General features: G+C 36.7%; 1 protein-coding gene across 1 annotated transcript; it reads right to left on the minus strand.

Moving 5' to 3' along the window:
* Nucleotides 1-365: 365 nt before the first annotated feature.
* PJA2 (praja ring finger ubiquitin ligase 2) lies at nt 366-70,531 on the minus strand. The gene is made up of 10 exons (XM_045837970.1): nt 70,397-70,531; nt 54,978-55,095; nt 53,075-53,275; nt 50,617-51,667; nt 39,774-39,959; nt 25,532-25,717; nt 20,154-20,265; nt 6,676-6,790; nt 6,089-6,210; nt 366-3,555 (listed from the first exon to the last, which is right to left on the minus strand). The coding sequence occupies exons 2-10, from the start codon at nt 55,006-55,008 to the stop codon at nt 3,430-3,432; spliced, it is 2,130 nt and encodes a 709-aa protein (XP_045693926.1). The 5' UTR covers nt 55,009-55,095; nt 70,397-70,531; the 3' UTR covers nt 366-3,429.
* Between the last annotated feature and the right edge of the window lie 73,648 nt (nt 70,532-144,179).

The raw sequence follows: 144,179 nt of genomic DNA on the forward strand, positions 1-144,179 counted from the left end.
TGATTTGGGGAAGCGACTGAGGTGAGGTGGACACCCACCCCGAACTGGGAGGGCTCTGGCAGTCCGAAGTTAGTGCGCATGCCGGACCCCGCCGAGCACATGGGACTGCTGTGATGGCGGGGCGGGGGACAGCAGGGCCTGCTCCACAGGAGGCCTCACAGAAGGAAGTCCATCAACCACCTCCACACAGCTGGGTTCCCTGTCCGGACTTCTCAGATCTCGGTTCAAGGACTATAACACCATGAGCTCTGGAGTCTGGTTCAGACTTCCTCAACAGCTTTATTCTTTGCCATTAATGCTAAATCCTCCAGGGGCTACAGAATAGAAGTGATGCGACTGTACAATTAAATATTAGAAATGACCACTGAGTATATCCTGTTTATTATTTATGATTTACACAGAAAATGATAGACTGTAGAACGATAAACCAATCATTACATTTAGACCTGGGCTTTTGAAAAACTTGCATTCCATTTTAACAGTTCATATATATTTAACAGCTTATATATAAATCCAGATCACAAATTAATCTTTAGAGTTAGTTAGCTTAGAGATAAACAATGAAGAAACACAAAAGAAAACCACATGGGTCTAGGTTTAAATATCAGCATTCATATTACAAAAAAGAAGAAAATGTTTAAAAAAATAAAATTATTAGGTCAAGTCACTTAACATATAAGAGAGAAATGAGGGAAATAACATTTTAATTATTACTATTTATACTTATTTCTAATTTACCTTCATATAGTCTTAACTTTTTCAAAAGGATCAAAGATCTGATCAAACAATATTTTGGTGTCTGAACTTGTCAACCTCAGCTTTTATGAGCTTGTTACAATGCAAACCCTAAAACCTCCATTTTCTTTTAAAAATATTATATATGCCAACTCTTATTCAACTTTTCTCCTCCATAGCAGCTGTTTATAGACAACAGGGAGCCAAGAACGAAGGACAGAAACAGATGGAAAGCAAAAAGTGCAGCAGCTGCCTTAAGTTCAGCTCTCAACACTACTGGTTGAGTTTGGAACTAAAGCCTCTTAACAAGTGGCAGGTAACAGCTAAATCTGAACAGGCAAAGAAGAAATGTTTTCTTTGGGACAGCTGCTATTCAGGAGAAGAAAACCAAGGTCCCTTAATACTGCCTAAATATAATGTGTGGCTCATTACAGGGAAATCTGGAGTGATGTCAGTTCGACCAGGAAGTGTCACAACCGCTCAATATTACTTAAAGGGAACAACAAAAAACACACTAGTCACAAATTTCTGTAAACCAAAAAAATAAACAAAATCATACTAGCCACAAATTTTCACAATACACAGATGAGAATTAATTTTAGTCTGGTTTGACTCTTTGACACTAACTGATCATCAATGAAACATGGTACGGGAAGATCACAGAGTAGAAAACAAGCAAAGGTTAGTTTATACAATGGAGACTATATACATCAGAAGGAAAACATGCTAGCTAATGCAACATTAAGGCTTGAATGTAAGCATTTCCGAAGTCACAGAAGCCCCAAAGAACCCCTAAATTACAAAGTCACCACATTACATGCATGCAATGTTCAGTTTTGTTTTACTCATAAAAGGATACACAGTATTTTGCTGTAAATACCAGACACATTTACAATATATGCAAAAATTAGAATGCAAGTGTTATGTTCCTTATATTTAAGCTTCAAATGTGCCAACAGTGAAAATTCATTTATTTTTAAGAATAAAGAAAACAGATGGAATATAAACACTCAGAGAAATCACACAAATAGAATGTCATTTTGTATTTAGGAAGCCACATGTCCCTTGTACATGTCCAAACTAAATTGTCAGTGTACTGCTTGAATGGATGTACACTCACTATGTGCTTTACCGTTTCACTTGCTCAAATGTCGTATTCTAACAGCCATCATTCTCTGGTGTTTGATGATATCAAATCATATCTGTAAGTTAACTATCATGTCCATTTTTATACATAATTGCCTACTGGGTGTGATCAGCTAAACAGAAAGCTGTGCAATCTTAGTGCAGCATTATGCAATTACAGAGGTGACCTTATAGGTCAATTTCACACAAAAAAGAATAAGGAAAGTGGACTTCCTTAGTCTCGCAGAAGCTTTTGAACAGACCTCTTTTAGAGAGTAAATCTAAGGTCAAGATCTTTTCTCTTTTAAACCAATATAAGAAGGGAACTGTGTTACAGGTTCAGCTCTGTTCACAGTCACTAGGCAATCATATAAGCTATTCCCTTTTCACCCATGGTTTAATTTGGCTTAATTTGAAACTACCTATTTTTATTTTAGTTCCAGGTGAATAATTTTACCAAAATAAATTAGTGTAAAGAAACAAATACTGATATTGCAATATAAATAATCTTTGTTCAGGAATATGTTAAAGAAATAAATTATAACACAATAAGTTTAGATATGTTGTAAAAAGGTATGGCCAAATCTGTGCTATACCCAATCAATTTTAAGCTTTATACAAGTCAGAACAGTTAACAGAAGATTCAGATTTTCCTTTAGGATACAACAGAATGAGTGGTAAAAAATACTTTATGCATGTTTTCAGACTTTCCGAGTAATTTCAGAACAAAAGTTACCTTAACGATACCCAATAGTTATTAAACAAATATGCCATGAGTGTTCTGGACCCTCCAGTATAATTTTAACCAAGTAGAAAGAACGTCTTCTGTGCCCAGTTCACCTTGCTGTGCCCAGCACTGAGCACCAGACTGGTCCTATGCTTTCCTCAGCTGACTTGAGCACATCCAACATTTAAAGAAAATAATTTATTTTACTACCTAACCATTTACAGGGGATTACATTTAAGATTTTGAAATTTTGTGATTCTCTAGCCAAAATTTCAGCCTTTGTTTGGCATTCTTAAAAAGTCCCAATTTTAAACAAAGATGAAGAACAGACACCTTCCTAAAAAACCACTCAGTATTACAAACCGAGAGGTTTTGATGTAGCAAAAGCAAAGGGACCAATGAAAAAGCATGCTTTAGAATTCTTTTTTATTTCCAATGAAACCAAAGTTTACTACTGTTGTGATGGTAGTCCTCACATTTGACGCAGACAGGAGAGCTCAGTCATAACCCAGACTGGTCAGTCCTCCAGACAAGACCAGTGAGGTGTGCCACACAGACAGCTACTGCTCTGGAGACAGTTGTGTGGTACGCTCGACTTTTACAATTAATATCGACATCTTCGACTAAAAAAAAAAGGTGTTCTGCTTCAACATTCAGCTTGAAAATGTTAGTACTTTCTGCAAACCTAATTTTAGTTTAGAAAGGTCAATATTTTCTTTCTAAACTATGGCATAGACTATATATAGCATTTAAATGTATTTATATATAATTATTTGCACATCAGGTTTAGAAGGAATTTGCAGATTTACTTTGATAGACTGATCTCATTCAAGTGTTAAGGTTTAAGGAGCTTCCGCAGTACTGTCATTTGAAGGCGGGGCATCGCGATCAGGCTCAGAGGAAGCAGCTGCAGATGCTTCGATCACTGCAGGTGGGAAATGACGGCGGCATACAGGGCATGTTCCTGACTGGAGGGAGAAAAAGCAAGTTCATGGCCAATGGAAAGATCTTAACTGCCACACAAGTATTTTAAGAAAGACAAAACAGTATCCTTATCCTAAAAAAAAACGACTTAAGAACCAAATCAGCTTTAAACCTACACAATACAGAGAGGCAGCATTTTGATGCTATTTCCTTTTCATTCCAATCAGACACTAATTTCTTTGAGGGTAAAAGGAGTCTCATGATCATGTCTGAGGCTTTCAGATCATTCATCTTTCATTTAGTGAGTATTAATTGAGACTCTATCACACACCATGCTTGCACTGGTGCTGCTGTAGAGAGTACACAAGGCGTCATCCGCATGTCCTCAACTGAACTGATTATTCTTATTTAATCTATGATGCATATATTAGAGAAAACACAGATCTCATAATTAATTCATGTATCTATTATACCAAATCATCCTCTAGAACCTTCCTCATATATACGCTGAAGCCTCACTTTGGTATACACAGACATGTCAAAGCAGATGGATCTCAGACCTTCTTTGTAGGCTATGTAATTCTTTTTCAAAGAGATACAGAAATTCAGTTGCTTTCTAAATGATAAAGCAAATCAACCACAGACCTGGCAGGGAGGGTGGGACAGGGGAAGCAGTTATACTGGGAGTACAACATTTTAAGAACAAAAGATTCTAGAGATATGCCACCTGGTGATAGATTATTCTTTCACAAGTCTGATAGGAAACAGGCTGAAGGAATCGTGCTGTTACAAAGATTTGTATCTTGGGAACTTTCTCCCTAGAGGAAAGGCCCCACACTGAGCTGTTTCCTGACAGGAAAGAGACTACAGATATCACCACCATGTGTCACAGCAAAGTCAGTGAGTGACAACTGATGACTGCACAACATGCACAATGTTTGTAACTCAAGAACTTAATTCCACAAACATTTACTAGGTACTTGCCATACAGACTGGGCCCTAATAGCAACATTTTAGTATCAATAGAGGTGTGTTCTCCACTAAGCACATACTAGCTGGGTAATTTTGTACAAGTAGCAATCACTGGAAAATGAGAATAAAGATACCAATACAGGGTGGGGCAAAAGTAGGTTTAATGCCCTGGCTGGTGTGGCTCAGTGGATTGAGCATGGGCTGTGAACCAAAGGGTCACCGGTTTGATTCCCAGTCAGGGCACATTCGTTGTGGGTCAGGTCCCCAGTGGGGGCCATGTGAGAGGCAACCACACAATGATGTTTCTCTCCCTCTCTTTTTTTCCCTCTCTCCCTCTCTCTAAATAAATAAAATCTTTTTAAAAAAAGTGGTGAAAGTAGACACCCTTTTTTAAAAAAGTAGGTTTATAGTTGCTGACATGGACCATAACATAATAATAATTCATAAATAATACAAGAATAAACTCTGTTTCACATACTCACAACTGTAAACCTATATTTGTCCCACCCTGTATGTCCCAGAGTTGCTATGAGAAATAAATGGGAAAATACACGTGAATCATCTAGCAGTGCCTGACACACTTGCAGGCACACAATACACTAGAGATCCTTATTAAGGTGTTGATGCTCTTGCAGAAGTTTAAAGAGAAAGAATATTAAGAATAAAAGGCAGGGAATTTAAGCAGGACCACCTAACCTTACAGGCACAGGGGAAGACCACACCAGGCCAAGCAAACATGAGCAAAGGTGCAGAAGTCAATCTGAAGAGACGGGCTTGGGGCTCAGTCACAGGAGGCCTTAAAAGCCAAGGCAGAAATTTTAGAATTTGCAAAAGACTGGTGAAGATTTCTGCATTGGATTTTAGAAATTTTAAGTAGATTCAGGATTTTGGCAAAGATGATGTAGTAGCAGAAGAGGAGCAACAGCAAAGAAAGAGAAAGGAAAGAAGAGAGGAAGAAGAGGGGAGAAAGAAAAGGAAGGGGCAGGGAAGGAGTGGTTGTAGGGCACAGAGGGAGTTATATGCCTGCATAAATTAGCCAGGAGAGTGAATTGGGAATTTCCACTGAACTGCATGTAAATATCCTTTATGCAAAAAATACAGTTAACAAAGATTTAGGTAAAAGTCTTTTTTTAAAAATATGTAATTCAAATATACTTTAAAATTTGGGATAAATATGTAAGGGCAGTATATGAAAATCTGCATAGAAGATAGTTGGTGGTTATTAAAAATTTTCCCTATACATTTTCAGAGACGCTGACCCATCAGCAGAATATCAGTATAGTGTTACAGTACTCTGAATAGTGCCAAAAACTTCTTTTCTTGAGATACTTTTGAAAACACCAAATTTCTGGGATATGGTTAAGTCTATTAAATAGTATTGTCTATATTGTTTCTTAGACAATGTTAGTAAAATAGTTTAATATTATCACTAATTAGTAGTTATTAAAAGGTAACCAACTTTTAATTAAATTGAATAAAACTGAACTCCAAAGTACTATAAGCATGTAGTTAAATTAAACAGGCTTCAAAGACCTTACTACCATCATTAACTCATAGGAGAAATTATTAAAATATTAACTTAAAAGAAGTGAATCTGCAACTCACCTTCTGTAGCCAAATTGAGACACAGGGTTTGTGGAAGAAATGGTGGCAGGGCAGCTCTGTCGCTATGTCGTCCTTAATGTACTCACTGCAACAGATTGGGCAGCACTGCTCCTGACCAATGGCTGCAAACAAGTAATTTGATTATGTTAACCCAACAAACTCAATGTTAATGTAATTGGAAATGAACATATGAAGTCACAGATGATACCTGTGAAAGACAGATGAACCAGACTTTGATCAATAAATTGGCAAACACCTTTCTACTATATGACAATTTGAAATTTAGTAAACATTGCTTTTGTAGCTTTTGTAGCAATGTTTACTATGTAAACAAAAGCAAAAGCCATGTTTACTAGTAAACAAAAGCAATGTTTACTATGGATAGCCAAAGTTGACTAAGGAACATCTGTCCCAGCCCATCATGCAATAAATTAAAAATATTCTTCCAGTAGGCAAAAGCTTGTCAGACTCTAGCTTCACAGAAAATCTAATGAAAGTTTGGAACAGTATTTTCTCTTCTCGGTGCATTGATCACAGACTTAAACATGCAATGTGCCCTCCACGGCCACAGACGGCTTTGTCCTTACCAGTGTGGTCTTCAAGAACAAGTGTCTCTGGAAGACCATCAATGCTCTCCTTACTTGCTGGTGGATTGGCCACCTCGACATCGACTGCAAGAGACTCTAAATGGGCCAAGGCAGTCTGAGAAATAAAAGTCACCATTCTTTGTTAGAAAGCACTTTAAAATAGTAATGTAAAACACTTCTTTAAGGTTATCTTCCAAAATCTATCAACCATTAGCCTCTTCCTATTAGCTTCTTTTGCATCAGTTCCCTGCCCCTTTTGCCTTCTTTCAAAAGAAATTATCATCACCATCATCAAACCAAAACATGAAAAACATACCAAAAAAACAGCTCTACTTTTCAGTAAGTATAACAAAAACCTACTGTCTCAATAACCATCTACTTGCCCATCCTATTTACATTTCCAGAGGAGTGGTTACCTCATCCACCTTATCAGTTCCTAATGTAATCAATACTATAAAGAATGTAAACATTTTGTATAGGTTGAATTCATGAAACATAAAATGTGGCCAGGGTTACATTTTGATAAAATGTGGCCACAGCTACAGATGTTCAAGGTATGGAACCATAGAATGCATTGCTGAGCAGCAATATCTACTACTATCACCTACGTTACTAGCTCACTAGTATTACTATGTTATCTGGGTTGTGACCTTTATTTAGGGGTTCAAAATCTGTATGAAGTTACTACTTTAAAAGGAAGGAAAGAACATTATATCACATGATCATCTAGTACGAATCACCCTCATCTTTCTGTGGAAATGATTAACACTCTGGATACAATTAGGTTAGAACTTCAAGCAGGACTCATATATACAAGTCCCAAAGGGTGGAAACCACCCAAGTATCCATTGACAGATGATCAGAAAAACAAATGTGGGTGGTAAAGGTAAGTATATGGTTAAATTCAGAATACTCTGATACTGTAATATGATGGTGTGACTTTACTCAAATATGGAAGCTAAAGGGCAAGAGTATTTTAATAAATAACTATAGCTACAATAATTTGTTAAAGAATATACAACATAAAAGATAAATTGTGATATCGAAAATATTAAAGGGGAAGTAAAAGCTTTTTGTATGTAGAGCTTTTGTATGTAACAGAAATTGTTATCAGTATAGCACAAACTGTTAGGGTGTTTTCATGTGAGTCTCATGGTAACTACAAAGCAAAAATCTACATCAGATTCACAAAAGAATAAGAGGAGGAAATAAAAAATACCACTATGGAAAATAATCAAGTCATAAAAGAAAGTAACGAGAGAGGGAGAAAGAAACAAGGAAACTATAGCCAGACAACAATGAATGTCATAGCCTTATTAATTCCTTATATATTGAAAATTACTCCAAATGTAAATGGACTAAATTATCCAATCAGAAGGCATAGAGTGACTGGATGAATAAAGAGAGAAGACCCAACTATCATACTGCCTGCAAGAGAATCACTTCAACTTTAGGGCCACATATAGGGTCAGAATGGAGGGATGAAAACAGATGTTTTATGCAAGTGGAAACCAAAGAGGGCAGGAATAACTATACCAACATCAGACAACATAAACATTAAGCAAGAAATTGTAACAGGAGACAAAGAAGGTTATAGTGATAAAGGGTTAACTCATCAAGAGGCTATAACAATCATTAATAAAAATGCACTCAACATCAGAGCACCTAAATATATTAGGCAAAAAAACCCCCAAACAAAACAAAACCCAGATCTGGCTCTAGCTGGTGTGGCTCAGTGGACTGAGCGCAAGCTTGTAAACCAAAGGGTTGACAGTTCCATCCCTAGTCAGGGCCATGCCTGGGTTGCGGGCCAGTCTGCAGTGGGGGATACGTGAGAAGCAACCACACATGTTTTGCTCCCCCTCTTTCTCTCTCCCTTCTTTCTCCTCTCTCTAAAAAACAAACAAACAAACAAACAAACACACAGGTATGAGGTAAGATTAGGCCACAAAATAATAATAGTATAGGACTTTTACCTCACTTTCTATAGTGGTTAGATCATCCAGGCAGAAAATCGTAAAGGAAACACTGGATTTGAACTATACTTTAGATAAAATAAACCTAACAGACATATAAGAACACTGCATAAAACAGCACCAGAATACATATTCTTCTCAAGTGCACATGGTACATTCACCAGGAGAGATCATAGAATAGGTCATAAAACAAGTCTTGGCAAATTTAAGAAGACTAAAATCATACCAACTACCTTTTCTGATAAAAATGGTAAGAAACCAAAAAATCAGTTACAGGAAGAATCTGGAAAATTCACAAATATGTGAAAATTAAATAACATATCCCTGAACAACCACTGAGTCACAACATGCCAAAACTTATGAGATGAAAAGTGATTCTGAGATTGTAACAATAAACACCTACATTAATAAGAGAGAAATCTCAAATAAACAACTTTACACCTCAAAGACTAAAAAAAGAACTAAACCAAAAAGTTGCAGAAAAAAGGGAAATAATAAAAGTCTGAGCAGAAATAAGTGAAGTACACACCAGAGTAACAACAGAAAGCGACAACAAAACTAAGAGCTGGTTTTTTTGAAGGATAAACAAAATTGACAAAGCTTTCACTAGACAAAGAAAAAAAGAGAAGATTCAAGGAATAAAATGAAATGGAAAAGGAGACATTACACCTGATGCCCAGAAGTACAAATGATCATAGTAGAGTTAAGAACAATTATGTGCAAATTGAATAACCTAGAAGTGGGTAAATTCCTAGAAACATACAACTTACCAAGAATGAATAATGAAGAAACAGAAAATCTGAACAAGAAAATTGAATCAATAATCAAAGCTCTTCCAACAAAGAAAAATCAAGGATCAGAAGATACCCCTGGGAAATTCTATCGATCATGGAGGAATTAATGCCAATCCTTCTGCAGGTCTTTTAAAAAAAAGGAAAAGGAGGAAACAAACACCCTCAAACCCATTTCATGAGGCCAGCATTACCCTGACACCAATGTCAGATTAGGACACTACAAGAAAATAAAACTATAGCCCAAAAACCATGACAAACATAAATGCAAAATTCTCAACAAAATACTAGCAAACAAATCAACAGAACAGTTAAAGCATCATACACCACAATCAACTGGGATTTATGTCTGGGATGCAAGGACAGTACACCACATTTACAGAATTAAAGCTAAAAAATTTTATGACCATCTCAACAAATGGAGGAAAACCAACTGACAAAACATAGCATTCTTTCATGATAAAAACTCTCAAAAGACTGGGTATAAAAGCAGATTACCTCAACATAATAAAGGCATAAACATACAACAAACCCACAGCTAACATTATAATCCACAGTGAAAGATGGAAAGCTTTTCCTTTAACATCAAGAACAAGACAAGCATGCCAGCTCTCACCACTCCAATTCAGCGCAGTACTAGAAGTCCCAGCCAGGGCAATCAGGCAAGAAAAAGAAATTAAAAAGGCATCCAAATTGGAAAGAAGTGAGTAAAATAGTTTGGAGATACAATCTTATTTATAGAAAATCCTACAGACTCCACACAAAAAAACAAACCTGTTAGAACTAATCAATAAATTCAGTGAAGTTGCAGAATTCAAAAGCAACATAAAGAAATCAGTTGTATTTCTATATATTACAATGAAATTTTTGAAAAATAAAGGAAACAATCCCATTTACATCAGTATTGAAGACAATAAAGTACTTAGGAATACACTTAACCAAAGAGGTGAAAAACCTGTCGATTGGAAAGTATGTGACTATGATGAAAGAAACTGAAGACACAAATAATGGAAAGGTATCAAATTTTCATGGATTGGAAGAATTAATACTGTTAAAATGTCCATACTACCCAAAGTAACTGAGAGATTTAATGTGATTCCAATAGCATTTTTCCAAAGAAATGGAAAAAACAACACTAAAATTTGTATGTCATCTCAAAAACCCCTGATATAGCAAAAGCAAAGAATATGAAAGCTGGAGGCATCACAACCCCTGATTTCAAAATATGCTACACAATTATAGTAATCAAAACAGGATTGTAATGGCATAAAAATGGACACAGAGCTCAATGGAACAGAATCAAGAACCCAGGAGTAAACCCTGGCATATAGAGACAATTAATATTTGACAAGGGGGTCAGAAATATTCAATGAGGGAAGAATAATTCCTTCAATAAACAGTGCTTGGAAAACCAGATAATCACATGCAGAAGGATCACCATGTGAATGAAACTGGACCCTTACATTATACCACTCAGAAATATTAACTCAAAATGGATCAAATATTTAAACATAGACCTGAAACCATAAAACTGCTAGAAAAAAAACATTGGGGGGAAGTTCCTTGACTTTGGTCTTGGCAATGATTTTCTGGCTATGACAACAAAAGCAAAAATAAGTAAGTGACTACATCAAATCAAAAAGCTATACACAGCAAAGGAAACAATCAACAAAATGAAAAGCCCAGTTACAAAATGGGCAAGAAGATTTGAAAATTATATTATCTGATAAGGGGTTAACATTCAAAACATGTAAGAAAGTCATAAAACTCAACAACAAGAAAACATCTGATTAAAAAACGGGCAGAGGAACTGAACATTTTGCCAAGACAAACTGGTAACTAACAAGTACATGAAAAGTGGTTCAACATCACTAATCATCAGAGAAATGCAAAGAAAAACCACGATGAGATATCACCTCAAACTTGTCAGAGTAGCTATCACCAAAAAGACAATCATGTGTTGATAAAGCTGTGGAGATACAGAAACCCTTGTGCACTGTTGCTAAGAATGTAAAATGGTACGACCACCTTAGGAAACTATGTAAGTTCCTTGAAATGTAGAAAATAGAACTATCACTCAATTCCACTTCTGAGTATGTATCTAAAGGAAATAAAATAAGGATCTGGAAGAGATATCTGCACTTGCACATTCACTGGTGCATTATTCACAATAGCCAAGATATGGAAACAACCCAAGCGTCCATCAATGATAATGGATTAAATGATGTGGTATATATACACAATGAAATACTATTCAGTCATGAGAACGAAGGAAATCCTGCCATTGTGACAAAATGGATAGACCTTGAGGGCATTTTGCTAAGCAAAGTCAGTCAGACAGAGAAATAAAAACAGCACATGATATACATTATATGTGGAGTCTAAAAGAGCTGACCTCATAGAAAGAGAGAGTAGAATGGTGGTTATGGGAGCTGGAGAGTAGGACAATGGGGAGATATTGATTAAAGGGCACAAACTTCCAGTTACAAAATGGATAGGTTAAGGTATCTGTTGCATAGAGTGGGATCATGGTTAACAGTAGTGTATTACATACTTGAAAATTGCTAAAAGGTAAACCTTACATGTTCTCATCAAAAGAAATGGTAACTATGTGAGGTGGTGAAGCTGTGAACCAATCCTACTGTGATGATGACTTCGTAAGTTCATCATATCAACACGTGCATACCTTAAACTTACATATGTCAATTATATCTCAATAAAGTTGAAAAATGTGGTGTAAATATGAACAATGGAATATAATTCAGCCTTGAAAATGAAGGAAATTCTGACATATGCCACAACATGAATGAGCCTTGAAGGCATCATGAAAGAAGTCAGTCACAGGATAGATACTGTAGGATTGCACGTAACTGAGGTACCTCAAGTAGCAAAATTCAGAGAAAGTGGAATGATGGTTGCCATGGGCCAGGGAAACGAGGAAATGGGGAGTTATCATTTATAATATACTTAGTGCCACTTAACTGCATACTTAAAAACGGCTATAATGGTAGACTTTATGTTATGTGTATATTACCACAACAAAAATCAACAAACTAACTGGGTCTTCAGATAGAAAGATGATTCTGCCTGACAGTTAACATTGTGTTCTCATAGGGGGCAAACATAATCTTTCGTATACTCAGGATCTAGCCTAGATATTTTAGCAATGACTCATGTGTTTCCAAAACAAATTTGAGATGACTTACAATAGAGGATAGGGCCAAGGCCAAAAGAAACTCAGACTGAAAAAAGAAAGCAAAAAAAGGTTCATCAATGAGAGTTAATAAATATAGTTAATAATACTAAACACCAAATTTGACCCTGGATTTGCAGAAAGATATTGCAATAAGAAAATTAGTGTGCTGGTAACTGAATTATTTTGCCTCTTAGCTACAAACGTACCTTCCACTTCTGCTCTCTGAAAACAGATTGGGCCTTTTAAATATTTTTCCTTTGTCACTTAGCATGATCTTAGGCTTTGTTTAGTAGAGGAGACTGAACAGACAATCATAGGGAAAAAAAGGCTTTGCGTCTTGGTTCTGGTGGGCTTGTTGGGAAGGCCCCTGCAGTACTGAGGTCTTCCTACTGTGGGCCTTACAGCACAGATGGCTTTTCCAGCACCAGGCTCATCTAGTGCAAATAGCCCCTTCAGTTTCACATGCAGTTTCTCTGGGGCCTGACAGCTGCAGCTTCCCCTGGCAACCACCTTGGGTGGTTTTGCTGCACAGTGCATCCAGTTAGACACCTCCCTACGAACAGTTTCTCCAGCACTCCACTTCTTTAAGCACAGAATAGCTGCCCACACACTTCTTTAAGAGCCATGGCTGTGTCCTCCCCAATACAGTCTGGAGCTCAGCTCAAGGGGGTGGGACGATGGGCTGCTCTATCTCAGTCCTAAGGAAATTCTTAATCTGCTATTTCTATATCCTTTAGAGTTTACCTATATATAATCCCTCCTAATCTCCTATTACAGTTGATCATTTTTATATTAAACTTACTCTGTTCAAACTATTGTTTTCTCTCTTAGGATTGAGCACAGATTTATACAGGATTGGTTATGAGCATGGTCCCATGAAGGAAGAATGGGTTATGAGGATTGATTTGGTTAGGCCTTTGGGCTTGAGCTCAGTGCTGAGCTCCTTGCCAATAGGAAAGGGATGCTATCAATCCATGGCCTGAGGTGGAATCACAATTAATCAAACTATCACTGTGCTTGACGGCAATGAATACCAACTATAGCATGTGTCTTCGGCGCCTAGGTGGCTGGCTGCTATACTTGACCTTACTGGAGTAATGACGGCTATAAAAACTGCTCTGTGAGATGGATCTTTGGAGTACCCTTCAACACTTGCAAAGAAAAAAATGACAAACTCAGGCCCATTAACCCTAAGAGTGAAGCACAGCATGTGAACCAGAGTGTGTTCATGACAGCCTTAATAAAATCCCTCATTTCTGAAAAGCAGACATAAAATTTAATGGTAAACTGCTGAATTAAAATTAGAACTTAATTCTCAGTCTTGTCAAGTTTTTCAAGCTTTATCACTGATAAGTTAAAGAACAGAATTCTGGAATTTAGTAAGAATGGGGACAATTAGTTGTACTCATCTGAAACTGACTACAGTTGACACTTGAACAATACAGGAACTGACCCCTGGGGGGCAGTAAAAAAATCCAGGTATAACTTTTGACCCTCCTCCCGAAAGTTAACTACTAATAGTCAACTGTGGACTGGAAGCCTTACTGGCAACACAGAGTTGATTAACACATATTCTGTCCATTACTGTGTCAACCAAAAAATGTTTTGTTTTTTCCATAGAAAAAGACACATTTTTCATTTTCACCAAAAACTTAATTGATTTGGATATTTTTGAGTATGTGGGCTATCTCCCGCATGGTATAACATTGATTATTCTCAATTAATGTCTTAATTTGATTGCTAACAACTTCAAAATGGTTTACCTAACCATGGAGCATCATCCCATAAGAAATCTCCAACACAAAACTTTGCAAACCACTTTCGACATGTTCAGTACATCACAGCACCTTCTCCATATCCTGCACAAATCTTTTTTTGCATTTCAGTTATGTTTTTACCTTTCTTGAAATAATAAAGCATAATACGCTGAAAGTGTTGCATATTTTCTTCCATTGCCCATATTAAAATGGCTAAACCAAAACTCACCAATTTTGATTTTTTTTTAAATGCATGCTAATATGACAGCTGTCACAACAGAATCGAACAAAATTGTTTCAAATGAAGTTAAAGACAGCTTAGTGCTATTAGAGTCATCTTATGGGAAAACCAAATGAACATTTTGGCCAACCCAATATATGTATTATACTCGTATGCTGTACTCTTACAATAAAGCTAGAAAAAAAGAAAATGTTATTTAAAAATTCATGAGAATTCATTTACAGTACTGTACTGTATTTATCAATACTGTAGTTTATTTCATCTATTTATGAACAAAAAAGATCTCCATATAAGTTCACACCCATGTTGTTCAAGGGTCAATTATACTTTGAATCCTCAAGTTCTGGAGCCTCCTTTCACAAGTAGAAGGAGGCTACCCTGCACTGGCTGGTCTTCTCTACCTGAAAATTCTGTGGTGATTTCATTTGGAGGGTACTAGTGCTTCTATGCCCTACAGTAAAGTTACCAGAAAACTACAGCAGCCCAAAAGGGCAGGATAACTAAGGATATGGAATCTTCAGGAATGCATATTTGGGTCACTTCAGCAACTAAAGAACCCTAACCAGCTAAGATTCTTGCTGAAGCCAGGGGAAATATTGAACGGGTTATGACAGAAGGAAACTGTAGCTACCAATTAGAGTCTGGGACCAAATACAGAAACAAGTAGTAGCTTTGCATATTTTCTGTTTGCTTGTTACATGTATTTATTTGTATCTGCTATATTCTTTAACTCTCTCCTGATTGTTTTTATTTCATATAGCAGTTATCTCTATAATTTAATCTTCATAAAAAGAATATTTAGTATGACTAACTGAATTCATGGAATAATTATTACTGCCAGTGATTGATACAATGATTCTTGGGACCGTTCATCTGTTCATTTTGGGGAAAGGGTGAAACCTTCATTTGTAAGAATAGCTATATTTTGTGAGGTAGAAACACAGTTGCATTGTTGCTGGATGGGAGTTCAAATGTGTATAGAAAGGTGTATATGGAATCCAAGTAGTGAAAGGGATGACTGTTCCAGCTGTCCATTATGATCCTCTGATCCAAATTCACTACTTTTGTCAGCTCTGTGAAAATGGATTTGGGCCATTTAAATATTTTCCTTTCTGACATCTATCATGCTGTTAAGCTTGTGTACAGAGGACACTAAGGAGACACTCTAAGAGGAAAAGGGCTTTGTTTCTGATCCCAGTGTGCCTGCCTGGGAGGCTTCTGTGGCTTTTTCCAGCACCAGACTCCTGCAACGTGCACAGCTGCTCCGCTGTCTAGCTCGTGGGATGCACACAGAGGCAAGCAGATTCCTCCAGCATCGCCCTTGGCCAGTTCTGCAGCAGAGTGCTTCCAGTTAGACATCTCCCTATGAATAGCTTTCCCTGGCACCCTACAGGGCTGATTTCCAGCAAGTTCTGCCAGCACAGCACCACAGTGACTTCTCTGCCACTCACTAAGCCACAGCTGTGCCATCTCCACCAAGGTCTGGATCCCAGCCCTGGAGTGGAGCGGTGACCCTCCCTTAAGTGATTGTCACTCTACAGGTGCTGGCTGTTCCTTATATATGAGTTTTCTGTATTCTTTAGAATTATCTTTATTCCTTGCTAAGCAATCCCTTATTACTCTAATTCCCTATAATAGTTAGTGATTCTTTGTAGTAAACTTTCCTATCAAGAGACAGAAAATGGAAAGAGCCTGTTATTTGCTCCCTCCCTCTCAGGAAACTATAATCATAATATCCTTCAATTCTTTATGTACTTCTCCACTCCAGACTCTGTAAGAACTGCTCTACGCTGCAAACAAAAAGAATGGGTACTAATTATACCAAGTTCTATTTGGGAAGGTGATTCTAGGCTAACTATGCTTTGATACATATTAGTCAATGGGTTCATTATTCCTTTTTAGTGATTATCTACACATTTGCAGTGCTAATAATAAATACCTGGAATTTCATATATGTAAAAATTATTAATGCCTTGGTACTGATGTACATTTAAGGTGATCTGGTATCCCTTATAATCAACAAGAGTAAAAGAAACCATATTATCGCCACTGCTATGAAAATCTGTTAAGATCTAAGAATCTATCTACACCTAGGAAGCAGAAAATACTTTCAAAAGTTAGTCCAAGTATTAGAGGATAACTAAATAGTTTAAATAACCTAAATGGACTATATCTAGGTTTAAAGTAACACTCCTTTGTCAGCATAAAATTTAGTTTCTAAAGAATATAACAGATTTAGTTTTTAAAGAGTAAAGACTTATAACAAGTGATTTAATATTGATTTTGAATGACCACTAAATGCAGATATGATAGATGACTACCATTTGGATGGCTACTGATTTGAATGTATTTTGAATACAGTCATTTACTAAGAACTTACCCAGTGTATCAGGTAGTTTGCTAAGGTTTAAACACAGTCTCACAATAATCCATGAAGTAATTTTTTATTCCCATTTTGTAGGCAAGGACCAGATGTTTAAAGAGGTTAAGTGAACTGTTCAAGGTCACAGAGCCTAAATGAACCTAACTCGTAAGGCCCATGCCTTACCTCGTGGATTACCTTCTTAAGGCATACACCTCAGTGTACATGAGGTGATCTGTTAAGTATATAGAGACTTTCCAAGAAGTCTAAGGGCAAGCAGAATCTTAAGAGACACAATTTCAATTAACTTTCTTATGTAATCTTTCTTACATAATCCTCAAACTGATCTGCCTAAGAAGCATCTTCAGTTAAAGTATCATGCTGGTTCTCTTGTTCTCACATTCCTTTTCATACTAATCTTTCCCCTACTTTATAGATAATAGTGTACTTCTTACCCATTCAAACAAGCAATCTGAAATACCTGGGTCAAACTTATCTCTATTAAGTAACAAATCTTTGCAGATGGCTTTCAATCCTCTCCCCCTCCCCCCCAAAAAACAAAACAAAACTGCAGGAGGATCTAAACAACTTGTCAAATTGATGTAATTCTGGCAAATATCTCAGAAGACTTGAATCACAAGGCTATGATCAACTCTGTCCATCCCTTATCAATTCAGTTCTGTGAGCAAGGCTTCTCAAGCTTACATTCATAAAGATGAAAAAAACAGAAATAAAACTGATGCTGAACTATTTCTCATTCTTGGAATAAATAAAATTCACTCATAAAGTGATTGGGAAGAAAAAAAGCCTCCATCTCATTAAGAGATGTATTTTACCAGTAAAGTTTTACTTTATGTTTAAATAATTCTTTATCAAAATTAATATATGCAATATGCCAGTGATAGATCATAGAATTTTATGCTTAAAACCTATAATCTTATTAACCAATGTTATCCCCCAAAATTAATTTAAAAATTATTTTTAGATGGAAAAAATTGTTTTTGTTAATGCTAACAACTTTAATATATTTATTTTTTACATTTAAACTTGTGAACATATATTTTTATTACAGAGATATGATAGGGTGACCAATATTATTAGAATTTATACTAAAAAATTTTAGGTGTCAATATAAATGTGTAAAGGCCTACTTTTTCCCCAAAATTTGTTTGGGAGCCAGTAAAAGCTTCAATATTGTCTCAAACAGTTAAAAATCCTAACTATTTTGCACTATTCTCATTCAAATTGGAGACACAGCTGAGAGGCAAATGTTTATTGCCACTATTTTCACAATAGCCACTAATAAAGATCAATCTAGTATTGGAAAAATAACAGAAATGGAAACTACTAATATCAAAAAGAGGTAGGGATGATTGAGGGGAAAAAAAAAACCCCAAATGTAGTTTGTCTTATTTGTTTTTGTTTATTAATGTTAGTGTTAAATCTAAAGGGAAAGTAATAATAAATTATGATTATTTCAGCTTCATTTTTTCAAAATAAATAAATGCATTCCAGACACAGAAAAATAAAGATTTGTAGAGTGATAGGAAGACAGAACTATATCAATTCTCTAGGGGTAAAACATGTGTTACATTCAGATTTCAGTAGGCTGTTAAGCTGTGGGCAAGGGAAACACAACACTATTAATGAGAAGCAAGACGGATGATAACAATAACTAAAAGTGCCACTGGGTTCCCTAAGAGCAGAAGCCAATAATGTGGGGACTGTAAATTCCCTGTAAGTACCATGTTCTTTCTTGCCTCTTGTCTTTGCTGTTCTGCTAACACCTTTACTTAGCATGACCTCCCATGACCAATCTCCTTGGTTCTTCTTTCAAAATGACAATCAAAATGTCAAATTTCCCATTAATAACAAATAACAAAATTTTACTTTAATTCTCAAAACTTCTTTTTAAATATATCTCCATATTGTAGGAGGTCATAAATTACTAGCGTAAGAATGGAAGAGACTGTTTAAGCACTGTGAAACCAGACCCTAAATTAGACGTATTCCATTGCGGTCACTTAGAATTTATTTAGCTCAAGGAAGTTAGTGATCCTTAATCTTTATATATCATATCTGATGCAAGTTATGCTGTGCCATTATTTCATATGTGTCAGAATTTGGCAAGGTAAATAATCTGGGAAAAGTCCTAAATGTATCCTGTCTGATGATGTTCTTTTGACTTTTCTCCTAGTGTAGTCACTTGGAGAACGAACACCATAAAGCATAATCAAGAGGGATGATCTCCATGGAAGTTACACACAAATTTAAGAAAGTGATGCCAAAGCAGCGTGAACTTAAGTGTGTGTGCGCATGTGTGCCTGTCTCTGTCTACCTACCTATTATCTAACTTATGAATCTAAACTAGACTTCATAATCTCAGAAAATTTCAGGATAAAATGTTATTATAATGTCGCTGAAAGTTCCCTTACTCATTTTTGTTCTCTCACTTTTGACTCAGTCACATTATTACTGTTTCTCTTACTTTAGAAACCACTTTTGAAATAGTAATTTAAAGAAAGACTTCTATAATGAAACCCACTAGTGAAGTGGAAGTTTCCCAAAGTGAAAGTGCTCAGGCTTTTGACCTTAGGCAAATACAATTAAGCATGAGTTTTTGTGTTTTAGTCAAATAGAGAAAAAAGGGCAAGACAAACTTAGGAACCAAATGTGCTACATTTATTGAAGTGTGTGTGTAGGTAGGGAGGAGAGGGAGTAAATTTTCTAAATGCGTGAAGCAGCAAGATAGCACTTATAATTCATAAGAGCAACAAAAAAAGGAAAGTGATTAGTGTTGTAATATATTCTTAGTGATCTTCAATTTCATTTCACAAATATACCTGTGTATGTATGTATAAAGTATTTGGATTCAGAGACCCATATAATTCAATAGAGGAAAAGTGTATACATGCTAAATGCAAGCAAAACATGTTCCCTTCTGTAGTGAAAACTGGGAATCAGCTTTAGGAAAACTGGCAGGATGTCAAGTGTAATTTATATACACACACTGATGGCAATCAGCATTCACTAGTTGTTATTAAATCCATGAGAAAATCATTCCCCTTCTCTTAAGAGCAGTTAAAAAAAACCTTTAATTTTTATCATTTTGCACCCCATCAATTTATACATGGTCATGAGAGTCTCTAAAATACCTCCATAGCCTGGGCTAAGCGTTCTTCTAGTGCCATGTAGGTGAGGAACTGAGGATCCACATAAGAAATAGCTTCAGCAACTCCTAGTCCATCCGCAAAGCCATCAAACAGACTGAAAAAAAAATATGACCATGATTTGGGAAATCTTTATAGTGTAGACAATTATATTAACATACTGATAAGCTAATAAACATACTACAAGCTAAAAACCTTAAAATATTTTAACATAAATTTTGTGAAGGGCAGAAAAAACCCAATGAAGTTAAATGCTATGCATAAAGAGTTAAGATACCACTACCTCTCCAAATGGCAGCACCACGCTCACTGCACAGAATTCATAGGAAAATTTCCTTTGTATGTTTCTAGTTCTAACTTTGGGGACTGCTTATAGCTAAAATAAAGGTAGTACTTTTCCCCTCCTCATTATTTTCCATATATTTCTCCTTCCGTTTATTTTCGTTTCCAATCTGAATTTAGGTGAGAACATGATAAAGAGAATTACTGCATTTTAATTCCATCATTACTGAAAGCCTTTTTCTTGTCTTACCTTGTACTGCTAACATTGGGCTTAAAATATTTGAGTTTATCAAATCTTTCTCATTAATCTCTCTTCTCCTATGCACTAGGCCTCCTCCACTATTATTCAGCTTGAAAAATATTTAGCTTTAAAGTGCTCTCTTTTTTTACTTAAGGATTGTAAACCTCTTGAAGAGAAGTATGTCTTCATCTGGTACTAATGGCTTTCTTCACATCTACACATATACAGACTCTTCTTTTTCCTCTAGTCTTAGAAATAGTATTTCAAAATTTGGAAATCATAAGTATGTCCTCAGTCCTATTCTTTTTTAATTTGCTCCACTGGAAGTTACATTCAAGTCCATTTCTTCAATTATCCTCTCTGCAGGTAATTTCTAAATTTCTACCTAATTCCAAACGCCCTCTTGAGCTCTTGACCTACATTTTTTAGTTTTCTGTGGGGCACATTACCTTAATGAATTCCTATCACCTCAAATTCAAGGTCTCAAAAGAGCTTATTTAGTCTACCTAAAGTCAAACTACTGTTAACTTCTGTGTTCCTATCAGATATCATAATCAGAAACGTGCCATTACACAAGCTAGCTCAAAATATTTTTGATGTCAACCTTTGTGCTGTCATTAAAATTACAAATCTGTTGCCCGGAGATACAGAAAAATATGTTATAGCTGAGTAGTTATCTAGAGATCAGCAGATATCATCTGGTACAAAGGATCAGACTTTCTCATACAATCACAGATTTTAGAATGAGAATTAAAACTTAGAATCAGTGAGTTCAACCTCTCTTGCAAGACCAGACCTCCTGCATCTAGCAGTGAGATGTAGTGCAAAGAGGTAGAAGAGCCCTGGAGTCAGTCAGGCAGGAATTTAACTTCAGTTAACTGAGTCATAGTTAATGTGAAAACTTTAACTTTTACTGATTACTCACCTACAAAACAAACTAAATGCACTCAGGTGCTTAGTGGAGTTGGCACCAGAATAGATAGTCAAGAAATAGCACAACTATTCCCTACATATGGAAAATAGATTGCTTTTTGAGGTGGTATGTGCCAGTGTGGGAAAGCCCTATTACAAGTTTGAAACTTATTGTGAAGTGCTTAGTTCTGCTTGCTGAAGCAACACAAACTATGACCACTTCCCTTCTGCAGAAAACTCCTTCAAATAGTCAACTATCTCCCAATAATTATTTTATTCGCCAGACTAAACAAATCCCGACACTCAAAGCATGATATTTGGTTGTAATTTGGTCACTTCAGAATGATCAGCTAAAATGAAAAATTCTAGTATCATTCATTTGGAAATCACCATGGTAGCAATTGCTTCAGACAAGAATTACTAATGATACTAAAATGAATAAATAGAAACTTGATAGTTTGAGAAGAAACAGGTTATATAGCCTCAAAGTTTCTTCCCATTCAACACCTATTAATTATAAATGAAAAAAATGGCATCTGTACAGTGAAACAATCTGAAAGAAAGCACCTGAACACCTTAACCAGTAATGGCACAATTTGGCATCATGTACCTTCTGAAATGAACTGAGAAGACAAAAGATCACTTCTATGGTGTTCCTGCTAAAAATTTGTAACTTGAATCTAATCATGACATAACAAATTCAATTTAAGAAACATTCTACAAATTCAGTGGCCTATACTTTTCAAAAATATCAAGTTTATGAAAGACAAAGAAAAGACTGAGGAAATGTTAAAGACTAAAAGAAACTAAAGAAAGATGGTAAACAAATGCAATCAATGAGTGGTCCTGGATTCAACAGAAAAAAATTTCTCTAAATAGCTTTAGTTGGATAACTACAGATGTTTGAATAAGGTCTACAGATTAGATTGGCAATTTTCAACTGGTGTTCCACAAGAATTTTTAAAACATGCAATACCTGACAATTTAGTCAGGGCACTAACCTCTTTTCCCTTATATTCTCAAAAAAAAAAAAAAAGAAAAGAAAAAAAATAACATCAATACAACAATACAACAATAGTTGTTCAGTGTGAATGAATCAAAATTATACCTATTTTTTGTCAGATCAGCAAAAAAAAAACTTTTTAGTGTGCTGCAGAACTGTAGCCATTTGTGTGTGCCATGAGATGAAAAATGGTGAAAACTGCTAGACTAGATAACTGTACTTTATCAGTGTTAACTTCCTGATTTTGACAATTTTACAGTGTTAGATCAGAAAATCTCAATTTTGGAAAATCCATTCTAGAGTATGTATGCATAAAAGAGGCATCATGTTTGCAGCTTACTTGCTAATGGGTCAAAAATGCCATAAATACAGAGAATATATAGAGAAATAAAGAAAAAAAGAGAATGAAAACATGAATGTGGCAAATGTTAACATTTAGGAAATCTTAGTTAAGGATATACTAAAAATCTTTGTATTATTTTTGTAACTTTTCTGTAAGTGAAATAATTTCAAAGAGTTTTAAAAATTTTTACTATTGAACCATGATTATATTCATATAAAATTAATTTCTCAGAACTTTCTTAAGTTAATAATTAAAATCCCAATTTCTTGTAGAAAGACAGATAATTAAACAGTTATCAAAGAATAAATAAATGGTACAGTTGGGATTTGTATAAATCCAAAATCCACATTTTCTCTATATCAACTCTTACCACACCAATCTATAAGATACGCTCTGGGTGTTATTCTACAAGACTTCTGTGACTTCACCCAAACTAATGAACAAACTTTTAATAGAAGACTTTTTCCATTTTCCTTTAAACTAAAATTAAAAAAAAAAAAAAAACACAAATACACAAAAAAAACAAAAAGCTTAAAATTTTTTTCTAAGTAGTGGTAAAACTAAAAAAAAAGTGTCAAGTTTGGCTTTAGAGACAAGAACTGCTGCTCTTTGCCATAGCCTTTCCTTTTAGTTATAAAAATGACATGCTATTTTCACCTTATGAACTTTCAGCTATCACCACAGGATATATCACAATATAAACATATAATGAAGTATTGCTATATCTAGATAAAATTCAAAAGTTCTGTCTTAAAAATCAATGCTAAAATGCTATATATATTAAAAAAAAACAAAAAACAACCACTACACAACTACTGCTAATTGGAATAATTAGCAACATCTCTAAATTCTTAACACAACAGCCATATCCAGAAAGGTAGTCAATAAATTAGAACACAAACTAAAAATTTTTAAATTTAAATTAAAATTATATTTAATAAAGGCCTCAATTATTTATTAAAATTTTTATGTGGAGTAGCCCTTTTTGAAAATTATTTAGAAATATATATCAAGATCTTAAAAAAAATAATTCCCAGTAATGTTCCCCTATGAATCTGTCCTAAAGAAATTACCTGAAGTCAGAACAAGTTTCCTGGGGTAAGTGTTGGGGGGCAGGGAAATTTCACTGCAGTATTTCAGTGGGGAAATGGTCAATTAAATTTTAGTGTATCTGTAGAATGGAGCATCTACATAATGGAGCTATAAAGAATTATTTTTACAAAATTTCAAAAAAATGTGCAATAAAAAATGAAAGCATAATTGCTTACCAATACACACAAATGATGCTATATAGATAATTCTGTTAAGTTACCTGCTGAGTTATTTGAGGAATGAATGACTTCACATATGGAAAGTTAAGACAGCAGAATAAACAAGTTCAGTAAAAGGGTAATGGGCAGATTAAGGAAGTGAATGGAGCAGCAGGATCAGCAAGCCTAGGACTAGATGAAGTCACTGATTTCCCATGTTTGGGAAGCTAGGAAGTGGATTTTGGAAGGTGGGAATGTTTAAGATAGAATTACAGATTGTTGGTGGCTGTAATAAAACTGTACTTCTACTTCCACAAAATAGTCAATAGAAATCTGCCCTGCAGATATAATTCTCTCCCCCTGGGAAGTCAAGATAGAAAATGGTAAGGAGGATTTCATGGAGATGCTGAGTTTCGTGTCTGGAACAATCTGGAGAAGCACAAAGTAGTAGCTACACACAGAGAGAAACTGAAGTCACAAAGGAGGCCTTAAAAACATAAATCTGCAGTGTTATCAGGGGATATAAATGAATTTTTCTTATCTTTATTTTTCTAAGTATTCTGTAAAGACATTTTAACTGGAAAAACAAGACAAATTCTTAAAAATATATCTGTGCAGAGATGAAAACATGGGTAGTACTGAGCCATATTTTTTCCAAAAAAATATTACAAAAAGGTATCAGTTGGAACAAACATTCCCTATTCATCTCAATAATTAGCTGCTTCCAAAGGGCTACTATACACTTGAAAGATACATCTAACTTTATAAACAAAAACAGTTAAATTCTAACCTTTATATATAGCATGAGAAGTACCAACTGTATAATCCACTTCATTTATATGCTACTTTTACTTGAAGCTATTCTTTGTCAGCACAAATTTAATACTTTCAACATCTCTGGGAAGGTACAATTATATTTTCCACACAAAATATGTACAGAAGGGAAACTATATTCTTACAATTCTGATTCAATCACAGGTTTTGAAATTCTTCAAATAGTTCAGGACCTTTTTTTTAAAGGATAATACTACATTTAGTATATAAGGGTCAATTTAAAAGTTGGAAATCTCAAACCCTAAGTGTGTAATTCACTGGGATATAAGGTCTTCATGAGAGCTAAATGTCAAAGAAGAGGTAGTGACCTCTTCTAGTGACTGGAATAAAACCCTTATAGGAAGTAATATCTGAAATGAGCTTTGAAGGAGAGGAAGATTGACAGATGAGAAAATCAGAGTACTTCTTTGCTATCAGATTCCATTTTCATAATTTAGAATCATGAGCAGATTCTACTCAATGAACAATTAAGCAGGGTAATAACGCTATGGTACATACCTCCAGTCCACATCCAAATCTTCACTCACACTGGAGTCATCCTCAAGGTTATTGTTACCATCCAACATGAACGCTTCTGGCTGTGCAAATTCATTGGCCGGCTCATTTCCTTCATCACTGCTGCTTTCATTGACTTCATTGTACTGCAACCAAGGAATTTCTCCTTCTTCCAAAGATGTCTGTTCCCTAATGCAAACATTTTTAAGAGAAGAAAAAATATTGTTTTAAAACATATCATAAATTCTTTCTTTAAAGAGTTCTATTTAGTGCAAGCAGATTCTTATTGAGTTCCAAACTCTCAGTACTTATGATTTAAAAAAATATGCTTTCTTTAAATGTAAAATTACTTAAAAGGGAAGTAAATTTGTTATAGGGTCACATGTATATAGAAATACTTTCTAATTATATAAGAACCTATTTCTTTGATATAGAAATGACCTAAATCTCCTATATTTCCTCCTTTTGCAGAAGAAAAATGAGAAAATTCACCTTAGAAAATTTGAATTGTTAAACACTGCTCTTGAATAGCTTCCTTTCCCAGTTACAATGCCTCAGCCTGGCCTACAAATCCCTACATAAGTCATGCTTCCTCCTTGGCTCTCTTCTCCAACTGCTGACCGTCACTGCTACTCCCTTCACTGACTGTATTCCCACTGTTCTCTACATGGACATCATTTTCATGGTGGGGCCATTTCTTCTACTTGAAACGTTCTTTCACCAGATACTTGCAAAGCTACTCCCTCCTTGATATTCTAGTCAGTGTAAATGTTACCTCCTCAGAAAGGCTTGTCTTTGACCACTCATTTTATTAAGTTAATTCTCCTGTAACTGACCATTTTCATTATAGAGCTTACTTTTATTTATCATTTTCTTATCTGTTTATTGACAATCTTTCTCTCACTAGAAAATAAGCTCACAGGGACAGAGGAAGACAAATTATTAGTGCAGATCAAGAAAATATGGAAGAGAAGCAGTTCAGAACAGCAGGGAAAAGTATTACTCAATAAACGATATTGGGACAACTGGGCACCCACCTGGAAGAATGGAGGTTAAATTTCAAAGTCATTATTTACTCTTAAATAAATTCCAGATGTACTTTTTAAAAATGGTCACATACCTCCCCCACCACTAAAACAACAAAAGTACTAAAAGAATCATGAGGAAACTTTTACAAAAAGTCTGTCATTCTAAACATGATATAAAACCTTGGAGCCAAAGGTAGATTGTTAAATTTTATAACACGCACATTAAACACTTGTGGGAAAGTTAAACCACCAAAAATTTGGACACAAAAATCAAACAGTAAAATTAATTATAATACATGAGAAACAAAAGGCATTTCAAGATAGGTAAACACAACTTGCCTCCTTGCACAACCACATCAAAATTACAATTAAAATATAGAAAACCATCACTCAGAACCATTAGAAATCAAGTTGAATGAAAGTCTGACAACTATGGAATTAAAGAAACCACATCCACACAGACTGGTAGGAGGGGGTGGAGATGAGGAACAGGCTGGTCCCACATCCATGTGTGGTGGATAAAAATTCGGGAGGGATATCTCAAAAGTGAGGAGTCCCAGCCCCACACTAAGACCCCCAGCAAGGGTTCCAGTGACAGGAAGATAAATCCCCACAACTTCTGGCTGCAAAAATCAGAGGGGATTGAGTCCATGGAAGAAACCTCTAGAGTCCCAAGAAGTTCCCCTTAAAGAACCCACACACAGACTTACTCAGACTTACTCCCTCTGAGCTTCAGCACTGGGGTAGGAGTTGAAAAGGCACCAGAGGCATACTGGGAGGAACTGAAGTGTCTGACATCAAGGTGAGAGCCAGGGCACAGCTTTCTCTCAGACAGAAGGGAGGGTGGAGGCCACTGCCCCTTGGCTGAGGCCTCCCCCCAAGAGCAACAGAGCTGGCAGGCACGTGCTGTACCCGAGACAGTATCGACCTCCATAACATTGTCTGCCTCACCCTGGACACTTCCCGAGACTCCATCCCACCCAACTTATATGCCCACCATTAAGTGTTAATCTTGACTTTTCCATAGGAATGGCTGATCTTGGCTCATGTTTCACAACTTCCTAAATCCTATCAAACAAGGAACAGACAGCCTCACTGAGCCCTCAGTCCTATAACTCTTGCTACATGATCCAGGCCCAACACTAGCAGCAACCAGCCTAGATCCACAGCTTGGCTTTGCCTGGGAATCTCCAAGCCCAGCACAAGTAGCAGCTATCTTAGATGGCTTTATAGCTCAGGCAAGGTGGCCCTGGGTCAGACACAAGTGGGGGCTTACCTTGGCCTGTACCACCTGGGAAACCCCAGAGCCTGTGCACCCAGTGGACAGCTACAGACCATATCAGAGCACCACTACCCTGCCCCAGCACAGTTGGTTCTCTACAGAGGGGCAGAGTTTGGTGCTCAATGGTCACAGCCAGTCCCTGCAGCTGACTAGCCTGGGTAAATCCTTCCCACTGACATGCCAACAGCAACCAAGGCTCAACTGCAAGAGGAGGGTGTACTCAGCCCACACAAAGGGCACACCTTGAGTACCCAGCCTGGGTGAAAGGGGAGGTTGTGCCGCTGGACCTATAGGACACCTACTACATCAGGCCACACTACCATGACAGGAAGTCACAGCAACTCTACCTAAGATAGAAACAAACACAGGGAGGCTGCCAAAATGAGGAGACAAAGAAATGTGACCCAAATGAAAGAACAGATCAAAACTCCAGAAAAATAGCTAAACAAAATGGAGATAAGCAATCTATCAAATTCAGAATGCACAACACTGGTTATAAAGATGCTCAAGGAAATGAGTGAGGACCTCAATAGCATAAAAATGATTCAGTCAGAAATGAAGGATATACAAATTGAAATAAAGAACAATTTACAGGGAAACAACAGTAGAGTGGATGAAGCTGAGAATCAAATCAATGATTTGGAACATAAGGCAGCAAAAAACAACCAATCAGAACAACAAGAAGAAAAAACAAACCAAGAAACCAAGGATAGTTAGTGTAAGCAGCCTCTGGGACAACTTTAAGCATTCCAACATTCATATCATAGGGATGTGAGAAGGAGAAGAGCAAGAGCAAGAATTGGAAATCTATTTGGAAAAATAATATAAGAAAACTTCCCTAGTTTGGTAAAGGAAATAGACATGCAAGTCCAGGAAGCACAGAGAATTCCAAACAAGATGGATGCAAAGAGGCCCACTCCAAGACACATCAATATTAAAATGCCAAAGGTTAAAGATAAAGAGAGAATCTTAAAAGCAGCAAAAGCAGATAATTATCTACAAAGGAGTTCCCATAAGATGGTCAGCTAATTTCTGAAAAGAAACTCTGCAGGCTAAAAGGGACGGACAAGAAATATTCAAAGTCATGAAAAGCAAGGACCTACAACCAAGACTGCTCTACCAGCAAAGCTATCATTTAGAATTAAAGGGCAGATAACATGCTTCCCAGACAAGAAAAAAAAACTAAAAAAGCTCATTATCAGTGAGACATTATTATATGAAATGTTAAAGGACTTATTTAAGAAAAAGAAGATCAAAACTACGAAAAATAAAATAGCAATAAATACATGTCTATCAACAATTTAGTCTAAAAAACAAACTAAGCAAACAGGAAGAAGAGAGACAAAATCGTGGACACAGAGTATGTTTTGATGGTTGTCAGATGGGAGAGGGGTGTGGGGATGGGTGAAGAGGTGAAGGGTTTAAGAAAAGTACATGTAAGTAGTTAGAGAATAGCCATGGGGATGTAAAGTACAGTATAGGAAATGGAGTAGCCAAAGAACGTATATGCATGACTCACGGACATGAACAATGGTGTGGGGACTGCCTGAGGAGTGGAGAATGCTGGGTGGAAGGGGGCAAAGGAGGGAAAATTGGGATAACTGTAATAGCATAATCAATAAAATAATTATTTTATTTAATAATTACTGTATTGTTGTTCAATTACAGTTGTCTGCATTTTCTCCCCACCCTTGCCCCGCCCCCAGCCAAGCCCGCCTCCCTCCCTTGCTTCTACCCTCCCCCTTGGTTTTGTCCATGTTTTCAGGAACTACTATAAAGGACACATGAATAAAATATTACTTTAAAATAGGCATTTCAAAACTGCAATGAAATGAACAAATAGGACTTTATAAATTTATAAATGAAAAAATTATACTGGTAGGATTTTCTTATTTATTTTACTTAACAGAAAAAACCTCTTAATATATCAAAAGGTTATTAGAGCATATAATATTCAACTTGCTCTAAAATATTAGAGCATATAATATTCAACTTGTGTTTTAAGATGAGAAATGTTATATAACAATTTATATATTTCAACTTGAAGAGCAACTATAATTAGACTTCTATTCATTTTAATGTGCAACTTAAGTTTTTGGTAAATACTTATGAAAGGGAGGCAGACAATGTCCACATAAAAAAAATTAGCACATTTTAAACACGTAGGAAAGAGTATCTCTTCACATACCTAAACTCATACATGTTTCTTTAATTTCAGATCCTAAACTGTACTTCAGGATAACAGGTTTGTAAGATTTAGTATCTAGTACAGCCAGTGTAGTAACATCAGAGAAATTATCATAACAAAATATATTTATTTTGTTAAAGGTTTAATGTCAAATAAATATAGTGTATGCTTTCCTTTTGTGCATAATTAGTCCAATGAAAATTTAACCCATAATGGATTTAAAATACAAAAATCAAACTAAAAATTCCTAGGCAACAGATCTTTATTCACAACTTTACAAGAGCAGTCACCGAACTGTATTGTAACTTTTCTGTTGATTCACTTGTGTCCTCTTAGACTGGGAGCTTCTCAAACGTGTACAATATTATCTCTCATTGTTGTATCTTCACCCCCTGTAACAAGTGCTTGGTACATAATAGATACTCTAGTTTTCTAAATCCTTGAAAAACAATCTATCAAGCCTAGAATAGACCTTGGAAATTTCTGTTATTTCTAATATAGTCTCACCAAAAGTACATTTCTTTTTCCTATTACAAAGACATCAAAATGATTCAAGTAACTCCATACTTCCAGACATATAACATAAAACTCAAATACACTGGTGAAAATAATTCAGTATAAAAATATTAATGTATGGGTTTTTTTTAATTTAAAGAAGAAAACTAAAATAAGAAATCATCATGAGTTAAAACAATTTATAATACATCATTAATACTCTTACTACATTATCAATTCTTGGCTACATATTTTGCTTCAACATTTGATTCTGTCTTTAATAATTCATTTTAGTACAGTTACAGGAAATAAGTGGTATATGGCATATGTTTCAACATGTTAAACAAAGTAAATAAATTCCTACCATTTGAAATAAATTTTCACAGGCTTGAAGGGTGGCAATGTGCCAGGCCAGAGTTATCTTGATAGTATAAAAGAAGGAATTTTGCTCTTTAAGAGAAAAGATTCTGAACAATGGGGTCAAAGGATCTTTCATTTTGTTTAGCTAACAGCAGAAATGAATATCCCCTTAGGACTGGAGGCACATTATATCTCAGTCTTCTTTCTCTCTCCTCATACATTCACAGGTACACACAGCCTATTTACACAGTCACAAAAATTTAGACCTTCAGAGCCCTTTCTTCATTTTGGCAATTCAAAAATCAATAAAGTGGCATTATAATGTCATATAGTAATATATGAGACCTAAGAAGATAAATCATCTAATCATGTCTCCGAACTGTCAATTCTGAAAAAGCAGTCCAGTATATGGAAGACTGGAAGCCTGTACCTACCACTGCCACCCCCAGAGTCACAGGCATTCCATCTGGGAAGCCAAACTGCCAACTTGCCCTTCCTTTCTGAGGATTTTTCAGAACAACTTCGAGAAAAGGAATGCTGCTACCGTGACAGAAAACTGAAAATACCCATCATGTTTCGCCACAACCTACACCCAGTGAAAATCTTAGAAGACCACCTGCATCATCTCTTCTCCTGACTGCAGGCTGTACTGTTCCCTGAGACAGACTGTTGCTCCTTCGGAGAGAACGATTAAGACCCCTCCTCCTCAATAACGGAAACTAAATTCAGTAACATTCTATGCACACAAATATGAAAGTTATCAAAATATATCAATAAAACTGAATATTTTAAAGAAATTTTCATTGCAAAGTATTAAACTTTGCTATCGTATAGTCATGCACCATAAATTTTTCTGAGAAAGAAAACAAAAGGCAGACAGGCTGAAAACACTATTCTGATTCACAAATCTGAGTAATTTCCTTTAGTTGATATATCAGCAATTAAGAGTATCCATTATTTGCAGCACAGAATTTCAAATGTTTGGGTTAATACCAACATTTTAAAAGGCCAAGGCTTTCATAAAATAAAACTATCTTACAAAAATTTATTTATAAAATTCTGAAGAGTATAATAAATATTCCTAATTAACTGGTATTTAATTATTCAATTTCACTTTATAACTCAAGAGTGTAAGTAGTTCCCAAGCTTTAGGTATAAGCTCATTTTTAATGATTCTAATTGTATAGCAAATTTTTAAGATTTCAAATCCTTATCTTGGAAGGAAAGTAACTTAAATTTGAATTAAGAGTCAAAAATCCTAAAAGGGAATTACAGCTTATAAAATCAAGGGTACTCTGTTCCATGTCATCCAATCTCAAATAATTCATTAAAAATTTTAGAGTATTTACGTAAAGTTTGTAAAGGCACCAGAAAAGCTGAAAAAGCCTGAATGAAAACACAGAAGTGTGATGTTAACTTTAAATTAAAAAACACAAATCTCAAATGGACATACTACTTACTGTCCAGCAATTACTCAGTGTTTCCCTAACAACTTTGTTGCCCAGCTCTCTGAAAGCCCATTTCTTACCTTCTTCCCTTCAAGTTTACAACTGGCCTGTCCTCACCAGCTCTCAACATCTAGTAGTAACAATAAGAACACTACAACACTAGAGACTTCCCTCTCCTTGAAATCTGGACCCTCATGGACTTCACCTTATCTTCCTATAATTATTAGATACTCTTTTCTGGAACATTCTAAGAGCAAACCATCATATGCTTCTTGTTTATGGAAGCTGGGGAAAATGCTTCTTTTTTTCCCCTCGCCCCCCCCCCCGCCCCCCGCCGGGGAAATGCTTTTTGAGGCTCAACCGTTGTCCTTTTCCTTTTGCAAGAATTGGGTACAGCTACTGTCTCCACTTTCTTGTCTTCAATCCTATTGTTATTTTTTTAATCCTCACCCAGGGCATGTTTTTTTATTGATTTTAGCTAGAGAAGAAGGGGCAGAGAAAGAGAGATACATCAATATAAGAATAAAACATGAATTGGTTGCCTCCTATATGTTCCCTAACTGGGGATCAAACCCACAACCTCGGCATGTGCCCTGACCAGTGATCGAGCCCGCAACCTTTGGTGTTCAGGAGGGCGCTCCAACCAACTGAGCCACCTAGCCAGGGCCTGTTATTTTTTAATTCATTTTTTCCCCAATGCAGAATATACACAACCTATGTAAGTCAGAAAATATACTATATTGAACACCCATAAGCCCAACACCCAAACCAGGAAAACAGAATATTACCACTGACTAGCATACACCTTGTATGCTACATGCTGGCCTCACTGCCCCCAGAGAAAGTACTATCTTGATGCTGCTGTTGTCATTCCACTGCCTTTTGAAAGAAGTTTTCACTATTGTTGTAAACTTAAGCAAGATATTTACTTCTGCTTGTTTTTAAGTTTTATGAAACAAACTCCAGGAACGGCTGTTTTCAATCAGTATTGTATCTCTGCATTCATCCACGTTTTTGCATGTAACAGTGGTTTGTTCATTCCCATTGCTATATAATAATCCATGTATGAATGCGCCACTAATTCCCCTATTAATTAATATTTGGGTAATACCCAGAAGTAATGCAATGAAACATTCTTATATACAACTTCTGGACCATATGGGGAAATTTCTTCAAGGTGTATACCTAAAAGAGTAATAGCTGGGTAGTCTGCCATGCAAATGTTAAAATTACATAATTTCAGTGAATTTGACCTACTTTGTATCTCAACAGTGTGTAAGAACTGAGTTAGCCTTGGCTGGTGTGGCTCAGTTGACTCAGTGCCAGCCTGCAAACTGAAAGTTCGATTCCTGGTCAGGGCACACGCCTAGGTTGCGAGCTAGGTCCCCAACTGGGAGCATGTGGGAGGCAACCGATCAATGTTTCTCTTACACATCGACGTTTCTCTCCCTCTCTTTCTCCCTCCCTTCCCCTCTCTCTCTAAAAAATATATATATATATAAAATCTTCAAAAAAAAGAACTAATTCATACCTTCTAAAACCTCTGACATTGTCAAATTTCCTAATTTTTGCTAACCTGATGGGTTAATAAAAAATGATACCTTTGTGATCTTCACATACACTCCCAAATAGTAATAAAGCATCTTTTGATACATTAGTATTAAAAGTATCTTTTATTCATCATTAATACTTCCTCTTTAGTGAATTATCTGCTCAAGGTTTTGATCATTTTGAAATTAGTCTTTTTTTTTTTACTAATTTCTAGTTCTTTATACATTCTGCACATTAAGACTTTATATTCTGTAAATGCATTCTCCTAGTTTTTCTTTTCATTTCTTCTTTTTGTATCATTTTACCGTTTATTTTCCCATTATTCCATAATGATTAAGACCCCCACCAACAATGGCTATGGAAATGGTGCTAATGAGCACACTTGTCTTGCTCCAATTTAAGGGGGGATTTTTAAGAAACTATTCATTGGAAATGATTTGTATTTATTCATTTTTATTTGCAGGATACCTTCTATTCTAATCCTATTAGAATAGGATTAGAGTTTCTATCATGATGAGGTACTGAACATATTAAGTGATTTTTTTCCTCCATCTATAGAATCTATCATAAATTTTCTCCTGTGTTCTGCTGAGGTGAATGACATTTATAGGTATTCTACATGAAACTACCTTTCCATTTCTGAAATAAACTCAGCTTTGTAACTGAGTTTTATATTTTAAAATATTTCATTTGTAAATCTGAATTTCCAATAATTCTGTTTAAGATTTTGATATGTTTTACATTTTTAAAACTCCTCACCAGAGAATATGTTTATTGTTTTTAGAGAGAGGAAGGGAGAGAGAGAAACACTGATGTGAAAGAGAAACATCAATTGGCTTCCTTCCATACACCCCAAAAGGGGGCTGAAACTGCAACCTAGGTACATGCCCTGACCAGGAACAAACATACTACGTTTTGGTGTACTGGATGATGTTTCCACTAACTGAGTCATCCAGCTAGGGCTGACATGTATTTTCAATGGGGGTGGGGGGGGGGCAGGGGGAAGATATGTGTATTTTTCTTTATATACTCTTGGTATTAGGCCTTATTGGCCTCTTCTGGCCTTATTAGAATGATCTGGAGAAATAGCTCTTCTTCTATGCTCTTTAAGAGTAGAGTGACATGATCCTTCAAAGTTCAGTTTAAGAGAATTCAGCTCTAAAACCATCTGTATCAGTTGTTTTTTCTCCATAGGAAGATTTTAAACCACTGATTACCTATCTATAATAATTACTTATCTATAATAATCAGGCTTCCTATTTCTTCTTGAGTGTGTTATGATGAACTCTGTTTTTCTAGAAATTTGTCAATTTTTTTTAAGTTTTCAAATTTACTGATACAAAGTCTATAGTACTTTTTAATATGAAATCTTTTTGTATTTTCAGCTGTATCCACTTATGTATTTCAGTCTTACTTGTTTGTGCCTTGTCTTTAACTTCTTATTCACTACCCAAATAGATTATCTTTCCTTCTTAACCCTTTCAAAGTTTTAACTTCTGATTTCTTTAACCTTTGCTCTTGTTCCTAATTCTAATTCTTATCTCCTTATTTTCTTCGTTTATTCTAATATTTCTTTTCTATTTTAAGTTAAATGTACAGCTCCATTTTCAGCTCAAGTATTTTTTAAAGATACATTTCCCTTTAATACCAATTTCATTGCAACCTACAAATTTTGATTGGAGGTGTTTTTATTATCATTGACTAACATTTTAAACTTCTATTATGATTTGTTCTTTGTCCTATTGGTTATTTAGAAGAAAGAATAAATTAAAATGTATACAGTTTAAAAACATTATATTTCTGTTATTTATTTCTAAGTTAATATAGCATGTGGCCAGAAAATACAGTCTGCAGGATACTGATTCTTTGAAATGTGTTAACCTGTACTTTGTAACCTAGTATATGTTCAGGTTGTGTGTGTTTGTGTATTCCAAAGAAGGCCGTATTCATTAAATCATGTTTGAATGAGTTGTTAAAATCTGTTAAAGACAGATTAATTTTTTATATCGATGAATCATCAGTAATTGAGAAAGGTATTTAAAAAATTTGCAATATGACAGTAAATTTGTCAACATTCTCTAGTTTGGTCAAATTTTGAGTGCTTTTTTGCCTTTAAGTGTAGTTTGTTAATGTTAATATAAATGTTCCATTTTCTTTTAGTTAGTATTTGCCTGAAACATCATTTTCTACCGTTTTATTTTCACTCTTTCTGTATATTTATGTTTTCAGTGTCTTTTGTAAATAGTTTTTGTCCTTTAACTTAAAGAAATCCAACTGATACAAAGCTGTCTTTTATAAGCAGAGATTAGGCAATTTACGAGGTCTGTCCAGAAGGTATCCTGCCATGTAATAAGAAAAACAGAGACATTTATTGAAGAAGATACAAGAAACACTGTACATAGGACAATGATGCCTCAGTGCCCTTTAAAGTAGACACCTTGGGACTTTACACAGTTCTCCCAATCGCCATGAATTGCCCCATCGTATTTTCCTAAATCTCACTGATGGTCTGAAATCTCTTCCCTTTCAAAGGTGACTTTAGTTTTGGAAAAAGCCAGAAGTCACATGGCGCCATACCTGGGCTATAGAGGGGCTGACTCTACAGGGTGATTTGATGTTTCACCAAAAAACTCTGCACCAGATGTGATGCACAAGCCGAAACATTGTCATGATGAAGCTGCTAATCACCAGTTACCCATAGCCGTGGCCTCCTGAATCACCTGAATAGTTTCCGTGGAGAAATGCTCAAGCTTAAGGCAAAATCTGATGCACATTTGTTGCTCTACTTGCTGATTTTGAATGAGACGACCATACAGTACACATGCTCATCAATGGTGTCTAGCGCCCCCACTGACTAGTACAGTGAAGTTGTCATTATTCACACATGCACATTCCAATCCACTCTCCTTGGTTGCCAGGTTATACTGATGTTCCTCAAACCATTCTCATTATATTAACAATGACTAGACTTTTTCTGGACAGTCCTCATATATTTATTGCAGGACTTATACCTGTAATCTATATTTTTCATGTCTATTTTTTGTATGTTTTTATACCTTTTTCTTCCTTTACTTTTCTTTAAAGTGACTTTAAATGTTCATTTTCTCTATCTCAATTCCTTTTTCCTACTCTATAGGATTCTAGTACATATTTACTCTTGCAGTGGTTATCCTTGAAATTTTGCCATGCAAATTACACTTTTGTCAAAAGTTAACTTTCAGCCCTTTCCCAAACAATACTTTTCAACTCTGGTCTCCCCCTTGTCAACTTAAATGTTACTGCTGTCCAGTGTTTTAGTTCTGTCCTCCCACCTCCCACTTTTATCTTTTAAACAAATTACTGAGTTTTATTATTGTAGGGTATCAATGAAAGTAGCTGATGACTCACAAACGTGTTTAATGCTCATATATCTCTATATTTAACTACAATCAGGGGATTTTCCTTAAACTCGGAAGTTAAATATGCAAGTGCCTACATGCCATCTACACTGCATGTCTGTCCAAACGACCCATAAAACTTCCCAAAAGAAGGTCTTATTTCCCATTGCTCTCCCTAGACTTCTTCATCTCAGTCAGTGACATTAACACCCAATGCTTAACCAAAATATCCAGTCATGACTGATTCCTCATTCTCCTTCATCTTACACCCAACTCAACCTATTACTTATAACTCAAAAATATTCTCAAACCTCTTCAGTTTTTTTAATCCTCAGGGTCATCTCCTAGTCCAAAAGCCAAACTTATCCCCCTTTAGCTTTGAAACTTTAGTTCCTTTCCAATTCAGTCTCCACATAATGCTAGAGTGATTTTATAAAAATGTTTGTCACATCAATTACTTCTCCAGTTAAAATGTCACTGATCTCTGAATAAATTTCAGGCACTAGATATACGTACTGCAGTCTGATTTCTGCTCACTTCATCTCATATCCTTCTTTTCATGTGTTCACTTCAGCCCCACTCCATACATGCAAAGCCCTTTCCTTTTCAATACCTTTTCTTTGGCCTTTGCTTTTGCCTGGAGAGCTCTTCCTCAACTGTTAATTCTCTCATATTGCAGATCCCAGCTCAGAAGTCTATTTCTAAGAGAAGTCCTCCCAGAATGTTCTAGTTAATGTAGGCCCCTATCAGTTACTTTTTATGAAATTAGTGTTTTATTTTCTTCACAGTAATCATTGCAGTTTGTCACTTACCATGTTTGTGTCTTGTTTATTATTCTTCTCTCCCACCATAATGTAAGCTTTACAACGGAATCTTATTTGTCTTGTTAACTGATATAATCCCAGGATACAGCACAATGCTTGGCATATATTAAATGCTCAACAAATATTTGCTGAATGAATAATTACTACCACAAATACATATGAACCACTCAATAATCCCAGTAAACTAAGTTGTGATTAAAGATGATAGAACATACAATCAGGAAGAGCACAAAACTCCACCTCAATCTACCACTGTCCAAACGAACTATACTTGTAAATCTCTTTCTTCACAGATTTTCAAATATATTTCACTCCCAGATGTTCTTACAGAATTAATTTCTAAGCTGGAAATTTATGCCCTTTGAGAAATACAAATTTTAATGTTAGCTCAAGCAGAAAGTTTTTTCCTAAGAAACATATTCACCAAAATAGATTCCATGAGACATATAAGGGCTAACTAATTATTATAGAAAACAATTAAATTATCAAAGAGATACTCTGCCACTAGCCTAGATTTCACAAGCAAATACTAACAACATTTAAAAGAATAAATAAGGTATTTAAAGGAATCAATAAGCTATTTAAACACCAAAGGATTAAAAACAAAGGAAATAAAATCTTTTAGCAAAACCAGTATAAAACTGTTATCAAGACAAAAAACTAGAGATAGTTCTCACTATGAGTCTCAATATAGAAATCCTATGTAATATATTAGCAAACAGAACCCAGCAGCTCACTGTAACAATAAACCATGACTACAGGATCATGCTGGATTTATGTAAAGAAGCAAGAGCAATTAAATATTAAAAAATCTAGTAACAAAATTATTCCTCATGGTCATGAGGTCAAAAGTGAAAAATCTTTATGATTATTTCTATTGATGCTAAAAAGACTTTATAAAATCAGCAAGCATTCTTGCTAGAAATCCATGAAATAACAATGGGGGTATTTCCTTAGTGCAATTGAAGAAAAGTTGTGTGTGTGTGTGTGTGTGTGTGAAATCAACCTAAAAGCCAGAATCATTCTTACTGGGGTAAAGCAAGGGTTGGCAAACTATGGCCCATAGATTATTTCTAGCCTGTCACATACTCATGTGAATAAAATTCTGCTGGAAGACAGCTACACCCATTCATTTACACATTGCCTATGGCTACTTTTACACTACACTGATTTAAAGTTGAAAATATTTACTCTCTGGCCCTTCAAAGTGCAAGTTTAACAACCCTGGCACTAAAGCATTCCCATTAAAGTTAGAAAAAGACAGAAATGTTTATCATCAAGCACTGATTTCTGGAGGTATCATCTAATGCAGTCAGACACTGAACTAATGCTTAACTTTTACAACTCCTTCCATTTCTGTGAATGTATCATTGATTCCCTCTGAGGCTGCTGCTTCTCTCTTGCCATTATATCCACTGTATGCAATGGCAGCTCTAATTCACTCATACCTAACACAACTGAAGTGATCTTTTAAATAACCAAGTTTTCTTTAATAAAGAAAAGTAGAAACACATACTGTATCTCAATAGAAGGTAATGAAATTACCTGTATTTTTTATTTGATTGTTCTTTGTAACACACTGGTCCTATGCAGGGCTTGAAAATGTAATTAACAGCATACTCAACATTTGAATGTGATGTACAACACTCTTGTATAATATATAAAAATAGTAAATCTCACTGTTAAACATACCCTTCCTGAAGAGATAATTCTTGGTTTTCTTCTTCAGGACCACTGCTATCACTCTGTAGTTCAGGTTCATTCTCATCTTTTCCTGGTAGAGTCTCCCAGCTTTCATCACTTGAGGACTGATCTTTTTCTGTACCAGAAAATCTATGAGGCAAAGAAGCCGACCATTCTCCATCACTGCATTCTGAACTGCAAATTTAGAACAGAAATATATGTGCATTTATCATTTGGAGTATCAACCAGGTATCATGGTATAAAGTAAACTACTGATGCCACCCATGCTTCATCAGGTGCCAATTCAATTTTTAAAATATTTTATTGATTATGCTATTATATCATAATCAAATTTTGAAATATTTAAAAATAAATATATTCAGCAGAACATGACTTTTTCAAATGAATATAGCATATGGCAAGTTATGGAATTATCAACTTATTTTTTCTTGACTAAACTAAATAGTTCCATGGTGCTTAAATATGGGTTTTCATATTTTAGACATGTTTCTTAGTAAACATTTAAATGTAACTTGGTAATTACAAATTAAATGTTATCTGGAATAAATGATAATAGATTTATTAGTCACCTGGCTTGACAAAACCAACTGTCTAATTACATATTAACAAACTGATGAAATATCCTCTGTGAATAAATTTCTCCTATTATCATGTTTTAAAACCTTAACTATTTTTTTCATTCCTTTTTCGCAGACTTTAAAATGAAGAGAGATTCAAATTCATATGAAGCAATACTGATAAATCTTTAGTGAAGTTCTGTGGTAGGACTATGAACACAAAACACTGACTATATCTCAATTCAAGAGATAAAACATACAATAAATAAAAGGGTTAATAACCTCAGAAAATTACTTTTGGTTATATTTAACTTTGGTTAATTTGGTTACATTTAATTATACTTAAAACACTAGTCACACTACCAAAGGCAAAAAAAATTACTTACCAATGTTAAAAATAAAATCTTAAATGCCCCTTCCAACCATATCAACCATTCTGGTCAAGAATCCCTTAAAGATTTCCTTTTGTGCACTGACTTTTGAGAAACCAAAAAATAACAAATTTTAGTTTATGTTTTTCAAAGGAAGTAATAATTGGTAAGAAATTATCTTTTCTTCATGATGACAATATATATTTAATATCTAGCTAGTGAGTTCCTCCTTCTATAAGTAGATGAACTCAAGAGGTCAAAATGCTGTTAACAAAAAGAGCAGCACTCCTCTGAGCTCTGAGATGTTAGAAAAAGGTAAAATCAATATCCAATTTTCAATAAACAATGGGCAGCAGGGCACAAACATCTGGGTAAAGGAATGCAATATAGCTCTAGAATAGCATGTAAAGGACAATAAAACACAAATAAAATGCCTGTAGAATTTTTTATGACCCAAAGAATAACCTAAGATCAAGTAAATCAATTCTAGGCTTGCCTTAGTGTAAAAATCTACCAAAAAAAAAAAAAAAAAGATTTAAAGGAGCTTATTGAGCTAAATTTCCTTGACTATAAAGCATTTGAAATTCAAAGCTAAATTACCAACTCCCATTTTGATATGTCTTTAACAATTAAGGTTTCTATATTAATTTGTGGCAATTTTTTAAAAGGATATTCTTTTAATTTTTATTTTTAGAGAGAAGGGAAGTACAAAGAGAGGGAGAGAAACATCAATGTGTGGCTGCCTCTCAAGCGCCTCCTACTGGAGACCTGGCTGGTAACCCAGGCATGTGCCCTGACTGGGAATCAAACCAGCAACACTTTGGTTTGCAGACCAGCACTCAATCCACTCAGAATTTGTGGCAATTTTTGACATACTGAAGAAAACCTCATTTTGTGAACATTTCACTCAGAGTATAATTGTTCAGAAAGTTAACACATGAAACTTCTGAATTTTTCTGGATTAATGAAATAATTAATAGACTATCTCCAAATTTTAATAGAAAAAGAGTATCTATCATCCATAGTCAATGTATTTAGGAAGCCTATGTTAAGAGTTGACAAACCACAGCCTTTTGGCCAAAGCTGGCCCTGATGGACTTTAAAAAATAACCTGTAAGCTAAAAACGGTTTTTTACATATTTATCTTTGATTCTGTCTTAGTCAACAAACCCTAAAACATTTACTGTGTAGCCCTTTAAGGAAAAGTTTGCAGACCCTTAGCCTCTGTCATTATTACTCATTTATATATAACCCTCACCTCTAAGTAGATGATTTTAAAATACAGGATCTGGCAGAGGTAAGGCTTGCTTGAGTGTGGTTGGTAGAGTAATAAAATGGGTGTAATAATTTACAGTTTTAATTTGAACATTTCACCTAAAATGTCATATGGTGTGTGCTTGACTGTGATATTGTTATGTTACAGAATTACATGCTTATGATTTTGTAATAACAAAGGGGTGTGATCTGGGCCGAACCCTGTTTATCCCCAGCCCTGACCACCATACTAAGCTTTCACAATCATTAACTGCCTGACAAATATTTGAATGTTTCACATTTTCAAAAGTTGCATTTTTCTAAACAAAATTTATCTGCCAGATAAGTCCCTTTCTTCATTTTCTAACTGCTAATGGTATAACCCTGCTTTTAAGCTGGAAAAAATATCTTTGTCTCTTCACAAATTCCCCACAATTAAGTCCTTTCTAACCTTCCATGCTTTCTGTACAATGGCTCTTTTATCCTAGCTCCTTTTTCTTTTTTCTAAAAATCCCTCATTCAACCGCTTTTCTCCAAACCTAGACTTTAACTAATTATTAATTGGTATTCTTAAATTTAAGCCACTCTCAACTCACTAAAAATGCATTCTGAGTATCACTATCACTTCTATTTATACCAAATAGTAGATTTATAATATTACTCCAAAACCCTCAACAGCTATTTTTCCCTAAATCAGTATTTCACAAACTTACGCCATTTGCCTACTGTCATTTTTGCTGCAGTCATACATTAATATTGTGTCTTAAGGTACCATAGTTGGGAACACAAGTTCTGGAGTCAACTTGCCTAACTTGAATCCACCACTTATTAGCTGTGAAAAAGTTACTTAACCTCTCTGTGCTTTTATCACTTCACTTATCAGATAAATATAATAGTATCTAATAGCTCATTGAGTTTGTGTGAGGAGTAAATGAGTTACCGTATACAAAATATTCTAACAATTTCTGGTAAATAAGCCATCAATAACTATTAACAAATCTTTTTTTAACATTTTTTTACTCAAATACATTTAGTTACCTCCTAAGCAATAGCCATAAAATTCCAAATTTGATAAGCTAGCTATATTTATTCTGATTCCCATTATGATAAATATTAATAACTCTTATCCGCATACCAGTTAATATATTTCACTCATTTTGGAAAATTCTGGACTATAAAAAAATAAAGTTTAAACTTTGAATGACATTTATGACTTACTGCAATCTGATCCCAGTTACCATATTCCATTCTTACATGCAACTCTTGTTACATACCTAAATTCTCTATTCTAAATACATTCCAAAAAGGTGTTTGTACATCGAACTAAAAGGCTTTCACACAGCAAAAGAAAGCAACAACCAAACAAAAAGGCAACCAGCTGAACTGAAAATATTTGCAAACAGCAGCTGACAAGGAGTTACTGTCGAAAACATATAAAGAACTCATACAACTCAACACCAAACAATCCAATTAAAAAGTGGGCAGAGGACCTGAACAGACACCTCTATCAAGAAGACATATGGGTGGCCAACAGATACATGAAAAGATGTTCAAGTTCACTAGCTATTAAGGAAATGCAAATCAAAATGGGAACCCCAGTGCACTGTTGATGGGAATGCAGACTGGTACATCCACTGTGGAAAACAGTATGGAATTTCCTTAAAAATTTAAAAGTGGAACTGCCTTTTGACACAGCAATCCCACTTCTACAAATATATCCTAGGAATCCCAAAACATTAATTAGAAAGAATATATGCACCCCTATGCTCATAGCAACTTTATTTGCAACAGTCAAGGTCTGGAAACAGCCCACGTGTCCATCAGTAGATGAGTGGATATAAAACTGTCGTACATTTATACAATAGAATTCTACCCAGCTATAAAAAATAACTCTTACCCTTTGCAACAGCACGATGGACCTGGAGAACATCATGCTAAGTAAAATAAGCCAGTCAGAGACAGACAAATACCATATGATCTCACTCGTATGTGGAATCTAATGAACAAAATAAACCGACAAACAAAAAAACCCTGGAAGCATGGACACATGGAACAGACTGAGAGATCTCAGAGCAGAGGAAGGTGGGGAGAGCTAGAAGAGATTAGCCAAAGAACATACATGCATATATGCAAAACTCATGGACAAAGAAACAATGGGATGAAGGCTGGGGTGGGGGGAAGGCAGAGGCTTGGTGGAACAGGAAAAGGGGGAAATGGAGGACATCTATTAACAGTGTCAACAGTTTTAAAAAACTAGAATGAAATACCTATTAGCATGGCTATTATCTACAAAACAGGTAAGAATAACAAATGTTGGAGAGGCTGTGAAGAAGAGGGAACCATCGTTCACTGTTAGTGGGAATGTAAACTGGTACAATCAATATGTAAAACAGTATGGTGGTTCCTCAAAAAATTAAGAACAGAGTTACCATATGACCTAGCAATCCCTCTTCTGGGTACTACCCCAAAAACTCAAAAACATTTATTCACAAAGGTACATGCAGTCCTGTGTTCACTGCAGCATTATTCACGGTGACCAAGACATGGAGAGTGTCTTTGTTGAGAGGACTGGGTAAAGAAGATGTGGTACACATATACAGTGAAATACCACTCAGCCATAAGATAAAATATGTTTGCAACATGGATGGACCTTGAGAATATTATGGTAAGTGAAATAAGTCGGAAAAGGCTAAGAACCATATGAGTTCACTCATGTGGGATATAAAACTGAAACTTACAGACATAGGCAACACTATAGTGGTTACGAGAGGGAAGGGAGTGGGGGGAGTAAAGTGCAAAGAGGGCCGAATACATGGTGACGGAAGATGATTTGACTTTGGGTGGTGGGTACACAATACAATATACAGACAATATATCATAGAAATGTGCACTTGAAAACCATATAATTCTATTAACCAATGTCACCCCAATAAATTTTTTTAAAAAATGAAATGGTTACCTAAGTACCTACAAAATATCCTTGCTTTTATCTTTTGGTTCACAAAGCATAAAATATTGACTCTCTGATCATCTTTTTAAAACATCTGCCAAACCCTGCAGGTCTAGAGGAGACACAGGTGAATGGAAAAGAAACTGTTGAGCAGGAAAGGGGAACAAACAGCTTAGTAGTAGCACTCTTGTCAAAGAAAACGAATGCCGAGAAAAGTCGGCTGATTCTGAAAATTAGGAGGTCACTGTTAACAGTACACAACAGATAAACAGTATTGAGAGGCAGATTTGGAGGCATTCAAAAAGAAAGGATAGTGAAAGAACACAAACTGTGGGTGTGGACCACTTATCCTGAAAATCCAGCAATGAAAGAGAAAACAAACAGGCGAGTGGTTAACAGAGGGAACAATGGCAAGTGACGGTTTTCCCCAGACTTAGAAAAACTAGAGAATGAGAGAGGGAAGCAACCTCTCAACCTAGGAATGAGAGAGGGAAGCAACTTACAGAAAAAATAAGGTGTCAGGTATGGCTTTGGGCACAGAATTAGAAAAGTTACCTCTCTTCATTGAATAAATTAAAAATAGGAATGGATACTGAGATATTCTAATATGGAGAAGAGGAAAACAAGAAAGTTCATGTTTAACTATTCCAGTATATCCAGGAAAGCAGGAGACAAAGTTATCTACCAAGAGTGACAGGAGTGCATGGAACTAAAAGCAAAATGAGAAAGAATTTAAAAGTAAGTTCTCCAAGAAAATAAGCAACAGAGCAAATAGTATACAAAATAATTGTGGCACAGAGGACCATTTGTTCTTGATTACAAAAGCACACGGGTTAAACATTTCAAATTCTCCAAGGAAAAACTAAGTTAAGAACCTCTTTTATCTTCATATGGTCTATAACTAGTACTGTCTTCCATTAGCATTTAGAGCTACGTTCCACAGCAAACAGCTATAACTTATTAGAATGTTATATTCTTTACACATTCAATTATGAACCAAAAAAACCTTGTTTCATGTATGGAATGAAATTATATATGATTTCTAGACAAGTAAGTTATATATAAATCCTAGGTGGAAATAAGATCTAGAAATAAAAACAGACAAAAACAACTTCTTCACTAAATCCCTCAAGGAACTGGTTGGTCTTCCCTGGCATTTATCCCATGCATAAATACTCAACTACATAGAAGCCTAAGGAAAAAATAAATTTTAGATAATTTTGTAATCTGACTAGCAGAGGATCAAAAAAACTTTTAAAATTTTTATCAAAAATACTCTGGATTGAAATTGTGTTAAAACATAAAATTCTCTGCATTTTCAAAGATAGTATACTGAACATAATCTAAGCAGTCTGGGACAGGGAACCACTGTTAACATTTAACCATGTTGTAATACAGCAGTATAAATGGAAGTTGCTCAATATACAAGCCTGCTTATTTTATGTAGTACATAAGGCCCACATGGTGTCCTTTTTGAATTTTGCCTGCTTTCTACAACTTCCTGGTTCGTTCCCTTAATACCTATTATAATCTAGCATGCCTGAAGAACAAAGCTGTTTATCTCTAATTTACTCCTAAACTTCTAGGAACTAGGAAACAAGATAAAATGTTAGAGCATGTGCTTTAAGATCTTTGTCTTGGTTGCTCATAGACATTTTATTTGTTGGATACAGGAAGATCAGAGGAGCCCTTTCTTCCTGGCCTTTAGCTAACTCAATATGGAAGAGGAAAACAGCTTAATTTAGTCTCATGATAATTATCTGTATATCTTGTCTTCCTTATAAGGTTGGTGAACTTGATGGAAACAGCAATCATTAAAGAATTCAAGAATACTGGAACAAATTCTGACATTGGGAGGTAACTCTTTTTTGCATGTACCAATTGACATCAACTAACTGGCTAATATTCTTTTTATTCTCCCAACATCAACAAAAAAAGCTGTCTTGACATTTTTATCTTGGGTAAGGTTTTTCACCTTTTAAGCAAGGTTAAGGACTAGGGACAGAAACACGGTGAAAGAAACCTCAAGAAAGAATAAATGGTTAGGAGATGGCATGCCTCTCTTCAGAACAGTTAGGCCCAAGTTTAAAACTTGTTGGAATGGCTGAAAGGTCCTCTTAAACTCAAGATCTTGTATTCAAACAGTTATTAAAGTTCTCAGGGTATATTTCAAAAGAACACGGCATTAACCTTAGCTCTTTGGTCTAATTCCAAGTCTGGTAATTATATGCTGCCTATTAAAATTCCCCTTGAGTTCTAATTTAATAAGGTGGTGCTCAGTTCCCGTCAAACAGCTCAGAGCAATGCTACTAGCTGCAACACTCATGCTGTAGATTGTCATGTTTCAGATGTGATTAAGTGATCATTTAGAATTTTCGGGAAAAGGGTCATGCATTCATTAAAATACCTTTCCACTCATAAAGAATATATATGCTACATATTTCTAAAGTGGCCAAAATTCCTGTATCTACATATGTCACAGTAAACTGTAGTTATGTTCTTGATAAGGGAGTTCAATTCATAACTAAATATTATAACAGAACAAAAAAATTTTCACGTACATTATCTTTAAGTTTTATAAAGCAGAGAAAACTAAAAAAAAAATACTGCAACCTCAAAACAGAAGCTATTTGCACTTTCCTTCTCAAGGTACTTATGGTACAGCACTGTGTTTTCCCATTACCCCAAACTGACAATATCAGAGCTGAGTGAGACTACAGTAAAACATCAGGTAGATGAACAAGTAGCAAATGAAACTAAACAGCAGTATAAAATTATTAAATTTCATCCTTTATCTGGCACCATATTAAAAGGCATCTGTCAACTGTGATCCTTTGCAGGGAGTAAAGGCAGAGGAACTGGAAACAGTAAGATAGAATTAAACCTTAAAATTGTAGCGACTATTGAAATGAGGTCCTTAAAGATGCAAATATTAGTGGAATCCTAGGTAGAAACATCTTTGAGAACAATGTGTTTTTTAAAAAAATGCTCCAGAACTGGTTTCATCATTTAAACACACCCTACTACAGGTTCTGTAACTCAATATATTACTAAAAAGTTGAAAGAAAAACGTTTCTATTGTTGAAATTTCTAAAGGTTGAAAGAAAACTCTAAGTGATTTTCTCACCTGCATACTCCGTCTGTAAAAAAGAATCTATTATTGTTCAGAATATGAAAGGGGACCTAAAAAAACTGAATCTATTTATAAAACATTGTGTATTTGTTCTTACGTTTAAACATCAGTCACCTTCAAAGTACTCTCCATTTGATGCAATATACTTATCAATGTTTTTTCCCACTGCTCAAAACAGTTTTAGAACTTGTCGATTTTGATGCCTTTTAGTGTTTCTGCCATTTTTTGTTTACCTCTTACACACTGGGAAAATGTTTCCCTTTGAGGACTTTGTTTCATCCAGGGAAACAAAAGAAGTCACTAGGGATGAGGTCAGCGGAATAGGGAAGGTGGGGCATGGAGGTCATGCCAGTTTTGGTCAAAAACTGCTGAACACTCAGTACCATGTGGGCAGATGCACTGAAAAATCACTCATCATGAAATGGGCACACATACTGGAAGAGTCTTAAAAAAAGAATCCACTAAGGCCGAACACAGCAACACCAGCTAGTACATTGATACAGATGGGTTCCTAGAACACTCACCTACCGGGGCCACCCTCCAGAAGATAATTCTGGTTTTTTTGTCCTCCCCACTTTACTGACATTTCACTTAAGGAAAAAAAAATTATAAATAAATATGCTAATACATCACCCTATAATCTTTAAGAAGTCTAGAGTTGTTCTAGGCAAAGAAAACACTTCTATTAACAAAAAGAATCAATTTAAAAACCAAGAGTCAAGAAAACTACTCTTTCTCATTAGGGTGGCAAATAGCATAAAAATTTCAACTTCATTAGATGATATTAGGCCTGACTCTTTAAAGCGAACAAAAGAGGTTTTTATTTTTGATTAGTGTGTCCATAATGGAGAAGATACAGCCAAATTATTTTCTTCAAAAAGTAAAAAATGTCAGAGGAAAGAAATGCCAACAACTTCATACTTTCAAAGAGATCAGTTACCTAAAACTGTAAGTTGTTTTACTTTTTTAATAGTTACCTCAAGGTATAATAGAGTTCACAAACCAATCCAAAAATCTCAGGACTGAATATGTTTTGGAATTTAGATTTTTTTTCTCCCTGAGATTTAGAAACACTATCTAACAATTCCCACTGGGGTCAAAGCCAACACCCAGAAATCAAGCACTCATATTATTGCAACAAAATACACAAATACTTGGAAAAAAGTCTCATTTTAATTCAGACCCAGATTTGCCGTCAAATAAGTCAGGTCAGGTTTTGCTGCCAATGTCCGTTTTTAGAACTTTGGATTTTGGATAAAAGACTGTGGACCTAAACTGAAAAAAACAGAAATAAGTCAGGCAAAAGTTCTCAACTACCTTTACCCTTAGCTTAAAAAGCAGTAGTTACATAAATAATTGTCTGCTAATCCTTAAAGTTTACAAACTTCCATGATAGTGTAGAAATTATATTTCCATTGTTTCTACAAGTTACTTAATTCATGTGTCCAAAGTATATTAACATATAATTACAATATACAGATGATGTATTATAGAATGTATACCTAAAACCTATACAACTGTATTAACTGATGTCACCTCAATAAATTTACTTTTTAAGTAGAAAAAAGAAAACATGTATTTTATTGATTTTATGATATGAAATAAAATACACAAAATGCATTCATATTCTAAAGGATAAATTTATTTCCTTGATGTAATTTCTAGTTAAAATATTATTTCCACAAGCTAATAAAATCTTGAAATTGCAATGTAATTGAATATAGTTCATGTTACAACTAGCTTAAAAGGACACCTGGACTCTGGAATAATGAAAGTCAGCAGTTGGACAAAGAAATTCTCCATTTCCCTCTGCTTTCTGTCATTTTACAGTTTGGGGGGAAAATACTATGTAACAGGAATCAGAATGCTTATTACAAGAAAAATTACGTGTTCTTGTGAAAACAGCAAACTGTAGTGGTGAAGAACAGAGAGTTTGGAGTTCGGCAATAAGCAGATATTCAAATTCCAGCTCCACTGCTCACTAGTTCTGTGACCTTAGGATGTTAGCTAACTCTCTTGTGCTTAGTGTCCTCATTCACAAATTCAATAATAGTATGCACCACATAGAACTGTTCATGAAAATTAAGTGCTAAGTAAAAATAAGTAAAAAAAACAAACTTAGTGACAGAAGGAGCAACAGGAAGAATAAAGAAAACAGGTGATATTAATAAATATTGGCAAACTTAATGTAATATTATCAATCAAAATTTTCTGTGGTTTTAATTACCTTTTAAACCCAGACTGGTTTAGCACAGAATTTTAAAAAATACAATAACTTGCATTTTATTAATTGAAAATACAGAGCATTAAAATAATTTGTATCTATTCTCTTATAGCAATAATCATTACCTGGTTTTAATTTCTGTAAACTCTTAAAACACCTCAAAGAAAAGTTTGTAAAAAACTAAGTGCTAGTTTGCACATACAGTTAGCACTTGGTAAATAAGAGTACTTGATAAGTCAAAATATGACTATGTTGGAGAGCCCAACCACCACACAACATGGTACTAGAAATAAACCATTTTGCTCAACACACAATCTGGCAAAGCACTGAGTAAAACCTTACCTATCTTCGTCTTTGTCATACAGTTGGTAATAATCTCCACAACCATTCCAAAAGGTGTTATCCACAACTTCTTGCCTTCCTGATGTGGCTCCACTTTCTGATGTTATCTGGTTATTTTCTGTTTCCCTCTGTGTAACTCTTGAGTAAGGTGGATCCAAGAACATACAGTCATGTTCTCCATCGTAATCATCACATTTTATTAAGAGGTCATCTGAGCCATTTTCCTCAACTTCCAAAGCCTCCCTCCACCTCTGAACACTTCTTTGTTTAGCCTCATGCCTATTAAAACCTGTTTCTTGGTCCACCTGGCTTGAACTAATCAGTTTTCTAACTTTGGGTCTCACTACCTGTTCAGGAGAACTTCCCTGGTTGTTGTCCCTACCCCTGGTATTTTGTTCACGGCAAATATGCCCCAGAGCACAGGCTGAATCTTCAGTTGAGTTTTCTCTCTGTGTCTCCTGGCTAGGATTATTTTGTTCCTTTCTAGTAACATCCTCTTCAGAAGAGGACCTCCGAAATTCGTGTTTGTTTTGATTGACAAACTCAGTATCACCAGTAGAACTTTTCACTAAAGGCGCTGAATCAAATTCTTCAAACTCATTTCGTATTTCACAGTTAAAAGAAGGAACTGGTGGTGAAAGACCAGTATATGCCTCTACCTCTCCATTTTCCAACTCAAATATTGTATTGCTCAATGTTTCCTGATATCTACGACCTTCCACAACTTCTGCAGAAAGCTGAAGACGGTCATTATCCTCTCCATGTTTGCCATCTGGATTGTAAGAGTCAGTATGAACCAATGCAATTCCATTTTGGACACTTGAGGCGTTACAAACTCCTGGAGTATATTCTCCCTCTGAGCGATTATGAAGATTTGTACTGCTTCCTAAGGTCTCCCTGCCTTCCCCATTATGATGTACTGCAGCAAAGGATGGACTGCTCTCAATGGTTTGATTCAGTGCTGTATCACAAACGGGAATTCCTGTTTCATTGTTTTCAAATAAAGGATCATTGGGTAAAGAAGACTGAACTTGATCCAATGGACTGGAACCTTCATAGAAAACAAAACATATTTAGAATGATTAATTCAGAAAACTGACTTAATAATGGCTATTTAAGTAGAAAGCATACCAATTATTACCCACTTAAAAACATAAAAGAATTTCTCTGACAGGTGATTCTATATGCCCTAACTTAACTGGAAGGGCAGAATGGTTACCCTATGATTCATCTATACCACTGTGTAGACACTCAGTATCATCTCACTTAGATGTCTTTTGCAGGTTTCTCACTTAAGTCCTATTACCTAAAAGATTCTGTAAAAGGCATTAAAAGGAGAGGCTAATGAAAAACCAAACAATAAAAGGCATAAGTGAACTCACTGCCTTCTCAATTGTTGGGGTGTACAATTTAAACTTCTTTTATTACATGTAGATTAAAACAAAAACTTCAAGAGTACTTATAACAGATATAAGATCAGATTATAGATCTAAGAGAAATGAGACTCTATTCTGTTTGATGTCAATTCACAAGATTATATCTCTGTCTCTAGTGGATTGTTGTAATACAGCTATAATAATGATTTAACTTTAGATATGTTACAGCTATAAATGAAAAACAACAAAAGCCAATGTTGATTCTCTTTGCCGTGGTTTGTCAGCATCTTGACACAAGAGTAAAATCATATATATTCTATAAATTACTTTACCAATACTATCTTTTTATCACTATTAATGTAATTATAAAAATGAAGACATTTGAGATTTGTTGGGGAAAAAATTTACAAACTATAAATAACTGAAAATCAGTCTTGTCAGATCACATAAAGGTTTCTTTAATGGAATGACCTTAATAATTCACATTCTTATATATGAATGGCAGTGAAAATAATTTAGAATTACCAAGTTTGCTCCAGACAAGAAGAAATTGACATTCCAGCCCAAAATAATATAATACATGAATATCTGCAAAAAGTTTTTCAAACTACTAAATAATTAAGAAATTTTAAATGAATAAATAACTAAGAATCACTTGACATTTATATTTTATAAAACAATTTAAAAAAATAAAATGAGCCAAGCTAAACTATTTAGACACAATTAAAAAGAAATTATTTAAATATAATATACAGGGAAAAATATACTCCGTTCACATCTAAACAATGTTTTTTGATTAAAAGGTGAAAATTTCCTCTGGCTAAAGAATGTGACAATATAATCACTGACATGCCAATGTAGTTATATTTCAATGATTGGCCATATTCTATTTTCTCCTATGTTTAAGTATTAATATTAATTTAATACAATTTAAATAAAAATTTCAAAATAGAATTTCTTGGTAAAAAATGTACAGCATTTTACTCATAGACACATAAACTCACTGATAATTTCAAATACTACAAGAAATACTACCTTCCTACATGCTTAGAAAAGTTCTTAAGCAATTCCATGTTGCATACCTGAGGAATTTTCCTTTGGAACATCATCTAGTTCCAACACTTCATAGTCATCACCAGCTCGACCTAAGCTTCTTTCGTGCCTTGTCATACAAGGTTTAAAACTGACATATGCATGTCTTCTTCCATATCTCCTGCCTGTGATTGTTTGATATCCTCCAGCTGGTTTGGGCCAGGCAGCCTTGTTGGATTCTTGATCCATTGCTGAAAAATAGTTAAAAATAAAAGAGGCAGAGCAATGACCTTCATTCTGGTGACTAGCAGGGGTATTGTTTCAACACATGTTAGTTTTTGCCAAAACATATGTTACTGAACGTCAACTGTACCTTACCAGTACTACAGAACATACTTAAAAAATAAATATGAAGTACTATGTTATGAGTTATATGGCCTCTTTACCAGCAAAAATATTTTATTTATTTACTTTCAGAGAGACAAGAAGGGAGGGAGAGAGAGAGGGAGAGAAACATCGATGTGTGGTTGCCTCTCATGTGCCCCATACTGGGGACCTGGGCCACAACCCAGGAAATGTGCCCTGACTGGGAATGGAACCAGCAGCATTTTGGTTCAAGGCTGGAACTCAATTCACTGAGCCACACCAGCCAGGGCAGCAAAAATATCTTTTCAAGTTCGGTTCCTTTAAGGTACTTAAGATTTTTATAATGTGACCTACCAAAAAAGATTTTCATATGCAAACTGCTACAGTGCAAAAAGTTCATTAAGACTTGGAGAATGATCCTCCAAATTATCTAAGTACCTTACACATAAGTGCTCAATACATATTTGTTGAGTGAATTATTAGCACCTGATATGATGATGGTTTCAACTACATAAAGAATGAATACATTCCTGTCAATACTAACAAGTAACTTCTTTAAACAATATCTAAACAGTCACAAAGAACCAACTGGATCACAATAAACATATCCCAAAAGTTAGGATCAGATAAATTCTCTAAAAGAAAACAATTCTCTAAAAGAAAACAATGATGAGCCAAGTCAAATACATTGCTACCCTACCTTTCAAAATTCAGCACACATTACAGTAATATAAGCCATAAAGATTTGATTAACTTGAACACTGAATTCTTATGACAAAGAAATATATAGTAGTAAACAGTCATCTTTTACTAAATATGACAGTATTTTATATATATTAAATTTATTTATTCAATTAGATTTTACATATATAATACAGCAACTGAACAAAATATTATCTCACAGTATATGGAATAGTCAATAAATATAACACATATTTTTATTGCAATAAAATAAGCAATTTAATTGTTTTGAAGCATGGAAAAAAATAGCATGTACTTGTAAGATACAATATTAAGTATTAGGTTACTTAATCCCCTTAACAACCTAAAGAGGCAGGGACTGTACTTTATTTTAAAAATCAAAAAATTAAGGTTAAAATTAAGTATTTAAGTCCCAGGTAGCAAACATAAGGCCCTAAGGCTGAATCCGGCCCTCCACCTTGTTTTATCCTGCCCGGCACCTTGCTTCTACCTGGTGGCAGTGCTGAGCCCTCGCTTAACTGTTAAGGAGTAGTTACATTTACACAGTCCTAAAATTACATTCGGCCCTTTGAAGGCAACCGCAAAGCTGATATGGCCCCCTGTAAAAATGAGTTTGACACCCCTGATTTAAGTAATTTGTCCTATAATGCATTAGTCTCCAAAGTGGAAAGCACAACAAAAGCCACAGGAATGTGAAAAGAAAATATAAGAATTCCTACCTACAATTATTTTCATATAGAAATTAAATTTTACAAATATTTAATATATGGATCAACAATGGCCTTAGGTAAGAACATAATCACATGTCACACATAGTACTGAAGGAGCCTTGAAGGAAAAACACAAAGTCCTCAATGTACAGGAAACGACAGACACCTTGCTTACCTGCTGACTCTTTCTCACTATACTGTGACATATATGGCAGTTTTCGTGTGCCCAGTTCAGTGGAATTTTGGATGTGACTTAGTTTTCACTCACAAAATCGATAAGCTGCAGAAGATTCCTAAAACAAAACCATGTATTAAACAAAATATTAATATAAGCACAAACAAAAAAGACAAGCTAATACTTCTCTTCCTTCTAGTGAAATCATTTAGGCACATAACAACAGCCAACAACAAAAAAACTGATCAGATGAGTTAATCAAAAAGATGGCAATCTGAAAAGTTTTACATCTCCTCTTGAAAAATCTTGCTGCCAAGTATACTTCATCCTTAAGATTGACAAAGATAACAAGACACATATAATTTATAAGCAAATAAGCAAATACAGGGTCTGGCACAAATAACACCCCTTTTTTATTACATAAAAATATTTTATAACAAAATCGTAAGCATGTAATTCTGTAACATAACAATTATTACACTCAACCACACCATATGACATTTTAGGTGAAATGTTCAAACTGCTGCCCATCTTGTAATGTATCCTACCAACCACACACTCAATGGCATTACTTCTGCCAGACCCTGGATATCTGGAGAGGTGTTCATTGGGGTTCATGGTCAAATTATTTGGGAATCTATTACACTATGCTATCTTTGCTTCTTTATCAAACACTGTATTGTTCCTTTAGCCCTGGCCTGTTAAAAGAAAAGTTAACCTTAAGAAAATAAACTTAGGTATATGATGATTAATGTATAAAGTACACAATGTATAATAAATGAGAAGTAACGTAATAACGGCTTATGACAACTAAAAATTAATGTGTATACAATAAACTATTCAACAAATTAATGTGTAAATGAACACTTACGCTTTAGTCAATTATTCAGATATTTTAATCATAAATAAGAACTTATATTCTAAATTTGAAAAATCAAAATTTACCACATAACAAATATAAAAAGACCATCTGTAGTTTTGAAAATAATCCAATTACTTACTATTTCAAAAGTTGCCAAGTGCTTTTCTCATACTTTGATAAGGACTTAATTTTTACTTTTTATTTATTTTTATTAAAGATTTTATTTATTTTTAGAAAGGGAAGAAGGGAGGAAGAAAAAGAGGGAGAGAAACATTGATGTGAGAACCATCAAATGGTTGCCTCTAATCGGGGACCGGACCCACAACCCAGGCAGGTGCCCTGACCAGTAATGAAACTGGCAATCTTTCATTCTGTGAAGGACACTCAACCAACCGAGTCAAACCAGTCAGGACAAGACATAATTTTTATTTAAACACCTGATTTATTTAAACATTTGATCTATAGCTAACTGCCTATCACCAAAAATTTATTAGAAGATGATAGTTCTGCAAATGAATTTAACTATATGTTATGTCTAGTTATGGATAGTTAACAAACCTAAGAGAATACAACACATTTTCCCCATATAAATTATAAATTTAGCAACAGGTTGTGATCAATCTGAACTGAGCCAGACTGTTCACAATAGTAAAGGGTAAAAATATACTTTAAAAATCTTATAAGGGCAAAAATACAAGTTTTAATTAATATTGTTTGTAAAAAAATCTTTACCCGAGAATATGTTTATTGATTTCAGAGAGAGGGAAAGAGGATGGGGCGGGTGGGGGGGGGATGGGGGATGGAGAGAGAGAGAGACACTAATCAGTTGCCTTCCCAGGGTTCAAACCTGCAACCTAGGTATGCACCCTGACTGGGGGTGGAACCCACAACCTTTTGGTATACAGGACAATGCTTTAACTAACTGAGCCACTCAGACAGGGCTAATTAATACTGTTTTAATAAGAAAAATAATCTGAAATAACTCAAATCTTAACAGATTCAAAGTACAGTACATGGCAATCTTAAAGGTTAAGCATGGATGCAAGTTCGCAAGTATTTTACCTATTTTTTGGAGAATATAGCTTTATTCTGACATGTTCCAGAGCACTATTTGCAGCGCTGAGGATACAACATGAACAAAATCAACAAATATTCCTGCCACCCTAAAATTACAGTAACATCATACCTCTACTAGAATAAAGTGGTAGTTTTAAATTATGTATGTGCACGGATTAATACTTTACCCTTCAAAAAAGCAGTCTCCCTCGCTCGTCTTAAGTGGGGACTGTACTTAGTAACTTATTTCTAATGAATATAATGTGATAGGAGTAACAGTGCATGGTGTACAAAATTAGGACATAAAAGACACTCTGACTTCCTCCTTGCTTTCTCTCCTGGCTCTTGCTCTCTGAGAGAAACCAGCTGCTACATCATGCAATCACTCAAGTAGTCCTATGGAAAGATCCACATGATGAGTAACTGGCAGTTTCTGCCCAAAAGGACCTGAGGTCTTCTGGCAATAGCCATGTTAATACACCAGCTACAAAGTGGATGCTTCAACCACAATCAAGTCATCAGATGACTGCATTCCCAGCCTAAATCCTGAGTGTAACCTATGGAAGGCCTCAAGGCAAAACCACCCAGCCAGGCTGTTCCTCAATTTCTCTCACCCACTCAAACTATGAGATAATCAATGTTTTGAGCTGTTAAGTCTATTGCAGCTTAACAAATCCTGCAATATAATGCAAACAGTTAAAATGACATGTACTTACATATACTATATTTTCTTATAGTTGCACCTATTACTATAACAAATATTTTCTAATACCATCTCATGAAAGTTTATTTTCTCCCTTTAAAGACTCTACTTTTTCTCAGCATGCGAAGTGCCATATTGTAACTGACATTATCAGAAGGAACTCTACTGGTCTCCCGCTGCTGGCAATGTCGGAAATGCTACTTAGCACCTATACTGCACCCATCATCTGGTAGACACTCACTGAACAGTTACTGAATCAGGGACACATACTTTTAGAATTTAAATCTAACTGAACCAAATGAAGCTTTGCACAGGAGAGAGAAATCAGTTCAAATTCCAGAAGAAGAGTTTCAACTGAAAGTGTGGTTGTATACTCCTGTGACCCATCTGCTGAGAGCAAGAACTTCCTTTTTTTAAAAAAAGGTATAATTGTCATAAAACATTACATTTGTTTCAGGTGTACAACACAATATTCAATATTTGTGTATATGGTAAAACAATCATAAGAGTCACCATAGAAAATTATATAATTTTTTAAACAACTTGTAAGACCTGGTGTTCTCTCAGTAACTTTCAAATAGGCCATAAAGCATTATTAACCGTATAGTCATAATGTAGTACATTATATCCCCATGACTTACTTATAACTGAAAGTTAGTACCTTTTGAACCCCTTTGCCCATTTTACCATACTCCTTCCCCATCCCCAATTTCTAGCAACCACCAGTCTGTTCTCTTTATCTATCACCTTGGTTTTATTCCACATATAAGTGAGATCATATGGATTTGTCTTTGTCTGACTTATTTCACTTGGCATAGTGCCCTCAAGGTTCATACATGTCACAGAGTATTCTACCCCCTCCCCCCCACACACACACACGAGGTCTGGAAAAAGTCCTGACATTATTAAGATAATGAAAATGATTTGCATGGCATCGATGCAACCTGGCAGCCAAGAAGAGTGGACTGAAATGCACATGTGTGAACAATGATGACTTCACTGTACTAGTCAGTAGGGGCTGTAGACACCATTAAGTGCTCAGGTGTATTGTGTGGCCACTGCATTCAAAATGACTGAGCAAGTACCCAACAAATCTGCATCAAATTTTGCATTCAGTATGAACATTTCTCCACAGAAACTATTCAGATTCAGAAGGCCACAGCTATGGGCAACTGGTGATTGGCAGCTTCACCATGACAATGCATCTGCTCATCAATCACATCTCATGCAGAGTTCTTTGGTGAAACATCAAATCACCAAGGTGACTCAGCCCCACTACAGGCCAGATTTGGCACCCTGTGACTTCTGGCTTTTCCCAAAACTAAAATCATCTTTCAAAGGGAACAGACTTCAGACCATTGATAAGATTCAGGAAAATATGACATGGCAGCTGGTGGCGATTTGGAGAACTGTGTAAGGTCCAAAGGTGTCTACTTTGAAGGGGGCTGAGGCGTCATTGTCCTATGTACAATGTTTCTTGTATCTTCAATAAATGCCTCTATTTTTCCTATTACATGGCTGGATACCTTCAGGACAGATCTCATGTACTCGACACACCAGAAAAATAAAAATTTTCTCCAGTTTAATGGAGGTAAAATTGGCTAAGTAGGATAAAAATTTAAAGGACACTCAAAGACTATCTGAGATGAAAGAACAAAATATTAATCCATAAAAAGATGAAAAATGTTATTCAAACTTATCTCTCATTTAGATAAAAAGATCTCTAATTCAGATGTGACACAAATAAGGACCCACCTCAACCCTCTCCTTTGAGATGCACTAGTCAAATCAGTTCAGAATAAAGAGGTAGCAGAGATTTATTTCCACATCACAGCCAGGAATGCAAAAAAGAAGGGTACAGGAAAATAGAAAATTCAATGTTGAGCATACCAAAATGTTACAAAGTACCTTTGATGATAACGTCACAAAATATGATCAGACTAAATCAATACATCTGATATTTTGACCTTTAAATGTGTGCTAACTACAAAAAAAAAGCACATATGAATTGGGGAGAGGGTTGGGGAGACAAGAAACAAGCATGGCAAAATGCTGAAACAAGACGAAGTGTACATGAGGTTTCTTGTACTCTGGAAATTTGGAACTTTTCATGGCAAATCTTGTAAGTACTTGCTTTTCAATCTTTTCTTTGCAATCATTCATTGAAGAATTGTTTATAATAATAAAGCATAAAACTCTTGAGCATATAGTACTTTGATGAATTTTTACATATAAACACGTGTATAACAACCACCTAGCCTAAGATGTTAAACACTACCATTACTTCAGAAGGTTTTCACTTGTCCCTTCCAAGTCATTAACTCCTCCTACTCAGAGGCAACCACTATCCTGACTTCTATTACCTCAAATTAGTTTTTCTTGTTTTAAAACTTCATACCAGTGTAATCATGTAGTAAAAATTATTTTGTGTCTGTCTACTTTTGCCAAACAAGGTATTTCTGAGATTCATTCATGTTGTTATAAACATCCTTGCACAAGGTTTTTATGTTTTGGGTTCGGGTTTACCTTTATTAGTTACATACAGCCTGGAATCACAGTACAGAGCTTGGTTTAGCTCTAACAGGTAGTGCTGGTTTTCCAATGTGGCTGAAACAATTTACATTCGCACCAACAACACAGAAAAGCATCAGCTGTTTCACATCCTTGGCAACACTTGCATTGTCAGTTTCTTATTTCAGCCATTCTGGTAGTGGTGTGATGGTTCTGCATTGTGACATTTCTCTGATAAGTAATAATGTAGAACACCTTTATCTATGCTAATTTGCCTCTCAGATGCCTACCTTTGTGAGGAACCTGCTCATTTTTTTGCATATTTTAAAAATTAGGTTGTTTGTGCCTTTTCCTTCTTGATTTGTAAGAGTTACTTATAGTTTCTGGATACAAGTCCTTCACCAGACTTATTATGAATATATTCTTGTGGTTTGTGGCTTGTCTTTTATTCTTAATAATGTATTGATGAATACAAAATTTTAATATTATATATTTTAACTTATCAATTTTATGTTCTAAGAAATTTTTGCCTACCCCAAGATGATGGAAGATATTCTCCTAGGTTTTCTTCTAGAAGATTGATAATACAGCTTTTGCATCTATATCTATTATCCAACTCAAATGAACTTTTAAATATAGTTTCAGGTAAAAGTCACAGTTCTTTTTTTTTTTTTTGTCCATCCAGACATCCAGTTCACCTAACACAATTGATTAAAAATAAATGCTTTCTCTTAAGTTCAGTGGAACTTTTGTCACAAGTCAAGAAACCACATATGTGGAGGTCTATAGTTTCTAGACTATTCTTCCTCAGTCTTTTCCTCTACCTTATTATAATACAACAATTTTCAACTTTTTTCATCTCATGGCACATATAAACTAATTACTATAATTCTGTAACACACCCAAAAATGTATTTTTTGCCTATCTGACACAAAACCAGGCACACTTTTGATTCACACCAGAAGGCTACTGTTGTGTGAGCCATTGTCATTTTTTTAAATTTAACAATCTAGAGGAAAAGAGGTCAGTGCCCCTGACCAAATGGCCAGGTATGTTTTAAAAATTCGTTTTAAAATTGCATGTTTTAAAAATTTTTGTGGCACACCAGTGTGCATCTTGTAGCACACTGGTTGAAAACTGCTGTTTTAATACAAACTAATTACTACATAACTGCATAACCAGTCTTGACATCTGAAACATTTACATTTTGGTATCAATTTTGGAATTCATATCAAAATAAAAAAATTCTGGGATTTTTACTGATGCTATAGTTCAACTTGGAGGAATCTGATTATTTTACTAACACTGAGTTTTCTAGTAAAGATGGATGCCCTAGCTGGTGTAACTCAGTGGTCTGAGCATAGGCTGTGAACCAAAGGGTCAGTGGTTTGATTCCCAGTCAGGGCATATGCCTGGGTTGTGGGCCAGGTCCCCAATAGGGGGCACACAAGAGGCAACCACATACTGATGTTTCTCTCCCTCTCTTTCTCCCTCCCCTCCCCTCTCTAAAAATAAATAAAACCTTTTTAAAAAGATGGAATATTTATCTATTTATTTATTTTAACAGGTCTCTTACTGCTGTTTTGTAATTTTTGGTGCAAAAGTTTTATCAGACTTACTCTTAGGTGTCTTACATATTTTGATGCTATTCTAAATGTACTTTAATAATTTTGGTTTCACACTCTTGGTTGTGTTAAAATCAAAGAGACCAGGCATAAAAATTCCCTGTACACACAAAACCAGTTCAGTCATACAAAGACAGATTAATTTAGCTTATTCTACAATGCTAAATTGATCTGTGCCCTTTTTTGCATATGATAGTCCCTGACTTACAATGGTGTTTGACTCACAATGTATTGACTTTATGGTGGGTGAAAGCAATGTGCATTCAGTAGAAACTTCACTTTGAATTCTGATCTTTCCTCAGGCTAGCAGTATGATACCATCTTGTGATGCTGGGCAGGGGCAGTCGCAGTGACCTGCAGCTCCCGGTCAGGCAATCATGAGGGTAAACAACCAATACTCTACAGTGCATTTTTTTGGATATTGTATTCAATAAATGATGAGATATTCAACATTTAATTATAAAATAGGCCTTGTGTTAGAAGATTTTGTCCAACTGTAGACTAACGTAAGTGTTGAGTATAAGCATTTATTATAGGCTAGGCTAAGCAATGATGTTCAGTAGATTAGGTAGGTGTATTGAATGCATTATCAATTTACAACACGAGTATCTGTATTGTAACCAACAACTTTCTTACTACATAAGCTATTTTATAACAATATACCACTGAACCTCATTCCATGTTTGCTTTGAGTGCTCCTGGTTTACAAATTTGTTTTTGGTGTATACATAATAAACTTTTACTAAATACTACTACTTCAGTGATTCATTGGTTTTACTTCTGTTATTTCTGAACTTTTGACAGTTCATGGCATCAAAGGTAGAATCCAAAGACCCCCAGTGATTCCAAGGTGGATGAGCAAACGGGCGCTGGTACCCTCTGACCCAATGAGCTCACTGCTTTCTCGCCAACGCTGGAGTTTGAGGCTAAGTCTCTCTTTGATCCAAGCTCCACTTTCTTTGAGTTTTGAGCTCTGACTTTATTGTGCCTACCTGAAGTTTGTTGAAGCTTCTTGGTAAGTTTCCCTATTCTATTCAAAAGAGGGTAGAACACATGATTCCCTGTGTTTTAGACAGATTGTTGGAAAATAATCTCCTCATAATTAAGACATCTTCAGAAATCTAAAGGCAAAGATGAGTTCAACTTGGTCAATAATGGACAATAATTTTGTGCCTTTTGGACAATGGGTGAAGTTTTGGAATTGCAGTGGCCAGTCTTGGGGAACCTTTAACTCAGAAATGTCTACCTCAAAAAGTACCCTTGAAAGAGAGGATTCCAAACCACTATGAAACAATGAAATTTATTCTTTAAACAGAAGCTTCTAAAGAACAAAATGACTCCACAAACAGCTCTATAGGGATCCTTACAGCATGTAAATAAAAAATCTTTAGTAAAATACTGGCTATTTGAGCAAGTAACATTAACTTATTCATCAGAAACACAATTTATACCCAATTAGTTTTGAGATTTATACATAAGGTGTGGCAAAACATTTTACAACAAAGGCTGTAAGATCTCTGTGTCCTCTGTGTTATAGATATTTTTACTGTCTCCAAATGGTATTGCCAAAATGAATTTATAAAAAGCTCTACTTGTCTTTAAAAAATTATACAAATCAAGTATACTTTCAGATTATACAAACTGGCCCAAATGTTTTTTAAGGTCATATGATCTAAGATAATCTTTGATAAATAAAAGTTTAAGTTTGATGGTTCAATAAAAGGAAGTATATCTTAACAATTTGTCAATAAGAAAAATAACTTAAGATGATGGTTAGCTTTTTAATGCCTAACCCACACATAATTATTAAAAGCAAGTACATCAAAGAAACATAAAAGTTTATACTAAGTTAAACTGAATAGTGGATATTCATTTAATATCTAAAGCATTTCCAAGTAAGATAAACATTAAATGCTAAACAGTAAGTTTATCTACTTATGGTTTTTATATTTTTTTACAAAGACAAAAAAAGATATTTGGGTCTGTTAATAAACACATTTGTGCCAGTTTGAAAAATTTAGTATGAGGAAAAATATACTTTTAGTAATTATAAAATGTATTTATGAATTTTCCAGTCCATAATTGCTTGCTTATTTTTCACTAGGAATTAAGGATTCTTAAGGACTAAGAATTCTAATGTGTGTAATTAAAACTACCAGAAATAATAAGGGTAAAAGAAAATGACTGTATATGAAAGTAGGTAAAGGAAGTAGAATACATTTTTTAATATTTAGATAAGGAAAAATACAAATGGCATGTTTTTTGTTTTGTTTTGTAAAGGAACGAAAGAAAATTTTGTCCTAAAGTAAAATGATTGTTACAAATAGAATAATAACTAACTGGATACAGAGACTTGCAGTTTTGTAGAAAATGAATAACTGAGACAAAGGAATTTTATGTGTAGTCATTGTAAGACTAGAATCTATTTATTTAAAGTTGAAGACAAGAAAGAGTTTTAATATCCAGAGTATTCTAGTGAAAAATTAGAATTTGGTTTTTACTCTAGTGAGATAACAGGTTTTTTGTTGTTGTTTTGTTTTGTTTTTTGAATTATTTGACTGCTCCGCATGAGAAATGAAAAAAAAAAGGGGGTTTCCCCCATCCTTTAATGTAATCTGTCTAGGACACAAAGATTATGTCTTATGAAAATATTTCCTGTGCTTCATATTGTCTTTACCAAGTCTTTGATTACTTAGAAAAATAACTGTCTTCTCTATTAAAAGAGCTAAAGTTCTTTTACAACAATGTGAGTTTCTGTACTTGCCTTTGGAATCTTTTCTCACTTTGAATGAATGGATAACTAAGTCAATTGAATCATTTGTGAGAGAGTGTGTGTGTATGTGTTTGTGAATTCTCTCACAGATCTCTAACCATAGCCATCTTCAAATCTTTTCCCATTTAGACAGTTACTGCTTTAGTTGCTTTTGCAAGCATGTTCCTGGAAAAGTGTTCCACCTTCAAAGAAATTCATGGAAAGGACCCTGACAAGAACTCTAAAATGCAGGTTTCTGATAACTCTAAGATTGTAACACTGAACTGCAGATAAGAATTTTTAAAAAATATTTTTCTAGAGATTTTATTTAAAGACAGAAAGGGAGGGAGAAAAATCATCAAATATTTGGAAATTAAATAACATACTTCTAAATAACCCATGGGTCAAAGTGGAGGTCTCATAAGAACTTAGAAAATATTGTCATAAAATTTGTGGGATCATTTAAAGCAGTGCTGAATAGGAAAAGAAGGTCTCAAAGGCCTAAGCTTACACATTAAGAAATAGAACAGATTTAAACCCAAGGCATACAAAAAGAAATAGTAAAAGAGCAGAAGTCAAAGAAATTTTAAAAATGTATTTTAAAAAGCAATAAAATAAAAAATTGGATCTTTGGAAAAATTAAACAGATTTTGATAAACCTGGAAATATACTAATAAAGATAAAAGGATACACTGTCAATATCAGTAATGAAAGAAAGGGCATCACTACAGATGCTACAGACATTAAAAGGATAATAATGAAACAGCTTTATGGTAATAAACAGATGAAATAGATACATTCCTTAAAAGACACAAACTATTAAAGCTCACATAGTGAGAAGTGACGCATATAGTCAAAGACTGAGAGTTTTCAAAAATAAGTAGATAACCCTAGTCAACCTATTAATTAAATTTATCCTTTAAAATCTTTCAACAAAGAAAACTCTAGGCCCAAAGGGGTTGGCCTGCAAACTCTAACAAACATTTATGAAACAAATATAAAGTCTATCCCAAGTTTTTCAGAAAATACAAGAAACACTTTCTAACTCTATGAGGCCAGCATTATCCTGATACAATGATAAAAAAACATTTTTCATGAACATAGATACAAAAACATACTTAACAAAATAGGAGCAAATAGAATCCACTACTGTATGAAATGATAATACATCATGTCCAAGAGAGGCACACCTAAAAGAATGCAAGGTTGGTTCAAAATTTGAAAACAAATCAATGTAGTTCATCTTATTAACAGACCAAAGGGGATAAACCATATGATCATCTCAATAAATACAGCAAGAAAATTTAAGTGAACTCAATGTCTATTCATAATAAAAACTCTCAGCAATCTAGGAACAGAATGGGAACATCCTTATCTTGGTAAAAGATTACCTATTACACTTAATATAACTATATATAATAACTTCATAAAAGGCCCTTTATACTTGAAGACTAAAAGCTTTCTTCTTAAAACTAGGAACAGGACAAAAATATCTGTTCTCACCACTCCTGTTTAATATCATGCTGGAGTTCCTAGACAATAAAATAAATGGGAAAAAAGAGAGGAGGTTGTATGCACAAATTGAAAACAAAGAAATAAAACTGCTCTATATTTGCAGATATCATGTACATAGAATCCCAAAGAAACTGGTGTGTGTGGGGGGGGGGGGGCCTTACTAGATTAAGTGATTTTAGCAAGGTTGCAAGATTCAAGTAATGTCTATATACTACCAATGTATGACTGCATACTAAATTTTAAGAAAATTATCATTTATATTGGTATCAAAAGTAGTAAAACACCTACATGTAAACCTAGCAAAAATAAGATTTTTTTCCCTGCATACATATGTATGCTGAAACTATAAAATGCTGATAAATGAAGTCAAAGAAGATTTAAATAAATGGAGATGTCCTGTGTTAATTGGAAGACTCGATATTGGGATGTCAGTTTTTCACAAATTGATCAATGAATTTAATATGATCTAAATGAAAATCCCCTCAGTACTTTTTGCAGAAATTGCATTACTTCTAAAACATTTTATGGAAGAGCAAAGAAAATAAAATGGCCAAAGTGATTTTGAAAAAAATAAAGTAGGACTCACTGAGAAAGCAACAGTATGGTATAACAATGTGATATTGGCAAAATTATAGGTACAAATATCAAAGGGATAGTCCAGAAACAGACTCACATACAAGGTCAATTCAGTATTGACTAAGTTAATTCAAGGGGGAAAGGAAAGTGTTTCCAACAAATGGTGCTAGGACTCAGAAAATGAGCCTTGACCTGTATCTCACACAGTATAAAAGAATCAAACGGGTGATACATCTTGACATAAAAGCCAAAACCACAAAACCTTTCGAAGGCAAAAGAAAATCTGCACAACTTTTCATTGTGTAAGAACACGGAAACACAAATAGTAAAAAAAAAAATAATCTAAATTTCATCAAAATTAAAAGTGCTTCTATTTTCAGAAGTTAGGACAATGAAAAAGCAAGCCTCAGACAGCAATCTGTGTGCACGTGTGTGGGGCAGAGGACCTGTACAATAAATGTACAAAGAATTCTTACAACTCAGTAAGACAAATACCTCCATCTTTAAAAATGGTGAAAGATTTCAACAAATACTTCACAAAGACATAAAATGACCCACAAACACGAGTGAGTTCTCAGTGTCACTTATCAGATGTATGCAAATTAAAGTTACAGTGTGATACTACCGCGTACCCACTAGAGAGGCAAAAATTAAAGACTGAAAGAACCAAGCATTAATGAGAATGTAGAGCAACTGGAACTATCAAATGGAAAAGAGTTTGGCAGGTTCTTACATTTAAACATTCACTTACCAGACAACCTAACGAATCCATTTCTAGGTATTTATCTAAGAAATGAAAACACATGTTCACACAAAAACTCATGAATGAAAGTTCACAGCAGCTTTATTTATTAACAATGGCACCAAACTGGAAATAATCCAAATATCCATAAATAAGTGAAATGGTCCACAAATTGTGGTAAATCAATAGACCACAGCAGTAAAATGCTGTGAACTAGTTAGGCATAAAAACTTGGATGACCCTAAAAAACATCATGCTCAGAGAAAAAAAGGTCAGATGCAAGAGTACATATTACATAATTCCATTTATATGAAATGCTAGACAAATGAAACCAACTTAGAGTGAGAAAAAGAGGACGAATGATTTCCTGGGGCAGAGAAGGGAACTTTTGGGGATGACAGAAATATTTTAGATCTTGATGGTAAGAATGAAAATATTCTACTCTTGACTGTGGTGGTGGTGTCATGGTTGTAAACATTTGTCAAAACACACTCAGCTGCACATTTTAAATATATTTTATTATAAGTAAATTATCCTCAATACAGTTGATTCTTTATAAAGGAGCTCTCTTGAGAAGATATTAAACAGGAAATATTAGTAATGCCCTCATGTAGCCACTCAAAAGATGTCAAAAACATCAATAAAATTTAATACCCACTTACAATTTTTAAAATGTCATCAGAAATTAAAACCAAAATTATCTTGGAAAGCCAAGAATAGAAGAAACTATTTTAACGTAAGAGTCTCTATGGGAAACCTTCAGCAAACACCATAATTGATGCTACATCAGAAGTATTCCCCTTAAAAGTAAGAAACGAGATCACATTTTTAGCTATCACTGCTACTACTCAACATTACATAGGACATAAAATGGGCAAAGCAATGAGGAAAACACCTAAGTTATAAAAATTGAAAAGAAAGTCACAAAACGGTGAATACTGTCACATAATCATCAACTCAATGAAGTGATCTGATACATGAAAAAGTGGTCTAAACAGGAAAAAATTCAAAAGCTTCACGATCAGCAGGAAAAAAGAAAAAAAATAACTGAAAATTTTCATGCATTAGAGCAATCAAATCATAAAGTAACTAGAAATATTAAGGACTATAATATATGGGAAAAATATAAAACATTTCCTAAGAATATAAATAGAATAATACCATAAATACATACATTTCTGAGGGAAAAAGACTCAACATCATAAGGGTCAATTTGCTTCAAATTAATCTAAAATTTCAATATAACCTTATTCAAAATACTTAAGATTTTTTAGTTAGTGTAGGAGTCTAAAGTTTATCTGAAGACATGCATAAAAAAATAGTAATGTGTAACCCTGAAAAGAATGAGAAAGAAATAGTTATCAACATTTAAAGATGCATATACCCTTTAACCCAGCAATTCCATTTCTAGGAATCCGCGCTCCAGAAATAATCACGTACAGACACAGGAAGTTTCCTGAATAGTTGAGTCTGAAGGTAGAACCAGAGGAAATGGGAGAACTTCACATTCTCTCATACTGTGTGAGTTTTTAAAATTTAGAAAGAATTAAAGTTTGTAATTAAAAAACACCAATAAATTTAAAAGTTGGCTTTAAAGAGCATTATTTGTGATAGCAAAAAGAAACTAATTTAAATGTCCTTCACTAAGGGACATGGTTAAATAAATTATAGCCCAAACTAATGAAATATCACTTAGCCTTTTTTTAAAAAAGTATCAGGGAGACCTATATATAACAAGTAGCGTTGTCCAAGATATGTAATTAAGAAAGCAAGTGATGTATCAATGTGTTTGGTATACACCCCCTCCAAACAACCTTATATATATGTATATGTGTTTAAAGTGCCTAGAAAGATGCACATAAATTGTTAACTTTCCACTCTGAAATAGAACTGGGTGGATTAAAAGAAATGTTCACATTTTATCTAATCATTCTTTTTCTATACTGTAGAATTTCACATCAAGCTTGCATGTTTGTGGTTAGTTTTTTTTTAATTAAAGCTACTGCATATAAAAATGACATGAATTCCATAAGGCAATTATAAAATTGAAAAAAATAGTTCAAACGTTTATTTTTGTTATCTTCATGTATATTTGCATACTCTTCAAAAAATCTGTAGTCTTCAACAGAGGTGACTGCCATTTTTAAAAATTTAACTGATAGCTCATTATAGAAATAACAATATATTAAGCCTTTTTTTTTAAAAAAAAATCGTAAAGTTCACAGAAACAGAAGACTCACAGCAGTGTCCATAGTATGTAAAATAAATAACAGTAATTAATGCCTCGAGAGGGACATCTCCTAAGTAGATTCTTCCTCCTTCCTGAAAAAAGATGATCTCCTCCCCTTTCCTTTAACTTGGCTGAGCGGCTTTAAACTCACCATTTTGAATGTGCGCAAAATGATTAAAAGCAGTAATCTTAGGGAGGCCACATTGAAGGTGCCTCTGCCAGAGACGTGCTCCGACCAGACATCTTTAGTAGGAAGACGCATTGATGGAATGGTGCTAGTATTGGGAGAAGAACGACTGCTATGGTTTGTACAGGATGCCTGCGTGCCCGAGCCTCGGTGACAATCGGGAAAAATGCAAATACAGTCAGCAGAGCGACAGCAACGGACGGTTTTTTCGGGAGAGGTGGGCAGCAGGCCTATGGCGTAAGATGGATCAGCTCTATGTAGGGTGACTGTAAATGGGTAGGGAAGGTGGGTGAGAGGTATTAGTGGGAGAAAACTCGTACAGTTGCGGGTGTGCGGAGAAAGGCAGCTGGGTCCTTGGCCAAGGCACCAAGGACAGCAGAAGAGGCAGCAGGAAAAAGTGGATGATGGAGACCCCCAAGACCAATCGATGTCATCCGCCGGGACACGAACACGGCGCCAGGTCCCGGCTGGACAGGGCCCTGGAGGCGAAGAAGGCCTCTTAACAGCCATCAACCCCACCCACCATGGCCGGCGCAGCGGACTAGGGCCAGGCCCCGCTCCCTCCCAAGAGAAATTAAGAAAGGGAGCAGCTGAAGGCTGCAATTCCCTCGCCCGACCCTCACCTACCCGACATGGGAACAAGCCAGATTTAACCCTCACCGAACTGTGCAGCGGCTCCGGAGCGAGAATAGCGCTTGATCCTCCACCCGCCACCACCGCCTTCTTCTCCGCCTCCAACTCCTCCCCCGCCCAACGCACAGCGGCAGGTGGCGGTACCCGCGTCGGCTGCGACGGCGGCGGAAGCAGAGGCGGTGGTGGCGGGTTCCGCCCCTTGCGTCGCAACCGAGGCAAAGGGGGGGGGGGAAAATGGCACGCAAGCCCCGCCCCAAAGACTACATCGACCAATAGACTTAAAGGACTTCTGCGGGGCGTGGGGGGTGGAATACACCTAGCCAATCGTAATCTGAAGAGTGGGTCACGTCAGTGGTTGGGACGTGGCAGAAAAAGGGAAAAAGTACTTAGACTGTTTCTGCACCCTGTTTCTCCTGTCTCGGTCAGGAGGACTTCTCAGATTGGCCGGAGAGGAAGGAGAAACTATGGTCTTTCGCACCCCACACCGCAGTCAGGGCCCGCCTCCTTTCCCTGCAGCACTGCGACTTTTGGGGAGGGGGCGGGGCACCGTGCTGGGGTGGAACAGCACTGCCTTTTGTGGTTTGGGACGGGAAAAAAGGGCGGGGTTTCGGGGAAAGGGAAGGGAGTGTGGAGGATTAAGGGTAGGACTGGCGCAGCTAGAGTTTCGGAAATTGCAACAGCAACAACCAAAATGGAGGCATTAAAAATCAATTTTAATTTGACTGGAAACGTGACTAGGAAGGTTAAGGTCACTTGGCATAATATTCGCTCTCTTACAGTTCAGATAGAAGCAGTACGAGGAAAAAATAGACTGACGAAGGGTACATTTGTCTACCCTGAGTCTGCGCACTATACAGTGCTTTCTTCCCTCCGATCCTGCAGTCACACATTGCACCCTCATTTCTGATTCTGTTGGGGCGGGGACGGGTTATAGGGGAGGCCTTCGTTTTCTCTTTATAGCCATGGCCTGACCAGAGCCTTCCAGTTTTCATCTTGACGCTGTTCGTTTGTCGAGATGGAAAGTAACAGCTCCCATCATATGCAACAGAAATAAATAGAACAGCTGTAGTCCATGAACACCTTGCTTAATTTAAACCCGGCTACAGTTTAGTTAATCCTATCAGTGACGTTAAATTGTTTCTTCGTCCCGCACGTGTCCTCTTTTCATCCTAAACAGGTCCGCTTTTCGTTTTTCTAATTACAATCCCTCTCTCCTCCTCCCCTCTTATTCCCAACGCCCTCCACCCCTTACACACACACACACACACACGCGCGCGCGCACACACACACACACACACACACACACACACACACAGTGCCCAGGATATATTTATCACACCTCCTTCCCCAAGAATTAAGAGCCCTACTACTTCTGCTGTTTATGACAACGGCAAAATCTCTTGCCAGTGAACCAAAACCTGTTTTTTTGGTGTTAATGAAAACAAATTATCCAAGATTTACTATAAAATTTAAGTTATGAGAATTTGCTAGACATACTGTAAAACCAAATCTAAGTTTCAGACCATACCTGTGGCACATTTCTTGCCAAAGAACATTTCCCACTTGTGATTTCTCTGCTTTACATATGTTACTCTAGAAATGGTGGCTCTTATCTAAGTCTCACCCTCTTTAAAGAGAATTCATACTTTAATCACATTTCCCTAATCTCCCTTTACAATGTTGCATGTTGATCCAATTGGATACACTAGTTTGTTGGGGCAAGTTTACCCAAATTTCAATCTTTTTCATATCATCAGTGTATACTACTTACAGTATTATCAACTTCTTTAAATAAGTGCATTTTCTTCCATTTCTTTAAGGGAGAAACTTTATAAAAGTACTGTAAATGAAAAACCTCCAACAATTATCCTAAGCTGAAAGTAACTAACTGCAAGTGAAGAGAAACCATGTCTTTAAATTGTGTCTAGAAACTATTGACTATGCAAGTCTCTGAGCCTAAAGCCCACTCCCTGTTAAAAGGGTAGGTTACTGAACATTGCATATATAAAGACCAAGAATGCAAATGGCATTTTAATCATGATATAATCAAAGGATAGAAAAATAGAACCAAAATAGGAATCACTTTCTCACCATGTGAGTCATTGTTTTTAATTCTGCATGCAAGTCCCAACTAAAGTCATCTAAGGCATCAGAACTGATCTCTGTCACTCTTTGGGAAACATTGCCGTGGAGGCTTAACGCGTGTGTTCTAGAATCAAAGAGACCACATTTTTATAGTAGCACCTGCATTTAGAGTTGTATGCCTCTGGGCCACCTACTTATCTCTCTGGCTTGAAATTCCAATTTAAATATTATGAAAGTAATAACACCAATGGTCATTGTATAGATTAAAATAACCTAATAAATGTAAAGCATGTTATACCTAGTATGTAGTAAACACTAAATACATTGTTATTAGCTTATGTATTACATCACTACATGTATGGACAAATAATATGTACTATTGACTTATACGTATTATTATTATTGATTCTAGAGGTGAGAAGCACTCCCTAAGGCAATAGGTTGAAAATACCATGCAATGTAATACAGTGATTCTTAAAGAACAATTCCCCATCTCCTGGCCCAGTTGGTGTAGCTCAGTGGATTGAGAGCAGGCCTGGGAACCAAAGGGACTCAGGTTCTGTTCCCAGTCAGCGCATATGTCTGGTCTGCTGGCCAAGTTCCCAGTAGGGCATGGGTGAAAGGCAATCATACCTTGAAATTTTTGTCCCTCTCTTTTTCATTCCCTTCTTCTCTCTCTAAAAATAAATAAATAAAATCTTTTTAAAAAGTGATCCCCCCCATACCAACATCATTAGCATTACCTGGATATTTTTTTAAAATGCAAATTCTCAGGTATGGTCAAATTCAGGCCTGAATTGGAAAGTCTGTGTGTGGAGTCCAGCAATCTGTATTTTACCAAGTCTTCCAAGTTATTCTAATGCACATGAAGCTATATATGTGCACTATAATAGAATGAGGATTGTTCAAGAAGTAAGATGACCTGAGTTCTAATCATACCCTTAGAGTGACATCAGCAGAAATGGAGGCATAAGGACCTCTGACAATATTTTTCTTCACCAAAGCAATAAGAAAACTGGCAAGGTCGTCCAAATCAACTTTTTCAGAACTCTGGAAATTAACCAAAGGCTTACAGCAGTCCAGGAAGCATTGATGCAACAAAAACAGCTGAATTTCAGAAAGAACAGTGAACTTGGTGATGTTTTGACTTGCTCTAATCCAATTCCCTTGTGTCCAGCTCAGCTATAGCATTGAAAAAAAATATTCCAGCCCTGGCTGGTGTGGTTCAGTGAACTGAAGGCTGGCCTGAGGCCAAAGAGTTGCGAGTTCAATTCCCAGGCAGGGCAAGTACCTGAGTTGCAGCCCAGGTCCCCAATGTCAGGGGTGTGTGAGAGGCAACCATGTATCTCTCACACAGTGATGTTTCCCTTCCTCTCTTTCTCCCTTCTTCCCCCCTCTCTAAAAAAAATAAATAAGTAAAATCTTTACAAAAGAGGAAAACAATAGCCCACAATTATGGTGAAAACCAGCAGCCTGGCAGCCACCAGACAAAGCAGAATGAAGCAGAATGAGATTGGAATTCTTTCAAAGCCTAATTCCAAGAGAATAATCTTTATTTCACTTATCCGGTGGTTCCCTAAAAGAGCTCACTTGATTTGATTCAGAGCCAACCCCAGTGCAAAAGAATTTTCCCTAGAAGTGTTTGTAAACAACGAGAGTTGCCCTGGCCAGGTGGTTCAGTTAGTTGGAGCTTTGTCCCTTGCTCCAAAAGGTTGTGGGTTCAATCTGATAGAGGAACTCAAGAGTTAAGGATTTTAGCTGTACTTACAGTGGATAGGCTTAAAAGATTAATGCATGTGGAAAACCATTATTGCAAAAACTAGAATACACGGCCTATGTGACACTAGAAGGTCAACAAGCAATTCAACCTTTGTGCCCTGGGGGTAATCTGAGCCACTGTGTTCCAGCCAGGGTACCATCAGTGATGCAGATAAAGAATGGTTGGTCAGCAGATAAAGAAATATTAGGAAAATCATCATTGGACTGCAACTCCTATCTGATTAAACTTTTCCCAAACCCCTTACCTACCCTTTTCTTTCCCTTATAGAAAGGTTGGCCTGACATGACATTTTAAAAAGGGTTTTGAGGGTACATAACCTGCCATCTTCCCAGATCGCCTTCTCAGATCACTGGCATCTGAATAAAGTGCCCATGAAGATTCAATCCTTGCCTCTACTTATTGGTTTTGGTAGTGACAGCAGCATGAACACTGACTTTTCCAATTACAGATTTCTGATCAGGGTACATGCCTAGGTTGCAGGTTCAGTCCTGGTCAGGGCAAGTACAAGTGGCAACAGATCATATTTCTCTCTCACATCAATGTTCTCTCTCTCTCTCTCTCTCTCTCTCTCTCTCTCTCTCTCCCCTCTCTGTCTCTTTCAGATCAATAAACATATCTTTGAATGAGGATTAAAAAACAACAACAACAACAGGGAATTGATTAACTTGCTTGCACAATGGAAACAATTGGGGCAACCAGAGGTTAACCAAAAAGCTTGAAAGAAAAAGCTGGAGAATGTCTGTAGGAACTTTGAAAAGCTTCAACATATTCATGGGGATCCAGAAACCTGCATACATGCCCAGGGTTGTGCTAAACTGTGCACAAGCTCAGGAAACACCTGAGAAGGCCCTGTGCAATCACCTAAGGTGGACCTTGAGGCTTTTTATAAGCAAAAAGTGAAGGGTAAGGGAAAGTTGGCACTGCCTGGCTAGGGTTGAAGCCATGCCCCCAAGCACACACAGACACACACAGACAGGACCTCAATAAACACGGGAGGCATATTGGTTCTAGGGATTTAAGGAAATCTCCGTTTAATCATTAGCTGAATACTAAGTAACCAAGCAGAATCGTCCATGGCCACACATGGAGAACACAGACTTTGGAGAAGTAAGAAAAATCATTAAACAAATAAAAAGCAACTATAACAAACAGCAATTGCAAAATTCCCTGGGCAGGAGAAATTATCTGATTTCCACAGTTTTCACATCATAATTTCTAAAAGTCTGGTTTTCAACAAATCCAAAAGTTGGTTTTTCAAAAAGATCGACAAAATTGACAACCTTTGCTAGAATAAAAGACACAAAGAAAGAAGACTCAAATTACTAAAATCAGGAATGAAAGAAAACATTTTCCTAGTGAAATTACAGAAATAAAATTATTGTACAGGGAAACAGAATTTTGTATCCTAACAGATTCGAAAATCTAAACAAAATGAACAAATCTCTAGGAAGACACAAACCACAAAAACTGGTTCAAGAAGAGATAGAAAATCTAATTTTAGCCTTCACATTTATGAACTGAATGGCCTTAGGATGGTCATTTAATTTCCCTGAGCCTTAGTTTCTTGAGATAGAAAACAGAGATAATAAAATAATACCTTTGTCAAAGCATTTCAGTGAGGTGATAAATATAGAGATAAATAGTTAAGCCACTGTAACAAATAAAACTCTCAAATTTCAAAAGCACAATACAAGATTATTTATTATTAAAAGCGCATTCAGCAGGATGGGTGGAAAACTGCTTCACCTTCAGGCACCTGTGTCTCCAATACATGGCTTTTGCTATAAATCTGAGCACCAACATCCAGCCAGTAGAATGGAGAAGGTAAAGGAGTGTGAAAGGTTTCTGAGGTTCTTAGTGACCTAGCATGGAAGAGGCCTAGTGATTAATGATCATGATATGTCAGCAGATCACCCTGAACCAGTGGAGACTTGATTTTAGGCTATGTTTGGACTAGTCTATTTCAGTTTTGTCCTTACTATTAGGATGTAGCTCTTATTGCTAGGGTGTGATTCTGACTTTTGAAGTGTCACCCTTCTGAGGTCTCAAATGAAAGACCAAGACATTTACCAAGATCTCTCAGGGCAGGACTTAACTTTCTATCTTTGACATCCAGACTGACAAATGCCTGCTGAAATCTCTGCTCCATTCTTCAGGATCTCAGTTGCTGTTTTCTGCTGGGGTTTTGCATGCATCATTTAAGAGTCAGCCAACAGCTTAATGGGAAATAATAAAGGATTTAAGGTTCCTTCCTTGCAACTTCCTCCTCTTGGAGATTTTTCCACTTGAGTTCAGCCATTTGTGGCAAATTTTTCCTCTGACCCTTTGTCTCCTCTGTGTACCACTTTCTGCTTGAACTCTAGTCTTTAGCAACATTAATTTTGTAAATCCTCTCAGGAAAAAAAAGCCAGGATAATATAAAGCTCACCTGTTTTTCACTTCTCTCAAGAATCATAGGCTGTCAAGTTCTACTTGCACTATAAACTCTTCAATGCCTTCAAACATTTGTTTTTGTATACTTCCCCTGTTTTTATTGTTGCTTCTAGTGAGAAGGTCAGTCTATAGAAGTTAATCTGTTCTTGTTGCAAGCAGAAGTCTACCACATGGTTGTTTTAAAGTTTGAACTGGGAAATGCAGTTTTAGTCTAAATTCATGGTTCTTCATCAATAGAATTCCTTCCAGATCTTGATACACGTCTGATATTTCTCCTTCTAGGCAGTTGTATAAGTCATTAGTCATATCCGAAGTTCTTTCCTGATTTAATTCTCAAGTCTGGTTTAATTCTTTGCTTGTAACCTCCATGCCTCCCTCCCAATTTAATGGTGACCACTTTGAGGCCATCAGGCTTGAGTGGGACACCCATAGTTCTAAAGGCTGAACTTTTTCATACAGATTAATCTTAATTAACCTGTGTTGATCAAATTCTTTCTCGGTCTTTTCTCTCACAGTTTAGGGTTTAGTGGAAGTCCACTTTTCCAGTTACTTGCAGCCCCGAACTTCTGGAATTTCTCCATTCATTTCTATTTGCCATTTCTTGCCTGAGCTCCTGTCTTCCATCTTATACTTTGCTAAAGAGCCAGTGGCAGCAACACATATGCAGTTTTCAAATCCTTATCTTTGGAGTTACAGACTCTAGAAGCGCTTACCTGCCTCCCAAATTACTACAGTGATAGCTGTTATTTAACCAAATCTTTGGGACTGCATTACACAGATCTCTGTCTCTCTAGCATCTGATGTAAGTGGCTTCACCACCCACTGACCAACTGCTAAGCCAAAGCTATGGATTTGTAATATTTTGTTGAAGAAATCTTATATTAATTAATCAATACTCAATAATGTAACAAGTATAGTCTAAAATGTTATGAAGGAATTTGATAGAAGGGTATTTCCTAAAGATGTAAGTAAGGTCCACCTAGTGATGGGAGAAAGAGGTCATGGGAGAGAGGTACTTTTTTGTACCATGATTCATTGACTAATGCTGGCAGAGGCTGAGCTGTCTTCCAGTCCAAGTTCCAAGTTTATTCTGAAAATTCCCACCAAATAGTTAAAGATCTTGGACCAAGTGAGTCCTGGTTGAGGGTCCTCAAACTGTTGAACCTGCACAAGCAGCAATAGCATCACCTGGGAACTTGTTTTAAATGCAGATTTTAAGGCTGTGTCCCAGACTTACTGAATCAGAAACTTTGGGGGTGGAGGCCTAGCACTCTGTTTAATGAACTCCTCGGGTCATTTAAAGCATGCTAAACTAAGACTTGAGAACCACAGGGTCTCAGGACATCAACATTGGGTTGAGAAGTGGGTGTGGTGACTGACAAGACTTTGGTTCTGTTCTTTTCTGTGAAACTTTAAGTATGAAAAGAAGAGATGTGTTGGTGAATATGTTCTCCCACTCCATGAGCTGTCTTTTTATTTTGTTGGTGGTTTCTTTTGCTGTGCAAAAACTTTTCAGTTTGATGTCATACCATTTATTTTTTTCATTTGTCTCCCTTGCTTAAGGAGATATATAAAACAAATATTGATACAAGCAATGTCTAAGATTTTATTGCCTATGTTTTCTCCTAGGATTTTTATGGTTTTAGGTATAAATAAGTCTGTAATCTATTTTTAATGTATTCTTGTAGGTGGCATAAGAAGGTGGTTTAGTTTCATTTTTCTGCATGTATCTGTCCAATTTTCTTAATACCATTTATTGAATAAACTATCTTTAGTCCATTGTGTATGCTTGCTTCCTCTGTCAAGAACTTATGAAACTCAACACCAAAAAAACAAACAATCCAATTAAAAAATGGGCAAAGGACCTAAATGGACAGTTCTCTAAAGAGGACACACAGATGGCCAATAGACATATGAAAGAATGCTCAACTTTACTAATTATTAGAGAAATGCAAATTAAAACTACATTGAGGTATCACCTCTAACCTGTGAGAATGGCTATCTTCAATAAATCAACAAAGAACAAGTGCTGGCAAGGATGTGGAGAAAGGGGAAGAACACATTTGCACTGTTGGTGGGAAAGCAGACTGGTGCAGCCACTGTGGAAAGCAGTAAGGAGATATCTCAAAAATTTAAAAATGGAACTGCCTCATGACCCAGCAATTTCACTTCTGGGAGTTTATGTGAAGAAACCCAAAACAAATTCAAAAGAACATACACACCCCTATGTTAAATAGCAGCATTATTTACAGTTGCCAAAATATGGAAGCAACCCAAATGTCCATCAGTAGATGGGCAGATAAAACAACTATGGGACATTTACACAATGGAATACTCCTTGGCTATAAAAAGAAGAAAATTTTACCATTTGTGACAGCATGGATGGACCTGGAGGATATTATGTTTAGTGAAATAAGCCAGTCAGGGAAAGACAAATACCATATGATTTCTCTCATATATGAAATCAAAAAACAAGCTGAACCAACAAGCAATATAGAGACAGACTCATAGTGGGCAGGCTGACAACTCTGGGGTGGTGAGGGGTGAGTTAAAGGGTAGAGGGATGGAGCAAAAAGGAAAAAGGACACATGGACATGGACAACAGTGTGGTGATTGCAAAGGGGAAGGGCATACACGGGGGATAAATGGTAATGGAAAAATACAATAAAAAAACACATTGGATTTCTAAAAAAAGAAAACCAGGGAGTGTGTGGGCTGAACTGTGACAGGTAGTATTGACTGGGTTCTTCAGCCTTCCTTGCAACTGTATAACACATCTTCCCTATGCTGGAGAAACCAGAAAGTTAAGAACTCAACTTCTTAGATTCTGCTGCTGCTAGGGTTCCAGATGTGATTTAGGTCCTGCCAATTAGATGTATCCACATGAGATTTGTAAGGTCGAAGTGAATGTCATAAGACAAAGTTACCTTTGTCCTGCTTTAGTTATTTCTGCTGAAAGCCCTGTTAGGAGAAATTGAAATTATCTCTATCAGCTGTGGCAGAGATTCTTATGTCTGGTCTCCAGTTCTGTGGTGATCCAAAGTTAGGGGGTGAGACATTCATTTTGTTGATGTCGATTTTGTTGGAGATGCAGATCTGGAGCTGGGGATTGTGGTGATGGTTTCCTTGAATTGACAAACAGCTCTCAATACTCTGTTTTTCTTCTCATGGTAAGTGCAGAAGTTCTCTTGGGGGCCCACTTTTGCAGTGTGACTTTGGGGGTAGTTCTTGGAAGCCCCAATTAAAGCCTATTCATCAGCTCTCCCAGTCATTTTATATCCTATAATAATTTTTTTCCTTAAACTTATTGGAGAGGATTAAGTTTTCTGATATGATTCTAAATGATACAGTAGGTGACCTGTCCTCCCTCCCCTCTGCCCCAGAACTTTAATTTCCCTTATCTTTTATGTTCTAAAATTTTACAACAATTTGTTCTAAATGTAGGTCTATTTTGGCATTGGGTAAATCTTTTCTGTATAAAATTTAAAACTTTCAGACCAGCCCTGGACAGCATGGCTCAGGTAGTTGGATCATCATCGCATTCACCAAAGGGTGACAGGTTCAAGTCCTGGTCAGGGCACATACCCAGGTTATGGGTTTGATCCTTGCTTGGGGCACATCCAAGAAAGCAATGAATCAATGTTTTTCCCTCAAATGGGTGTTTTTTTTCTCTTTCCCCCTTCCTCTCTCTATAACAAAGTAATGAAAAATGTCCTTAGGTTAGGAAAAAAATTAAAACTTTGAGGCCAGGGTAACTTTTCTAAATTATTACTTTGATAATTTCCTCCATTTTCTTTACTCTCTAGATATCTTCCAGTTCTTCTCTCCCCCTTTCATCTTACTGATTTTTCTGAAATCTTCTAAGAGTTCTTAAATTTTATCTTTAGTTCCTTTTATTGAATTATTTTTTTGCCTATTACATTTTTGATTTCTAAGATTTCTTCCTTTTCATGCCACACTGATCTTAATTTTTGCACGTAATCTTTTCTTGACTCATTCCAAAGGTTCTTTCCCCCAGCTTTCTTGAAGTATTATTGACAATTAAAACTGTGTATATTTAAGGTACATAATGTGATATTTTGACATACACGTTGTGAAATGATTACCACAATTAAGCTAATTAATGTGTTCATCATATCACATAGTTACATTTTCTTCTTTAGTGAGAACACTTGAGATACACACTCAGTACATTCTACATATACAATACATTATTACTAACTAAAGTCACTCCAGAACTTACTCATATTATAATTGAAAATCTGTACCCTGTGACCAACCTCTTCCATATCCCTTCACTCTGGTAACCACCAACCACCTTCTGTCATGGTGAGCTCACTTTTTGGGATTCAGAATATAAGTGAGATCATGCAGTATTTGTCTTTTTGTGTCTACTTAGCATTCACTTAGTGTCCTTGTGTTCACTTAGTATTCAGTTGTCTCTTTGTGTTCACTTAGAATAATGTCTCCAGGTTTATCCATGTTGTATAAATGGCAGGGTTTCCATCTTCTTTAAGGGAGAATAATATTCCATTTGCTTGCATGTTTCTCTCTCTCACACTTTCATAGGCACTCACTCACTATGCTCTCAGTTTCCCCTGTGGGAGACATTGTGGGTTACAGAGGTCTTTCTTGGCAAGAGCTGTGCTGCCCTGAGGGAGGGGTGTCGTGGGTAAAGTGCAATTGTTCTGCTTACACTCTTCATTGCATCTATTAGCAGACTTTTTTGCTCCAACTTCTCCACTGGAATCCTGGACCTCCCATGAAGGTATTGTTATCATTGGGTGGTCGTCAAAATCAATGCTCTGTGGGAGAATGATGATGGAAAACTCCTATTCTGACATCTTGCTGATTCCAAAGATTCTAATTAAAAACAGTTCTAATTATTTTTAAAAAGTTCCCTTCTGTTCCTTGAACTATCTCTGTTTCCTTTAGTGTTATTTATAGTATTTTTAATCTTAATATTCTTCTTATTTATTGTAAACTGTCTTCACATATATGATAACTCTTCATTTGTGTTCTGATTTGAAAGTAACAAGTAAATTGCAAGTTTTGTGAATATAATTAGTTGTTGACTGGAAAATCTCACTTTAAGGGGAGCTTGCTCTTTTGCTGAGGGAATTATAAATACTAAAACACCAAAATTTTGTTCCAGGGTCATTTAATTTCTTCAGGGGAGCAAAAACAGATTTAACTTTTCTCTCTTAGAGATAGAGGTTTAACTGTTAATTTTCTGCATGGAATTCTATATAGAGTTGCATTGTTCAATATGGTAGCCATTGACCACATGCAGCTAAGGAATACTCAAAATGTGGCTGGTCTGAACTAAGATGCATGGAAGTATAAAATACATACCAAATTGTAGACCAGGAGTGTCCAACCTTTTGGCGTCTCTGGGCCACACTGAAAGAAGAGTTGTCTTGGGCCACATATTAAATGCACGAACACTAACAAAAACTGATGAGGAAAAAAAAGTTTTAAGTAAATTTAGGATTTTTGTGTTGGGCCACATTTATAGCCATCCTGGGCCACATGTGGCCCACAGGCCATGGGTTGGACACCTCTGTTAGAATTAGTACAAAAATAAAAGAACATATTGCACTAATAATTTTATGCTGATTACATGTTGAAGTATTAATATTTTAGATATGTTGGGATAATTAAAATATATCAAAATTAATTTCACCATTTCTTTTGACTTTCGCTACTATAACATTTAAAATTATATATGTGGCTCATATATGTTTCTATTGTTCAGTGCTTATATGTAGCTTTCAATGATCTTTCTTTAGTTTTGCATCTTCAACTTTTTCATAGTACTAATACCTCACTTTCTAAAATACAAACTATCTCTTGGTTCTTTATGTTTGCTAGTTTCCCAACTCAGCTATAATTCCTTTCAAGTATTCTTGAGTTTTTAGCTTTTTTTCTGCCTGGCTCCATCAGTTACATTCTCCTATTTGAGTTCTGTTTTCTTAAAATGCGTTGAAAGCTTTTATGTGCTGATGAACACTTCTTCCTATTATCTTTATATTTTAGGATTTATACTTCTAAATTTCTTTAATAATATTTTCAGGAAGAAGAGAAAGTAACATGAAAGTTTTAGGAAGAAGAGGAGATAACATGTTGTTCTGAGCATACTCTTTTACATAATAGCCTATTCGAATTTAGAGGAGCTTCTCTGGATCATATGCTGGGTATGTCCTCAGCATTGCCTGACACAGAGCACTCAGTATAATAGTGATTCATTTAATTTCTAATGAATCTCATACGTGTAAAATAAAGAGACTATATAGTTAAATCGACAGTAATGAATTCTGTTTCCTTACTATGGGAACTATTTGAGTTAGGGTTGTCACAACCAAAACTGGTTAATTAAAGAGAAAAATGAGATTATTGAAAAGATATTGGGTAGCTCTCAGAGGTGCAGAGAAGACTGGAGAGGGAAGCTTGGAACACTGGCCACAATAAATGGAGGCTGAGAGTGCACAACTGTAGCATGCCACAGAGTGAGGCTGGTGAGGACACTGCTGCCCTCTAAACACTGGGTGACACAGCCTACACCAACACAGGATGCTGTTCCTGACAACTCTGCCATTCACATGTGGCTGCTGGTGTTGTCAGGTCTTCTCTGACCATGCTCCTGTGCATCGCTAGCTCCCAAGTGAAAGTGCCTGGAGGGAGCATCTGAGTATAACCACAGCCTGACTCATGTATCAGTAGAGGGTAGGAAAGTAGGTACGGGTGTTTTCTGCTACTATAATGCGAAGCTCCACCTCCCCTAAAGATTTGTATAGTTGGGAATTCCTCAAACAGAAAGAAATGTAGATTCCAAGCAGCCCAAAGAAAACACAAATGTCCACTTCAGAATACATAGCCAATTTTCAGAACCAACATTCAGCATAACTTTCAGAAATGTAAATGTTTAGATACTTTCAGAAAACAAATTTCTCTTATTATAGTAATTGCAAAATATAAATAGGCTGTGAGAGCAAATGACTAGTGAAAAGGTTTTAAAAAATGATTTAGGAGAAAGAGTTAGTATCAACAGGTTCGACTTTTTACTAAATGCAGAAATCTTACCTCAAGATCCATTTCAACATTTGCAGTATTTGGGGAGCTCATTGAAATAAGATTTCATTCCAACTCTGCATTGTTAGGAGTGGAATATTAGAGATCTCGCCCTTATGTCAGCTGAAATTTTCCTTCTTGTAACATCCTCATATGAGTCCCAGACCTGCTGACTCTAGCTTTTCAAAAACAGAGCATAGTACAGTCATCCACCTTCTCTGTGGATTCACATTTTGTGTTTTCGATTACCCATGATCAACTGCGGTTCAAAAATATTCAATGGAAAATTCAAGGAATAAACAATTTATGTGTGCTGTTTTGAGCAGAGTGATGAAATCATGCACCACGCAACTTGTCGTGCTTAGTACATGAGTCATCCCTTAATCTGGGGTACCACCACTGCATATACTCCCCACTCTGCAGTCACTTAGTAGCCATCTAGGCTATCACTTTGATCTTCATATTATCACAGTGCTTGTGTTCAGGTAACCCTTATTTTTACTTACAAATGCCCCCAAAGCTCAAGAGCAGTGATGCTGGTCATTCAGATATGCCAAAGAGAAGCCATAAAGCACTTTTTTTAAGTGGAAGAAAGTGTGCATGCATAGGAAAAAATATAGTGTATATAGCGTTTGGTACTATCTATGACTTCAGGCATCCACTGGAGGTCTTAGAATGTACTCCTCCAGATAAGGGGGGCGAGTGTTGTTAAATGTTTTATTTTAACTACTAGAATCAGATGAATATCTGCCTTTGGTTCTTTTTTTAAATTTAATCTTGATTGTATTTTTTTTATTACCATTTAGTTCACCTATACCTCCCTCCCCCCAGCAATCACCACACTATTGTCCATGTCCATGAGTCCTCTTTGTTGGGGACCACCCTGCCTGGTCTCAGGAAGCTATAACCCCCCATGACTTAGGCTGAGTGAGAGACCTCCGGACCAGGAGCCACTAAGGAGACAAAACTTATTTCCCTGGCATGAACACTGCCTGTTCTGTGCCTGACCTCTAAGCTTGATCAGTTAGCCAATGACGGGTAAGATTTCCCACAGAGGGAATCATCTAAGACAGGCATGATCACGAGAAGGCCTCTGGGAAGAAACTTGGGGCTATGGAAATGAAGGGGTGATGGACATCAACCCCTGCCCCCTCGGCTTTGTCAAAGCCTGAGTCCTTGTTATCAGAAGTGAGAAATCCAAGTTTCCTGGCTGCCTTTGTCTCCTCTGTTGACTCAGGCCTGCGGAAATAGGAGGCGCGGTGCAGCCCAGACCAGAAACGGCGGACCCCCGGGGTAATCAGGCCTGATAGAATATGCAAGATCCTGTGAGATCTGTTTGCTGGAGGATGTTATTAGATTAGAATTTGAAGGCACAGGCAAGAAACCAAAACTAGCCCTTTGAGCCATATGTTAAAACTCCAATCTCTGCCCAAAATCACAGCGGGGGTTCTGTCTGCACCTTTGTAAGTCACCTACTTCTTCTGATCTTTTCGGCCAGACTGTGAATCCACAAACTAAGTCTGTATTATCAATAAAAATCTGCTTGGGAGTGGAGATGGGGCGCTCTCCACTAGAGAGAGTAGCTGTTCTGTCCCTATTTCCCCACAGGACCTGGTTGTCTCTGTGTATGCTTTTCTCGTGCTTCGGTGAGCATCAGCAGCAGAGATGGTTACTGCTGGCCGGTATCCACCACACCTTTTTCCTTTTTTTCCCCCCTGGCTTTGTTTCTTACTGGCTGGGCTACCTCTCTAACTCTGGTTTTCTGTGGGGTTGGTCAAAAAGTCCATTTAGTTTTTTCCATAAAAGACACATTTTCCATTTTCACAAATAACTTTATTGATTAGGATATTTTGAGTATGTTGGCTATCTCCCACTATTGGCTTCTAGTGGGTAAAGGCCAGGGATGCTGTTAAATATTTTCCAGTGCATAAGACAGCCCCACAGCAAAGAATTATTTGACCAAAATGTCAATAGTACCAAGAAATTTCACAAACCACTTTTGATACATTCCATCAGTCATAGCACCTTCTCTATATACTACACAAATCTTTTTTTGCATTTCAGTTGCATCTTTACCATTCTTGAAATAATAAAGCATAATAAGACAAAAATGTTTTGTGTCTTCTTGCATCTTTAAATTTAAAGTGGCTGCACGAAAATTCACCAATTTTGATAAGCTTTGTTTAAATGCATGCTGATATAGCAGCTATCACTATACAATCTAACAAAATTGTTTCAAATAAAGTTAAAGACAACAGTGCTACTAGAGCCATCATACAGAAAAAAACATAACAGACTTTTTGGCCAACCCAATGCAACTGGAAAATGAGGATTATCCCCTAAAGTGTTATTGTGAGGTACATGGAATAATTAAGTGCTTATACCAGTAACCAGCACATAGTGAACATTCAATAAGTATCAGTGATGATAATGATTAATAATGATGACCATGATGGTAGTATTTCTGGAACTTAAAGTCAGCTGCCCTGGAAATGCAGAATGACATTAGAGAAGGAACACTGAACTGATGTGGTATTTCCATTGTAATCTTGATTCTACTTAACTAACTCTATAATCTAAAAGAAGTTACTATATTATCATTTTTAAAAATATTTATTTATTTATTTACTGTTTGAGAGAGCAGGGAGAGGGGGAGAAAGAGAGGTAGCAAAACATCAATGTGTGAGAGAAACATCTATTGGTTGCCTCTCAAATCTCAAATGCACCCCCACTGGGGACAAAACCCACAACCCAGGCATGTGTCCTGATCAGGAATCAAACCGGCAGCCTTTTGCTTTGCTGGATGTTGCCTAACCAACTGAGCTACATTAGTCAGGACCCATATTATTCTTCTTAAAAAATGAAATATTTGGACTAAATGATCTTAACAAGATTTCTTCAGCTCTAGATTTCTGAGATTCTATGTCAACAGTTTTTCATACTGAATATTGCCAGTTCACTCAACTATACCTAGTATACTTGATTAACAGACTCCTCATGTCCTCTGTCACCTTTTGTCAGCACTGGTTCTTCAGATGACTGAAATTCTTACTCATATTTTAAAAATTGAAAATAAAACAAATCTGTGTGTACAAAATAAAACAATAAGGAGCTATGAACTATCTGGCTTGCGTTAACTCTTTATTAAAAGAAAGCCATCTAACCTTACACAAGCAAAAATTGATTATTTTTTACAATGTTTTAAGTACAGGTCTCATATTCTTCGAAACAGTCTACATATAGTGTATAAACTATATAGTTTAGTCTATAAACTCTCTGAGAGCAAGATATTTTTATTTTTTACCACTGTATGCTCATGTTAGCAAATGATACTTGCACATGAACACACACACACAATTCTACCTCTAAGCAAAAACTGAAATGATCTCGTCATGCATCAACCCTGCTTTTGGGGAGTTATTTAGAATTTTGAATGGCACTTCAAAAAATGTTTTAATTTAATTCAACCTTTTCAGCCATTACCAAACCTTTGAAAACTCAGTGTTGCCTGAAGTTTTCCAAAAGTTTGGCAATGTTAACTTAGAGGCAGGAATAAGTATCCAAAAATTGCTTTTGTAGAATAGTCCCTAATTTTGTTTTGGAAGAAGCCTAAATGTAAACAAGGACACTGAGAAACTGAGATATTTTGGACTGTAGAGCCATCATTATATAGATAATATTCAGCTTTATTCAGCCATACATCTCCTTTTCCTCAAGCCCAGATGGTAAAATGACTCATCTATTCCACTGGCCAGAAAAACAAGGAAGAAAGAAGAGGAGCTGTTATAATCCAGATAAAGACGGATGATGTTTCAGAAGCAAGAGGAAAATATTTCTAGGCAATGATGATGGTACATTGATAGTACTTGCTATTACTTTACATTTCTTTTCAGATTCACAGCTTGAGTTTCACATTGCTTCTAGGATTTCTGAGAAGTAGTTCTGACCAGAAATTCTTTTTATCTTTATCACGTAAAGTAAGTTGCAAACATTTTTAACCTTCAATTAACTTTAGTAATTTCTCTTTATGAAGCCCAAATGTCAACCTTCAAATCTGTGATTTTTAAAAAAATATTACTTCCCTTGAAAATCATCTGGCAGTTTTATTTGGCACATATTCTAGTTAAGAATGTGGCCAGTATGAATGTATAATTCCTTTACTAAATAACTGGAAAAAATGGCTACAGGGCAGGAAGAATGATGAGATAGATAATCACAGGGTCTGGCAGACAGAAATGAAGAGAGTGGGATAAAGAAGGTACTGTGTGTGCTCTCTTTCATGTTTGTCATCGTGGAGGGTTGTGCTCTGCCTGTGTGTGGGTGTTTTTAGCTCTGTCATCACAGAAAAACTTGAATCTTTTCTCTTTCTCCAAAGATCTGGAGAAATCATTGATTTCTAGGAAATCAGACTAGTGTTACACTAACTAGAAGTTCAGTTTCTTATGCAAGAGAAGCATGGACAGAACTAGGTAAGATTTGTTCTCAACTACTATGGCATAACTGTATCTCTGAATCTCACTTCCTATTCCACTTGCTACCAAAGCCATGAACCTGAGCTTTCTTAACTGCAGGTCATACCATATTATTCTTCCAGCCTCAAAATTTGGTAGCTGCCTATTCCCTGTGACACTGGGTAAGATCTTTCACCTGCACACTCAGGGACAGTTGTACACAGCTGAGTCTAATTTCTGTGAGGTCTATTTAATTTCCATGCTAGCCAAACTAAACTTATTCATAAAACATACAGTATATTATGATTCTGGAACAACCTAGCAGACTCTACTATTATTACCCAGTATAACTCTCCCTACTAGAGTGGGCCTTGTTTTGCCTGCCTAACATATATTTCTTCTTCTGGTCATAATACCTAGATTTTCCATTGGAAAAGAACCTCCTCTCATTGCATACAACCTTGATGGGTCCCTCAATCAAGATGTTTATCCCAGCTCTCGCTAAGGTGTAGATACATCACTCAAGGCAAGCCAGTCAGATTCTACCTCTCCCTGGGATTTAAATCTTAATCAGAATAAGAATAACACATAACTGGGGCTGATTCATGAAGATAGTAGTGTCTCCAAAAAAGATTGTCACTTATTTCCTACTTCCTCTACATCCAGAACTGCTCTGTTTCATATCCTTGCAACACAAAATTATCCAGCTTTTCTGTAATTCTATGAGCTAAAGCTTTATCCTCCTAATAAGTTCCCTATCTGCTTACATTAGAGACAATTTCAATTGCTTGTAAATAAAGAATACTGATGGACCCTGTGGTAGGCCGTGTAACAGCTTCCCAAAGATGTCCACATTCTAATCCCCTGGGAATATTATTATGCTATAGGCAGGGGGGAATTAAGGTTGCAAATGAGGTTAAAATTGCTACTCAGATGACTTTCAGATAGAGCTGAGACCAGATGGGCCCAATATAATCACACAATAGGTAAAAGGGGAAGAGGGAAACGGAGGAGTCAGAGACAGGAGGCATCTTGAGAAAAACATGGTCCACCACTGTTGGATTTAAAGATGGAAAGGGCCCATAAGCCAACGAAAGAGGGCAACCTTGAGAAACTGGAAAAGGTAAGAATATGGATTCTCCCCTACAGCCTCCAGAAAAACACAGGCCTGCAGACATCCTCCCAGACTTTTGACCTTTAATACTGTAAAATAATCTGTGTTCTTTCAAGCCACTGGTTTTGTGGTAATTGCTACAGCAACAATAGGAGACTAATATAGACCAATGCAACATGATTGCATAAATCTTATATTTTCCTTCAAGGCAAATATCACTTTCTCCAGGAAGGCTTTTGTTTTTAATTATTTTTGAGTTGTAAAATATTTCAAACATATAAAAAAATTCAGATAACTTATGATGATATACATGTTTACCATTCAGTTTTTATATAATTTTGTTATTTATATAAGGAATATGTAATTTTCTTTTTCACCTTTTCACACTTATATAAATCTATATAAATCATTCAGCAACTCACTTCTTTCATTGAAAATTGTATGTTTGCCTTTTATCCATAATGTAATATATAAACCCAATTAAGTTCTTATAATTTTGGTACCTGGTAAGAGGTAAACTAAAATAGTAGTAAATAAAAATCCTGAAGATGTGCAGAAAAGGGAACCCTCTCACCCTGTGAATGGGATGTAAACTGGTACAGCCACTGTGGGAAACAGTATGAGGTCTCCTCAAAAAATTAAGAGTACAACTACCATAGGACCTAGCAATCCTTCTGAATATCTACCAGAAAAATTTGAAAACACTTATTCGTAAAGATACACATGCACCCTTATGTTCACTGCAGCATTATTCACAGTGGCCAGGACATGGAAGCAACCTAAGTGTCCTTTGACAGATGATTGAGTACAGAAGATATGACACACACACACAGAATATCACTCAACCATAAAAAGATGAAATATTGCTGTTTGTGACTACATGGATGGGTCTTGAGAGTATTGTGTTAAGTCAGACAGAAAAGGGCAAGAACCGCATGGTTTCACACATATGTGAGGTATAAAACAAAAAGCAGTAAATGAACAAACAAAACAAATAAACTCATAGGTAGAGATAAAAGAATGGTGGTTACCAGAGGGGAAGAGGGTGGGAGAAGATTAAGAGGGTAAAGGGGGTCAAATAGATGGTGACAGAAGGACACTAGGCTTTAGCTGGTGAGTGCACAATGGAGCATACAGATGTTGCATTATAAACCTGCACACCTGAAATTTATATAATGGTATTAACCAGTGATACCCCAATAAATTTAATTTAAAAGTTAAAAAAATGTTAAAGCCCTTAAAATAGAGTAACTTAAAACTAGATAAAAGTATATTTCTTTCTCACATAATAGTCCAGTGGGTGGTAAAAAGCTGTTCTGTCATCCCCAATATGTGTTTTCCATCTGTGGCATGAAGGCGGTTCTGCTCTAGCTCTTCCCATTTCCCAGACACAGAAGGAAAGGTCAAAGTAAGGTAGTTCCATTGCGTTTGGTAAAATAAGAAAGTGGCATACAGCATTTCCACTTATATCCCATTAACAGAGCCTCATCACAAGTTCACACTCAGCTACAAAGAAGCTACAGAATGTGTCCTCTAGCTAGGCAGTAAAATGCCCAGCTATAATTTAGAAGTTTTGTTACTAAAGAAAGGAAGAAAGCCTTTAACCCTCCCATCTCAGTAAAATAGGCCTAGTAGAAAGAAAGGCAGTAAGGATAGAGAAAACCTGCATCCTATCAACCAACTGAATATAGTTGGCATTTATAAAGCATTCCACTCAACAACAGAAGAATACATATTCTTTTGAAGTGTATGTTTACCAAGATAGGTCATGTTCTGGGTCATTAAACAACTTTAACAACTATAAAAGAATTGCAGTCATGCAAAATATATTCTCTGACCATAATGAAATTAAACTAGAAATCAATAAAAGAAAAATGACAGAAAAAATCTTTAAACACCTGTGATTTAAAATACATTTCTAAAGCTATCAGTCAAGGAATAATTCTAAAGGGGAATAAAAAACATTGGATTGAATAATAATGAAAATACAATTTAGTAAAATCTGTGGGATGCTGCTATAGCAGTGCTTGCAAATAAATTTATAGTATTAAATAATTGCATAAGAACAGAAGTCTCAAATAAATAATCAAAGCTTCTGCCTCACAAAACTGAAAAAATGGAAAACAAAATAACCCAAAGCCTAAAGAAATAAATAATAAAGTTAAACCAGAAATTAAAGAGATTGGAAGCATAAAAACAATAGAAAAACATTAATTACAATAAAAGCTATTTCTTTAAAAAGACTAATAAAATTGATAAATCTCTAGGAAGCCTGACAAAGAAAAACAGAGGATGTTAATTACCAATATCAGGAGTTCCAGAGGGGATATTTACAGACCCTGCAGAAGCTAAAAGGGTAATAAAGGATCACTACCAAAAAGCTTCTACACACATAAGTTCAACAATTTGGACAAAAGGAACAAATTCCATAAACCAAAAGATTAAATATACGATGAATAGTCATATAACTATGAAAGAAATTGAATTAGTAGTTTAAGATCTTCAGAAAAAAAAAAAAGAAAGAAAAGAAAGAAATCTCTGTGCCCATGTGGTTTCAATAGTCAAAGCTGGAACAGTTTGAGCAACAAAATAATGTATTATCAGATTATAGAGTATAAAGTAACAATCCATTAGTCCATACTCATATAAATAAATGATTAAATAAAGTAATAAATGAGAGAAAAGACATAAATCTGTACAGAATTTCAAATTTATGTAGATACTCTGCCTTCGACCAGGAGGAGCACAACTCCGCACTCCTTAGTGCGGGCTGTGCACAGTGACTTCCTTCTCCAGAGTACCGTGCACGAAGGGGGGAAAGAGTAATTGTATAATGCAGAAACCTGAAAACCACCACATCAGCTAGGTAATCAAGGTCAACATCAATATTCATAAATCACTTGCTAATAGTATGTACCCTTGATATGTTGCAATGAAAATGACAATTTACTTTTTGTGGTCTTCCTACCCCAACCCATAACCTCAGTAAAGTAAGTAAAATGTAAGATAAATTCCAAGAGTGGTACAACCTACAAAATGCCTGACCCCTCCCTCAAATGGTCAAAGTCATCCAAAACAAGTCAAGTTTGAGAAATTGCACGGCTTCGAGGAACCTAAAGATATAGACACATATGTGTTATGTTCTACCCTGGATGTGATCCTAGAACAGTCAAAGGACATGAGGTAAAAAGTAAGGAAATCTTAATAAGCTATGGACTGTAGTTAATAATAATCGATCAATACCGACACATTCATTATAAGAAATGTATTATACTAATGTAAGATGTTAATAATAGGGAAAACTGGGTGTGAGGTATATTGAACTCTCTGTACTATCTCAAGTTTTCTGTAGATCTAAAACTACTCTGAAACATAAAGTCTACTTAAAATAAGATAAAAATAGAGAGAAATAGGTTCAAAATCATTAGAAAAATAGGGCTAAGAGAAACAGAAAACTCACAGAAAAGATATAAAAATTGCCCTTAAATCTAAGAAAAGCTGTTCAATTTCACTCATATTTAGTGAAATGCAAATTAAAACATTTCTTATTTTCTCTTTCTATAACATCTTTTCCTCTTTTGGAGACTGTACCCCTTTGTGTGAAAAAGTGCTCTACTACCCCACTCCATCCCTGCGGTTCTAGTTAAAACTGTCGATTATAACCACTCCATACAAAAGAAGCACTCAGTTACTGTTAGCTAACAAATCATTACCTGACTTGTGGCAAACTCACACTTGAGAGAATTTCTATTCATGGATGCCTTGAAATTGAAACATAGTCCCCTCCTGGGCCTAGGAGAAGGGAAAGAAGGTAATAGTCATTACAGTGGCCATGCTGGAAGCAGCAATTCAAGCAAGAGAGTTATCATTACATCAGGACACATTCTATCATACATATACCAGGATACTCTGTTGGGTCCAGGCCAGGATACATAATGTGTGACTGCACAGGGAGTTAACCCTGATTGCTCTCCCTTTCCTACTTGTGTGACCAATAACTATCATATCAGTTACCATGAGGATAGTAAGAAGCTACAGAAATTCTTGGGCAAGTGGAATGGGGAAACTGAGACAAGAAAATTAAACAAGGCCAGACAGTTTGAGCAATTTACAGCCAGTTGGTGAATCACAAGAACTTATCTTCCCTAACAGAGGACACTTAAGAGTGAATGGTTTATACCTGTCCTCCCTAACCAGAAAACACGCAACTTAAATCTCCCTGGTGTGGGAAACAGAGAACAGAGAACCCAGTTAATGCCATTTGTGCCAGCTAAACCCAAGGGCAGATGAAGTCAGGGGAACAAATAGCAGAAACCCCATTAAAGGCCAGAAAAACTCGATTTCGGAAGATGGCGGCTTTACTCTAGGCAGCGTTTTTCTCAGCTTCTGTGAAGAGGGGGGAAACTCATGGATCGGTGGAGAGGCAGAGCAAGTGGGCTGGGTTGCCGAATCACTTTTGAGAGCAGGACATCAGAAATTATTGCACTCACTGGAAAACCAGACGGTAAGGAGTCTGATACAGGACAAAAGGGGCCCAGGGATCTGGTCGGGGTCTGGGGGTGCGCAGACCCCAGGCCTGCCCGGTGCTCTGGGCTCTGCCCCAGGGCTCCCTCCCTCACCCAAATACAGGGGGTGAGCAACTCCAGGGGAGAAGGGGTTGCTAGAAGGAACAGATTGGCCAGTTGGACTGAGAAAAAATCGCCCAGGGAATATGAACACCCGCCCAGAGACGGGGGAGAAGTGAGGGCCTCTAGCCAACAGGACCAGGGGCATCTCTAGCCTGGTGGAAGTGCAGATCGGTGGAGAGTACAAGCTGGCCGTGCTCGGCTCGTGCCCCATAGGGAGGCCGGAATCTCGCGCTGAGATCCCGGGAGGGACATGGTGCTGGGTGCGTTCCTGCAGTGGTGGCTCAGAGATTTTCAGCCAGCCTGACCGGGGGAGCCGGGAAAGGCGCCAACACCCGGTTGGAGTGCGGTTCGGCGGGGAACACGGAGCTGGAAATGGCTGGGCTCACGCACCTTCATTGGGAAGACTGACACTCGCACGCCAGTGTGTTTGGGAGCGCCCAGGGTACCTGACACACCTGCTGAGATCTGCCTGGGAGAGAGAGAAGCATTTCAAAGGCCCCTCAGCCAGCTGAAGCTAGCAAGATCAGAAAAACTGGTCTGGCCAGGAACCAACAAGAGGTTTTTGTTTGTTTGTTTGTTTGTTTTTGTTTGTTTTGTTTTGTTTGTTTGTTTTTTGGTTTTGTTTGGTTTCTCTGGCTGTTGTTGGTTGATTGATTTTATCTTGTGTTTTATGTGACTTTTTTTTCAATTCTTATTATTTTTATCTCGCAATCCCTTATGTTTCTCTTCCATTCAACCTAATATTATTCTTTCCACTCCAAATTTATCTCTCCTGCACTACATCTTCTGCTTTTCTTTCCTTTTTTTTTAATCTTGCAAGTTACTGTAAATTTGTATTATCTTTTTCTCACTTTTCCGACATTTTTTATTTTAATAATATTTTGGTATTCTTTTTCTTTCTGTATAATCTTCTTTGCTTGGCTGGTTATACTGTCATTTGCTAGGTTCCCCCTGGTATCTCAGTCACAAGGTGTTGATAACTTACTATCCTTCATCTGTGTTCCATTAATACACCTCTCAAGGTTCTATACTCTTTATTCTTGTTATCTAGACCTCATCGATTATACCACAAGACTGTCACTTTACTGTTACTGCTAGTAAGACCTAGTCTATATAATTGTAAATGCTTCTCAATACCCCTACCTGATCTCAGCCCACTTTGCAATTTTCTGAACTATACTATTGTGGGGGTTGTCTCTATTCTGTTACTCACTACTCCTATATACTAATCTTTAGTCCAACCCTACCTTAGAAGCTGACCTCCCACAGCCTCACAGCTTTCTAGATCCAACTAATAATCCTCTTGGCCCCAATAAGAGTCTTACCTTCTTTCCATCCTTTCTAAAATGTGGATAGTGGGGTGGAGGATCACGGTTAACACTATAAGGAGCCAAAAAATAACCCATCTCTTCTCTACTGGCTGCTAAAGTAAATATCATAGTATACTGTCTTGCTGTCTTAAACCATTTTACCTTACTCCTCCAACTGATCCCCCCAAAAAAGTAGGGGGAAGCTGCGAACACCAGGATACACGAAGGAGATTGCACCACTGAAACACACAAATATTCTACCACAGAAGTTCACACCATAATTACAGGGAATCAGAACAGTTCAAATTAACAAACAAGAAGAAAAAAGAAGAAACCCATGAACAATGAGAAAACAAAGAAACAACCCCCAACTGAAGGGAAACGAGGAAGCCTCAGGAAAAATGCTAAGTGAAATAGAGGCAACTCAACTATCAGATAGTGAGTTCAAAACAATGATTACCAGGAAGTTCAATGAACTCACAATGAGCTTTCAGAAATTAGAGGGAAACTACATCAATCTCACTGCAAACTATATAAACATGAAAAAGGAAATAGAAACTCTCAACAAAGGTCAAGAGGAAATGAAAAATACAATTTCTGAACTGAAGAACACAGTAGAAGGAATGAAAAGCAGGATTGATGAAGCAGAAGATCAGATTAGTGAGCTGGAGGACAAAGTAGAAAACAGCATCCAGAAAGAGCAAGAAAAGGAAAAGAGGCTCAGAAAGAATGAAGAGGGATTAAGAGAAATGCAAGACAATATGAAACGTAATAATATCCATATAATAGGGATACCAGAAGAAGAAGAAGAGCAAGGGATCGAAAACCTAGTTGAACAAGTAATGAAGGAGAACTTCCCTAATTTGACGAGAGAAAAAGTCACACAAATCCAGGAAACACAGAGAGTCCCAATCAAGAGGAACCCAAAGAGACCCACCCCAAGGCACATCATCATTAAAATGACAAAATTTCAAGACAAAGAGAGAATCTTAAAGGCAGCAAGGGAGAAAAAGGAAGTAACATACAAGGGAGCCCCAATAAGGCTAACAGCTGACTTCTCAATGGAAACACTTCAAGCCAGAAGAGAATGGCAAGAAATACTCCAGGTAATGAGAACCAGAGGTCTGCAACCAAGGCTACTATATCCAGCAAGGCTCTCGATCAAGATAGAAGGCCAAATAAGAAACTTCCCAGACAAAAGAAGTCTAAAAGAATACACATTGACCAAACCAGCTCTGCAAGAGATTCTAAAAGGACTGCTTTAAGGAGGAGAGAAGAAAGAGAGAGAGAGAGGGAGAGAGAGAGAGAGAGGAACAAACGTACATAAAAGACAATGAATAAGTACCTATCAATAATAACCTTAAACATAAATGGATTAAACGCTCCAATCAAAAGGCATAGAATAGCTGATTGGATAAGAAAAAATGACCCACATATCTGCTGTCTACAAGAGACCCACCTCAGGATAAAAGACCTACACAGGCTGAAAGTGAAGGGCTGGAAACAAATCTTCCAAGCAAATGGACAGGAAAAAAAAAGCCAGGGTAGCAATACTCATATCAGACAAAATAGACTTCCAAAAAAGGTCCATAAAGAGAGACCCAGAAGGTCACTTCATAATACTCAAGGGAAGAATCCATCAAGAAGACATAAATATCGTAAATATATATGCACCCAACATAGGAGCACCGAAATACATAAAGAAAATCTTAGAGAACTTCAAGAAAGATATGGACAGCAACACAATTATAGTGGGAAATTTTAACACCCCACTATCAAAAATGGACAGATCTTCTAAACAAAATATCAACAAAGATATTGTGGCATTGAACAATACCCTTGATGAAATGGACTTTACTGATATATGCAGAGCCCTCCATCCAAAAGAAGCTAAACATACATTCTTTTCAAATGTACACAGAACATTCTCAAAGATAGACCACATGATAGGACACAAAACAAGCCTCAAGAATTTCAAGAAAATTGAAATCATACCAAGCATTTTCTCAGACCACAAGGGACTGAAGCTAGAAACCAATCCGAAGAAAAAAAAACAAAAACACTCAAAATCATGGAGATTAAATAGCATGCTATTAAACAATGAATGGGTCAAGAATGATATTAGGGAAGAAATCAAAAGGTTTCTGGAAACAAATGAAAATGAACTCACAAGAACCCAAAACTTATGGGACACAGCCAAGGCAGTCCTGAGAGGGAAGTTCATAGCGATACAGGCCCATCTAAAAAGGTTAGAAACATTCCAAACAAACAACCTAACCCTACGTCTACAAGAACTCGAGGAACAACAACAAAGGCAGCCCAGAGCAAGCAGAAGGAAGGAAATAACCAAGATCAGAGCAGAATTAAATGACATAGAGACTAAAAGCACAATTCTAAGGATCAATGAATCCAAGAGCTGGTTCTTTGAAAAGATAAACAAAATCAACAAGCCTTTAAGCAGACTCATCAAGAAAAAAAAGAGAAGACCCAAATAAACACAATCAGAAATGAAAGAGGAGAGATTACAACAGATACCACAGAAATACAAAGGATTGTAAGAAATTACTACAAAGAGCTGTATGCCAAGAAATTTGAAAACCTAGATGAAATGGACAACTTTCTAGAAAAAATATAATCTTCCAAAACTCAATGAAAAAAGAAGCAGAAAGTCTGAACAGACCAATAAACAAACAAAAAGAAATTGAAGCAGTAATCAAAAAAACTCCCAACACACAGAAGCCCGGGACCAGATGGTTTCATAGGAGAATTCTACAAAGCATTTAAGGAAGAGCTAACCCCTATCCCTCACAGACTATTCCAAAAAATCCAAAAAGATGGGAGTCTCCCAAACTCTTTTTATGAGGCCAACATCATCCTAATTCCAAAACCAAATAAAGACACAACAAAGAAAGAAAACTTCAGGCCAATATCACTGATGAACATTGACGCTAAAATCCTCAACAAAATACTGTCAAACCGCATCCAACAATACATTAAAAAGATCATACAACATGACCAAGTGGGATTCATTCCAGGGATGCAAGGATGGTTCAATATTCGCAAGTCAGTAAATGTAATACATCACATAAACAAAAGCAAAGACAAAAACCACATGATTATATCAATTGATGCAGAAAAAGCATTTGATAAGGTACAGCACCCATTCATGATAAAAACACTCGGCAAAGTGGGAATAGAGGGAGCATTCCTCAACATAATAAAGGCCATATATGAGAGACCTTCAGCCAACATCATTCTCAATGGGCAAAAATTAAAACCTTTTCCATTAAGATCAGGAACAAGACAAGGCTGTCCACTTTCACCACTTCTATTCAATATAGTACTGGAAGTTTTAGCCACAGCAATCAGACAAGAAAAAGAAATAAAAGGCATTCATATTGGAAAGGAGGAAACAAAACTGTCACTGTTTGCAGATGACATGATAGTATACATAGAAAATCCTATAGACTCTACCAAAAAACTGCTTGACCTAATAAATGAATTTGGCAAAACAGCAGGATACAAAGTCAATATCCAGAAATCAAAGGCATTTCTGTACACCAACAATGAAACAGCAGAAGCAGAGATCAAGGAAAAAATCCCATTTGAAATAGCAAAAAAAATAAATAAATAAAATATCTAGGAATAAACCTAACCAAAGAGGTAAAAGACCTCTATTCAGAAAACTACACAACAGTGAAGAAAGAAATCAAGGAAGACACAAACAAATGGAAACATATACCGTGTTCATGGATTGGAAGAATTAATATCATCAAAATGTCCATACTACCCAAAGCAATTTACACATTCAATGCAATTCCTATTAAAGTACCAATGGTATATTTCACAGACATAGAACAAACACTTCAAAAATTTATATGGAATTATAAACGACCCCGAATAGCTGCTGCAATTTTGAGAAAGAAGAGTAAAGTAGGAGGGATCACAATACCCGACACTAAACTATACTACAAGGCCACTGTAATCAAAACAGCCTGGTACTGGCATAAAAACAGGCACATAGACCAATGGAACAGAACAGAGAGCCCAGAAATAAGCCCAAGTCTCTATGGTCAATTAATATTTGACAAAGGAGGTAGCAACATAAAATGGAGTAAAAATAGCCTCTTCAACAAATGGTGGTGGGAGAACTGGACAGCCACGTGCAAAAAAATGAAACTTGAGCACCAACTTACACCATATACAAAAATAAATTCAAGGTGGATAAAAGACTTAAATATAAAACATGACATCATTAAAGTCCTAGAGGAGAACGTAGGTAGGAAAATCTCAGATATTTCACGAAGAAACTTTTTTACTGACTTGTCCCCTAGAGCAAGGGACATAAAGGAAAGAATAAACAAATGGGACCTCATCAAAATTAAAAGCTTCTGCACAGCTAAAGAAAACAGTATCAAAATTAAAAGAGAACTAACTGTATGGGAAAACATATTTGCCAATGACACCTCAGACAAGGGTTTAATCTCCAAAATATATAGAGAACTTACATGACTGCACTCTAAGAAGACAAGGAATCCAATTAAAAAGTGGGCAAAGGACTTGAACAGACACTTCTCCAAGGAGGACATACAGAAAATCCAAAGACACATGAAACGATATTCAATATCTCTAGCTATCAGAGAGATGCAAATTAAAACCACAATGAGATACCACTTCACACCAGACAGAATGGCCATCATATACAAAGCAACAAACAACAAATGTTGGAGAGGTTGTGGAGAAAAGGGGACCCTAGAGCACTGTTGGTGGGACTGCAGACTGGTACAACCACTATGGAAAGCAGTATGGAACTTCCTCAGAAAACTAAAAATGGATCTGCCTTTTGACCCTGCAATTCCACTGCTGGGACTCTATCCTAAGAATACTAAAACACCAATTCAAAAGAACCTATGCATCCCAATGTTCATAGCAGCACAATTTACAATAGCTAGATGCTGGAAGCAACCTAGATGCCCATCAGTAAATGAATGGATCAAAAAACTATGGTACATTTACACAATGGAATTCTATGCAGCAGAAAGAAAGAAGGAGCTCCTACCCTTTGCAACAGCGTGGATGGAGCTGGAAAACATTATGCTAAGCGAAACAAGCCAGGCAGTGAAAGACAAATACCGTATGATCTCACCTTTAACAGGAACCTAAATAACAAAACAAAGAAACAAGCAAAATATAACCAAAGACACTGAAATAGAGGACAGGCTGATGGTGACCGGAGGGGAGAGAAGAGGGAATTTAAGGGGACAGTGGGAAGGGTTCACAGGAACAAATTTAAAGGACACATGGTCATAGACTAAGGGGAGGGTGGTAATGGGAGGGAAGTAGGGAGGGGTGGGAGGGGGGGGACTGGATTGGGAGTAAAAAGGAGAAAACTGTATTTGAACAATGATTAAAAAAAAAGCCAGAAAAACTCAAAATAAAAATAAAACAGTACAATGGAGTAAAGAATATTCCTAAAACCCCATATGTGCTCATTTTGATGCATCAGCATATTAAAAGTGACCTGGAAAGCTAATGAATATTCTGCTGAAACCCTCCCCTAAGATTCTCACCCTCAGAACAAAGATAAAAAGCCTCAGAATAAAGATGCACCATGGGCTCACTGAGAAGTTCAGCCATGCCCCTTCCCAGGCATGAACTTTTTATTTCTTCCTAAACTCTAAGGGTCCCCAAGAGACTCCCAACCAGGGGAGCAGTGGGCAGCTGCAGTCCAACTCAGGTTTACCCTCTGGTCCTATTGCCAAGGCCCCTCTTTTCTCTGACTTCCAAGTGAGCTAACAGCAGCCCCGCCCAGGCTCTCTCCTGATACTTCTTCCACCTTAAGTCTTTCCTTTGTTTCACTGTCCCCAGCCTTAATAAACACATTCTCAAAATTACCTGGATTCATGTTGTGACATTTTTCCTATACGAAGTCAAGAACCCACCCCACTATAGGCCAGCCTGAGGCAGGCCGCTCCCCGTGGTGCCCGTCTGTTAACACACACAGTGAAAACGTTGGGCTGGAATTAGTTTGATTTTTAGGCCAGCCATGAGGAATATCTATTTAGAGAATCAATCTCCCTCTCCCCACCTTTCTCTCTCTCTCTCTCTCTCTCTCTCACACACACACACACACACACACACACACACACACAATTTGTCCACTATAAAATTAAGAAAGATGCAGGGAAAAATGTCTCACTTCAAAGGCTGCTTGAACCACATTCACCTCTGTCCCAAGCTCTGGTTTCAGTGACTGGGACATCTACACAGTGGTGGACGCTGGAATTCCTATTGTGGTATCAGCCATTCCCATTCTTTTTTTCTTAGTAAGCTGTGGTTTGTCACTTTGTTTACATACTTTTTCTTTTTCTTTCTTTTCTTTTTCTTCTTATTCTTTTGTTTATAATGTTGTAGATGTAGTAGCCTAGTTTAGAATCCCAGTGTGAAATCTCCAGAGATCCACTTTTGCAAGTGGGCTCAGGGAGAGGCCAATGATAATGGTCCTTTTTTAGGAGTTTGACACTGATTAAACCTAAATTGTCCAGAAGTATCAGAATGTGAATATGTGAGATTAGAAGGTTATCAGATAAACATAAGAATTTAAACAACGATCATTAGAGAAGTCAAATATCTGTTACAATGAGGGCTGATGTGTCCATATTTTCAAGGACATAGTCTTGCCACAGGGACCAGGGTACTTACAATATGATGCCTGAGACTCCCTCTCATCAAGAACCTGTCAAGATGGACACTGCCAACGTTGTCTTCTATAACTTTCCTTTGTTTGTGCTGGGAAGGATTCCAAACTAACCTTCATGACTCTCTTTTTCTGAGTTTCCTTGACTGACCTGACTGGTATACTTGTAAACATCATCTTTACATTATAGTTCTGAAGGCCTAGGATATTTTCTCTTTTGCAGAAGAATATGTCCACCAAAGATATGGTAATTATGCTGACTTTTCTGCTCCAACCTCAAAAATCAACTTATTTCCTTTATTTCTGAGTTATTGAGGGCTACCTCTATATACAAGGTCTGTCTGTCCAGAAGAAGTCCAGCCATTGTTAATATAACAAGAACAGTTTCCATGACATCAATGTAACCTGGCAGCCAAGAAGACTGGACTGGAATGTGCATGTGTGAATGATGACGACTTCACTGTATTAGTCCGTGGTGGCGGTAGAGGCTGTAGAGTGAGCATGTGTCCTCTGTGGCCATCACAATCAAAATGACTGAGCAAGAAGAGCAATGAATTGAACCAAATTTTGTGTTAAGCTTGAACATTCTTTTTCAGAAACTATTTGGATGATTCAGAAGGCTGCAGCTATGGGCAACTGGTGATTAGCAGCTTCATCATGACAACACGCCTGCTCATGCATGACGTCTCGTGCAGAGTTATTTGCTGAAACATCAAATCACCCAGGTGACTCAGCCCCCTTACTGCCCAAATTTGGTGCCTGTGACTTCTGGTTTTTCCCAAAACTAAGATCACCTTTGAAAGGGAAGACATTTCAGACCATTGATGAGATTTGGGAAAATACAAGAGGGCGGCTAATGGTGATTTAGAGAACTGTGTGAGGTCCCAAGGCTCCTGCTTTGAAGGGGACTGAGGTGTCATTGTCTTATGTACAGTGTTTCTTGTATCTTGTATCTTCTTCAATAAAGGTCTCTATTTTTTCATAGTATATGGCTGGATATTTTCTGGACAGAGCTTGTATAGCTCTTTATGTACAAGGAGAGCTATGCCACACCACACATAACTTCTGACAAGCACAGCACCTTCAATTTGTTGCCATATAGAGAAAAACTTATAGCCAATGGATGGACAATAGCCTTAGACTATCTTTATATTATGAAAATGCAATAGACAGGTACAAAAATGTTGTTAAGTTAAATTAATTATAAAAATATGTCCATAAAATATTCAAAGCAGAAATTTATTAGCCTAGATGGAATGCAATACTTTTGGATCATTCATTGTGTTTTCTGTGATTTAATTGGTTTTCAATATTTGATGCACTTTTATCTTAGTAACTGTATGGTAGTTATCAGCATCAGATGAGGGTAAATTTGTTTCTAGAATGAGTGAATAATGTCCTATAACCTTTTGGTGAAGATCATAGCTCATATCTGAATATCACACATGTTAACAAAACCAAAGGAATTATATTGTCAGCTAAAAACTGTTCAGATGCCATTATCTGCACATTTTTTTCTTTTCTTAAATTTTTCATGTAAGAGGTAATGATATGCTCCATTATTTCTCAATTAGGGAAAACTTAAAATTATGAAATGTCACCAATTCATTTGTAATTTTATATTTTGACTATTTGCCAAGTTAATTTCATTTTTCACATGGCCTTTATTTTAGGACATTTAAAAAAATACCTCACAATATGTTAGTTGTAAGAAATAGCTTGTCTGCTGGAAGGATTCTTGAAAGGGAGACATCAATCTTGTTTTTAGTTCATACAGACTAGTATTCTGATCCTGGAGGCTTAGTGAAACTATCTTCTTGGGTCCAATAGAGCAATTGGCTCTGTATTTAAGCCAGTAACTCCTGGGCAGTCATTAGGTGTAGAGAAGGAGTGATTTAATTGGTGCAACAAAATATCTAAAGCTTTTATATAGAAATAAAGTCCAGTGAGGAAACAGTCTATGTGACTAGATGACTTCACCAATCACTTGGCCTGTGAAACTTTGGGAAGTCAACAACTTGGGGAAAGAAGTTCTGGGGTCCCTATTTGGCAGACAAGGATATTGACTAAGATGTATAGATTTGGGGATGGCTTTTGAGGGTGGCAGTGGTTGTGTAGTTGAGCTTCTGGACCTGGAGTGGCTTTGGTACAAGCAGCATTTGAGCTCTTGGCACCAGTGCTAACAAAAGCACCCAGCATTGGTGGTGGCAGATGCAGTGTTGGTGGTAGTTTCTTTAGATCATGCTTCTCAGAAGCTTGGCCTCACACATGGTTCCCTAGCCTTTATGACAGTTCTGTAGCCTACAGAGTAGTCTTTTTTTTAATCCTCATCTGAGGACATGCTTATTGATTTTAGAGAGGGGAACAGAGAGGGAGTGAAACATCGATGTGAGACAGGAACATCTATTGGTTGCCTCCTGTATGCACTTGGAACAGGTATTGAACCCACAACCTAGGTATGTGCCCTGACCAGGAACTGAACCTGTGACTTTTGGTTTACGGGATGTGCTTCAACAAACTGAGCCTCACTCAATCCCCTTTCTGTGTAATCCTCAGTGGTTATAAGTAAAATTCTGACTATGGTGTAAAAATGGTCGATATAAAGCTGGAAATTTCATGGACCCTGACATGAAGATGGCTTGTTTGAAAATGCAATTAGCATAGAAGAAAGGGTGGGTGAGAGATCAAGAGTTAGAGACTGAAATGAGTGCTGGATGCAGCCTTGCCAAAAACTAATAAAAAAGAAATTATTTATTGGCTTACCTACCTAATAAGTAAGCTAGGTAAGCCAATACAATTCTTTTTATTACACAAATCATTTTGGATTGGATTATCTGTCACTGAAATTGAAGCATTCTGATTAGTATGGAATCTTGATTAATATCTATCTATATCTATATTTATAGAAGGACTGTCAAAGAATCCGTGGGTGTTTTAAAGCCAGTGACAGGGCTGCTGAAAAGGCTGGAAAACCATGCTCATGGGCAAGCTTCTGAGTCTTACCTACCATGCCAAAAGAGATTTGTCAATCAGAATATTGTATATATGTGTGCTGAAAGTTAGACATTAAAAACAACACAGAGCAGTGATTTTCAACTTTTCTTTTTCAAAGCAGAAACTTTTAAACAGATGAGTGAAAAAAAGGTAAAGCATACTTCTAAAAAACTCTTATTGATGAAGGTAGGCTCTAGACTGGAGGGGAGAGATCAAACTCTGTCCACTCATCCATGCTCCACACCCCGAGCACCCCTCAGGCATCTCGGCGGCAGCTCTAGGTCTCGTCGGAGTGCTGGTTTGACACTGTTTATACATGAAAATCCAGGGATATGGGAACGTGGTGAATAGATAGTGTGGTATGTGTGCTGTGGCCCTATATTTGTTGAACAACAACCACCCCCACATATGTAAGAAAAAAGAATATAAGAAAACACATGAAAATATTAATGGGCTGATGGGCTTGCAGATGACTTTAATTTTTTGTCTGAATTTACTGATATTACCTTTGTATAGAGAAAGTTAAGCTCTTTTTGTGTGGTTGCCTCTTGTGTGGTTGCCCCTTAATGAGGACATGGCCTGCAACCCAGGCATGTGCTCTGACTAGGTCTTGAATTAGTGATCCTTTGGTTCGCAGGCCTGCACTCAATCCACTGAGTTACACCAACCAGCCAGGGCACTTAAGCCCTTTTTGTTTAGTTCAATCTTTCTGTAAGACAGCTTCCCCTATGCTGAGACCCAAGTCTCAAAAACCATCTTAAAATAATATGTTGACAAATCTGTGCTGAATCAAATCCATTTTTTGAAGGTATGAGTAAACTGAGTGACATAGTCCATGATGTCTGGGAAGGTGTGCATTTAGAGTATATTTAGCAGCATCCTGACACTTGGGGGTATTTCAGTCCTGAACTAAATTTAGACTCCTGGTTCTTGCCTCTTTTTCTACTAAATGGAAGCCCCAGAACTGCTTCATAGCTTTCAAACTAGCCAAGCAATATCTTCCCCTTTCAAAAACATGACATTTGAATAGCTGTCTTGGCTTTTAGATGCAAATAGACAATTTATTTGATACAGCAACTCATCTCCTCTCTCATCAATGCCCTTTGCAATCTCACTGAGATAGATGTTCAAGCATAGTCATTGGATCTGTTCTGCTTCAGCTGTGAACAAAATTAGCCTATATGCAGATAGCATCCTTCCACATTTACTTGAAGAGAGCATCATACTCAGGCCTTTATTAGCATCACTAAAGATTTTGCCTTTCTGATTAAAAACTGTAGTTTTTTTTGTCATTGAAACAGACTGAGGAGCTCAAACTAGATTTTGTTCTTCGTTCCAAGACGTTACATCAGGATTTGTTGTATTTAAAGACTGCTGTGATGAGAAAAATCAATGTGTGTGGAGTTTTAAGGGATCTCAGAGATCATACAAACTTGTTTTGCTGGTAAAGAACAGACACTGCAAAGTTTGTGACTTGTCAGGGTTACACAGTACACAGTGGGGTAGCCAGACTAGAACGCAGCTCTCCTCATTTTGGGGGAGTTGTTGTCCAATCGTGCCTACTACTTGTTATGAGAGAGCTTCCTGAAAACTTCCAAATGGGCTCAAGACCTCTGGCATTTCCATGCACTGATTTTTTTTTCTTATGGGAATATGAAACTATTAGGTCATGACCATTGTTCTTCAGTCAAGTATGCCATCTTTTCTGAAAAAGATGCCATGTTTGTGTATTGAGGGTATTTGGGTAATATCTGTATACCTCCTGCAATAAAGTTATAATTCAATTTCTCATTGAGGTCACAGTTTTGCTTTGTGGGAAGTAACAAAAGGGGTCAGGAGATCCCTTCTTTATGTGGGATCCCCTATACAGACCAGACAAATTTAGAACTATGGAAAAACATTTCCTGTCATCTACACCTCAGTCATAGGGCTCAGTACAGCTCAGAAAGATGATTCTCACCTTTAGGCAGAGAACTAGAAGCAACCTCGCTATTGATTGGGAATTTATAGGGAATGAAATGCTCTATATGAAATGCTCTATTGGTTAGCAATCTGATAATTCTTTCTCAATGCAATAAAATGAAATTTAACCTAAACAGAAGGTAATTCCAAGTTTAGGAGATTCCTACAACAACTGTATGATAGCATTCTAGGATTTAAAAAGAAATTTTATTTGCTATAATCCTCTTATTGGTCCTGCGATGCTAGCACAGATGAGGACAACGAAGTCCCGAGAGATGAAGCAGCAGGGCTCCATCAAGGTCCTGGCTCTGCGTGAGCAACTGCTCCATGGGCTCCCAGTCCATTGTGGGTGCAGCTACAGGAATCTTACAGATATGGGGACATTCGGTCCAGAAGAATACAAAGATTAAAGAACAGAAAGCATTCTGTTAAGGGCAAAAATCCTGTGACCTAGGTCATCAAAACCCTGTTATCTCAGGGTCAGCTATACACACTGAAAGTTGCTTCTCCTCATTCTGCTTTTGGACATGAATTTGTAACTTTGAGAGACTATTCTATTCTCTTAGCTGGCATAAAAACATGAAAATGTTTACTTTTTAAATTGTGTCTAAAAAGGGAACAAATGCTTTTTAGACCATTTAGTGTATCATCAGGGTGTTACATTAGAAAGCAACTGCCTTTATTGTGGCTGATAGACATAAAGCATTACCACTGAAAATGAAGGTCTTCCACCCTGTGGTGAGGTGCACTTTAAAGTTCTGCTGCAAAATCTTTTATAGAACGTGGAGACAGGTTCGCAGGTTGTCAGTCTGCAAAGCTCTGCCGACAGCCTTCCCACACATCGAGGTGACCTAACGCAGAGTGCTAGGTTGGCAAGGACCAGCAGATTGGGCATTAGATTACCAGCCAGGGCATCTGACAGTTTTAGCTTCTATTCCCACTCAAATTACTCAGATCCAGTTCTTTTAAATTTAGTTTAAATCTCATTCAGTTCCTATAATTTGTGTGGCTGATTTAGCAATGCAATACATTTTTCTGTTAAAAATTCCATTGATATTATTATTTTTTCACTCACTATTCACAAGGAGATAGTTAAGTTAGACATTGAACTAATCACTCAGTGTGCAAATCTTGTCCCTCTTTTATCTGTGTGTGTCTTTCTATAAATATACCCTTCTTCCCTCTAGGAATCTTATCCTCTTTCTTTTATACATAACTCCTTCTTATTTTACAAATTCATTTCTTCTAAAAAGGCTTTCTTGGCCCACAAATTACCTCAATGCCAATACCTTTATTTATGCCACAATGGAAATAGACGAAATCACTCAGGAAGAACGTGTCATGTGAACACAAAAGACTTGGTTTGTAAGGGACATGCAGAGGAAGCAATGCTCCCAAGGGAAATGAAGAAGGAATGTTTGGAGAGGGAGGAGAAAAAGTAGGGGAGAAGCCAAGACTGTTTCCAGGTGTTGAGCGTAGTGAACTCTGTTTACTGCGGCAGAAAAGACTAATGAGCCAAGAAGTGAAAACCATCATTGGTACATATTTGTATCTGCTTTCATGCACAGAGAGTAATGCTGGAATCACTCATATAAATCTAAGAACAGTGTTTATCCACAGAGGAAAGTGGGCCCTGGGCAGATGAGAAATATGGATAGAAGGTTGACTTTTACTCATATATTTTGTGTACCTACTGAATTTTCTGAGTTTTGAATTATGTGAATGTCACATATATTTAATATATTAAATTAATAGTAATCAAATTAATTGTAACTCTTATTAATGTTCAAATCAATTTAGCAAAATATACAAACTTCCAAAATTTTATATATAAATTAAAATTGAGTTTAATGGGTCAAATGATATAGTCAATACTTGCCTGAAATTTGTATAACAAATTCTTGGAAAAAAATTGTTATTGCATTTGTTGGAAAGCAAGTTGGAAAACAGAGAATGCATTCCAGTCCGTTTGGACTGGGAATCAAAATATTCTAAAATCACATGAAGCATTTTCTTGATGCCACAAAGCTCCTGGAATCCTTAGTTTATTTATAAGTAGGTGAATTGACCAAAAATTATAAGATTTACATACCTAATTAGGGATCAAATATTTGTATTTATCATGGAGTTTATCTAAGAATTAAGAATTTCAAAAAAGATGTCTTTCAAAAAAAGATACCTTTTCATTTGGAGAAATGAAGTATTAAAGAAAATGATAGAATTGTCCTGCTTTCCAAGGAATATGTGTCAAAGTGTTAGTGTTTAAAAGATCCCATGGGTAGGCTAAAGCTTTCTTTCTTGTTTTATGTGTGGTGTATTCTATCACTAAGGGTCTTAGTGCTGCCAGTAGAAATACTTTTGTAAATGAGTTGGTTACATATGGTAATTTCTGTGTATTAAAGCTTTCAAAATGTTACTATCCCATGTGTTATAATTCTTCTCTCTTTCTGTATCAGAACTCCCTTATGAGGTCTTGTGATGACACCCAGCCCATCAGATCTTCCTTTCCCGTCTTATTTGCGGCTGAATGAGAAATTGTTTCTCACTGATTTTAGCTGAGTAGACAAACAAATTCTAATTTGTTTTTATATTTTTATAAAAATCCGGAGTCAAGAAGTTCAGAAAATGTAACAGTAACTATTCTTTTTTAAAAGTATATGAAATATTATTTTTATACATAACATTTCTAAAGCTTCCAAAAGAATTTTCTCTTTTTCCCTTTTTTTATTATTGTATATTAAGGTTATCCCCATCACTCCCACCCCATTACTCTCCCCAACTCTACCCACCCCCCACCTCCCACATTCAGTCCTCCCCCTAACCCTGTTGTCTTTGTCCGTGGATCCTGTATACATGTTTCTTGATGACCCATCCCCTTCTTTCCTCTGTTATCCCTCTTCCCCCTCCCCTCTGGTTATTATCAGTTTGTTCTTTGTTTCCATGTGTCTGGTTATATTTGCTTGCTTGTTTGTTTTGTTGATTAGGTTCCACTTATAGGTGAGATCATATGGTATTTGTCTTTCACCACCTGGCTTATTTCACTTAGTATAATGCTCTCCAGTTCCATTTATACTGTTGTGAAAGGCAGGAGTTCCTTCTTTCTTTCTGTTGCATAGTATTCCATTGTGTAAGTATACCACAGTTTTTTCCTCCACTCATTTACTGAAGGGCACTCAGGATGTTTCCAGCACTTGACTATTGTAAATTGTGCTGCTGTGAACATTGGGATGCTTAAGTTTTATGAATTGAGGTTTCTGGATTCTTACACTATAATCCCAGCAGTGGAATTGCCTGGTCAAAGGCAGTTCCATTATTTGTCTTTTGAGGTAATTCCATACTGTTTTCCATAGTGGCTGCACCAGTCTGTATTCCCACCAACAGTGCACTATGGTTCCCTTTTCTCCACAACCTCTCCAGCACTTGTTGTTTGTTGATTTGGTTATGATGGCCATTCTGTGAAGTGGTATCTCATTGCAGTTTTAATTTGCATCTCTCTGATGGCTAGTGATATTGAGCATCCTTTCAAATATCTCTGGGTCCTCTGTATGTCCTCCTTGGAAAAGTGTCTGCTCAGGTCCTTCTGCCCATCTTTTAATTGGTTGTTTGTCTTTCTGGTGTGGAGTCATGTGAGCTCTTTACGTATTTTGGAGATCAAAACTTTGTCTGAGGTATCATTGGCAAATATATTTTCCCATATGGTTGGTTCCCTTTTCATTTTGCTGACATTTTCTTTGGCATGCAAATCCTTTTTAATTTGATGAAGTCCCACTTGTTTATTCTTTCCTTTATGTCTTTTGCTCTAGGGAACATATCAGTGAAAATATCACTGCATGGAATATCTGAAATTTTCTTGCCTATGTTCTTCTCTAGGACTTTTATGGTGTCATGACTTATATTTAAGTCTTTCATCTATCTTGAGTTTATTCTGGTGTATGGTGTAAGTTGGTCATTGAGTTTCATTTTCTTGCATGTACTTGTCCAGATCTGCCTGTACCATTTGTTGAAGAGGCTATTCTTATTCCATATTATGCTCCTGTCCCCTTTGTTGAATATTAATTGACCATAGAGAGATGGGTTTATTTCTGGGCTCTCTATTCTGTTCCATCGATCAATGTGTCTGTTCTTATGCCAGTACCAAACTGTTTTGATTATGGTGCCCTTATAATATAGCTTGATATCAGGTATTGTGATCCTTCCTATTTTATTATACTTTCTCAAACTTGCTGAGGCTCTTTGAGGTCATTTATGGTTCAATACAAATTTTTGAAATTTTTTTTCTCTATCTGTGAAATATGTCATGGGTACTTTAATAGGGATTGCATTGAATCTATAAATTGCTTTGGATAGTATGGACATTTTGATGATGTTAATTCTTCCAATCCATGTACACGGTGTATGCTTCCATTTATTTTTTCTTTGTTAATTCGTTTCTTCAGCATTGTATAGTTTTCTGAGTATAGGTCATTTACCTCCTTGGTTAGGTTCATTCTTAGGTACTTTATTTTTCTTGTTGCTATAGCAAATGGGATTATTTCCTAGTTTCTGTTTCTGATATTTCATTGTTGGTGTACAAAATTGACTTTGATTTCTGAATATTGACTTTGTATCCTGCTGCTTTGCCAAATTCAATAATTAGGTTGAGTAATTTTTTGATGGAGTCTATAGGGTTCTCTATGTACATTATCATGTCATTTGCAAACAATGACAGTTTTATTTCCTCCTTTCCAGTTTGGATGCCTTTTATTTCTTTTTCTTGTCTGATCACTGAGGCTAGAATTTCCAAGACTATGTTAAACACAACTGGTGAAAGCAGACACCCTTGTGTTGTTCCTGGTCTTAGTGGGAAAGCTTTTAGTTTTTGCCCATTGAGTATGATGTTGTCAGTAGGTTTCTTGTATATGGCCTTTATTATGTTGAGGTATGTTCCCTCTACTTCCACTTTGCTGAGTGTTTGTATCGTAAATGGGTGCTGTACCTTATCAAATGGTTTTTCCACATCTATTGATATAATCATGTGATTTTTGTCTTTCCCCCAAAGGATTTTCTAAGAGCTTAACAGTTTTTAACATTTTAAAAGTAAGGCTTTTTCCAGTGGTTACATTTTGCATTTTCACCTAAGAGAAATATTTAGGATATGTAAATGGATGTATTATATTTAATGTACTAATTTCAAAGAGTAGAAAAGGGACATACTCTATCTTTAGAGTAGTTTTGTGAAGCCTTGTAGGCATATATGAGTCCTTAGGGAAAAATTTGTCAAAAGCCTAATACTTGATTCATTCTCTATTTTGTGCATAACTATATTATAATCTATACTTTATTAACTATTAGAGAAAATAAACTAATTTTTTAAGATTTATTTATTTATTTATTATTTTTTGAGAGGGGAAGGGAAGGAGAAAGAGAGAGAGAAACATTAATGTGTGGTTGCCTCTCACGTGGCCCACAACCCAGGCATGTGCCCTGACTGGGAATCGAACCTGCAATGCTTTGGTTTGCAGCTTGAACTCAATCCACTAAAATAAACTAATTTTTACAGTTTTGTTTTTCTTTATAAGGTAATATCCCAAGTAAATCATTTTTTCCACTATTTATGTTGAAAACTGTTTTCAAATTGAGTTAGGACAGGATATCCTACCATAACAAAGTAGTCCTGAAATCTCTATGACTTAGCACAACAAAGACTTATTTCTTGTTCATAAAAATTCTAATGCATGAATGATACTATCATCTATATAGTAGTGACTCAGAGATTTGGGCAATTTTCATGTTTTGAGATCTTCCATCTCAATAGTGGCCTTGATTGCTGTAGCCAGAACCTGTAACTCTACTTACAGACCACTGGCCAGAATGAGTTGCATAGCCACAACTTAACTATAAGGGAAGTTGTGAAATGCTATTTTTTGTGTGTGTATTCAGAAAGAGAAAATGAAACCAGACTAGGTGAACATAAACCATTGCCTTTGCCACAGTTTTATGTCTGAACCCTTTGAAAATACTTTCTCCAGTCCCAACTATCCTTGGAAAAGGGAAGCCTCTATGACTGAAACCAAATTAGAACCATTACTCATCTCTGACTCCTCCTGTTCATGATGGAAAATGTTTCAACAAGCTATATACCAAATTCAATTGACTTTCCAATCATGGGATTTGTGAACATCCCTGGCTTATTATTGTCTTCTAGATTTAATGTCATAATTTGTTTTGTTTTTATTAGACATTGCAAATGAGGAGGGACTGGAGATGAAAGAATGTATCAGTTTATAGTGTTGGGAAGTGGAGTCTCCTACCATGACTTTGGCTTTTAAAAATATTGCAAGCAAGAAGGGGCTGGAAAGAAGTATTCAAAGTCATGAAAGGCTTTCATAAAGTGCTTCCCAGATAAGGTCAAGTTAAAGGAGTTCATCATCACCAAGCCCTTATTATATAAAATGTTAAAGGGACTTATCTAAGAAAAAGAAAAAGATAAAAAATATGAACAATGAAATGAAAACAACCTCGTAACTATCAACAACCAAACCTAAAAAAACAAAAACAAACTAAGCAACTAGAACAGGAACAGAATCACAGAAATAGAGCTCGTATAGAGGGTTATCAGTGGGCAGGGGGAGAATGGGGGAAAAGGTACGGGGAATAAGAAGCATAAATGGTAGGTACCATAGACAGGGGGAGGTTAAGAATAGCATGGGAAATGGAGAAGCCAAAGAACTTATATGTATTACCCATGGACATGAACTAAGGTGGGGGAATGCTGGTGGGAGGGAGGTGCAGGGCTGAGGGGAATAAAGGGGGGAAATGGGGCAACTGTAATAGCACAATGAATAACATATATTTAAATAAATAAATAAATTATAAAAATTATTGCCATCAAAAATGGTTTGCATGCCTCTGGTAATAAATATGGTCTTAAAACTTTTACTGCATTAAGCATCTGATGAAGTTGAGAACTTACATCAACAAAAATGAAATTGTAACTAATAAAAATACTCTATAAATGTCACAGAGATAAATGAGTATTTTCATAACTTGAAATTCTCTTTCTTCCGGGAACATTTTTTACCTAAAATAAGAACCAAAAATTTCCCAAAATTTTCCAGTTTCAGGACATGTTGAACTCGACCAGAATGAATATTTTTAAACAAAAACTATCCTTCTAAACTTTAAAGTATAGTTAGAGAAGGTTGAAATATTTGCTGTTGGTTTGCTTTATGAATGTGAAGACATCCTGGGTACAGAAGAGAATCAATATTTATGTATCTAACATACTTAGACATTTCCTTGGCACACAGGGCACTTGGAACGAACTATATAGCTGTCATTTGAGGTCTGTGGGTTAACCTACTGGGTACAACATAAGGGTTATATATGGTAGCTGGCCTGGCAGATGTGAGCATTGGTGCAATATTTATGAGTTCTGGCTTTGTTCCTGGACTATACAGTCTCAAAGAAGTAACAGATGAAATCCTGAAAACAGTAACTTTACTGTTGGAAGTGATGCAAAGTCTTACTTTACCCAAAATAATAAGGAAATAAACAAACAGATAAAGAAGCAGGAAGCTAAATGAAGCTTTAAAAAAATTCCACAAAAAGATTTCTTATCTTACGTTGCTATTAACAACATTGATGGCAAAAGCTAATTAAGAATTAATGAAAAACCATAAAAAACACATTTTGATCTCTGAGTTCCCATTGACTTGGGAACAGTGATCTGAAAAGATAAGATTTTTGTTAATTCCTGCAGTTTTTATTTGCAAAGTTATAACTGTGGACCAGGGTGCCAAGGGAAATTTTTGCATGAAAACAGAAAAGTGCTCAGAAAAAGTAGCTCTCTTCTGTAAGCTATTTTTCCTAGTCTCAAGACATAGACAGAAGACATTTATCTTTACAATGTTGTGAAACATGAGCCACAGGAATCATTAAACTCAATGGTGGGAGAAACCAAGATTGATCTAGCCTTGGAATACTGTGTAGTCAATACCATTCATGTAACCAAATTGGCTTAAGGCTCCCATTGGCCAGCATAGTTTTTAGAGTCAAGCTGTGTAGTATGATGAGAGAGATTTGGGAGTAGTATGGAAGTATCCTTAAATTTAAGGCTTAAAGAACCAGTCATGGACATTCTAACTGTGGTCCATGGTTGTGGACCTTGATTTGAAGATTAGGCACCTGTAGAAGACAGACCAGTTGTTCATTTCTTTAAAAAAGTATATATAAATATATATTTGTTGTATATTATTTACATATGTCTCCCAGGTAAAAAGTGAGATCAATAGTTAATATAAGGCCATACCTACAGCAGACATACATATTAGTTATTTTCATAAAAACCCTAGGGAACATGATAATATTGTCCTGATTGATAATATTCCTTAGTCAAGGATTGCTCAATAGGGATTGATTGGCACCCTTAGAGATATAGGTTCCTCGGTGGCTTCTGAGCAGAGAATAGGCCTGGCTTTCACATCTATGGAGTGTTGCACCTGCCAAGAATGCTTTGGCTGGCCAGTAATGTGGTGAGCTGGGTAACTGCCATGAGAGAAGACCTTTTGGAAGAAATGTATTTACCCGTCTACCCATCGTTTACCCATTCAAGAATATCTCCTGAAGGCCTACATTGTACAGGCATTTGTATGAGTAAGATCTGCTCCTTGCCTTTCAGACGTCTGCAACTTAGAAGAAAGATAAATGATCAGTGTAAATCAAATGTCCAAGTAATTTGAAGGAATGAGCAAAGTTGTTGAGAAAACCAGATATGTTTTAACAATTTAAAGAAAGCAAGGATGGTGAGCTGGGAAGGGCTGTTTAATGAAGGAGGCCTCTCAGAAAGAGTTTCAAGGGCTTATCTAGCATGACTCCTTTAGTGAACTCTTCCACCTCCCAGAACTGATGACTCCCAACTTTATCCTTTATTGTAGCATGAACAGCTTTCAGTGCAAACACCTTTGATTTTGTTGTTTTATTTTTTTCCCCTCTCAAAACTGTCTTTCTCATCTTTGTACCACCATCACCCAGTGTAGTATCTGTTTCTAGTAGGTATTTAGATGACGAATCATTCTATCTGCTCCAGTAATATTGGACGAGTAGGTTGTCTGGACTTCGAGAGTGTGTTGGCTGTGAAAGCAGATGGAATAATTAGTTTGGCTCTACACAGATTAATGATTACTAGGATACATTTTTTTATTTAATCCATAGTACTTTGCACAATTCTCTGTAAAGATATGGTTCCTCACTAAACACACAATTACTTGCTATTTAGACCAGCTAAGCCAAATGCTGATGCTCGCTTTACCTGACAGCTGATGATTACTCTTTAAAGTGGATGGAAGATGTGAAACAGAGTAACAGGAAATATACAGTAGGTTCTCAAGTATAGAGAAAAATGCTCAATCTCTTTCATAATAAAACAAATTAGTACCACTTTAAGGTGTCATTTTTACCTATCAACTGGCAAAGATCAGGAAACTTAATAACAATATTTTAAAGAACATGTAAGTGTAAAACTTGCACAAACTAGAATATTAGCTTCTGAAAGGCAACTTGACAATCTCTATTAAGATTATGAATGTATCTACTCTTTCAGTCAGGAATTACATTTCTAAGGATGTTAGGATCAATATTCTCATATGTGGAAAGTGATTAACCAGCAAAGTTATTCAGTGCCGCATTGTTTGTAAGAGCAAAATATTGGAAACAACCTAAATGTATAGCCAGTATGTTTCTGTTTCAATAAATAATGGCACAAGGTACTATGGAATACTATGTAGCCATAAATAGAATGGGGATGCTTTCTTTTTTTTTGTATTTGTGTCTATATCACTAAGATATGCTAAGGAAAGACAAGAAAGGTATAGAACAGTATTATCATTATTCTATCCTTTGTGTAAAAGAATGGAATAAAGAATGTATCCAAGTATACTTGTATACGCAGAAGATATCTTTAGAAGAAGACAGAAGGAACTAGTAACACTGATTTGCCCTTGAGGAGGGGAACTGGTGAGTTGAGAGACAGGAATGGGAAGGAGAGTGCCTTTTTTTTACTGAGTGCCCCTCTTATATTTTTGAAATGTAGAACTTTATGACTACATAGCCTGTACAAAATTAAATAAATAAAAACAAGGACACCACAGCCTATGGATGCTGTGGTTTCTGGCAGCGAGCTGCTGGCTGTTGCCATGGTCACCTACTGCAGCTGTTACAGTGGCGTGGTCACCCACAGTGACATCTGCTGGTGCTTTCCGACAGCTCTTTTAGGTCTGTGTGTTTTTCAAACTGCTGGTTTGAAAGTAGGCCATGAAATCAATTTAGTGGATCCAATCAGCATTCAAAACAAAAGGAAGAGAATATTTTAGATTACATAACCCATAGGGAAGGTAAGTCCTATTGTGTGAACTTTTATTATTTTTTTAATATTTGTGTTATGACATAATACAGCTCTCTTACTATACTCAAAAATGTAAAAATGCTACCATCCTCAGTGGTGACCTTTCTCAGCCAATCTAGACTTCCACGGTTCTCCCTGAGCAACCAATATATTAATAGGGAAGTCTTGAAGTTCCCCTCCTAGTTGGGCCAGGAGTTTCAGACCGTGGATCTGGGGCTCCCACCTTTTCAGGCTCATCCCTCTGATTATGTCTCCATTACCACTGTACAACGTACATAGAGTCTCTATTCATGCAGGCTCCAGCTGTGTGTCTCCTCAAATGAAAGTGAGTTCACTCTCCTTAGGACAGTACATCCACCCCATGGAATACTGTTTAGTCATCAGGGGCTGTTTGGAGTCTAGATGAGGTGACTGGGACCAAGACCCAGCTTGGAGTTTTTTATGCATCCTGAGCTTTAGTGACCCTGTAGCAATTTCCCTTCTAAATGGGCCCCAATGCGTTGGGTCATGCAGCTGCATCATCAGCAATGCCCTTCTCTCTGTCTCTGCTTACTCCAATCTAGCTTCCTTCAAGATCCTTCCCAGCACTACTTCCATAGAATCTTCCATAATTCCTTCAGCCTAAATTGATTTCTCATGTAGTTGTCATGCTCCCTGGAAGGCAATACAAGGAGACCTGACTCAAATTGGGCTTAAACAAAGAGGAGAATTAGCCCATCTAATTAAGAAATTTGAGGAGAGGTTGGATCCAGAGGCTAAACATACAATCAGGGTGCACTCGCTCGCGCGCTCTCTCTCTCTCTGCCCTGCCACACTCCCTCCTTCTCTCCTTCTCTTTGTCCCTCTGCCCCTTCCTCATCTACACTTCTCCCCTCCCCCATCCCCTTGCTTTCCTCTGGGTTGCCTTAATTTTTGAATATACCCTTCTTTTATGGTGGCAAAATATCTTCTGGGAGCTCAATGATTATTATATCCAACAAACTGAATTCCAACAGAAAGAGAAACCTCACTTTTTTCATAACCCAATCAAAGTTTCCAAGAAATGTGTCTAAGAGGACTAACTTGGACCATGTGCCCAATATTAAATCAATCGCTGTAGTGGTTGAGGTTAGAATCCACTGGTTGGCCAGTCTCAGAAAATGTACTACCCATGGAGGCTACCTAACCCAGTTGTAGAGAACAGCTACAAGGAGTGTGGAAAGGGATAGTTCCTCAAATATACATTAAAGGTGCTGTCATCTGAGGGAGCAGAATGACAAAACATGCAAAAACAACAAATGTCCTCGTCCCATTGTAATCTGTACAGTGAAATGTCAACTTGCATAAGTATCTTTTCTTATGTTAATACCTTAACTCTGTAAGAATGAATCATTTAAGATAAAAATGTCATACAGGCAAGTGAGTTAACATTTTAGTTCTTAATGAATTGAATAAGTAATCTTATTCAATTATTGTACAAATGAATTGAATAAGTAACCTTATCCAATTATCCTACATATTTCAGGCTTCTCCGTGATGTGCTTCCCCTCAGGATTGTATTACATCTCCTACTAACCAATTCTTATGGGGTACTGAGTAATTTATCATTTTATAAAATGTACACCTATTGTAAAATTACTGAATTCATTGTTTTTGGACCCAATGATTTTGGTCAAATATTTTAATAACAATAGAAATTTAAAATTTATGGAAAAAGAACTAAAGTACATTTTGAGGAGCATATCTCTCACTTCTGCTTTTGTTCATTCTTTCTCAGAAAACAAAAATGCTTTTAAAGAGACACATCTTAACACATCTGGTGTGATTTTCTAGTTATCCAGTTTAAGCCAAAAAAAAAAGAAAAATGGGGGAATATCATCTGTACTTCTTTTTACGTTTGGAAACATGAGTCTCTGGAAGCCATTTCCTAACATATGTCAATGCAACATCTGCCAGTCCCTAACTGAGAGCCAGGAGCAGCCAGGCCGGCAGCTGCTGCAGAAGTGCCAGGGATTTCCCATCAGAACTGTCTTCACTTTGGAGTTGTTAGTACTATTTTTACTGTAGGGGTAGCCGGTTTCCCTAACTTGAGGTAGACGTGTGAATTGGAAGCATGGAGCAGGATAAATAAATAGGATGATGTACTTACAGTTATGCAGACGAGTAGCAGAGTAAGGCTTCAAAACAAAGTGCACTTGACCCTTGAACAACACAGAGTTTGAACTGTGCAGGGTCACTTACACATGGAGTTTTTTCAATAAGTACTCTAAATGTATCTTTTTTCTTTATGGTTTTCTTAATAACATTTTTTCTCTAGCTTACTTTAATGTAAGGATACAGTATATAATACATATATCCACAAAATCTGTATTGATCGATGTGTTATTGGTAAGGTCAACAGTAGGCTATTAGTAGTTAAGTTTTGGGGGAGTCAAAAGTTATATGTGGCCCTAGTCAGGCAGCTCAGTTGCTTGGAGTATCATCCTGTACACCAAAAAGGTTGCAGGTTCAATTTCCCCACACATACCTAGGTTGTGGATTTGATCTGTGGTCAGGCATGGACAAGAGGCAACTGATCGATGTTTCTCTCTCTCACATGGATGTTTCTCTCTCTCTTTTTCTCTGTGTGTGTATGTCTTCCTTGCTCTCTCTCAAATCAATTTTAAAAACACACGTATCTTTGGGCGAGGATTTAAAAAAAAAGTTACATGTGGATTTTTTGACTGAGTGGGGGGTTGGCACCCCTAACCTCCATATTGTTCAAAGATCAAGTGTATTAGATAACAAAGGCTATATCATAGGTCACAGATTAAACTGCTTCTCCCGGCAAAGCATGTTTCACTATACATCTTAATTTCTCCATGTTATTCAATATCAAAAGTGTTTGTAAGCAGAATTAAGATGTATTAACCATACCTAAGGGTACCAAACCATGTCCAAAGCTCCTCTTACAGTTCTCCTTTTTTAATCCTTTGATGGAATTTAAAGTGCATCAGTGAGTTTCAATTTCTGTCTGAGAATTCATAACAGAATGATATTTTGACATTTCTTTTGAAAAAGGGAGCCTATGTGTTGGTCCTAGAGAGATCAATATTTTTACCTGTCATTAAATAATCTAGGGTTGAATTTAGCAGTTCAACAATTTTCAGACCTAGCAATTTGGGGCCTCTAAATGATTAGTGTCATTTTTTCCCTTTAATTTATTCTCCGTACCTGAATAACATTATTGCCTTTTGTTTCATTGGACTTTAAAGAAGACTTATCACTGTGGGCCCATCAAGGTCAAGGCTATTGCTATATCCTCTGTGTTAAACCCAGTGCTTGACACAGTCAGTGTGAAATGAATGAATCAATCTATCCTGACTATCTGAGATCCAATATTTGTTCTTAGAGTCCTCAAATTTGTGTACTTTGACTGGTCTTAATTATAAAGCCATCAAATCGACTGTGATAAAGAAAAAAGAAATAAGTTCTAGGGCTTGGGCTTCTATAAGGAGAACTTTAATAGTAGTTCTCCGTAAATACATTTGGAAACGCATATGTACTCTACACCAAATGTCACTAATGGCAATGGCCACTCAGTGATTTTTTAGTGAAGATAGTGGAGTTGAATACAACTGTAGGGGTTGTAGAAAGAGAAGGAATTTTGGAGACAGATATTCTGGAATTGAAATCCTGGATCCTTACAAAGTTATTTTACCTCTACCTTCCTATCTTCAAAAAGGCACAACAACCCTCCCTTGAAAGACTGTTGTAATAAATTGAGTACAATAATTTAAACAAATAGCTTAGTAAAGTCCCTCAGCAAGTGGTAGCTATTATGACTCTTATTGTTACCACTTCTGATATCAGCCATTCTGATTTTATACAGCACAGAGAACAGGCTCAGTTACATATAACTCAAACCCTTTCAAGTTTTGTAGGTTAAAGCCCAACTCTACCCAGTGACTAACCCAGCCCTGGGTAGTCACTGTAGCAGAGTGGTAAAAAGTGCTCCTTTTTCTGTTATTTCTCCAGCAGCAGGACTTAACAAGATCCTGTTGTAGCCCTAATAAAAGTCATGCCATGAGGCCTATGAGGCAAACCCAGATAGTATTAATGTAGTGAGAGATGAGACATAATTGGTGTGTCAAACCAGCCAGGTCCCCGCTATTGGACTTACATCTTCCCAACCTATAGGATACTGTCCTACAGATATAAGTGTATATTTGCATTTTGAAAATCATAGTCAGAGACTGAACAAAAAAGTCTCAGGTTAATTCTTTTTTTTTACTCATATACGCTCTATTTTTAAAATATTTTATTGTTTATACTATTATAGTTGTCCCAATTTTCCCCTTTCCCTCCCCTCCACCCAGCCCACTGCCCACTCTAATAGTCAATCCCCACACTGTTGTCCAAGTCCATGGGTCCTTCATACACGTTCTTTTACTAATCCCTTCTCTTCTTTCTTAATGTGATGCAAAAGCACATTTCTAAGAGAGTCTGCCCTGCTTTTCTCCCTTCATTTCACCTTTCTTTCCTAAGGCATGCCAGGCACTGTGCCTACAAGGAATATTTACAGTTGATGGGATAGCAGATGAAAGGGATTAGGGTGAAAAAGGTGAGAACTATTCCATGAAAGTTAAATGCTGTAAAAGTACATCGACTCTTGGTTCACTAGAGAGATGCTGTGAGATATGTCCTTAAAAATTTTTGACACATAAAAAGATTAAATATAAATAATTCCAATTTGATCTTTAGAGTATATTCACCAAAGTATTAAAAAAAAATACTTGCCATAATCCTCCTTAACAAAATGGAGTGCAAAATGCAAATCTTCCATATTAAATGGGTTGATAAAAATCATTTCTTGGAAATTAGTATGAGCTATAACTAAGGGTGAAAGTTATAGTTCTACACAAATGTTTAGCTTCATGTTATTTAGTGATAGTTTATCTCCAAAGTTATTGATTAAAGTGACAACTTATTTATGAGTTCTACTTTCAGAGAAAAGGGAGGTCTACAATTTTCACATGGCTACAAGTAGAGCATTTAAATGCAGTGTCAACAACTTTTAATATATATATGTATCACTTGTTTATAGACAATATATTGATTTTTTGAAATATAATAATTCTCTCTTTAAATTCATGTTTGATATCACACATTTTCATAAAAATGACTTCTGTAGGCCACTGTGCAGATGTATAAACCTGGAAGCCCCTTCACAACTATTGAAGACAAAGAGAAAGTTAATTTTGAATGTTGCTATTTCATGAATTTTCAGATAATTTGCTTCCTGGAAAGAACTGAAGACCAATGCTGATCTGATTTATTATTTTCACAATTCATATTTTATAGAAGTCAATTATGCTGGCCAGTTAAATTACTTAATAATGGGCTATTATTTTCTTAAAAGCTTCCTTTTTCTGTCATGTATACTTTTAAATAAACTTGCAATTCACTCTAGATTTAATTGGTTTCAGACAGGTAGGTATGATACCATGGCTAATAAACAAAACTAGATCTAAATTATAATTTTCACTGGTCCACCAGCAATACCCTTCATACACCCAAGTTTTTTTCCACCTTTCCAATCAAATGTTTCATGTTTGTCCCTTTGTTTTCACTCTTGGAAAAAGTATTATCTTTCTGTTCATCCAGGCTTGAACCATTAAAATTATTTTTATTTTCTGCCTTTCTTCCCATTCCAGATAGCTCTTGGTGCATAACAAAGTACCCTAAAATTTGTTAGCTTAAAACAACAACAATCATTTAGTAGGGCTTTATGAATTGCTTGCAAATCTGCAGTTTGGGGAGGGCCCAGCAGGAACGGCTTTGCTCTGCTCCCAGGTCTTCTAGTGTGTGTGGCTCAAGATGGTTCCTTAGCATCTGGTAAGACAGTGCTGGCTAGAGCCTGGGAGCTTAGCTGGGCTGTCAGTTGGGGCCTCTATTCCTTTCCACATGGACCTCTCCAGATGGTTACGTGGGCATCTTCACGGCATAGAAGCTAAGTAACAAAAAGGAGTGTTCCAGGAGGCCTGGGAGGAAGCCACAAGACTTCCTGTGACCTAGCCTCATGAGTTGCAACGTGCTACCTTTGCCACATTGATCAAGCAAGTCACTGAGACCACTGAGTTTGTGTTTGGAAGAAGTAGTAAAGAATTTGAAGACATTTTTAATCTGCCAAGTTCTGTTGAATCTACGGTTACGACATCTCTCAAATCCATTCCTCAAACTTTCATCCACCCATTCATTTTAGGGGGTCAGAGCAGGCAAAAAAATAAATATAAACAACAAATAAGTAAATAAGTAAACTGCATTGGGCAATGCCAAAAGATCCAAGAAAGAAATAATATAAGACCCTTGCAGCAATGTGTATTGAGTTGAGGCACTGGGACAGCTTAAAGAGAAAAATACTTTCAACTGAGGCCCCTACCATTCTCATTGTCATCTTTTTTTCCTTATAATCGTCTTTAAAACCATTCACAAAACTTTCTAGTCTGTTGAGTGATTTTGAATGATTGTATGCAGATATTCATAAAGGAAAAAAAAGAGGAGACACATTTGTGAATTCTTTGGATTTTAAAAAACTCCTGGACCAACAAAACAAGTTACCTTCCTGTCTCAAATTCTAAAAAAGAACAGAAAGTTAATATTGATTGAATCGATTAAGTTCCTTTATGATCAATGTATTATAGCTAAATTTCAATTTTTGTATGCTATAGGTACATTTGCCCACTGTGTAATTGATGTAGATGGTAGACTCATGCTTATTTTATATGATGTGAGGCATGATTTTCACTGATGAAATTACTGTGAATGTATCTCATTGTTGAATCTCTGTTTTTATGGCAAGTTAGCTGAGAGAGCTACAGTTTATTTGCTTTAGTGTCCCTTATTTAGGACTGTGACCTTCAGTTAAGACACTAGTCTTAAGCGGGAGAGAGGGTTACCACAAATCACTGCATGATATAGTTTCCAGGAATGCACTGTGGACATAAACAAGGACCACCTGTACTGTTCAGGAAGTGGAAAGCATACAAACCAGCACTTGAGTGAACACTGAAATGCGCCTTGCAACCAGCCCCTGGATCAAGTACAAGACAAATAATGATTCTAATGGAACTTGGGGAAGACACCAAATGGAATTGGTCCCCAACTTATCTTTATGACTCTATACAGGACTAATGTTTCCCTCAATCCTATGACAAAAAGAATTGGAGGGGCAGGAAGAGCAACAGCAGCTTGGCTCTTGATGAATTCTCACTAAGTGATTATTGAATGGCATCGAGAGCAATTTAATACTTTAAAACATAATACAATGTTATTTAGACAAATGATTTTTGAGGAGAATTTCCAAGCCTGAATTGGGTAGGTATGTTCTTAGAAGGATCAACTTACATCCAACTATACCAATAAAATATGAGTACAGCATACTTACCCATTTTACTTAAAATTTTATTTCTACTTGGGTCAATTTTCAAATCTGAAAACTTTAAAATGTTTAAACATTTTTTTGTTTAATATGATGTTTTCACAAAGCAATGCTAAGTGAAAACATTGCAACTAAACTATATTTTCCAAATTTTCTATAATAATCAGAAAAAAATTGTAAGTAGTTAAGACTGTGGACAACTTTTAGAGTATTCCAACTGGCAAATTCTTAATCCTAATTTAGGATTATTCCATACGTAATGCTAATTTAGAAGACAGGCCATGGAAACCAGAAGCTGGGAGACCCATCCCTTAGTCTTCTAAACTGCTGCCACAGTGGACTCGCTGCCACGGCTGAGCTGCTGACATATTAGTGAATATTCCGTAAAAGCAATTTTTCAGAGTAAATGAAAATCTCTCTTTTATACAAGTACCTTCTTCCTTGTTGATTCTCATATTTTCCTCCTTTTCTTACAAATCCAAGATGGGGAATGAAGTTAGTGTTTATATTTTGAAATTTTCCCTGGATCAGATGAAAACCTATGTGAATGCCATGATTTTGAGGAATGATGACAGAGGATAGTTGGTTTAGGGTGAAGATGTGTAGGAAGGGATGTAGACATCAGTCTTGTTTCACATAAGGTATAAATGAGTCACTAAAACTTTCCTTAAGTGTAATATAAATAACATTCCTGAAGTATTTAGAGTCCACATGAAAAACAGATTTGCACTATTAAATTTAATTGACCAAGAACTAGAAGAACTATGAAGTGAAACTAGAAATATTAGAGAAGTATGTGAAAAAGATAATGCTGGAAGTAACAAGGAAAGAAAAGTCAAAATGCTTGACAGAGGAAACACTAAAAATTGTTAAGGGCAGGTGAGAGGCAAAAGTAAAAGATGATAGAAGTAGGGTTGGTTAGCATCATGAGCACAGGTTTTCAACGATGATTATGTTCAATAAAGAGAATTATTACTATTACAATAGTCAATGTAAAGAGATAGAACAATATTTCATCACCTAGTTATATTTGTTTCCAGGGCTTTGAACTGTTCTTTCATTTGGGTCATTTTTTTTTTTGGTCTCAGTGCACCTGTTAAGTAGTAAGGGGTGAGACTTAGGTATTCACCAGGACAGGGCAACCCAAGTCACTGTGTTGTGACACTGAATGTGGGGGAGGGGTCCAAGAGAGAACAATGCTGCTTGCCCTGCTCTTGGCCGACTTTCAGTCACTTCCTCTGCTACCCACAATCAAATTGGGCCCTTCTGGTGCTGATTCCCAGGTGGGTTGGTTTGTGTACATTCTAGGAACCTGTGGGTCTCTCCAACTAACTCTCCTGTGAGTCTTGGAGTTTCTCCCGCTGCCACAAACCCCACAGATTTATGCTTCTTATTCCCTGTACCTTTACCCCATTCACCTCCCTCCACCTCCCTCCATATCCCTTCTGATAACCCTCCATGTGATCTCCATTTATGTGGTTCTGTTCCTGTTCTAGTTGTTTGCTTAGTTCGTTTTTGTTTTGGGTTTTTTTTTTTTGGTTCAGTTGTTGATAGTTGTGAGTTTGTTGTCATTGTACTGTTCATATTTTTTATCTTCTTTTTCTTAGATAAGTCCCTTTAACATTTCATATAATAAAGGCTTGGTGATAATGACTCCTTTAACTTGATTTTATCTGGGAAGCACTTTATCTGTCTTTCCATTCTAAATGATAGCTTTGCTACACAGAGTAATCTTGGATGTAGGTCCTTGCCTTTCATGACTTTGAATACTTCTTTCCAGCCCCTTCTTGCCTGTAGGGTTCCTTTTGAGAAATCAGCTGATGGTTTTATGGGAACTCCTTTGTAGGTAATTATCTGCTTTTTCTCTTGCTGCTTTTAAGATTCTCTGCTTCTCTTTCATCTTGGGTAATGTAATTATGATGTGCTTTGATGTGTGCTTCCTTGGATCCAACTTCTTTGGGATTCTCTGAGCTTCCTGGACTTCCTAAAAGTCTATTTCCTTCACCAGATGGGGAAGTTCTCCTTCATTATGTTTTCAAATAAGTTTTCAATTTCTTGCTCTTGTTCTCCTCCTGGCACCTCTATGATTCAGATGTTGGAATGTTTAAAGATGTCCTGGAGGTTCCTAAGCCTCTCCTCATTTTTCAGAATTCTTGTTTCTTCATTCTGTTCCAGTTGAATGTTTATATCTTCCTTCTGTTCCAAATCATTGAATTGAGCCCTTCACTATTGGTTTCTTATATGTTTTGCTTCATTTCACTTTGCATAGCCTTCAATTCTTCCCCTATTTTGTGTCTGTACTTAGTAATTTCTGTGAGCATCCTGATTACCAATGTGTTGAACTCTGCATCTGATAGGTTGGCTATCTCCTCATTTCTTGGTCTTTTTCTGGAATTTTGATCTGTCTTTCACTGAGGCCATAGTTCTTTGTCTTGGTGCAACTCTTACATTGTGAGGTGTGGAGCCTAAGTTGTTCCCCAGAGTGGGGATACCCACTTGGATACATTGTGGCACTTTATTTAGGGAAGGATAGAGAGGGAACAATGCTTGCTCACTCGATTCTTGTCCCACTTCCAGTCACTTCCCCCACTACTGACAAGCAAACTGGGCCCTTCTGGTGCTGTTTCCTGGGTGGGTGGGTTTGTGTACCTTCTAGGCCCCTGTGGATCTCCAACAAACTCTCTTGTGAGGCTGGGAGTTTCTCCCGCTGCCACAACCCCCATAGGTTTTTATAACCAGAGGTTTTGAGATTTTATTTCCTCCTCCCAGAACCCTGGGTTGCACAGTCTGTCTCACTCCCCAGTTGTTACTCTCAGCTTATCCACATGTGAATGTGGAACCATCTGGTCCACCAGCCACCTTGCTAGCAGGTTCGCCTCCTTGCCATGTGTCCTCTCTGCTCCAGCTGCCCATCCCTGTGCCCCCTCCCAGTCTGGATGAATATTTCTACTTTAATTCATTGGTTGTTGGACTTCCATACAGTTTAATTTTATGGCAGTGCTGATTGTTTTTGTTTTTAAATTTGTTGTTGTCTTTCTTTTGGTTGTACAAGGAAGCCAAGTGTATCTACCAATGCCTCCATCTTGGCTGGAACTCCAGATTATTTTTTCTTGGATTTACATTTCATTTCATTGGTCAAATTAGGCAAGTTACCCCCATATTGTTTTTCTTCAAATTGATCACGTGCTACTATATATGTGCTGCTATATATATGTGCTAATCATGTGCTACTATATATGAATTTAGTATTAGCTTGTTATCAGCTTGTTAACTTATACAAACAATTGTATTGGTATTGTGATAGAAATTGTATCTAATATATAGATTAATCTGAAGAAACTCACATCATTATATTATTTAGCTTTTCCATTCATGAACATTGTATAGCTATCCTTTTCAGGACTTTTTAACACTATTTAGTAATACTTGACAGTATTCTGTATAAAAGTCTTCACTTCTGTTGTTAGTTATTCCTGAGAACTTTATACTCTTGTACCTATTGTGAATGGGATATTCTTATATGTTTCCCAATTGGTTATTGTGAGTAACTATATAGTAGTGCTAGAGATTTTTGTATGCTCATTTGAGAAGAAAGCTTTTAATATCAACTTGTGATTTTTACTAACTAATTTTTATTACATAAATTTTACATTCATTCTAATTCTGCTAAAGTCATGGTTCTCTAGAGTTGAGTTAAAATTACCTGCACAGGAGTGCTGACTAAAACATTAAAGATATTTTGCTTTAAGGTCATTACATTATATTAGATCCAATTTGGTAAAGACTTAACAACCCCATCTAGTGGCAATTTGAAGTTCTAAGTAAATTGGAAAATGCACTTCCAGGCTTTATTGGATAGCTGTTTGTGTTTAAAAAATCATAACGATCAATATCCTTGTTGGAAGTGTCAAGAAACAGCAAGGATTAATTTGACACATCAAATTAATTATGCTTTTAGTCTTAAGTGTTGCTGATTTCAAAATTAGAATGAGGTATGCTTACAGAGAAAATTATGTACAGCCTCCCATGCTGGAGCCAAATTGTGTATGTGGAAATTTAATTTTCAGGATTGTTACTCAGGGAGTTATCATAGATCATGTTCACACAATGTTTTAAAAATAACTACCAACAGCTGGCCAGAGTCAATCCATACAACCTTTATAATAACATAATCCTCCATATCTAGCCAATGAGGACTACTTTGTAGTTAAGGATCTTTTAAAATGAGGCCTACTTTTATATATTAGCAATTAAAATTTTTCTTTGTGTGGGAAATAACATGTTATGCATAGTTGTACTGAATTTCAAAAACATGGCGACAACTTGCTAACCACTTAAAAAAGAGTATTTAACTCTAAAAGAATCTCAAGATGTATTTAAGTGTGCATGTAGAAACAGGTTTTAAAAGTTTACGATTAAAATACACATGAAAGCTTATTTAATTTTGAAGTGTGGAAAACCTTTCTACTGATAGACAAAATTTTCAAGAATAAAAGTTGATTAAAAACTTCCATAGAACAATAAAAAAGTTAAAACAAGTATATCTTTGGCAAAAATTTCTAAAACGTTGATTCCTTATGTTAATAAAGTTAAGGGTGAAGACATCAAGAACAGGCTTTCTTATATTACTAGTTGAGAATATATGTGGAATAAATTTTCTCAAGGGAAATTAGGCAATAGTATCAAAAGCCTTAAAATATACATAGCCTTTGCCCCAGAAATTCCACAACTCAGAATAATTATGGGCTGCAACAAAGATACGATTCCAGGAATATTCTCTATAGGTTAGATGAAGTCATGAGGGCAAACTCTCATGATGAGATTAATGCCTTTATAAGAAGAGACACCAGAAAGCTTGTTCTTTCTCTCTCTCCACCATGTGTGGGCACAGTGATTAGGTTGCCATCTCCAAGCCAGGAAGAGAGGCCTCACCAGCAACCAAACTCTCCAACACCTTGATTTGGGTGTCCCACCCTGCAGAATATGAGAAATAAATTTTAAGCCACTCAGTCTATGGCATTTTGTTATGGCAGCCTGAGGACAATAATACACATGAGGTGATAAGATTTATTTTCTTCCTTTTTTGCTTATCTATATTTCTAAATGTTGTCTAAGAAACATATTATGCTTGTAATTTTATAAGATATTGTAAAATATCTTAAATAGCATTACAGAAAATTTCCAGCAAATACAGATGAGTCAGTAAGTAACTCAATCACTAGTAAAAATCACATATTCAAACCTGGTTTGTGATAACTTGAACTTATCTTCATTAATTGTCTCCATACACTAATTATTTGACCTACAATTATATTTAACAAAAACAGATTGAGTCCTTCTTAATTATGAAGATCAAAGATTGATAAGGTTTCTAAATATAGCATTGAAAAACAGGTTTTTCTTCCCATCTACTCTACAAGTTATTATTTGGAAACATTGACCACTTTAGTAATTATATTTCCAATTAGAGTGAGTAATTAGCATTCTGCCTTAGGATTGCATGCCTAATAATGGTGAAATTATATATTTTCTTGTATTATTAGACATTTTCTAATTCTCTGACCCATCCATCCTATTCTCCTTTTATGCCATCAACTTTCTAAGAAACAGTTTACTCCTTTTACTTTTATTATAATTATATCTAACCCTCAAGCAGTGGAGAGTTCCTCCATGGCAATATGTGATATTTAGTACATCTACACACATGCACACACACACTCATCTTTATCAGTTTTATTTTCATCATCTCTGTATCCCAACCAATGCTGGGTGTGCTGGTGAGGGAAGGATGGAGGAAGCAGGCATACATGTTTTATAAATGGCAAGTTTTCTTTGTGACAGCAAAGGGTTTGAACATTCCTGGCTTCTGAGGAATGCAGAATCCATCTCCAGAGAGCTGAGAAATACTTGGCAGCGGGAAATTTCTTCTCAGGGACAAAACCCCACAATTAGTGTAAAAAGAACACTCAGAATGACTAACCCTGTGATGTACAGTCATCACCTGAGCTACCTGACATCTTTGAGTCACTTTTCTTATATTGTGATATTTTCCCACTTGTGCTTCACTTTCCCAAAGAGGAAGCCAGAAACCTTGCAATCCCAGACTCCCTGCATGCTACCGGTCTTCCTCTAATCACACTATTCTAAGAAAGAGATCTGGAAAAAGCATGTGAGGAGTCAGGTACACCTAGAAATGTTAGTCTTTCAGCAGATCAGGTGTGTGGAAGAATCCAGTGTTTGGAGGCAGGGAACTGCAGTGCTTCTGGAATCCAGCCCTGAGCATTGTAACTGCCAAATGCCCGTGTCAGTGGTGTTTATGCTGGAAAAGGAGAAGTTGGCTATTGCTCAAGGATATTCAGATTCATTGTCAGACACTCTGGCCCTACCAGATAGTCTGTGAATTATCTAATATTCTTTCATCAATTCCTTTTCTGGTTAAATTTGCAAAAATGAATTCTGTAGATTGCAAGTGAGCACTCTGCCCAATATATCATCCCAATCGAAACACTCCTTCCTTCCTCATACCAAAACAAAACAAAACAAAACAAAACAAAGCCCAATCCTAGTACAATTTCATTGATCATGGTTTAATTACCACCAAGACCAACCACATTTATAGATATTAACAAGAAAATTTTAAATGTAAATGATGCTATTTATTTATTTGCAGAGTTTTTTTTTAAAGATCTTATTTATTTATTTTTTAGAGAGGGAAGGGAGAGAGAAAGAGAGAGAGAGAAACATCAATGCGTGGTTGCTGGGGGCTGTGGCCTGCAACCCAGGCATGTGCCCTGACTGGGAATTGAACCTGCGATGCTTTGGTTCGCAGCCTGTGCTCGATCCACTGAGCTACGCCAGCCAGGCGATTTGCAGAGTTTTAGCAACTAGAAGAAAAGGTAGATGAAGAAGAAGAGGAGGAGGAGAAAGGGGGAGGGGAAGGCAGAGAGGGAGGAGGGGGAGGAGGACGAGGACGAGAACAAGGATGAGAACAAGGACGAGAACAAGAACAAGAACAAAAACAAGAACAAGAACAAGAACTTTCTGGCCAAAGCTACTTCTCTCTACAATGATCAGCAGAATTCATTCTTCCTGTTTCCTTGGTTTCAGAAATAATCCAAGAATTCAACCAGAATCTTTGAAGTGACAATTTCCTAATTAACACATGTTTGATCTCTGTAAAGCCTCTATTCATTTACTGGGTGGTTAACCACTTACTTCCCAGTTATGAAAATACCCTTAAATTCTACTTCATATTGCATGCAACATTAACTATCCCAGGAAATCCCAGGGATCAGCTGATGAATATCTTCAGTGTAAACATAAACACCAGGAGGTGAATATTTTTATTAGAAGCAATGTGTAGCCAGGATGACAAAAGGAAAGGACACAAAGGAATCAACTGAAATACATCCCACATGAAAGGACTGTAATTAGAGAGGCCACTGCTCTCAGCGACAAGAGATGTGCATCAAACTCAAATGTCTGAAATTGAACTGCTTTCCTAGTTTTATGTAGAAATTTTTGACATAAAACTATAAATTTAAGGTGTGTGACATGATGATTTGATATACATTTCTATTGTAAAATATGAAATTGGAATTTAAAAAGATTGTGGGTGCATAATAAGCATTTCATCATATGTTAGAGTGGTTATATCTCAAAAATAACTTTTATTTTCTACCTGGAATACTGTATCACATCAACATTTATATTTTATGAAGGTTATGTTTAGCTAAAATTTATTGGACATTTAGTGTAGGCCAGCATTAAGACTTTTCATCCTGTAACTCATTTATTAATCCTGACAGGATGGGCAGATCTCGTTAACCCTATTTCAGAGACAGTGATTCTCTGAGAGGATAATTAATTACCCAACACAATACAACTCCTAAACAACAGGGGTAGGACCTGACCCCAGGTCTGTTAGACACCAAAGCTCCCTACACTGGATTAGGAAGGTCATGCAGCAGCACTGGAATACTGCTCGTGGTTATATGTTAGATGCTAAAAGAAAAGTGGAAAATTGTATGCAGACTATGACACAATGACGTGAAGCTTTATACACATATGGACAAAAGCTTGGAAGGGAGTACATGCCATGTGTCACTGGCTTTTGTGTCCAAAAAAGATTGAGTGTGTGTGTGTGTGTGTGTAAGTGGGTGGGGGGCATGGAAAAGTAGCTGGGGAACTTGAACTCATTTACTAAACACACAGCACATAGAATACACAGGTTCAGAACTCACAGACTGTTTTCTGTGCAGTTGCATATGAGATTATTGGAGTTTTGTTTTTTCAGAGTTTTTCTTTGAGTGTTCCTAAAAGCTGCTACATTGTTTTTAAAATAAAAAGAGATAAAAATATGCCATACATAGAAGCAGAAAGTTCAGGATTTGGGCTTCTGAGAAGTGCTGAGCTGGTCAAGGCTGAGGCAACCAGGGTCAGTCCCACCCCATTGCCTCCAGGGCACCTGCTAGGCTCTGCCTCAGCCACAGCCAAATTTGGATTGCCAGTCGGGAAGGTCACTGAGCAAACAGCTCTAAAAGGTCAAGCTGTTTCATTAACAATCAGGGACTTGCAGGAAGGTAAACATCCCTTCCTTCCAAGAAGAGGAACATGTTATCCTATGATCCTAGAGATGAACCTATCTAATGACCTTTGAGAAATTGTTTGTTTTTTTTTCCTAAATCAGCAATTCGACAATCCCTCATCAGCAGGGTTCCTCCCCATGCCTCACTGTCTAACAGACTGGCTTCCAGCACTATCCCTTTCCAAACTTCAGTCACATGAGCAGCATCCTTGCCCTCTTTCTCTCTAATGGTTCAACAATGGAGAGAGAAATGCAGAGGAAATGTAAATACAGCTCTAAAGGAGAGTGAGTTGTGAAGGGTCAGAGGAGCTCCCTGAAGGTGCTGCTGTTGCTGAAGCCAGGCCATGAGAAAGAATATGGATACTTGGAGGGAAGAGTTAGAAAGCTCCACTGACTGAAGAGAGAGCAAAGACCCGGAGGCAAGGCAGTTCAAGGCAAGCATTCCTCTAAGATTTCATTTATTGATGATAACTCTATTTTTAAAGTCTCAAAAATGAGGATAACATGTTTGATGCTGTATAGTTAGGTATAGAGAGTGATCCTTGAGTTCTAGTAGCTAATGCTCTCTAATAAACATATTATATTCAGATTTACCTGGAAGAACAAATGGATAAAAGCCTTAAGAATTTGTTATATATAGTAGGGTACTTTGAGAAAGGAAAATTTCAGTTCATTCAATAGTTTACAACAAGTTTAGCTTGGAAGGAGCAGGAAAATGTAGACACACTGGATTATAGTCATTAATAGGCTAAGCATGCCCAGCCATGGCCAGGGCAGAAGAACAATTGGCCGTCAGGAGGTACAGCAGCCAGGCTCCAAGGTGGGCTCAAGGCTCTCTGCATCCTACTGTTCACACCTTTCCACATTGTGCCAAGGGAAGTCTGTGTGACCAACAGAACCCTGCAGAAGTAATGCCAAGTCACTTCCGAGATTAGTTTGTAGAAGACATTGCAGCTTCTGCCCCAGTGTCTCTTGCTTTCTTGGATTACCTGTTCTGGGGAAAACCAGCTCCCATATATAATGATAAGTCCTATGAAGAGACCCACATGGTGAAGAACTGAAATCTCCTGCCAACAGCCACATTGTAACAGGGGAGATCTGGCCAGATCTCTGGGGTGGCGGGAAAAGCCCTGAGGGATGAGCCTGCCTTCCCTGGGAGAAGATGGGACCTGTGGTAGGAGGAACTGCCTGGGGCAACAGTAAACAAGCTAGCAGGGTGCCAGTGTGCATGTGTTGCCCCAGCAACCCAGCAGCTTGGTGTGACATGACAGGAAAAAGACTGCACTCCCCAAAATGAGGGAGGGGTTGCAGGAAACCCCAAGGTGGCGAACTGAAGCCCCAGTTGAGGCATGACAGATCTCCTTGCCCCCAGAGAACGGTAAAAACACCTAAAACTGCTCATGACACAACTTGCACAGAGTACACTTTAGCTGAAAAGGTCACAACACAAGTGTATCATAGAGGTGAACATGGCCACACCCTGATGTGGGCAGAGTGGCTGTGCCTCTGAGCTGGGCTAGAAAATCCTCGTACCTGCTTCTAGATCCTGGTGACAAGAGGAGGGGCAGAGACACTGTGCGGGCTGATGAGCGTGGTGGACAGTAGCCTGAATTGGTTGACAAGTTGGACACTCCCACAACGTGTAGGATTTTGAAACAAACGATTTTAAAAGTGGGGGAATGGAAAGACTCGTCCCTCCTTGTGTTGTCCTCGCCCACCAGTTCTGGAGGAGCCAGAGTGTTCATGGGACCAGGTGGATGCTGGGCCCCGCTCGTGGCCCTGCTGGTCTGGTTGGGAGCAGGGTTGCGTGGGACACGTGCCTCACTGGCAGCAGCCCACTGGACATTGTGACCCTGTGCCACACAGCTCGGGTCCTGGACTGCTCTCATTCTCTCGCTCTGAGCGCAGCACACAGATGTGCGGGCCAGGAACAGTTGCTGGCTCCTGGAGACACGAGCAGCTTTGGATGCTGGGGGCCCATGGACGGAGCCCCTCACGTGACAGGCTGCAGTGATCTGGCACTGTGCCCCAGCCAGGGAGAGTGGGGAGCTGTGGAGGGGCAATGGAGACCCAGCCCCATAAGTGCGGGGGGTGGGGGGAGGGGGGGAGACAGAGACAGAGACAAAGACAGAGAGAGAGAGAGCACCTGAAGCTGGAGAGACGAAGACCTGTTTGCAAAAGAGCCTTGGGCTCCAGGAGGACAGAATGGAGTGAGGTGTCTGGACACTGATTCTGGTCCTGGGGTTGGCTGGCTTATTTCTGTGTTCTGCAGAAGAGAATGGCTTGGAGCCAGGGAGCCTCCCTCTCTCCCAAATTGGGCAACCTTTTAATAAAACCCTTTTTCCTTTTCCGCCAATTGTGCTGTGCTCGTGTGTGGCAGCAGGCAGCTGAATCCCAGTTTGGTAACAACATGAGTGCTCTTGGAAGAAGTCCTGCTGCCTTGACCAACTGCTTGGCTTTGCAGAGACCTCCTGAGAGACCTTGAGACAGAACCGCACAGCTAAGTTCCTCCTGGACTCCTGGCACTCAGGGGCTGTGTGATAATAAATGTTGGTTGTTTTAAGTTGCCGAGTTTTGGAATAATTTGTTATGTAGCAATCCTTAACTAATACCAGAGGGAATGGTGGATGTGGTGGGACACTGAGTATATTCAGGGAAGTCATATAAGACAGAGAGGAACAAAACAGGCCACACAGCAAAGCTGTAATTTAGGGAGCCAGTCAGAGCCAGGGGGTGGGGGGAAACAGTGGGGCTGGGACCTCTGATTTTATAACGTCAATAATTCCATGTTAAATGATGAGTTTATGTGCCCTAACTTCCCTTCATGAACCTTTTAACAAAAGACCTACTCTGGATCCTCTACCAAATTTTAAAGAGTGTCAGTTTTCTGTTGTTTTGGATTCTTGATTGCACACCATAAGTCCTGTGACCACAGGGATCCACGCCCTTGAACACCTGCACTTTGCTGCAGCACTCTTGGAGGGGGCAGGGTTGAGTGCCCTCTCATGGGAGCACTCTGAGGTGAATCTTGACCACTTTGTCTGAACACCTTTGGGCTTTGGTAAATCCATAGTTCCTCACTGGTGGTTCTGGAGTTCCCACAGGGATGCAGACCTCCTCCTTACACCTAATATTTACAGCGGCTAAGGTTTTACTTTATTTATTTATTTTTCCTGATTTTTTCTTTTTTAAAAAATTTTATTTTAATTGTTGTTGAAGTACAATTTTCTATCTTTTACTCCCATCCCAGCCTACCCACCCAACCCTCCCTTCCTCCCTCCCATTTCCACCCACCCGTAGTTTTTATCCATTCGTCCTTTATACTTGTTCCTGTAAACCCTTCCCCCTTTCCCCTGAAATTCCCCTAAAGTTCCCTCCCCTCTCCCCTCTGAACTCTGTCAGCCTGTTCTTTATTTCAGTGTCTTTGATTATATTTTGCTTGTTTCTTTGTTTTGTTGTTTAGGTTCCTGTTAAAGGTGAGATCATATGGTATTTGTCTTTTACCGCCTGGCTTATTTGACTTAGCATAATGCTTTCTAGTTGCATCCATGCTGTCGCAAACGGTGGGAGCTCCTTCTTTCTTTCAGCTGCATAGAATTCCATTGTGTAAATGTATCATAATTTTTTTGATCCACTCATTTACTGATGGGCACCTAGGTTGCTTCCAACACTTGGCTATTGTAAATTGTGCTGCTATGAACATTGGGGTACATAGGTTTTTTTGGATTGGTGTTTCAGGGTTCTTAGGATATAATCCTAGCAATGGAATTGCTGGGTCAAAAGAAAGATCCATTTTTAGTTTTCTGAGAAAATTTATACTGTTTTCCATAGTGGTTGCACCAGTCTGCATTCCCACCAACAGTGCACTAGGGTCCCCTTTTCTCCACAACCTCTCCAACACTTGTTTGTTGCTTTGTTTATGATGACCATTTTGACTGGTGTAAAATGGTATCTCATTGTGGTTTTCATTTGCATCTCTCTAATAGCTAGTGATATTGAGCATCTTTTCATGATGCTCAATCCTTTTCATACAGAGGATTGTCTCTGAATCCTCTGTATGTCCTCCTTGGAGAAATGTCTGTTCAAGTCCTTTGCCCATTTTTAATTGGGTTGCTTGTCTTCTTAGAGTGCAGTCGTGTAAGTTCTTTATATATTTTGGAGATTAAACCCTTGTCTGAGGCATCATTGGCAAATATGTTTTCCCATACAGTTGGTTCTCTTTTTAATACTATTTTCTTTAGCCATGCAGAAGATTTTTATTTTGATGAGATCCCATTTGTTTATTCTTTCCTTTATGTCCCTTGCTGTGGGGGACATATCAGTAAAAATGTTGCTGTGTAAAATATCTGAGATTTTCCTGCCTACGTTCTTCTCTAAGACTTTAATAGTGACATGGCTTATATTTAAATCTTTTATCTACCTTCAATTAATTTTTGTGTATGGTATAAGTTGGTGCTTGTGTTTCATTTTTTTTGCACATAGCTATCCAGTTCTCCCAACACCATTTGTTGAAGAGGCTGTTTTTACTCCATTTTATGTTGCTGCCCCCTTTGTTGAATATTAATTGACTGTAGACACTTGGGTTTATTTCTGGGCTCTCTGTTCTGTTCCATTGGTCCATGTGCCTGTTTTTATGCCAGTACCAGACTGTTTTAGCAGCTAAGGTTTTAAATGGCTCTGCTACTGACCTTGTGCTACACTTTTCATATATATTTTGTTATTTAATCTTTATGACAGTCTCATTGCATAGATATTATAGTAATTTTAATTTTAGAAATGAAGAAACTGAGGCAAAGAGAGGTTACTCATTGTCCAGGACCATACAGAGTTCAGGCATGGATCCAATTGGCCTGCTTACAATGCCCATGCTCTAAGCTATGAGCAGAAAATGCTTGGAAGAGGATTATTTTGTCACCTGTGGCCTGAACAGTTCTAGCCACTCAGCCCATTTGAAGGAATGTTTGTTCACACTGAACTTCTCATTCTTTCTGATTGATTTGCAATATTCAAGCTAAGCATCCAAAAGTTCAGTTTTATAAGATGCACAACTCAAATCATTCTACTAAAAGAGAATGATAAGTATTTCACTTTAGAAAAATAAACGGGGAGAAAAATGACTTTTTTATCAATGTCCAAGTTTCTTTCACCTCATCTAAAGTTACACAGTTTGCTGCACCTCCCCATGCCCCTTCCTGCTGCTGCTGGTTTTCTGATGGAACGTTTTAATTTGCTCCACATACAATACCCTTACACCACTGTTTTCTGTAATTTATATCAAATGCTGTCCACTTTCTTGTACTATTTCATTCGGTAAAGCACTTTGGACATCAGTTTTTATGAAAGATGTTATTTGAAATGAAGTTGCATTGCAAGCTACATTATTATAATTTCCTTCTTGCTTTGGTTCTACTTCATCTTACACAGTTGCCTGATGTTTGATGCAGTGCTGAAGTTTAAATGGAAAAAGTGTTTGAAATTGATGCTCGTGTATTACTCATTTAATCTGCTGTCAGAGCAATCTATTAGCAAGTTCTTGGTTTTCAATATCTTCCAAGACCTGCTCTGGCATCCATCTTACTTGCTTCATGGAGAAAATCTGCACTATGTACACTGTTTCAAGTATAAGTGGGCAAGTTGTTTTGGCTTTGGGGTAATGTTACAGAGTACAACTTAATAACAAGGAACAATTATGGATAATAGAAAAGTCTGCCAATGCTCAATTGTTCAGGGATAACTGCCATTCTCCATTCTGTCCTTTTCCCTTAAATTCATTCCAATGTTTGACTTGAGAAGTTAGACACAGAGGAAAAAAGATTGAACTGGTCACTTGAATGAGTTTTTGGCAGATCTTAATAAAGATGCAAGAAAGCAGATGAAAAAAGTTACTTTGAAGACACAGCTGAAGCTCTTGTTTAAAATCTGCATGTTCTCTGGATTTGAGTGTACATACCAATCGTATTTCAGGTACTGAATGAATAAATGTTGCCTAACTTTCTTTTACTAGGAGGGTTACATTGGCAGTAAATAACAATAAAGATGACAATAATGTTATCATTTATTAGAAAACACATTGTAATGTCTTTTTGTAAAGAGATATGATAATAAGGGAGACAGTCTACAATATTTTTCTGGGTTATCATTCTTCTGTTCCCTAGCTCTGAGTGTCTCTGAGTATTTAAACCCATCCTGTCATTTAAGCCCTAAGGCTACCTCCCTGCTCCGATTCCTAGAGCACTTTGTCTGTGGTGCTGTACTGCCAGTGGATCTTTATATATCATGACCCAAACCAGAGCATGCACTCTTTAAGGGTAGAGAGTGGTTTTAGTTCATCTTTTGTTCTTCCCACCATACCTGTAGAAAGGAGGTGGCAGGAAATACTTTAATTTTTATTTTATTTTTTATTCCAAATATACAGTTTACCAGTAAAATACTACTCACATGTAAATAACAATAAATTTTCTCTGTCAGTCCTTGAACTCAGGCAAGATTGAATTGAGAGAGATATTAAAAAGCATCTAACCCTATTCCAGGTTTCATGATAAGGTGGTGGTTTAGAGATCTTGAGTGGAGAACTGGATCTAACATTGTCAGCATGGTCTTGAGTAAGCCATTTACCAACTCTGAATTTAAATTTACTCTATTAAAAATATAAATATTTACCTTATATAGTTACTGCAAACATTAAGAGAGATGATGGATGTGAAAGCACTTTGTCAAGGCTCTACAATGTTAGTTCAGTAACCTGGTGCTTAGAGAAATTAAGGGACTATTCCAGGGCATAGTTTTCAATTGGTCTAGAGTCAGGTTTCTTTAAATGGGTTGGTGCAATCAAGTAAAAACTGAATTTGGCGTCAGAAGGAGGTACATTTCAAGCAAATCATAGTTTAGCTTCGAGCATCTCCAGAATATCCTTGCCACTTTTGTTAGTGCTAATTTGGAATATAACAAAATCCAGTGTTGAAAACTGAAATGACTCCAAGGTACTCCGCAACTGAGCTTGTTCCTGATGTGCCCAATGGGGATGCTAAGATCGGTTCTACCTGGCTTACACAGAGTGTTGTGTCCAGCAAAGGGGGTAGGTAATGCCTGTGAAAGTATTTTGGTAAAGAATAAGGATCTATGTCCATGTCATTATTACTGTCTCTTGCTTCTTCCATGTGACTTTATATTGCCTTTCCACATCAGGAAGAAAAAAAATTCTTATAAAAATTTCACATTAAGTCATTGGAATAGCTTAGTATCAAATTTGGGGGAAAATAAAAGACCTTTTTCCTATTATAATGTGCCCCTTAAATCTTCCTTTCATGACACCCAATTCATTTTTCAAATATTCTTTATCTTATTCTCTTATTTTTCTTCCAAAGACTATTACCATATATTTATTTTTTGGTCCTGGCCTGTCTCCTACTATTCATCAAATCTACTATTTGTTTGTTTCCTGTCATTAATCTTTACCATATACTCTTTTTCACTCGACTACCCGAGTAACTCCTTCCTTCTCTTATACCCATCAACCTTATGTAGGCTTACAAATACATGCTCTGAGTTAAAACAAAATCTTTCAGGAATTATCTAGTTGCCCCTTTGGGGAAATGGCTAAGAGTCTGAGATTTGTGTTTTTCTTTAGGAGAATTGCTACAAAAGAAAAATGTACTGAATGACAACTCTTACTCCTTCCCAATTTATGGAGCTCCCTCTGCATAAGAAAAGAATCTATACAGAAAGAATCTGAAATAAACACCTAATAAAGAAATTCAGCTCACATTAAAATACTAAAATACCAGATGGTGGAGTTTAAGTATTATTTAACTACTGTTTATCCTACCCAGTGCTCATTTTAAATGCAACGTTTTTGAGAATTATTCATAGAGCCATGGCTGTATTTCATGCAGATAACAAGCTTAGTTTGGAGTGAATTACCAGAATGCACCCATAATTTCCATACTTCCTTGGTTATTGTTAATTTGGATTGCAACTATTAGTTAAAGTTGAGAGGCTTTTGAAAGCAAATCTACATCAAGCTATTGTGGACATAATTTGTTCAGCAATCAGTGGGGAGGGCAAATCATTAAATTTTACAGGGTGGAGGAACTCACCAAAGAATGTGATGTTCCATCTGTCAAAGCTGAAAAACACAACTGTTTGATGAGTGTGTTTCTTCTTCTGTAGCAGCCTGCCCACAGAGCAGGCAATTATTCTTGCTTTTATCTAACGGCTGTGGTATAACTTTTAAGTGAATGCAAAATGCAATTTCATCTTCCAACACCTCTCCATGTGAATGGATAAAAGTTCAACGGAGCCGTCTCTAACACAGCACAGTTCCCTTGTATAGTCACAGGGCCCTTTGAATTGATCACTAGGACACACATTATGGCAAATGTAGATTACTGAACTCCTCTCAACTCCGGTTCCCTCCGCACATTTGTATTTTGTTCACATCATGTTAGGGAAAATGACAAGCTTTCCTGCTCAAAGTCAATAAAAAAAATATTAGGAGACCTTTCAAATGAACAACATCCATCCCTGTGCTAAAAGCTAATGCTTTGACAGCTTGAAGAGTTTTTACCCATGTTTAAAATTAATCTTTGAACATAAAAGTTAAATTCAATATGACAGATCCCCAATGCCTGACAAAGCTTTTATATGGAAAGACAAGGCTTTCAAATCTTTTTCAGATTTTATTGTTGAATTTTCCAAATTGTGAGAGCAACAGAAGTTAAAGGGACTATACAATAATCATCCTATAAGTCATTCATATTGCTCTTTATTGTTGAACATTTACTATGTGTCAGCTTACTGTGCTGAGAGCTTTACATCCATGGCCTCGTTTAATTCTTACAATGACCCCACAAGGTATTCCCATTTCACAGATGAAGAAACTGAGCATCAGAAAATTTAGTGAGCAGAAAGCCGAAATTCCAACTTGATGCTGTCTCATTTCAGAGCATGTGTTTGTCTATCGTGGCATACTTCCTGCTTGAGCATAGTAGGTGTTAAACTATGTATGAAAGTTAATGTTAGCACAGTCCATTTTTCAAAACACCTAAGGTTTCCTTTGGGTGCATCTTTGCACCCAATCTCATACCCATACAGTTTGCAAACTCACCCAGGTGCAATTTGCAACACTTGTGGAGAGCATGTAAATACTACAACACTCCCATGAAAAAGCACATACTACATGACTTCACTGAATGGCTCCTTGAGTTCTCTCTAAGCTTAACTTCCTCATTTGTAAGAGAAATAATTAAAGTACTTACATCATGTTGGGAGATAATCTCCATCAGTGTCTTACATTTCTGCTTGTTCTGTAAATTGGGATGCTGACTGCCTTTGTTCTGGCCTATTTGTTCCAGGATGTCTGTACAGCAAAGAACCTTGGAATGAAGTGATGGTCTACCCCTCTGGAGCAAAGAACGGCATGCTAACTCCTCATTTGAAAATATTCAGGTTCCCCGAACTCAGGGCTCCTCTTTGGGAGGAGTGAACCATTGTGTGTGTGCTTGTGTCACCTGGCCTTCTTGCTGTTGTTCTGGGGATCTGGGGCTTGCAGAACTGGCTCAAGAAAATGCCAATACTTTGGTTACTGCTATTTCTGTGGGTACTAAAGTCCTTCGTGTCTGACCCAAGAGTCTCATGTCTGCTGCCCCACCCATAAAACTGCAGCAGGCTCTTAGCTCCCAAGTAGGGTAAATATCCCAAACTCTTCACAATCCTTGACACCGCATCTAGTTGTGAGAATTAATGAGAAAATCTGCATAAAGAATTTTGTGACTGGCACAGTAGAAAATACTAACTATATTGTGGATATTGATGCTATTACTGTCTCAGAAAAAAGTACATAATTGGGTCATTAATAATATAGGTATTTTGACATTTTACATGAATTAATTTCAAATTGCTTTTTTCATGTGATAAACTAATGTGACATTCTTTTGTATATGCTACAGTTAATTCAGTTGGGACTCTTGGAGGGTCAAGTCTGTAAAGACAGGCTTCATGAATTTTTTTGCCTCTTATAGCTAGGGCAGTAAATACAGAAATAATTCTGAAGGCATATTTTACAGTGTAACTTAAATATAGGTCTTGCAAAATTATAATTGAATGTTAAGAGAAATTTAATAAGGCATTCATACAAATGGCATTCAACAGTCTGCCAAAATTTTAGGGCTCAAAATCACCAAAGCCTATGGTTCTTTATGTACTTGATCTGAGAAACACTGGAAATATGATTTTTAAACCATCTGTGAACTATATAACTTGCTGATGCAAAAATGAGTTAAGAAATACAAATGATAATGTAGCTCTGATAACTGTGGAATCCGTCTGGAATTCCTTCTGTTTCTCTTCATGATTTATATCTTTATTTTAGCTCTGCCCTTGAATTTGAAAAGAGGTGAGATTTTTTTATATACTAATGGCAAATTGTTTGACTCCTTATGCCCTTTTGAGAGAGCTTTCAGTTTCATGTGCTCTGCCTTATGCAATCTGAACATTTTCTACCTGAGAATTCTCATAACAACTACCAATCACTCCAGCACTCTGACTTTTGGTGTCACTGGTAGAACACTCTTGTCTATGGATTATGTTTGCCTTTTTGTTACAAGGTGCAGCCAAGGGGGGTGGGCAAATAGGGATTGGGAATGGGGTCCAGAAGTCAAGGTGTCCAGGAAATGTTAGGATGTCTTCACCCCATCCCCTACAGGTGTGAGTTGGGGGAAGGGACACATTGGGGCAGGAAGTGCAGGGCTGTTTTGTACAGCAACAGCTTTGCAGCTAATCCATGGCATGGTCATTTCACATATCTATAGCCTTTGGCTGGTCGCTTAGATGTGTTAAATAGCTGTGACCATGCTCTGAGCCAGGGGGATGGAAGGAACTTCCCCCCAAGATGTAACTGGGGAGCAGGTTCCCCAAGTTA

This window comes from Phyllostomus hastatus, unplaced genomic scaffold (assembly GCF_019186645.2).
Source record: "Phyllostomus hastatus isolate PE091 unplaced genomic scaffold, TTU_PhHast_1.1 phas_contig_254, whole genome shotgun sequence".
Classification (NCBI taxonomy): Eukaryota; Metazoa; Chordata; class Mammalia; order Chiroptera; family Phyllostomidae; genus Phyllostomus; species Phyllostomus hastatus.

Coding starts and splice junctions, on each gene's coding strand:
- PJA2 (XM_045837970.1), bottom strand. CDS start 55,008: ATGTCACAGTATAGTGAGAAAGAGTCAGCAG. Junction 6,791..20,153: donor GCTTAGCCCAGGCTATGGAG/GTATTTTAGAGA, acceptor TTTATTTCTCAG/ACTGCCTTGGCCCATTTAGA. Junction 3,556..6,088: donor TCTCAATTTGGCTACAGAAG/GTGAGTTGCAGA, acceptor TTCTCCCTCCAG/TCAGGAACATGCCCTGTATG.